At 37.5% G+C, this 106,230-nt stretch overlaps 2 protein-coding genes across 3 annotated transcripts; one reads left to right on the forward strand and one right to left on the reverse strand.

Annotated features, from left to right (window-relative positions):
• The first annotated feature begins 11,502 nt into the window (after positions 1 to 11,502).
• On the forward strand, positions 11,503 to 82,618 carry SEC24D (SEC24 homolog D, COPII coat complex component). Of its 2 annotated transcripts, none has more exons than XM_063310419.1 (23): positions 11,503 to 11,631; positions 19,936 to 20,113; positions 20,624 to 20,753; positions 24,642 to 24,766; positions 27,184 to 27,450; positions 28,824 to 28,945; positions 29,989 to 30,100; positions 31,281 to 31,408; positions 49,201 to 49,339; positions 52,512 to 52,627; positions 55,797 to 55,921; positions 57,051 to 57,239; positions 58,367 to 58,460; positions 67,847 to 67,963; positions 70,359 to 70,529; positions 72,620 to 72,716; positions 73,329 to 73,474; positions 74,139 to 74,277; positions 74,836 to 74,954; positions 77,674 to 77,853; positions 79,541 to 79,732; positions 81,128 to 81,217; positions 81,384 to 82,618. In XM_063310419.1, the coding sequence occupies exons 2-23, from the start codon at positions 19,957 to 19,959 to the stop codon at positions 81,522 to 81,524; spliced, it is 3,096 nt and encodes a 1,031-aa protein (XP_063166489.1). In that variant the 5' UTR covers positions 11,503 to 11,631; positions 19,936 to 19,956; the 3' UTR covers positions 81,525 to 82,618. The 2 variants fall into 2 exon arrangements, with proteins under 2 accessions (XP_063166489.1, XP_063166490.1); XM_063310420.1 differs by having other exon boundaries at positions 19,936 to 20,107.
• A 1,175-nt stretch (positions 82,619 to 83,793) lies between these two features.
• METTL14 (methyltransferase 14, N6-adenosine-methyltransferase subunit) lies at positions 83,794 to 102,537 on the reverse strand. Its single transcript, XM_063310421.1, has 11 exons — positions 102,405 to 102,537; positions 99,821 to 99,909; positions 98,951 to 99,038; positions 97,800 to 97,880; positions 97,067 to 97,154; positions 95,992 to 96,082; positions 94,688 to 94,829; positions 93,354 to 93,446; positions 92,139 to 92,255; positions 85,924 to 86,134; positions 83,794 to 84,298 (listed from the first exon to the last, which is right to left on the reverse strand). Exons 1-11 carry the CDS (start codon positions 102,468 to 102,470, stop codon positions 83,994 to 83,996), a joined length of 1,371 nt encoding a protein of 456 aa, XP_063166491.1. The 5' UTR covers positions 102,471 to 102,537; the 3' UTR covers positions 83,794 to 83,993.
• Positions 102,538 to 106,230: the final 3,693 nt, after the last annotated feature.

A 106,230-nucleotide genomic window follows, 5' to 3' on the forward strand; every position in this document is an offset into this window, starting at 1 on the left:
CTATGCACTAAGCAATAAATCATGTTTTACAAAACTCAATACAAAACAGCAAATCAAAACCAAACCTGCATGTTGTATGAATCAGGCGTATATGTTCACGTACTTTTTCCCACTGTGATATGTAAAAGCTACAACATGAATTTGCTTCCTTGAGAAAAACTTAAACAGCAAGCAGCAAGACTTAACATTTACATTTTAATGCAAATAGAAGAACAGTTTCATGTGAAAGTATAACAAAGAAGATATTGAATGAAATGATTGAAGATCATACCTGTGGCCATTCAGAACTATAATTCACAGCAGCACCAGAGAAGAGAATCAGTGGTGAATTATTCTGGAAAATGTGTTTCAGAATCTTATAAGGAAGAAGAAAAAACTGGTGGAAACTCAAGATAGAAATGAAGATGAATAGACAGGAATTTGTAGTCATACCTCAATGCTTCTGGCAACTCCATGTTCCTACCTGATGCAAATGCTAAAGGGTGTTGCGGTGTCACCATGCACATTTTGTCTTTTTTTAAAACACCATAGTAGTGGACATTTATGTTTGGAGACTTGAATTACTTCAATATTTGTTGGAAGACAAACTCAACCAAGCCTGCTCATGCCAGGAAATTCTTGACTTATGTTGCTGACAAGTTTTTCCTTCAGAGGGAGAAGGAAGTAACAAGAGAATCACTTGACTTGATCATAACTGATAGGTAAGACTTTGCTGAGGAAGTGAAAGTAGGTGGAATTTTGGAGGAAAATTATCATGTACTGCTAAAACGAATCTAAAGGGAAGTAAAGCTAAGTGAAGTCAAATATGTATTTTGGACATTTATGAAGCAGATTTTAATTTATAATAGGTAGGATTCCACAGCAGGAGACACTAAAGGGAAAAGGAGCTCAAGATGAATGAAAGTTACTAAAACAATGTGGGGTACAAGGAGGAAGAGGAGCAGGAGATGCTAAAGGCACAACTGCAAACAGTCTGAACAAGAGAAAAAGTAGAAGACATCAGGAAGAATGGATGTGGCTGTAAAAAGAAAATGAAGATCTTTTAAAAAGTTTATTTTAAAAAGAACACATGTAAGATATGGAAAGAGGGCCATATTACCACATAAAGATAGCTTAGAACAACAGATATGGTGTCAGGAAAGCTAAAGCACAGAAGGAGTTGCAGTTGGTAGAGGCTGAAAAGAACAACTAAAAGGACTATGTTCAGAAGAAAAGACCTGGGTGGTATCACAATGAAATGGCTATATAGTTGGCTCAAAAATCATAAAAAGACTGTTTATCAATGGCCATCCTTACCTTTTTTTCTGTACTAGTCAAACCTGACCTTGAATATTTTCTCCAGTTCTCAGCATCCATTTTTAAAAAGTGTCAGATAAAGTGGACAGTTTCAGAGAAGAGTAATGAGGATGATGACAGGACAAGAAACTAAAGCCTGTGAAAACAGAGTGGAAAAATTGGGAATGTTGACCCTACTTAGCCTCGAGAAAAGAAGAGAGAAAATATAAATATCTGAAAGAATGTCATATAGAGAAGATCAAGACCTGGCTTCTATCATTTCATAGAGAAGGACACAAAATAATGGTTTCAAGTTATAGGGTGGCAAATTCTGATAAATATTTAAAAAAAAAAATTCCTAGCAGGGAGAATAGTGATGGGTTCAAATTCACTGGATGTACCAAGAGGGAGGCTAGACAAGTATGCTGGGGATACTTTAATTTGGATTTCTGCACCGAACAGACGTTTGGACTTAAAGTTGCCTAAGTGACTTCTTCCAATTCTAAGATTCCAGATAGCTACAGTTTCCTGCTATTCATATGTGTAAAAGAGGGAAAAACTGAAATACTGAACAGTAGAGATGTCAATACCCAAGATACCTGAGAAAAAATTCCCTACTTTACAAGAACGCCTAGTACTAGAAGATAAAGTTAGCACTCTGGTCATTACCAAGTCAGAAGGCTACAGGAACGGATGGAATATCTACAGAAATATGGCAAGCAAGAGAAGAAGCAGCAGTAAAGGTTCTAACCAAGCTAGGCCAGCATATCTGGAGAATGACACTGTGGCCAAAAGATTAGAAGAGGTCAATACCAATACCAAAAATATTCCAATACCAAAAATGGAGGTTTAACAGATTGTGCAAATTATGATACAATATCCTTAATTTCACTTGCTAGCAAAATTAGCACCCTACATGGAAAAAGAGATGCCAGATGTTTAAGATGGCTTTAGAAAAGGCCAGCTTTTCTAACTGAGAAAGCTAAAGAATGCTCAAAAGAATGTGCTTCACTGATTGTAGAAAACCTTTGATTGTGTTGATCACATCAAGCTGTGTAATGATCTCAGAAAAATGGGAATCCCAGAATATTTCATAGTCTTCATGAGAAACTTATATACAGGTCAGGAAGCCACAGTACGGACAGAACATGGTAAAAGAGACCATCATTGAAGAAACATCAATAACCTGCTAATGATACTACCCTGATAGTGGAAAATGCACTATCCAAAGTCTAGTAATAAAAGTCAAGGAGCACCATGAAAAAATGGGACTAACATTAAATATAAAGAAGACCAAACTAATGACAACAAGGAGAACAACCAGGCTTAGAATTGGCAATGAAGATATCAAAGTGGTGGAGAGCGTCTGCTTTTTATGATCAACCATCAACAGTAAAGGAACAAGCAGTCAAGAAATATGCCACAGACTAACACTTGGTAGAGCAGCCATGAAGACCTTGGAAAAGTTCTTCAAATGCCATTATATGTCTATATCTACAAAGATCAGAATCATATAAGCCATAGTATTCCTTCTGATACTTTATGAAAGTGAATGTTGGACTTTGAAGAAACAGAATAGGAAAAATATTGACACTTTTGAATGTTGGTGTTGGAGAAGACTTCTGAGAATACCATGGACAGGCAAGAAAACAAACAAATGGATAATTGAACCAATTAATCCAGAGTTCTCACTTGAGGCACAAATGACCAGGCCCAAAGTATCCTGCTTTAGACATACTGTATGCAAAGACCTAGCTCCCTAGTGAAGGTTCTAGTGCTGGGAAAGGTGGAAGGAAATAGAAAAAGAGGACAACCAGCAGCAAGGTGGATGGATTCAGTTATAATGGTGACGAGTGTACAATTGGAAGACCTTAAAGACCAGATTAGGAACAGATCATCATGGAGAAAATCCATCTACAGTATGTGGTCACTGGGAGTGGGAATTGACTTAATGGCACATAATCAATCAATCAATCAATCTCTTTCCTTGGCATACTAAATCATATGAATCTTGCTCAGTGAATTTATGATTTAATATATTATGTGATTCCTGGTTAATTCAGCAACTAGGTTAAGCATGTTGTATCAATATAGTAATTGTGTTGGCCCAACAACTAGTGAAACAAGGTATCATTTCAATCCCAATGATTTCAAAATGAATTCTATTTGCATCCAGTCTGTTGTCTGGGTTAAAAAAAAAAAAAAGAATGAATGAAGAAGAGGACCTGCAAGTTAAACAATACTGTGTCCCAATTTCTTTTGAGTCAGGTAGTCTTGAATGACCACAGCTGGAACAGGCAACTTCATCTCTAAGCATCATGGTTGTTAATTGAAACATCACGTGACCAAGCTGACTTAAGACATCAATTCTGGCTGTGGTTGTTAAGCACAACAACTTCCCGCCAGCTTCCCCATTGACTTTGCTTGTTGGAAGCTGACTGTGAAGGTCACAAATGGTGATCATGTGACCATGGGACGCTGCGACCATTGTAAATGTGACGTGGTTGCTACGCTCCTGAATCACATGCCACACCTTTGGGGACCAGTCATATGTCTCCTTTTTCAGTGCCATCATAACTTCGAATGGTCGTGGAACAAGTGGCTGGTAAGCGAGGACTACCTGTGTACTAAAGATATCACTAACTATCCCAAGAGAAATAGAACTTTGGAGATTAGACATGGCAATCAGTGAATGAAAAAGGATAAATATTGCCTATATGTTCTGTTAAACGTATTGCATGAGTACCTAGCTCTGAAAAAAAATGATTTCTTTCAAGAATGTGAATAATTAACTCTGACAGAATTTTTTTTTAAAAAATCCTCAAGTAGCCCTTAGTGTTTTTAAGAACTACTGTTTACTGAGCTTTCATAATTTTAGTTAGTACATAAAATATTCTGAGATTAAAATAAAGAACTGTTCAAAACAGAAAACATCTGAAAAAAAAAAGTTCAAATAGCAAAATATATAAGAAAATATAAAGTCCTGAAGAGATCACAACAGGATCAAGCTGCTACTAATATAGAAGCAATTCTGATGTAAAGAGGTGCCAATCTGCATAAAACGCATACGGACTGAGGTTGAGCAGAGTCAATAATTACCAGAGACAATAAACTAGATTAAAATACACACAGTTAAAATAAAAAGTAACATTATGCAATATTTTAGCTAAACTTGCTATCTATTGCTTAAGAGGACCTGAAGCTCATGTCCCCTTGTTTGTTTTTGTGGACTTTTTCTCCAGGATCCCCTTTTTTGTTTTTAATTTACTCAGAGGCTGAAAAGATCATTCCCTTCATGACAACCTTGGCATACAGTTTCCCCAGGTGTTCTTCTGCAGGCTTTTTCAAAGACAAGAACTCTTCTCCTCTAGCACAAAGGAAGAGGATAGGACAATCTGATTTTTACATGACTCAGGGCATGCAGCTGTCACTCGTGAAAATGTAGATTGTGGAAACCTGCTTCAGAGAGTACATGCTGAATAGGGAATGTTTGAGTTCTGCCACCTGATAAGGGCACTCCATTCATACTAGTGATGCCTCTTGCTTTTAAGGTTAGCTTAATTTTCTTTTATATCCTTTGCATGTTTGGGGATTTCTGTATTCATAAATTAGGATTTACTTTGTAGCAACTTGGCATTTGTCTTTATGTGAAATTAAGAAAGGCCAAAAATGCACTTTAAATAAATTAACAAGATGTAGTTTAGTGTCCTATTAATCTATAAGATGGGTGTAGGCTACAGAGCCTTTCTTTAGAGCCCATCATGCTCCTACCTCCTTTAATTTTATTTTTCCTATATTATTTTAAAGTAAAATAAAATAGGAACAAGGAATGTTACAATGCAAAACGCTACCCTTTAGCATCATCTCTGTGTTAAAAAAATGCATCTGCATCCTGCACAGATTCTCCTGGGGGATGGAATCAACTATATAAAAGAGCAAGTTTTGCTGAAGAACTCAGATGGTTTCTGCAAAGGTCAGTCTTGATTTACTATTTTTAAAATATTTTAAAATGTTGGAAAGCATACTTGGACTTTCCATTGCCTTTGATAAAAGTTCTTTATTAAGGCTTAGCAGCTGTGGAATAAAAGACTGGGTGCTCTTATGAACTGGTAGCTGATTAATAAATAGAAAAAGAAAATAAAGTGATTTTTTTCTTTACATAAGAAAGATAATATAAAATGGAAACCTATAAGGATCTGTATATAAGATCTGTAAAGAGATATACAACGTATATCAGATCTGTAAAGAGAGCCAGGTTGGGGAAGTGGTTAAGACATCAGGCTAGAAACTGTATGACTGTGAGTTCTAGCCCCTCCTTGGGCATGAAGCCAGCTGGGTGATCTTGGGCCAATCACTCTCTCTCACCCTTAGGAAGAATGAAATGATGACCCACTTCTGAAGTCTGCCAAGAAAACTGCAGGGACTTTCAGGTCAACACTGACCTGAAAGCACCAAAAAAAAAAAAAAAAGGATCTGTACTGAGAGCACTGCTATTTAACTTATTCATACATAACTTGTAGTTAGGGAAAAGCCAGGTTTGCTGAAGACTTCAATATAAAGGAGTTTATGAAGACTTTGAGCAGAGGTGGGAGGACATTCCAAGTTTGGATGAACCATCTTTAAAATGGCAAAGTTCAATGGAAAAGAATCCAGAAACTTGCCTGTTTGTTTGTTTGTTTTGCAGATTTAATGGAGAAATTCACTATATACTCATGGAGGCTGCTAGAAAGTGATGAGGAATGGGTTCTTGAAGTCACAATGAACAGCTCAATGAAAATATCAAAGTGCCACTGCTGTAAACACCAAAAGTGAATACCGTGCTTGAAATATTTAAGAACATGTCTGAAAATAAAAATGCCAACATAGTATGGCCTTGTATAAACCTATGGTATGTTCATATTTGCAATACAGTTATGATCACTTCACCTCAGAAGGATTCTGTACTTTCTGAAAAAGCCAGAAAATGCAGCTAAAATAATTAAAACAAATAATTATTAAAACAAATAATTATTAAAACAAATAATTAAAACAATGTTCCCTGACATTACATATAGTGATAGCACCAATTTAGATGGTTTTTATAGGAAACTAGACAATTCCAGGGATAGTAATATTTACTGTTTAATTTTTATGCTGCATGCTATCCAGAGACACATTGAGTTGGGTGGCCTGATAAGTCTTGAAAAAAAACATTGCAGGAACAATGGCAGTTAGTTTGATGGGTACCTCCTGAAGTATAGGCAAATATCAAGAAACAGCTATCCCATGTGTTTCCTGTGAGCTTTCTGGATGTACCAGTTGGCCACTGTTAAAGAGAATGTTGAATTAGATCAGTCCTTTTACATAATTCAAAAGGATAGGATGAGAAAGTATCATTTAAAGGTAGAGGTTAATTGTCACTGGATACTGGATCTCTTATATTTATTCGATTTACGCAGCCAGCTTCTATAATCTACATTTTCTTTCCATAAATTACATATTTATGGCAACAGTCATTACTAAAGAAACAGCACCTATATAGACTAGACAGAATTGTAACAATGTAGGCAATAGGCTTTGGCTCCATGTTTCCAGGCAGCTGAAAGGTAAAAAGTTTTAACATTAAACTAGCTTCTGTAGTGAGTTCTATAATATAGGCAGGTTAGCACTATTTTAATAATAATTCTACAGCTAATCACGGGCAACCTATATAAGGGATGGGCAACCACAGTCCACATGTTGCAGCCCCAGTTTTCTAGGATTATGTCACCAACTTCAAAACTTCAGTAACAAATCACTCCTTTCTGATGGTTTAAAAAGTCTCCTCCTCCAGGCCCTGCAAAAGGACTGAACATTTCAACCTTCCACTGAAGCCACCAACTGCGGCCCTTGTAGAACTAGTATTTTTAAACAGAAAAGCTACCCCCCCCCCCAAATAAAAGCCTTGTCAGCTGCATTCATCAAGGTTGGCACTTGAAGGACCTTTCATTTAATAAATAGGATATATGCCTAAGCAACTATATCTCTGGCCATTCCATTTTCTGCTCATTGTCCTTCTGACCCTGTGTATTTATTTGGATTAGGTCCTACTTTTTAATAGGACTTGCATCCAAGCACATCTGCACAGAATTAGAAATCCTGGCTAGAATCCTGGCCACACTTACTTTAGAGTACGACCAACTAAAATAACAGAACTTTCTCTTATTGCTTTGTTAAAGGAGCTCACTCACAAAGCAAATAAAGGGATTCTTTAGAACACATGCTTTCAGTGATTATATCCATTTACTTATTTTTCTTTAAAAACATGCTTGAAAAATTAATTTTAAGTCACCCCAACTACTTATATAAGCAAAGAGGCAGAATATACATTTCAAAATAATAAATATGTCATTATGCAGATAAAAATAACATCTGCATAAAAATTGTTGGGAACCACTAGTCCACTGATCTAGGTACAAGCAGGGCTAGCAGAAGTGGGCTACAAAATAAAAAGAATTTAATAGAAATTCTAAACTGATATTATTTAGCCATTTGAATAGAATACTTCCCTGAATTTCCATAAATTATAGAAACCACGGGCAAGAAATGCAGATATGAGGATGCAGGAAAAGCCTGCATCATTTTAATTATCTCTTCTTAATGAAATTAAATTTTAATTAATGTAACTTAAATGTAGTTTTGGACCTAGTCACAACCAGATTTCCTTCCTAGCCTCACTTTCTCTTTAGAATGTCACTCAAAGGCCACGTATGTCCCACAGACAGATGCACATTTTGAATTTAAGGGTTGAATCTGACAATGGAAGTAAACTTCATGGTAGCAAAAGTTTGCCTTCTAAGTTTTATAAGTGAAAAAGCTGAAGGTTGATTAGAACTTATTATCCCTCTTTCTTTCCCATGATGCAGCTTTTTATTCACAAATTTATGAAACCAGAAAGAATCCAGTCGATAGAAAGTAGCTAGAAAACAGACACTGAGAAGAAAATATTGGCTGGAGGGATTATACTCGGTGTAAAAGTATGTAGCAGACCAAGCCTGTACATTAGATGGCTGGAAGACTCAACTTCCCCTGAATGTATTTTCGATCTTCTCATCCTGATCCTGACTCCTGCTTTGGAATTGCAGTTTGGTGGTTTCTGCTGCACCATCTTCCTGGCAGTGCCCACTGCATCCTTCCACAACCCTGATATGTGCTACCTTTTAGATGATAAGAAGTTAAAATGTTAAAATATTTATAGTACTACATCATGGCTGAATAGAGTTGAGGTATGAGGTTAGAAGATTCAACCTTTCTCCACCCTCACTTGAAGACAGACTAATCCCACAAGAGATAAATAAAAACTTGTTTTTTTTTAAAAAAAAAAGAAAAATAAGCTTTTTCATTTTAAATATCCAAAATGCAAGCATTCAGTCATGAAGAAGACAATTACACACTTTTTTGGTTTAGGGAGACACAGCTTGACTGAGGAAAAAAAAACAATTACAGGAGAAAATATAAGGTTCCAAGCAGACCACAACATTGTCTGCTATAAACTAGTGTTTTGACACAATTTAAAGAGTCTGGAGAAGGTTTACAATTTTCCAATTTATCACTCCATTCACCCATGTCAGAGTGGGCAGTATGGCACTTTGTAGAGAACATCTGTTCCTTCTGAAAAGGAAGATGACACATATCTGAGTTGCAGCCTGCACACTTACAATAAAATAGTTACAAGTATTTGATGACATTTCATGTCTGAAGATCTCGTCCTGCCTTATGCGGACTATTAGAAAATGACAAGGTCACATCTGGCAATGCAATATTTCATATTAAATTTAATTATGTATATTTCCTACACTTTTTATGAGTCACACAGCAGAGTTTTATGCCAAGTATATTGAAAATGGCAAAGTTTTGAGATTCTAATGTTCTGAAATTCAGCCTGGAGTTTTCACTGAGGAAGATCTGGTAGTTACATTTCAGAACGCACTGACTATTTATATAAAAAAATCTAAATATCTAATTATTATAGCATATAAGAAGTAGTAATATAAAATACTCTTAATATACGCCTCTTGGGGCAAAGGATAGTTCTACTTGACTTGCTTACACCGTTTGTCCTTACAATAATTACTGAAATAAGTTGTATTCCTGCTCTATGTTGTCACTGGGAATAAGTTGGGGGATAACATTTCAACCATTGTGGTACTCTCTAGACAATTTTACTTGTCATTTACTCTATTGACCTGCTATATTTGCTTGACAATTCTATTTAGCTAAAAGAAAACGTCTAAAATAGGTAACGTGGAACATCTAAGTTATGAAAAATCAAGCTGCTCATTAAGCTATAGTGAATAGTGCCCATTTGGGATCTTTCTTGTTTCTGAGAGTTGCAGGAAAGAAAAAATGTCCAAAGAAAAGTGCTACTATGGAGACATTGTGGGTTATAGATACAGCACCACTTAGAGACTTTGGATTATGGTACTTCCTGTGTTGGCCAAAACAGAAATCTCAGTGGTTCATTCTCTGGGTCATTGTGAAATTTACCATCACAACTCTTGCAAGAACTGAGATTGTTGTGTCTTGTTACCTTAGCTGATATTTTGGCTGAACAGGGAATTCACATCTCAACTATCTTTCTTCTATCAAGTGGACAGGACTGCTTAAAACGTTCTGGATTTCCCCCCCCCCCCATGTTCATCAGAACGTCTCAGCATTTTTAAATCCTTTCTTGGCACAGCAGCTTAAGGTATTGAACAAATAAAGTAAAACAGTAAGACAGGTAGAAAGTAATAAACGTTACATATTTCAGCAAACTATCATTTGGTTAATGTGCTTTGTTGAATCAGACAGAATTGGCTAGGTTTATGCAATACACTAAGCCAAAATCTATCAAATCACATTGTGATTAAGTCCCACATCAAATGAAGCCCATACAAATGAGCAGTTGGAGATACAGGAGTTTTCTGGAACCACACAATAGGTATTTAACAACTGCAGGGAAATCACACCTGATTTCATTCTAAAATGAACTGTGGCCAAATTCACATATCATAATCAGCAGCCATAATGTGGTATGTTTGCTCTTGGCTTAGTTCGTGAGCCAGGTAGGTGTTCAAAATAAACTACTATAATGTCATGTGTGTCATCCTAATGTGTGTCATCCTAATGCAAATGACATGAATTATGTTTGACGCTGCTGATGCAAATTACATCCTTATTGTATCTGATATAATCATTCAGTCTATGTATCTCTTGTTTGCTTGACTTGAAGTAATTCTCTCCCATCTTTGCTTCTAACAAAGATGAGCCTATGAATTGCTTCTTGGGTAGAAAGCATGATTGACGGGCATTAATTTTCTAGTTTTCCTATCTAGTGCATTCAATTCAGCTTGGGTGCAATCAATTAAACCTGCAGTATATCCAATAATTAGAACAGTTGTGTTTATGGCTTTAATTGCATTTAATTTTGTTTTCAAAATCTTTCAGCTTCATTTTACGTAATTGGAGCAAGTATTATTTTTAATTTGCTCATGTAATAAGTCAGACACTTCCACTTATCCTAAGTGTTTGCATCTTTTTTCTGCTACTAATTGTCCCACTTCCATTTCCATTCATTAGCTATACTCTTATTAAACAAGTTTGCCCCCTCCAAAGTAACCTCTAAAGTTACACATTAGCCTAGTAAAAAGCAAAAAAAAAAATTTGGTCTTACGATCGTTGTCTGCAACTTGCTACTCTTCCAAGAATGCTCTCTAAAGGATGATAGCTACATTTGTTCACACACCCCACTGAAATACAAAACACTTGACCACATTTTATCAGATCACATTGGTCAAGTCCACCCTCTGTGATTAAGGCATCATTCCACGTACCATGTAAATCCATGAAAATTGGGTAACTATGGTTGGCTAAACATGCGTTGTGAAGACGACCATTGTCACTGTCTTCAAACAGGGGCACTTAATTTCCCTGCTCATCCTTTCAGTATTTTATTCCTTGTTAAAACCAAGCTGCTTTAGTCCTTTGCTTCTAGACGCATTTTTTCCAAGATACGATTATTGGAACGCAACCAAGGGCAAAAAGCTTCACCACAGGCAACACGCATGCTCTCCTCTTTCCTGTCTCTTTCTTTCGTTTTTGGGACACGCTCGCAGCCCGACTGGCAGCTTAGACGCGAGCAGAGCTTGCGTGGCGGCGGCGGCGGCGCGCGCTTGGAGGCCAGCTGTGGCCTCGGCGCGCGCTCCCGCGAGCACTGTTACACGTGGCAGTTCACTGAGCGCTCCCGGGTGGGGAGAGCCAGAAGGCAGCCGGCTTGTCGCGCCGCTCTCTGACAAGCGTCTGCAGGACCGGCTTGGAGCAGCGCGAGGTGGCGAACCGGAGGCTGGGGACGGCCAGGTAAGGGGAACGACCTTCGGCAGGTGTTAGGGGGCAAGAGAAGTTAGCAGCTATTGGGACGTGCAATCTGGACACAGGAGCGCGTTTGGATGGAGCCTGCATCTGTTAGGTAAGGCAGGCAGAGATGAGAGCATCCCATTGAACCAAGGGGCATCAAGGGCTGGAAAAACCCTTTGAACTTGCATAGAAGAGGGGAAGAGGAGATTTATCTCAGCACAAGAGATACAAAGAATCTTCTCCTACAGCAACTTGGGTGTCCCATAGGAAACATTGCAGATGCAGTACCTGACCCACATTCGGATGACTGGCTGGATTTGTTCTAAAGGCACCCTGTGTTTTGTATGCAACCTGCTTAATTATCTCGAAGCTACTCTGATTCTAAACATGTTTAGCTCTTTTAGAAAGTTAGACCCAAACGATTAAAAAGTCCATTAAGCTCCATTCCCCCAGCTTGGAGGCAACTAGCTCCTAATTATATTTCAAGATTGAAGGATTTGTAACATATTCAAAAACTGAAAAAAAAATGGGCTAATTGCATGTCATGCAAGTTTTTTATACCTAGGCTGAAATAGTAATTTTGGAAAGAGGTTCTCCTGAATGCTATATAATAAAGATATTTGTGTTGCTTTTTGGATTGGGATTAATCTTCACCACAAGCAAGCTACCTGAATCCACATTGTGCTGGGAGAGTGGGTGGGAAGGATGACCTGCCATGTTATGCATTGAGAATGGGGAAATAGGTTTTTTGACATATGTGCTGCAGAGGTGGCATGCATTTTTTGCCTTTATCTTGCAACCCAGTTGTCACTCTTTAATTATGATGAGCTGGGTAGACTTTAGGTAAGCTTTGATGTCTGACATTGAAAATAGAACACAGAGAAGGTTCATCATACATTTAAAAATATGTGGGACAATCATAACAACATAATATCTCAACTGTAGGAGTATAAGAACATGGCAATTCAATAGCTTGTCTTATCTGCTATCATGACTGTGGCCTTTACTTTCCCTCTTGGTTTAATCTAATTTAGTGATCTTTGCCGATTTTATATCTTCTTTGATTTGTAGTATCTTGGTACATAAAATGAGCATGTGTACTGTTAGTCATGATTCTCTTCATCACTAATGTGGAAACCTCAAACATACAGTCTGACTCACAATCAAATCTTGGTTTGGATACTGGACCCATATGCTAGGTGCCAGGCTCCAGTTTCATGCCAATGTTTCCTGATTTGCAGTGAGTATTATTTGCTGGGGTGTTTGGATTGGGCAAACTGTCACAAACCATAGATCACTTCCAAACCAGAATTGGAAACTATGGCTCCAACTGGATTTTCAAAACCAGTTCTGTCACATATTAAGCAGCAAATAGGAAAGATAAGAAAGAAATCAAGAGTACTGCACAATGAGACACAAAGAGGTTATAGCAAGACAGAAAGACAAGGAAGTCATCAGCTGTATTAAGGTCCTCCCTCCATCTGTTGTTACTTAGCATCAACCATCTCATTTGACTATATCAGTGTTTTTCAACCTTAGCAACTTTAAGATATGTGGACTTCAACTCCCAGAATTCCCCAGCCAGCCATGAGTTGAAGTCCACATATCTTAAAGTTGCTAAGGTTGAGAAACACTGGGCTATATAATAGAGCAAAAAAAGGAAAGTAGGGATACATTCTGTTTGCTTAGTTAAGAAAGTGTTTGGCTCTTTGGATGATTTTCTAGTCTAGCTAGTCATTAATAACTATATAACTAAGCCTTAGAATCTGAATTACTTTTTTTTTCCTTCTTACCTAAAAATGTAAGAAATGGTTTTCTTTTATGCCTTTTTAGAAAGCCTGATTGCAGGGATTTTTTTTTTTAAACTAAACTACTATGAAAGCTTTTTTTTGGTATAACTTATCTCATGACCATAGATTACCTTCTTGGTAGCTGAGATGCTTTATAAAATAGGTTTTAATCTGCATCTTGTTGATACACATTGTAGGGAGGGAGGGAGAAACATTTATTAGGTTACCTTAATTGTTTATCATGAAACTGAAAGTAAATTCAGGTCATTAAATAAGCACAGTTATGTTTGTATTTCTGATTCTTTCTTGGTCCTTTGTTTGTATAGGAAGTTGACGTGGCATAGTTTTTTTTTTTCTCTTTCCAAACTGTGCAGGAAGTTGTTTTATTGGCCAAGAATATTATTAACTGTAACTGGCTGGAATGGCATTCTGTATAATGACAGTCAGCATGGCTTTAATATCAAGCAGTTAAATACACCTGTTGAGATGACCAGATGACCAAACGTGGTCGAACTGCCACGTTTCATTCTACCCAGGAAAGAAAAATGGAGTGAGTGAGTGTGTGTGTGTGTGGGGGGGGGGCGGGAATCAGTGGCAGCAACCTGATCCTTACATGGTATCTATTTAATTAACTAGTGCCATCTCATCAAAAATACAGTTTTCTCATTTTATTTGCATGACACTTGAGAAAATCACATCTCTTATTTTAAAAGCTCTAATTTAACTTACAAAAACATTTATGTCTTCAATACAGGAAAAGAAATAATAGATTCAGGGAAACTCTGCAGATCAGATTTATGTGTTAACATTCATAATTTAGAATACTGCTGATTGATTAGCATTTTCTTGCTGTCTATATTTTTAATAAGAATATATTGTGCATGTGTAAAGTACTGATGGATACCTTTCCTTCCCTAAAAATGTCATTATAATCAACAAAGCTTATATAAACCCAATTGTATGTATAAATATAATTCATGTTTGTTCTTATTTTTAAAAGCAGAATGAAGTGCAAGATATATAATTTGTTTGCTTTTTATATACCTTTAGTGCGTTTCATATTTCTTCATACATTCATTTCTAGAAATTGGATATTTTTTTTTAGTACATCCAATTACTGCAAACTACAAATATCCCAAATTGCCACACATGCTGATGCAGGGCGTACAGTAGTCTGTCAGAGGGGATAGTAAAGTCTGTGTGAGTCTTTCCGTAGTAATTTTGCACATACCAATTAATGGGTAAAGAAAGCAAGCTTTGTAATTATAACTGAACATGATTGCAGTTCTGCTACAATTTTCTCTCACACTTTGTCATAATTACTTTTCAGGGGGATTTTTTCCCCTGTAGTTTTAGTTTGGCACGGAAAAGCTGAGAAGTGACTAGGAGAAATTTTTAGACAGGTGCCTCTTTGGCTGCATTTTTCTACATATTTGCTTAGGAGTTAGCTTCTTCTCAGCAAACATTCATAGAATCCAGATTTCCATTTGTGAAACTAGGGTAGTGGATATGGATTTTTCTGTTCCCCCTCACTCTAGTTGCCCCTCCTGGATTCACAGCTCCTGCTTGAAGAGGATGTGGCAGCTGTGGCCAGAGGGGCTTTTGCACAGCTGTGTCTTATGCAACAGTTGTGCCCATGGCTGGACTAGGGGGACCTGCTCATGGTCACTCACACCTTAGTCACCTCCTGATTGCAGCACACGCTACACAGGGCTGCCCTTGGAGACCATATGAAAGGTTCAGATGGGCCAGAATGCAGCGGTGTGGGTAGTTATGGGTGCATCTCATTATGCCCATGTAACACTGCTACTCTGTGAGCTGCACTGGCTTCCATAAAGCCCTACATGGCATTGTACCAGGTTACTTGAAGGACACCTTCTCCCAAGAACATCTGCCTGACCCTCACGCTTCCACAGGAGGGCATGTTTGATGTATTCTGAGACCTAGGAATTGTGCCTTTTCTGTGGTTGCCTCTGTTCTCTGGAACAATATCTACCCCCACACTGTATACTGTATGACAGGCCCCAACTCTGCTTGCCTTTAGGAAAGCCATTAAGACCTGCTTTCCCCCCAGGCATTAGTGGAGTCCCCTTTTGGTTGTTTTTTGGTGCTTGGTTGCAGATTATAGTTTATATCTTATATTTTTATATTTATTATTTTTTATCTAATTTGTCTCTGTCCATCTCCTCCCACCAGAGGAGGAGCGATGGGGCTCCAACTCTGGGTGGTTTACAACAAAATGGTCAATAAAACAATAAATAATTACAATATATAAAAATACTCTATATAAAATCAATTACAATAACTAATAAATATAGATAAAAATAAATTCTGGATGGCTATGATCCAATTCAGGCCTTGCATTGGAGGAGCACTCTAGGGCACTAGCCATCCCCAGCCATGATTATTCCCCTCTCCACCCCAAGCCAGGTGGCAGAGCCAGGTCTTCAGATTCCTCCAGAAGGCCAGGAGTGATGGGGCTAACTTCACCTCCGGGAGTAAGATGTTCCAGAGGGCGGGAGCTACTACAGAGAAGGCCCGCCTCCTGGACCCCACCAGATGGAGTTCTCTTACCGATGGGGTCCACAACATGCCCTCACTGCATGATCGGGTGGGACAGGTTGATGAAACAGGGAAAAGGCAGTCCCTCAGGTAACCTGACCCCATGCCATGTAGGGCTTTAAAGGTGATAACCAACACCTTGAATTGGACTCAGAAGCAAACTGGTACCCAGTGCAGCTTGCACAGCAGAGGTGTTACATGTGCCCTTCTAGGGGCCCCAAAAACAGCCCGCATGGCCTCATTCTGGACCAGCTGTAGCTTCCAGATACTCTTCAAGGGTAGCCCTGTGTAGAGCACATTGCGATAGTCAATATGGGAGATAACAAGGGCATGAGTGACTGTTCGAAGGGCCTCCTGATCCAGGAAAGGGTGTAACTGGTGCACAGCACAAAGTTTGCTCCTCCTTGGAGCAGGAACTGTGAGTCCAGGAGGACCCCCAGAGTATGCACTGGGTCTGTTTGGGCCAATGCAACCCCATCCAGAACCAACGATGACAAAGTCCTGGATATGGAAGAGCCCTTAACCCACAGCCACTCTGTCTTACCAGGGTTCAGCTGAAGCCTGTTGTTCCCCATTCAGACCCCCACAGCCCCCAGGCACTGAGAGAGGGTGGTCACAGCATCACTTACCTCACCCAGGATGGAGATATACAATTGGGTATCATCAGCATACTGATGATACTTCATCTCGTGATGATGGATGATCTCATCCAGTGGTTTCATGTAGATGTTAAAAAGGAGTGGAGAGAGCACCGAACCCTGCAGCACTCTACGAAGGAGGGGCCGAGAGTCGGACCTCTTGCTCCCTATCAGCACCGATTGGGACCAGCCCTGGAGGAAGGAGGTGAACCAGAGCAAAACCACGCTGCCCACCCCCAACTCTCTGAGCCGCCCCAAAAGGATACCATGGTTGATGGTATCAAAAGCCACTGAGAGGTCAAGAAGAGCAAGGACAGATGCACTTCCACCATTCCGCTCCCACCAGAGATCATATTCTATATCTTTTAATGTTATTGGGGGTGGGTTGGTTTTATTGTTTATTTTTTGTTGTTGTATGCCACCCAGAGTCACATTGTTTGATTTGGGTGGCCTTATAAATCTAGTAAACAAACAAACATACACACTGCACAGAAAGTTGGGGACTCTTCTGAATTGGAAAGAAAATCCCAGAAGATTGACCAGAATAGTTAGGGAAGTCTGCTTCCCTCTTTCAAAGTGCATGTTCCTAAATATGAATCCAGTTATCCTTTTAAACTATAATTGCCACTTTAAATAATATTCTCATCAATTAGGTTAATTATATAACTATTAACCCAAACAAACCATATATGTGTTTACTAATGAGTAAGTAATACGATGCAAGTAAATAGGGTTTCCTTGCAAGAAGTGAGCCACAGAACTGTAGAAGTTGACATTTTGGTTCCACAACTGGGAAAAGTGCACTTGATTGAATTTTGCTCATGTCAGAGACTTAGGGCCTTTTCTTACCTATCAGTTGAAGTAATGCCATTTTTGAGTTGGCACAAAATTCATAACATTTGCTTTTCCCCTTGCCAGTCCTTATCCTTCTCTATTGATCCTATTCCAAGGCTTGGTTGGGCATTATTTTGCACCATTCATTGCTTAGGCAAAGTGATCGCTTTCTTCTTCTGTCTTCCATGCCATCTCTTTCCAGTGCATCACTAGCCAGCAGGGAAAACAACCACCAGTGAGGGCATTGCAGCAGGATTGGGGGGATTATCATTTTTGGTCTTTGTCTACTCTCGGCTGGTTTATCTGCCCCTTCTTCCAACTCCATTTGGGCATCCCCCAAGTTAAAATAATATGAAATAAAGAAACGTGGAAATATGCAGAGCACCAATAATCCTAGAGAGAAGGGAGGCAGACCCCTTCATGGTTAGTCATGGTTGGTCCTATGGAACAGGATGACTAACTAACTAGCTGCTGAGTAATGGGGTTTTTTTTCCCCATGGGGTTGGGAGGGCTTGTCTTGCTTATTTTTTATTTATTTATACAATTTAGAGGCTGCCCAACTCTGAATGACTCCGGCAGCTCACACTTTAAAAGCAAGAAACATTTAAAAAAGGATGAAACTGAGAAATACAGGGAAAGGAACAAATAAGCACTCACCCTAGATAAAATTGGGAAGCTTTGCTTTCCTGCTGCTGTATTTCAGTGTTTTTCAGCCCTGGCAACTTTAAGATGTCTGGACTTCAACTCCCAGAACTCCCCAGCCAGCATTCTGGGAGCTGAAGTCCAGATATCTTAAAGTTGCCAAGGCTGAGAAACACTGCTGTATTTGGTTGGAAGCCTGGAGAGAAGCTGTAGTTGAAGAGAGCAGATGTGGAAAGAACTGGGGAAACAGAATGAAAGGAAAGATGCTGGAAGAGAAGCAAATGAGGTGGAGGTTGGCTGGTAACCAGAGGGTGAAGAGGGCAAGCCTACACCTCCCAGTCCCCCCCAAAATACTGCCAATCCCACCCACACCAGGCCAGCTGACTGCTTCCAAAGTAATAGTGAGCAAGATAACACATTTTATTCATCTTACAGCTGTCCAGCTGATGATGCTGGAATAAGGGGGGAAATGCTACATTTAGAGTGGTACAGCTGATAATGACTAATGCCTTTCTCATTTATGGGGTGGGAATGAGATAATATTAAGTGAACAGAGTATAAAACTGATGATGTCAGGGCATGAAAGTACTGTGCTAAGGGCAAGTAGGCACTGGGTCTTAATGTTACTTTTGGAAGCTTCTTCGGTATTTAAATATTCATTTGTTGCCACATACTGGCTTATTGTGGCAGGTGGGGGGACCTTGGGGAATTTTTGCCTTCTTGGAAAGCATGTGAGTTTCAGTTACTGTTGGTGTTGTCTATATACAGTACATCACTCACTGTGTCCATGTCATTTGACAAAAGCAGGTATAAAGGGACATAAAACTTAAATGAGACAGAAGGAATTGAGGAATGGGTCAGAAGAGGGGTCGATATTATTTCAGTTGCACATACATTGTCCTACTTAAATAAGGTATAGAGACTAAAGCCAAGATGAACAACTTGTGTCCTGCAAGAACAGGTGGCCTCCAATCTTTTTCTTCTGCTCTTGGAGCATTTTAAGATTGTGCTTCTAAATTACAGCCACATAGTTTTACACATGCAAAAGAACCATGTCCAAAGGTGCATTATCTGCAATAGGTTTAACTTACCACTTTCTTTAACCCATCCCATAAATGAAAAAAAAGAATGACTGAAAATTTAATTCCCACCCTTTCAGATGATGTCACTATTTACCATCCCTCCCCTTCCCAGTCATAAGAAAAAGTGTGTCTCCAGATACCAAAGAAGTGTCTGTCCTTGGACTTCTTCCAGAAAAGGTAGATTTTGAGGAGAAATTCCATGGAGGCATTCTGGCAAAAATTCCATATCTTTTAAAATGAAGTCAATTAATATTATCCAGTTGCACAGTAAAACCATAAATTTGCATCTGTGTCCCTGATATAGAAGAACTATCATGTACTTTTTCCAGACCAAAGCCATGTGGTGGATTTGGCTCCTTTGGAAAGGAGGGAATGCTTTCCAAGCTGATAAGAGGGCTTGCAGTCTAGAGAGTCTTGACAAGGGGTCAAAGACCCAGCCCAAGACCCTCCCAGGTTATTTCCCTGTTGGTTAGTTAGGATAGCTTTAGTCTGGCAAGATTCTGTCTATATGGTGAGAACAATAAAGAACTAGAGTGCAGAACACACTGACTCGGCATCGTTCTTGGTCTGGTCCTGACATCAATCATTCTTAAGAGAATTAATTAACAGACTATAGAACATTTCCTTGGGCCCTAATGTGTCAAAAAGCTCATTCTGTTTCTTACTATTCTAATATATCAATAGAATAATAGTAATTCAATTCACATTTTTATAACAGGAAAATTACAATTTTCACATTTATTCACATTTTTATAATAGGAAAAAAATAATACTGCTGAAATGAATCACCAAGGATATGTTGCAGCACCTCCATATTCCCAGTCCCAGCCAGGAATGGGAGGGTTTTCTGCTGGCTATGGACAAACAGTTTCTTCACCTCTGCATGGACACTATAATGATGCAAATCCAGCACCTTCTGCGTCTCAGTCAGGTACAGGTAGTGCATGTTCTGTCTATGGTCTGTTTTATCCTGGTTCTTTCAAAAAGTAATGGGCTACATTTTCCAGAATTCTCAGCCAGGACAATGTTTGTGGGGAATTCTGGATGTAATGAGTTGGAGAAAAGGATTTATCATCATAAAAAGCTTGTCAAACCAACTATAATTAAAACAAATAAGGGTTTACCATGATCTATGAAATTAGCTTGTATGTGTTTGATTCAGCATTTAAGCCCTGGGAAAAATACCAGTTCTTATGGGCTTCTTTCATTGAGGTCACTTTCTAGTGTGGCTGCAAAGTTAACTTTGAAAAAGCTTATTGCTTTCTCTTCTTTCGTGGTACTTATGTAAATGTAAGACCACTGGATAATTTGGAATTTATTTATTTGTGTAATTTAGTTTATTAATTTATTTCTTTGACATTACTTATGCTTAACTGTTATAGTGTACCCCTTTAATGTAATGGTTTTCTATTATTAACCATTCTATATATGTTTACTTTTACTTTAGGTATATTGAAAGCAAATACGCCTTTTGGAGTTCCTCCTGTCATTGGATCTCCACCTCATAGCCTCCACCCAGCTAAGCAGATTAATTTCCAGAATGGACCCAGCACTGCAGCAGCACAGCAGCCACACAGGTGATTTAAGAGAAAGCAGAAGAAAGCATTGGGTATATTCTTAATGCTTTTAGGGACTCTGCAGATCCTTTGATGAAGTTCTTTGCTCATGTGGCATGAAGCTCCAGGGTGGCTCTTCAAAGGCATCCATTAGGTTTTTGGTATATGCCAGCTGTCCCTGCAGTGTCTTTGTGCAAACGCATAAATGATCAGAAGGCTTGGGGGTAGGGAGGCTGCAGAGTAGGCACCAAGCCTTCAAATGGCTTGTGGCTGTTTTGTGCCTTTGCATTGCAGATCCAGAAATACTTTTTTAAAAATGGAAACATATGATAGATCTATTCTTGAAAGCTTATTTTTAGTATCTGTTGGAACTTGTTTGTAAGTTCAGTAGGCCATGCTTAGTCCATGAATATGATGTAAGCAGCATCTGCCTTACTTTGGCAGTAGGACCTCACACAATTTTGCATGTCCTTTGGTCTGGCTGAAGCTCCATTTCTCATATGCTGTGTAAGCAGCATGGAATCATAATACTGGAAGGGACCAACCTAATGCAGAAATCCAACTTAAAGCAGCCCCAAAATAAGGTAATCCATCCCTGATTCTACATTTATTTATTTATTATCCCGCCTTTATTGTTTTTATAAATAACCCAAGGTGGCGAACATACCTAATACTCCTTCCTCCTCCTCCTCCTCCTCCTCCTCCTCCTCCTCCTCCTCCTCCTCCTCTTTATTTATTTATTTATTTATTTATTTGATTTCTATAGCCGCCCATCACAGCAAGTGAGATAGAGGAACCCATCACCTCTCTTAGTGGTGGGTTCCACTATAAAACTGCTGTAATTGTTATGAATTTTTCCTAATATTCAACTGGAATCTGCTGTTCTATAATTTAAGACCATTATTCCAAATTCAGGAACAACAGAATTCAAGTCTTTGCCTTGTATTATATGATAGTGCTTCCTATTATTAGAAGAATGCTATCATATTTGTCCTAGTACTTCTCTTTTCAAGGCTAAATATAAACAGTTTTGTCAATATTTCCTCACTGGATTTACTTTCCAACTCTTTCATCACCCTTGTTACTGTTTTAAAAGCTTACACCAGTTTATTTCAGTCTAAAATTATGATGACCGGAACAGGACAGAGAGTACTATCTGACCAATGAGAATACAGTGGAACCAATACTTTCTGTGATTTGGAAAGATACTTATATCGGGCATCACTAAAAGTGTGTACACCACAACTTTGATTTTACAAACCTTGATGCGATGGAATTTGAATGTAATAGGTCACACTGTTATAATTTATGTCATATGTGTTATAGCATTATGCATCTGACATAATGCGTAGTGAAGTCAATATATATATGACATTTGTGTCGGTTGATATCATTTGCCTAATGACAGCATAATGCAAATGATGTAATTGGCATCATTGTGATGACATACCCTTTGATTTACTAGACTTGGGGAAAAACAGAGACCCTCTTCCCAAATTAGTTTGCTACAATGAGATTGCACTGTATTGCGTATTCTATGGACACAATTTAACATAGCCTTTTTGAAAAATAAATCGCTTTCATACAGTGTTCTGGAAAATTGATAAAGAAGTGACTGCATAAATTGGATTAAACAAAAGGAAAAGCCTAATTCTTTTACTATTGTACCAAGCAGTTATTTTAATTAGAGTCCAAGGCCTAATTTAATCCATATGTTTTGAGCAGCCATAATGCGGAACATATTCTGTGGCCAGAGAATCACCTTTGACCTCTATGTCCAACTTAAAAGATCAAAGCTGAAAGTCTGTGAGCCATGAGATGAGATTTAATCTTATTTCAGTTCCTTTTTGTTTCTTCTTGGTCATTATATGGGCAGTGTACGAAGAAATTAATAGTGTCATATTTTGTAGAAATTGCCAAGTTATTTAGGCATGACTTTGGGTCGTATCTTTCTTTGAGAAATTATTGTTGAAGAAGGGCAAATGATTCAGATTGAGCTGTCTATTAATTGTGACCTTTCTTCTTGTTGATCCTATTAAGCTTTGCTTTGTTTAAGCCAGTTTTAAATTTTAAGGAAAAAATAAGCCTAGCATAAAAAGGTAAAGGTTTCCCTTGACGTAAAGTCCAGTCGAGTCCGACTCTAGGGGGCGGTGCTCATCTCCGTTTCTAAGCCTTGGAGCCGGCGTTGTCCATAGGACACTTCCGGGTCATGTGGCCAGCATGACGACACGGAACGCCGTTACCTTCCCGCCGAAGCGGTACCTATTGATCTACTCACATTTGCATGTTTTCAAACTGCTAGGTAAGCAGGAGCTGGGATTAACAACGGGAGCTCACCCCGCCGCGCGGTTTCGAACCGCCGACCTTCCGATCGACAGCTCAGCGGTTTAACCCGCAGCGCCACCGCATATATGTTGATTATTGATTCTTTCATCTATTTTTGTTTCAGGATTTGAAGAGAAAGGGAGGGAGCTTAGTACCAACAGAACTTTATAAAACATGTTTGCTAAAATTGATAAAAGGAAAGAAGGACATATATTTTAGACCAGTCCAAATCATACTTACTAGGAGTAAAATCCACTCCAAGCACAGTATTCTTCATGATTACACAGACATTGGGCTTCTGCAACATGCAAAGTCACAGTGTGATTTTTTTGGTCTAGTTTAGCAAATTCTGTAAATTCTTTTGTGATTTATAAACCATGGCTTAGAGCTTAGTTTTGTCTCAACCCATCCAAACTGTGCTTTATTCCAGAAACCATGTTTAATCAAAGCATGACTTGTATGAAGTAGTTCCCACTTTGTCCAGTCTACTGCTTTCTGAGTAGACCTGGGATGCATGTGCTGCCTTTACAAACAAGAAAAAATTTGCAAAGGAAGAATTATGATCAACAATGGAGCAAAAAGGATAAGAAAGGAAAAGAACCTTAAATACAGAATTGTTCAGTAATGTTGTTTATAGTATCTGGTTGTGTTTCATAGGAAATGTTAACTTATTGCAAATGGAGATCATTTGCATTAGATAGGGTTTAATCTGTTTGCAAAGCACCTCTTCCATTCCATCTCAGGTTTTTTGCAATATGGAAAGAGGGCACTTTCCAAGCATTATCTTCCCTGCTGTTTAGGTTGGAGAAGAGTTCTGGTAAGACTGCTTAGTACTATTCAGCCTCCTAATAAAAATACTGCTAATAGTCTCAGCTCAGATTCTGCTGTGTATATAAAACATAAAGTCACAATGGAGGCCCTTTTTTAGAAGAGAAATTTCAAGTGTACAAAATGTTTCTAACAGAAGACAGCCCCTGTGTAATGATAAACTGTGTTTTATTATCCTGAGAATGAGCTTTGGTGAACTTAGGACTTGCACTCTACTACTGTTGAGCAGCCACGAAGAAGAGATTGGAAACTTTGACTCTGACATTTGATTAGCTGCAGCTTAGTACTGAGTAATTTTAAAACAGTGGTTAATGTCAATTATGCCTTATTGAAACAACCCTGCTATATCAAAGTTGTTTTTTTTTTCAGTAAGCCACAGTGAAAGCTAACCATGGTTTATATGGGTTTAGACATAATGATAAACTGTTATTAGTAGAAGTGAAAGAAAACCTCTTACTTTGAAGGTGCATCAGAAAAATAGAAGAGACAAAGAATATGTCTGAGGCTGGCTCATCCAGGATTGTTCCCTATAAATAATAATTAATCATGATGTTGCTATACAGCATATGATGAGTAAACTTGCTACAGACAAAGCTTCTTTTGAGCTTCCTAGACATTTTATGGGCAATATTTCCTCAGCACAGCCTGCAGGAATGATTCATGTGCATCTTGGCTTATATGAGTTGTTTATGAGCAGTATATTATACTGTGTAGTGATTTCCTCAGATTCTGTAATGTTATTTTTCTTCTTTTCAGATTTCCAGCTTCTCCACCTTCTTATCCTTCCTACCATCAGTCTTTACAATCCTATCCAAATAGCCCCCCTCTGTCTACAGTACAGCTGACAAATCAGCTTGGCAACATGCAAATAAGTAGTTATGGTAAGAATTGCATAATCTGTGAAAGGTGTTTTTTGTTATGTTTTTTGCTTTTTTTATTGAGTAGAAAAAACAGAGAGAAAAATAAAGAAAAGACAGCATTATAAAGAAGAAAAGAAAAAGAAAAGAAAAGAAATCTTTAAAAAAGGAACAAAAATGTACAGTGCATATATTCATGGATATCTATACCTATATACATTAGCACTTTAATGAAAGACAGCCAGATTTCATTATAAACTTCGTAACTTATCTGTGCCCATAAGTGATTCCTTTATAAGTTGCTAATAGCATCAACTTTGCACACCACTGGGTAGTTACTGAGAGATCAGAATTTTAACCATGTGTTGGTTTGTTTTAATTTGTATTGGATTTAAACAATTCTTAGGATAGAAACACTAACTTAAATCCCATAGATTTGAGTGGGACTCAAACATGGCTAATTTAATCTGGATCTAACCCACTGGATCCAATGGATTTCTGCTTGTATTAAAGGGCTTTCAATTGCAGAATCCTGCACCATCACAAAAAACAGTAGAGCAAGGGGATGGGTTGGGTGTACAATAATACGGGGAAGTAGAAAATATTGAGATCTTTGGGATCTGGACCCCTAGAAATGAACATTTTACATTGCACTGATTTTACATTGACTGACTACCATATACCTGTCATCTAAAGTTGGTATAAAAAATACTTTAAACAGACAAACCGTATTTTATGGTAAAGTCAATATAATTTTTCTGAGATTATCAACTTTTTGTGTCTTAAAAACACTGAAAAGACTTAGGCTGAACTATTGTACTGTTTATTTAAACATATTTTTGGTGAAGGACAAAATCTGATAGGAAATTTTAGATTGTATTGGATAGATTGAAAACTTACTGGATGCCTCCAAATACTAGCAATTCCCAGTATTAATGGGATATATAATGTAAATAAATGAATAAATCAGTGGATCATGGCTTTTGAAGTTACCTTCATAATCTTACTTTGACACAAGTGCAAGATTCCTAATGCAAATTTTACCCATTGTAAATGTATTTTTAAAGGAATCATGAAATCATGGCTATTTATTAATTGGACAGATTGTGTTCATTTTTACAAACTTCATAAATTCAGTAATCCTGGAAAAATATATCCTGCACCATTTTGTTTCATGTGTAAAGATACAAGCAATTCTTGGTTTAACAAGCCCTGCCTTAATAAATCTGACTTTATGGAAGAGGGTGCAAGAATGGCAACCACTATTTTAATGCATGCAGAAATAGTGGCCTTTATGATTATGTGCCTGCAAGATAATGACTGCCATATTTGCTCACACATACTGTACAGTGCACAATCTGACATGTACAAAAATCAGCTTATGAGAGTTTTTGTGTAACTTGGAGACTGTGTATATTCAGACATAATCTCTGGAATATTATACATGTCATGGAGCAAATATGGACTTCGCTCCTGGACTTCCACAAAAAGCTAAAAACTTGGTTTTGCCATCATGCCTGGAACAGGGTGGGGAACAGCCATTTGTGGGGATGGCTAGCGCCCTAGGTCAGTTTTTATACTCACGGACTGAAACACAACTTTTAGCCATCTGGATTTTACTATATTTTGTTATACTTTACTCTTATTGTATATTTATTGTGGTATATATATTGATGGTGGATTTTAAATTCTGTTTTTGTAAACCGCCCAGAGTCCCTCCTTTGGGGGGGAGATAGGCGGTAATAAAATTTGATAGATAAATAAATAAATAAATAAATAAATATGGGTTAGGCTTAACACATCAGCAAAGGATCCTCATAGTTTATACATTGTTTTGTTTAGGTAGTAAAAGTATCTCATCTGTATCGTAGTATTTAAGTACCCAGAAGAATGCTTCTCTTTACCAGGAAGTATACTGAAATGGAATGAAATAATTACTTCTAGGAATGTGACGTCATGTACTGTAGTAGTTTGTAATTTGAGTAAATGTTTTTTATAGATATGCTTGTACAGTCATTTTGTTTAATATGAATATAATTAAAATCTACCAATAATTAAAGGATTGGATTCAGACTCAGTCATGCCTAGAGCAGAAACAATTGGAAATAAAATAGTCATAATTGAATAGCTTCCATTGATCTGTTTTGATTAATCTAGACTAAGTTGAGGGAAAAAAACTAGAAGAAAGCAGTGGCAAACCACTTCTGTATTGTTGTCAACAATACTACATAAATGTGTCCATGAAATCCCCAGGAGTCTAGCTTGACTTGAGGGGCACAGTCCTTCTGAGCACACTCTAAGCATAATTAAGTCTGGATCTAATTCACTGTAATTTCAAAGAAATATAAACATTGACAAAAATATTATGTAAATATCTACAATAGTAGATTATGTAGGAGTAACTGCATGACAATTTGAGTTTTTGATGTATTCTTGCATAGGTCCTAGTAATGCTCAGAACCCACCTTCTTCTGGGCCTTTAGGCCTTCCATCATCTTTGCAAGGACCACCACCTCAGCCACATCAAATGGCTTTGCCAGCACGTCCTCCTATTTCTCCACCAAATAACTTGAATAGTCATTGCACTCCACCTTTGCCTCCTTCAATGGCCAGGCAGGAGGGAATCCCTGGTTCAAATCCATTGAACACCAACTTGCCACAGCAACTTGCAAGTGAACCCCCAGGTCCTGGGTTTTCTTCTCAGTATGGTAAGTGTGACAGTCTACAGTATGTAGGATTAGCAGGCTGCAATTTCTGTTTTGAGGATGGGTGAGGGGGTAGCATCTGGTAAAAAGTGAGGGAAGCACCTCATGCTGTAATTTAGAGTAGACAAGGTATAAATGATTTCTTTTTCTGTCCATGGATTCTCTACTGTACATGCACCAGCATAACAATCAGAGATTGTCTTTGTATGACCTGTTAACTCTAGACCTAACATGTTGACTAGACTGCATTATAGACTAAACTTTTCATTGATACAAAACATCCTAATCACTGTTTTTACCTGAGATGTGTTCTGATGTTGCTCCTCTTGACTTGTCCTCCTTGTATCATTGGGACCTGTTATGAGTTCAGATAACAGAGGCAAAAGGTTTGAGTGGCTGCAAAATGGGACATGTTTTTTTTCCACCTTTCCATAGGCATGGCAGAGGAGGAACAAAAAAGGGGTGAATATATAGTCCAAACCTGATTGGACCACCACAGAATGTGCAGACCTGTTTAAATTGGCTCTGTGAGATGGATGTGTCATCTGTTAATAATTTATGCTGTCTTTGGTTGCCACCATGTACATGCATTATCACTTACTATATTTGGGTTTTTAAGTCTACGTAAGCCACCTAGAGTTGTTCTTGTGAGATGGGCTACCATATAAATTGGTTAAAATAATAATGATAATAATAATGATATCATCTTATAGTGAAAATAATTGTTAAGGATGTGTCAGCTGGCCAGCTACCAGAAGAGTGCTGGTCAGACACTAAGAAGATGGCCTTTGTTTGCCAGATCATCTGAATCAGATGCCCATAGCATGAATAGTTTACCAATAGGTAGCATGAGACCAGCTAGTACGTTCAGCAAACATGTCTACACACTCACCAGCACATGGAGGAGGGGCAGGAGAGAAAACAACTTGGAAACAGAAAACTGAATAGGCAACAGAGCTATCCCACCTGCTCTTCCCCTGTTTGGATAACAGCTGCTCCTAACCATTTTTTAAAGAAAAGGATAGAAAAGAAATGTTGGAAAGATTGTATTTTACATGTCTTAAGCAAGCCTCTCTTTCTTTTTTACCATTTCCCATGAAATGTTCCCAGGGGATGTTTATTTAGAGACATCTCGTTTTCTCCTTCCCCATCATATAAGAGAAAATAGATACATCTCGATTTGAGTATAGATTTTAAACAGGGAATAGGCACTAGCTTTTTCAATTTTTTAAAAAAATCTCCTTTAATAAAAATCTAAACAGGTAGGAAACATAGGTTATAAAATAGAGTTCCAGACATCTTATAGGTCAAATATTAAGCAAAGAAAAAAACTTAATTGGGGAGATTATTACATTTTCTCTTTTCTTTTTTTGCAGGAAATTATGGTCCTCCAATGGCAGGGACACAACTGTCTTATCCAAGTGGCCTTCCCTCAGGTCCAGCACAATTAGCTGGACCACAGCAGAGGAAACTTGATCCAGATTCCATTCCAAGCCCAGTGAGTAAGAATTTCATCCTTTCTGCTGCCTGGGATGGGACATACAAGGTGTTCCGCACCCAAAATATTCCGAGCCTGGAATTCTCATTTCAAGCACTTGGAGTTAAAAACAATAGGATTTTCATTCCATATTATTTTGAGTGCTTCACACAACCCACCAACTATAGATAAGAAGGGAATGGGGTAAATAATAAATTATTATTATTTATTAAATAGTTTATAATAATTATTTAGTAAATACATAATAATTCAAACAACTTTAGTTAGTATGGAGGCAGACTGCAAAAAAGTTGCTCAGTTTCTCTGGAAATTGGCCAGTAACATACTTCCCATTTACTTTCAGGACCTTGGAATGAAAAACAAGGCAACAGGCCATGTTATAAGCTTCCTTTGCTTCTAAGATAAGACATTTAAAATAACCAAGTTTTGTTCTGTTGGCACACTCCCACTCACTTAAAATGATCAGATGGAATGTTTTGAATTGGACAGTTTTGCTGCAGGCTCAGAGGAACTTTTTTTTTGTTGTTTATTTCATCCTAAACCTGAAAATGTGATTCTTATTATCCTTTTTAAAAAAGGATCCAGACTTTCCTCTTTTAGCTTGTGTTAAACTTTTTGTGACATTTAAGAGCTCCTTTTATTTTGTTATTGTAATTTTGTGATTAGCTGCAGAAAGGTGGGATAGAAAGGGGGGGGGAATAATTAAATAAATCCCTAACATTGTCTATACTTTGTAGGGCTGAGGAGAGTCAACAAAAATTCTCTTGAATATATGGTTGAAACATTAGTATCATGGGTGGAGGACAGTAGGGAGTCTGAAGCAATTATCATTATAATGCTTAACGACATGTTTGAAGTATAAGGTTCTTCATTTTTTTGAGATGACATTCTAAGGTTTCTTCTAAGCAGCAGCAAATATTTTGTTTTCTTGATCTATAAATCCTGTCTCGATTTTTGAACTATGGTGAAATGTCTCTAAACACTTTTTTTAAAATAAAGCCTGCCTCCAGTGCTTACAATGTTTGTTTATTTTTATCCCTAAGATTCAAGTAATTGAAAATGATAAAGTTTCCAGAGAAGGTCAGACCTATGCTACCAATATCAGAGGTCAAGTCCCTCCTCTTGTTACAACAGATTGTGTGATCCAAGATCAAGGTAAACAGACAACAATCGGTGAACTTCAGTTGTGAGTTTTATTGATTGGGATATTCATATTTAATTTCTCTAATATTGGTAGAGAAATAATGTAGATCATTTATTGGTCAACTTCTTTTTGTCAAAGTGACAGGAGAACACTGTGTTCAAGTGTGTTATTGGTGAACTCATGGAATTCTGTCATCCTGAAGTTAATGTAGCTTCTTCTGGAAATAACTTGTGTAGCTGCATAGTACCTCGGTTAAAGCTAAGCTTTGTGGGAGAGAAATTTATTTTTTTTACATTCTTTTAGGTATTTGATGTTTTTACAACTAATTCTAAACTTCTCTGTACCTAACTTAATTTTTTTGTTGGTTGCTTCTATCTGTGGAAAGGAAGTCATGGGCAATTCTTCATCCCGATGAACTCTCAAATCTTCTCTGTATAATTGAGAAACTTCTGTAGATGATTGGGAGAAGTTGTAGCAGGCTTGGAAAGGAGGAGAAGCCACACTGAAGAAAGGAATTTTCACTTGCACAGTACTGAGTTTTACCCTGTTTGAATTCTTTTGTAGGAAAGGACTAGAGGTTTGAGTGAGAGGAGCAGAACCTAAGTGTACCTACCATTAAGTTGAACCCAGTGAAAAGATACTTATTTTGCATTCTGTGTGCAAGATGGAAAAGCCAAGATAGCAATTTGGAAGCCAGGATTATAGTCACAAATGCATGTTTTAAAATTTCACAGGTTTCTAGGCTGAGAGTACTGAGCATTGCTTTTACTCAGATATAGTTTCAAGACAGAGGCAGATGATGTCCTTGCTTTGACAGGAAGCAAAGCAGAATGAGGGCAATGCTTCCTGTTCTCACTGGAGAAACTCTTTTAACTGGCTATTTTAAAAAAATGCTCCTAGGTCACAAAGCATATGCTGATGAAAAAGGTAGTCCTGTGAGACATCTTCCTTTTCCAAAGCCTCCAAGCCAGTGTTTCTCAGCCTTGGCAACTTTAAGAGATGTGGACTTCCTGTGCTGGCTGGGGAATTCTGGAAGTTGAAGCCCACCTCTCTTAAAATTGCCAAGGTTGAGAAACACTGCTTCAAGCAAAAGGATTATGTGAAAGAATATTCTCATAACCATGATTTTAAGGTCAAAGCATGTTTGCTTTTATTTGTCATGTAACACTGTCACTATTTTTAATTATTCAGGTAACACCAGTCCTCGTTACATTCGATGTACCTCTTACTGCTTTCCTTCATCTTCAGACCTAGCAAAACAGGCTCAGATTCCATTAGCTGCTATCATCAAGCCTTTTGCCAATATTCCAGCAAATGAGGTAAGAGAGAAAACTGACAAAGAAAATATATTTGTTCATAAATTAAGATTTTTAGGGATTCTTCATGGAGGGAATGGACATGATAGCAAAGAAGAATATAATGTGTATTATGAATGAATCAATAAAATCAGTTCTTAAGACCAGTCATTGTTGAATTGTCAAGGAACATCTACAGGAGGCTGTGAAATTCTCACGAATTCTCCTATTATTACTGTGAATCTAGCTCACTGTTCAGGATTTCAGCCTACTCAGTGAGAGTAGAGCCCTTTGATGTAAGGCCTTACATTCATAACCTTTATTTTATAAACTTCATATATGTTTCATAAACTGAACAAAACTGAGAACTATCTTTCTGGCTAAGGCAAAGGCTTGAGCATCCATAAAAATTACTTTTCTACGCATAGCTCTTGATTCTCTTGTATAATCTGATCAATTTAGCACATACAGTTTAGAAGAACTGTTTTACAAGCCATTAAGTTTCTATTTAGCTCATTAATGTTCAGCATGAATCCTGCATACGTGAAATACTATTATACGTATCATTTGTATGAAATCCTATATTTTTAGGATGGTATGGAAATTCTATATTTTTACTCCAAATAATTAATTTTTAAGATACTGGATAATGCATAAGTAGCTACAGATGTTCATACAGATTTCTGGTGAGCGTATTTAATCAATTGATTAATTAAATTTGTATGGCCACCCATCTTACCTAAGTGACTCTTGGTGGCTCACAGCAGTTAAAAACAACAACCAAATAAAAACAAGTTGAAACAGATATACAATATATAAAAATAATCAGTAACCACATTGTACAAAAATAACTATGATCAACAGCAAAATCCATCATTGTATCACACTCCTCAACATTGTAAAAACTGTAAACTGTAAATTGCCAGACCCCAAGACACAGCAACAGAGCCATGTCTTTAGGGCCTTCCTAAAGGCTGAGAGGGTTGGGGCCAATCTAAGGTCCAGGGGGATGATGTTCCACAGGGTGGGCATCTGGCAGAAAAGGCTCTCTTCTTGGGTCCCACCAGATGACACTCTTTCATAGACAGGACCCATAAGATGCTTCTCCTGCTGGACCTGTTGGGATGGGTAGATGTAACTAGGGAGAGCGATACCTCAGATAACCTGGTCCCATGCCATATATAGTTTGGTTCATTACCAATACCTTGAATTGAACCTGGAAGCATCATGGCAACCAATGCAGCTTTTGGAGCAGAGGTGTAACGTGCACTGATCAAGAAGCACACATAACTGCTTGTACTAGCTGCAGCTACAGTTGGGCCACTATAAGAAATTAGAAAGCCTTCAAGAATCCCATCTTGCCAAACTCTGTTTTCTCCATTAGACAGCTGGAAATCAGTGGACTGAACTTTTGTCCCCCATTTTACAAATGTATTCCCTACCATCTTTGGGAGAACTCAGAACTTGGAGTAGAGAAAATATTAGAGATTGGCTTTTTGAAAGGGATGCTAATAAAAACGCAATTGCAGTACAATCATCCAAATTTTCATCCTGGTACCATCATTATAAAAAACATAGAAGCCTCTCCCAGTACCTGGTTAACATAACTAGTGTGTCACTGAGAAGGGCTTTAACATCCCTTTGCCCCCAAACCATGCCCTCTGCATATCTCGAAGGGAGGTTTTGTATGCTCCCTGTCGAACAACGCCTCTGTCCCTGTGGTGTTGTTCAAGTGCAGGATGTTATTCGTTATGTCCTCCACTGCCCCATTTACAACGAGATCAGGACCAGATTATTAATAGCAGATGAACTCAAGGGCTCTGATGTTGAAAAACTGATTTATCTTCTTGCAGATGTGTTTCCAGCTCTTAGCAACCAAATTGCAACTTTTGCTCTGCTCTCACATAAACTTAGGAAGAAATATTTAAGTTCTTAGTTGTAGCTCTGGCTCTATTTTGTTGTAACTTTTTAAAAAAAATATTTAATGCTTTTATTATTTTATTTTATAATTTCATCATTTATAAAAATAATAAAGGCAGGATACAAATAAATAAATACGTTTTATTGTTTTAATGTTATGCTTTATTGTATCTGATTGCATTCTTATGTTATGACTTGTGGTTACAACAATATACTTTACTACTACTAGTAGCTGCAGCTTCTGGATGCTCTTTAAGGGCAGCTCAATGTAGAGTGCATTACAGTAATCCATTCAAGAGGTGAACAGGAGGACAAGATGTTATGGGAAACTTCAGGAGCTACTGCAGATAAAGATAGAATGAATGACTGCGAGCAGGACCTCGCAATCCAGGAATGGGTGCAACCTGGCCATAGCTGCTACCTGCTCTTTGAGCAAGAGTTTTGAGTCCAGGAGAACCCCCAGATGGCATATGCTGTTCCATTCATTTTAGTGAAGATAGTTGTGACTTTTTGCCAGAGATCCTTCATATTTACATGCTTGTGAGTTTAGGGATATGCATGCATAGTGCACTATGTGGTCTAAAGAATCATTTTGCTGATGTGTGAAAGGAATTGTAAAGGTTTATGCATTGTGTAATTATTTTTGGAAGTAGTTATCGCAGTTTGGGAGGACATAAACTCATCAAAAACTCACAAGCATTGAGGAACACTTAATAAATCCTCACGTTCAGAGGTGATGGGGAAGGAATAGGTTACTGAAATATTAATATTTTCGATTTATACAGAAATCAGTGAATCCCATGCCCTTTCTCTCTCACGTGGGCTTACAAACTAATGGTAAATATTTGAGCATAGGATGGGATAGTGAAGCTAAACAGAAAAAAAATCATTTTACCAAAATGGAGGACAAGATGTTATGGCAAACTTCAGGAGCTACTGCAGATAAAGATAGATGTCTATTTAGTTTGGGAAAATGTTGGTAAATATTTTGTTCCCAGGAAACCTGATCCATGACAGGGCTTGTTTTCATCAAAGGATATAAAAGCCTAGGGAACTGCTGAGGCTCTTATAAGGAAGTATATGAAGAAAAATAATCAGGAACTGATTGGTTCTGGGCATTTTGGACATGATTTTGTTTCAGAAGTTACTGATGCAGATGGCTTCAGTCTTTGGAGGGGCCACACAGATAATAACAAATTTCATCAACAGCCAGATTCAAGACAAGAGAACCTTAATGGGGCAGCTCCACCCACAGTAAGGTCGTCCAAATAAACCTATTGAGGAGATACAGATAGAAAACCAAAGTTAAAAAAAAATGTTTGGTACCCATATAGTAAGGCCTTAAGGTCTATTTGCTGTGAAAAGGACAGCATATAGGGTAAAATGTCCTCCTAAAGGAGTGCTGAATGCCATAAAAGTAAGACAGTGGGTCACTTTGCAAATGTTTGTCTTGTCTGAGAAATGAAATAAATTGAAACATATTGTGAAGTAATGAATATTTGTATGTGGACCATTTGCATACTCTAATAATAGCAGATGTCTTAGAAAATTAATGGTCGTTCAGTGTGCTTTAATGATTTCAGAAACTCTCTACAAGAACTCTAACTACAATATACAGACCACACTTTCCAGGTAACATTGCACATGTTTGGACTATGTAGCAATAAAATGCCGGAGACTTACAGTATATAGCGGATGAAAAATCACTCTCACAATGAATATCATCAGCAAAACATTCAACCTTAGAACAGTAATTTTTAGACTGGCATCTGGTGGTCCTCAGAGTCCACCAGATGTTAGAACTGTAGCCTCCCTACGTTCATTGCTCGGAGTCTGCTCACCATCTTAGCTGCTTCTCTTCACATTCACCACCAATCAGTTGGCTAGATCAGAGCCTATTTATTTATCCAGTGCCTGCCACAATTGTTAAATAAATGTGTTTTGCTACAAAATTTCATTTAAAAAGGCCTTTTAAAATGAAAGGATATGAGAAGGCATGCACAAATGCAACTGTAATAGTTTATTATAGTTATATTGTTTGCTAAAAGAAAAAACAAACAACTTTAATGCTCTTAAAGATGAAAATGCAGGGAGGAAGTGTTGGTTTAACTGGATAGTGTGTGATGACTGGAATGCTCGTGCATTCATTTAATTACGACTCATAAGCTCCTGCTTAGAAATCTATTTTAATGAAGTGAAGCATCCAGTACAGAGAAGAAGTTGCAAATGAAATTTCCGACACATTTCTACAATTTAAAATCACGGTAACTTCAAATTCCCCCGCACTGCCCTCTTAGGTATGTGCCCCCTCCTTCTCGTGCCAGCAGATGGCTGTAATGGTTCTTCGTGGATGACCTTGGTGCAAGGAGCTAACCCAAACAAGATGATTCCCACTCCAACCATGCTCCCCCTCCCTGCTGGTTAACTCGCAGGCTGACATGGGTTGGACCAAAATGGATGTGAGTGCAGTAAGGTGTTCTGGGAACATTTGATCAGGGAGCATAACATAGTCCCGCATTTCCCTAAAGTTTTATTTAGTACTCCATGATTGCTGAAAGTTTGAAAAACACTGCTTTAGAAGAAGTGGAAGGTACATAAGGAATATTGTAGGCTTCAGCTTGTTTCTGATAGATTTCTTCTGTGTATACACACATTATTGCTTCTTATCCAGGACTACAAACAATATTCAACTTTATACAAAATAGTTGGCTGTCACATGCATACATCTTGCCTACCACACTCAATCTGTTACTGTTTCTTTGCAGAGAGAAGATTTATGGTATCACAGGGACTAATTCTCTATGGTAACAGAGTTGTTATTCCAGCTGAGATGCAACAAGAAGTACTGGAAAAAAGGCCATTTAGGCAGCTCCAAATGCCAGAATGGGCAAGAATATCTGTTTTTGGCCATAGATGAGTCAAAATTTTAAATAAATTATAGAAGATCATGATTTTACCAACAAAAAATAACTTTCTCATCAGAAAAAAAAATGTGATAATTACACCAATGCCAGATAGAGCCTGGAAGATAATTAGGGCTGATGTTTTCAATATAGGAGGTTGTAATTATTTAGTTGTCATGGGCTGTTTTTCTCAGGTATCTATAGATTGCAAGTATGGCCAGTTTTTAAAAACAGGAACTCTGGGCAATGAACAAGATTAAAAACAATGCATTGATTAAAAAAAAAACATTTAAATGATGGGTAGATGAGGCTGGTCTAAGGAATAGAAGACATTTGTGCCTAGTTCACAAGAACTTCTAGAGATGGGACAAGTGAGATAAGCTTACCAACAGATCAAAATTCCAAGACCAAGTTATACCTCCACTCCCAAGAATAGTTATTGTTTTCAAGTGACTTCTAGAACAGAATGATCTGAAACCCTACACATTATAGAAACTAGTTTGGGTAATTTATTTATTAGGTGAAAATGCTGCTCAAATGCTGTTAGAGGTGAGTGATGATCTACTGCAGAGTTATAGAAAGCATTAATATTTATTTTTATGGAGTACATATAATTTGTGTCTTAAGGAAAGTAAGCGTTGAGAAGTAAAACCTTCTACTAGGAAAAGCAGACTAAGGATTGGATGCCATTTATATACTGTATGTTATTGTAAATAAACTAAATTATGTTGCTTAACTAGAATCTTAGGGCAGTTTATAAAGAGCAGGGAGTGGCTGGAAGAAATGAAACTGTCCATTACTATAGAGTCCTGGTAGTCAATGAACACACCTTTCTCATGTTGGTAAACGTCAGTGTCCAAGCCTTACCCTCTGTTGCCTGTTTGACTACTGATGCCATGAAGCCTCACCTGGAGCAATGGCTTTAGGATACCATGCATTACCTGGGAGAAATTCCTAAAACAGCAAGTTTCAAAGCAGTTAATGTAATTGTTTGTTACCAGAACCACCAGAACCACTAAAAAGGAGCTATCACCAGGATAATGGTTGATTAGATTAAGCATATTATACAAACTGGCCATTGAATAGCAATTAAAGCCTTTAATACTTGGGCTGCACAGACTGTCAGCTGCAACATGTTAAGAACAAAATGCAAATCATAAGCTTTATTGGCAATACAAAGCAAATGTAAGACAATAAAATACACATTAAAAGATACATGTGATCTAACATCTTTGGATGTGAATGTGAAGGGAGTGTTCTGCCTTTGTATCAGTCTTCAAGTACCATGATAAATTCATGCACGCAGGCATACAGAGAGTCTTCCTTGAATTGGGTAGACATAATTGTATAGAATTCTATGGAGAAACTAAAGTTTGTAATTTTATATTTCAATGTTTTACCCCTGCTGATTTCTTCTCCATTCTGACAATACAAATTGTTTTTATTTTCTGTGATTTGTGAGGAACCTTCCTTCCTTCCTTCCTTCCTTCCTTCCTTCCTTCCTTCCTTCCTTCCTTCCTTCCTTCCTTCCTTCCTTCCTTCCTTCCTTCCTTCCTTCCTTCCAGATGCAATATAATTGTTTGACAGAATGTATTTTTAGCAAACTATTGCTTTAGCAACGGATCATGAAAACAAAACCTAACAGCTATCGTGCTTGTCCAGGCACTTTGCGCGTTGGTTTTGGAGATGTATTAATATTGGCAAGGATTGGATAAACCAGATGATCTTTGTTTAACATTTAATGCTGCTTGTTAATATTATCTTGGCTAGAGGCTATCTTTTTATAGTTTTAGAATTCTAATCCAGTTTCTCCCTCTCTTTTTTTGTGTTTGCATTACCTAGAAGAAATTAGGTTACTTCAATAAGTGATAAATAGTAAATTAATATATTTTGTAATTTTCTAATAGTTCCTTAAATTTGCTTGTATCAGTTGTAGAAAAGTTAAGCTGATGCTCGATTTTTAAAAACTTCTTTAGAAATATGGCTATAGTAATAACACTGTTGCAATTGGAGGTGTGCAAACATTTTTAACTTTTTGAGATGGAAACTGGCAGGGTTACCATTTCCAATAGATATAGTTTTAAATGGGTCATGTTATGTTCTAAATATGTTAGAAGATGGGAGGGTTTTTTGATTGCCAAGGTAGCAAGGGTAGGAGTTAAGAGAAGGATTCAGCACAATAGGAGTTACAATGGTAAATCTTGCGATGTGGTTGAGGAAGAGTTGTGATGGAGAGGGAGATGTAGTTCTAGCAATCAACATGTGACTTCTACTCCGGTTTGAGACAGCACCATGAAAGGGGGATGTAATCTGATAGCCACCATTATTGGATGTTGACCTGATTGAAGTTGAAATTGGACTGATGGTGAGAGAGAGATTAAAATAGCATTTGCTGAAATTTAGGAGGAAGATAGTTGCTGGACTGGACTGTGGAATCTGATGAATTGTGAAGCTATTTGGAAATTAGGATTTTTTAATTCCTTGACATAGTATGGTCATTCATAGTGTTTGAACAGGTTAAGAAGATATATGGGAGCGGAGGTAGCAGTGATAAGGGCCAGGAACTCCTGGAAATAAATGTAGGGTTGGAGGTCAGAAGTGGAGGCTTCTTGTCTTTGCTTCACTCAGATTGACTGTGGAAACTTTGCCAGGAGAGCTGCCTCTTCCTGGCCTGCTGAGCCATGTGATTTGGGTATGGTAAGAATCAGGCAGGTGGCCCTGAGGGTGAGTATGACAGCAGTGAAGGCCCAGTATATAAGCATGTGGATCAACAGTGTAACTGACTGGGACCCATTACTCTCTTAGCTCCCAAGCTTGGTGAGATTACAGCATCAGAAAGAGTGGTATTCTGGCGCTGTTGCCTGAATGTCAGATTGGGGCAAATCCTTCTTATTGTGGGGGTGTCTGAGGAAAGCCTGATTTAGAATTAGAGCATAGTTTGGGAGAAGTGTTGCTAGTGGGCCCTGTGAGGAGGTATCTAGGCTCAGATTTCTTGAGGGATTAGAAGGAAGTCTACATTTATGTGAAATGTGGAAAGAATGAGAGAGGCTAATATGAGTGAATTGCCAGAATGTTGACCTGTATATAGATGGCTGTTTGATATATGGAGTTGTGATTGGGATTGATGTTATTGATTTTTTTTGTTATTTTTGCTATTTTTGTTTAAGTGTTGTTGCTATTTGGTAGCATTATGTTGGTGATAGTTTCCATGTAACAGGGGGAGGTAGATATACTGTATCACTGTTACTGTGGGCCAAAGAAGATGATGTGGGGGGCACCAGGCAGGGTGTTTTAGGGAAAGGAGGCTCAACAATCTGCTATCAATTCCTACTTCCACCTGGTCACCCCAATCCTGGATCCTCATCGTCAAGTTGCTGGTGACCTTGGACTTAGACTTTTGATGAAAAATGCAGACTTCTGGGGGAATGTGGTGAACTGAAGACGGCTCTGTGGCAAAAACCAGGGAACCAATGAGTAGACTGATTCCTTGGAACCTCTCCAGATTAGGAGAGGTTGGAAGATCACCCACATGTGCTCTGGATGGCTGCTTCCCTCAAGAACACTGCAGGACAGCAGTTTTCCACAGGTTTGAGTGCCAGGAGATGACGGGATTAGCCATCTTGCTTTCAACTGCGGTGGAGACTTTTAAAGGATACTTAGTTTGCCAACCTCACTTTCTAATCACTTTTGGAAATTGCTCATTAACTACTGCTAAGCTATTAGAGACCTTCAGAAAGACAGTTTGAAAATGCCAGGTCAGTCTGCCTTCAATCCTAAATGAAAGAAAACTTTAATTATAAGCTTAACAAGTTAAAGAATCTGAAATAAACAACAAAAATCTAAATAAGATTTTGATCCTAGAAAGTTATAAATGGACTAAGGGGCCAGATAAAATTGGAATATTGAAACTTTTACAATAAGATTTTGGAATTAATTATAAAGTACAAACAAATTCTCATGGGAAATAGATCCTGTTTTGGTTTTTACAAGATATAACATAGATAAAGAATTTCATGATTTTAAAAACTGGACACTAGAGGGACCTAAAAATTTTAGGTAGAGGAAAGATATACAGGCCTGCAAGATGGTGCAAAATGTTATGATAATAAAAATACTGGAGGAGACTTTTGAAGAATGGAATCAGAAAATAGTAGCCATAATGTCAACAATGTCAGTGGTGATGTCTGCTTCTGTGGATAGACTATGTCCAAAAGATGTTGAAGAAATGCCAAATGTAGAACAAATTTTATCTGACAAGATAGAGATGGTATCAAAAGTAGATTTACAACTGACACGCCAAGAGAATGATTTAGAAAAGGATGTTTCACTGGATCTACAAAAAAAATTGGCTGAGGTTTTAAAATTCAAAAGGGAAATACAAATGACAAACCAAGAGAGTGACCTGGATGATTTTTTTCCTACTAGATTTACAAAAGAGGCTTGTTAAAGCCTTGAAGAACTCTGTGCAATGGGACAAAGAAGAAGTGAAGAGAAATCAAATCCTACAACAATGTTTAAATGACTAAAGAAGGAACTGAAGAAAGGAAGGAATATAAAGTTGGTTTATTTGAAATAAGACATGCTGTTACTTCTGGCTACCTTTTATGGACTTTATGCTGACACCAGGACTGAAAAGATGATGATTTATGGATTTGTTTATAGATAAGATATGGGATATGGGATAAAAAGATAAATTTTTGTAACTTTATAGAGGTAAAGTATTACTAAATTTGTTTATACTTGTGATGAAGGTTGGAAGGTTGGAAGTCACTTTTTATATGTCTTTTCTCTTTCTTTATTGTATTCTTTACTTTTCTTTTTCTTCTCTTGTTTTCTTTCTTTTTCCTTGCACTTTTCCTCTTCTCTATTCTCTTTTCTTTCTTTAAGTTTAGTTTGTATTAGATTTTACTATATATGTGTATATATACACATACATACACATACACCTTTCTTTAGTTCCTTCTTTAGTTCATTCAAATATCGTTGTAGGATTTGATGACTTTTGATGAAAAATGCCAGCTCAATTTGTAATAAGGCCTTGTTTATCCATGACTTAGTGTTTGATGAGCAAGTGGACCTGAAATGTATTACCAAGTCTGGCTATGCAAGATCAACTATGTCATCCTATCCTAAATCTGTCCTCTTGGGTTTTGGATCCTTCATCAGCCTCAGCACCAAGGCTGGGGAGGAGGGATGGCATTAATCTACAGTAAAAAGGTACCTTGCCTGTGACCAGGGGCTCTGTTTTCAAGTAGTACCGTGTGAATGCCTGTATGTTAAGTTGAATTGCAAGGATGGATTATGGATCCTACTGGTATACCAGCTGCTCTGTTACCCAATGTGGTCCCTGCTTGCCTGTTGGACCAATTCTCAGGGCTAAGTCTGGAGTCCCTGCACCTGTTGGTATTGGTGATTTTAGCCTCCATTTTCCTAGGTGGCTGTGTCTGGGAAAGTTTGGTATTTCATGGCATCCATGGTGACCATGGGTCCTAAATAATCTTGGCACATGCAAAGGCCGCATGCTGGACCTTGAGTTTGCCTCAGAGCATTTTTGTGATGATTTGGATATGGAGGGTATAACATCCAGTCCTTTGCATTTTTTTTTTCATCTTGAGACATCTGCAGGGTGAATGGATTCATTTGGACGGTCTATTCCAGGAACCTTATGAATCCAGATAGCCTCCTGTGGGGAATTTCCGAGTGACTTGGCAGGAAGTTCTATTGATCGCCTGGTTAGCCACTGTCAACGGGAGGGAACTTGGCTTCTCTCTGTGGAAATGGAGCAGCGTTCCATTCTCTAGTTGCCAAAACTGAGTAATCGTAATCATTATAAATTCAAGAAATGGCACAGTGCAAACTTTGACTTACAGCCTTAAGGGATGTAGTGCAATTTCTTAAGCAAAGTTCATTGATTCTAAATAAAGTTGAATGCATTGGTTTTCAGGAATTCATGACAATGTTGTTGTTTTAATAAAGGAAAACTCTCCTTGAGTTATTTTTTTGTATACATGTTAAAATTTTTATCCTAAATCTCACTACTTCAACAATTTGGCTTAAGGCCATTTTAATGAATTTCTATAAAGCTTAAATAGATTCTCTGGAAAATAATATCTTTTTTAAAACCACCCATAAAAAAAAATTACTCCCTCTCCCTGTTATGGCAGGATTGGGCATTTCACAAGTCTCGTGAAGCCCCTAGAATGTCTTGATGATCAACTGTCATCTTGCCATTGAAATTTATAATATGTATTAAGTATCACTAAATTGGCATTGGTAATGGTCAAAACCACTCTATTTACATTTCCAGTGAGGGCAAAAATACATTGTGTTTGCTCTCTTTTGCTAGGCAGAAAACACAGGTGTCATAACTTGTCACTGTCAGGTTCCCAACTGGAGCTTGGCAGTAAATCACAGATTTTCTGTCACTTCACACTTGATTTGTCAGCTTGACTTGGATAAATTTTAATCGTCTTCCACAAATCATATTGCTGGCCTCTTTTTATTAGCAAGGGGCAAAGGAGAATGTGATTATGTGACTGAGTCGAGTTTTAAAGCTATGAATACCACTTTTAGTCTGAAAGTGGCACTAGAATGACTTCCAGCATGGATGAATGAAGCAAGGAAAACTTTCCCCTTCCTCTTCTTTCATTTTTGAAAACTAGCCAATATGGTGCTTTCAGCAGAAACTAAAAACTTATTTTCCAGTGCTCACAAGAACTTTGAGTAACAGTCTGTAAAAAAAGCAAAACCCAGATACATCAGATATTAGCTCTATGTATGGTCTTCTAAATGTCAGTAATCCAAATGTCAGTTCAGTGCTAAGTGAAAGCTATGAAAGGCAGTAGATTAGCATGAAAAAAGAAGCACTTTGCGGTCAATTATTTTCATGACCTTCTAGCAACAAAGTTAAAACTGCTGCTCCGATATTATGGCAATTCACCCATCTGTTTTGCATATTAGCTTGTTAAACCTCTCTTTCCAGTTCCTCTGTTTTGATTGCTTCTTCTCCCTGACATTTTGGAGACCTATTGTCTAGCAGAGGCTCTTGATTACCATGTTGTGTTCTGATTTCGTATTTGTGCTTCTATCACTGGTTAATCCTGACTGCTGACCTTCCCTTGATAAACAGCACCACCCAACTTCCAAATAACAACCAGCACTTCAAAGCTAAGGAGAGTCACTGGCATTCTAATTTATGCACCCCCTGCTTGGTTACTACAGTCATTAGAATGTGTAGGACTCTGTTGTGAATGCCAAACATGTCATGCTTAGGTTGCAGGAGACTTGAGCTAGAACTAGTACCCTTGAAATTAATGTACCCCTATAAGATATCGTAGGAAGCGAAGGATATTTGTTGAAAATGGACTTTGTGTAAATGTGGTAGGGCAATTTGTAGAATTCTTTGGCCATGCTTAATGATTTGCAGACAGGAGATGATGAAAAGACTAAAGTGGGCAATGTAGTTGGATAGAATTGCTAAGGCCATATGATGCGTGCAGGCAGGACTGGGATTTTATTTTTAAGTTTAGGCTAAGCTTATTTGTTTCCTGCATTCTGAGTTGGAAGGATTAGCCAGCGAAAAGATACTTCACTGTTAACAGGGTGCAAAACTTGGAGGTTCCTTCCTCGTCCCCATATAATCTAAAGATTATATGGAATCCTTGATGCTCTCTGACCCTTGTTGTTTTCTTGCAGACGTTTCATTGCCAGACTAGGCAACATCTTCAGTGCAATGAAATGTCTTCAAGAAAACAACAAGGCTCAGAGAGCACCAAGGACTCCACAGTTCAACCCTGAGCTACAAATATTCACTTCGATTGATTATATTGAAAAATGGGGTTTTCTCCCTGAGGGCAAGGATATTTGCTGTGAATGAGGCAATATTCAAACTACCACCCATCTTTTACAGTGCCCTTTGGGACTGACTTGCACACAGAGTGACTTATTGATCGGAAACACCTCTGCCATCCATGTGGCCCGGCATTGGGTTAAAGTTATATAAATGTTAAGTGTTTTTCTATTAAATGTTTATTAAATGTGTTTAACTTTCTAAATTTTAATTAATACTTTCACCCTTTCTATTTCCTGCACTTCTGACATGAAATGAGATGAGCTTATTTGTGCTTTCACGTTAATTTCCATGTGTTTCATGCCACAGATTGTGGGAACTAAATTAGAAAGTCACATCCAATGCCAGTATAATTCTTGGTCATGCAATATACTGTGCATTAGCAGTCTACCAATAAAGACCAGCCTTATGATATAAGAGTATAGCTGTTGACTAGAACCAAGAGGATTCTTTGCTTTGTCACAAGAAGATAAATCATCCATTAATTACTTCAGCCTATTATTATGCTCTATTATCCAGAACTTGCTGAATTCAGAATTTAGATTTGGAGGTTTTACCATAAAGATCTTAAAAAATAATAGCATATTAATTAATTCATCTATCAAATTTTAATGCTGCCCGGCCCCTTGACGACTCTGGGTGGCTTACAAATTTAGGCAGAATGCTACAGATAAATCACTGCTGTGAATTTGGCTCCTTCAGCATCAATTTGTAGCAGTTAATAGCAGGGAACCACAGTTAAAATGGTGCTACTAGTAATGGAATGTCCTTATAAAGCTTTAACTTTAGTTAACAGCCAATGTCTTGATTCTTTTGGCTTTGTTGTGTGGCTTTCAAGGGAACTTGTTTTTTCTGCCTTTCTGATTTTATGGCATGTTGGTAAACATTGCACTCCTTGACAACTGCAAATGTGTTGACTGCCCAGATATGTACCTTGTTATGTGCTGACTGATACAAATGCCAAGAGGGAACATATTCATACTGTTCATAGGAGAAAATTGATTAAATAGTGTATAGTAGTGTCACTGGTCTTATGTATGTATGTATATATAAAACATATACATATTGTATATAACACAAATATAGGTTATACTGTGTTACATACAGTACCCGATTCCTGATTTAATTTTCACAAATATCACTTGGTTTGCTTTATAAATATTACACTAATAGGATATTTGTTCTATTCAGATACTGCAAAGCCACAGTAGAGCAGAGGTCTCAAATTACAGTAATCTGGTGGGTCTAAGATAGCTAATATGACTCTAACAAAAAGAGTGATATCTGATAAATAATACATCTAAAATCAGCTCAGTTCTTGCTCAGTCAAGAGTCAATCACTACTTTTTCACCCCAGAGAAAACAAAATATGTGTTTCTACTAGATCATCCTAATTAATGGGTCAAAATTTTAAATGATACATATGGGGTGACTAAATAACTTTATGAAAAACAACATCACCGACACTTTCTCTTTAAAAATAGCTTAGAGAAATCACAACATGCCCAACAGAGAATCTGAGGTAGTAACTTTGTACATCATAGCATTTTATTGCCAGTTGCCTTGTTAATGTTTTTAGTCATCATTAGGAACAAATTAGATTTATTACTATTGATTCTGAATGCCCTTTTTTCAGGGACCAACATCAGCACATTATTTCATTGTAAGACAAATTAATAACATTTGTTTGGTCTTTCTCAGTCTCACTGGATTTGTATTTTAGCATATGCTGCAACTCTACTGATACTGCAATTAGCACAGGTCTGATGCTTATTATAAGTACTGTATCTCTTTGGGTACAGTGACCCCTACAGATAGTATGGAGCATAAAGAAGAGTTTTGCAAAGCTGACATACCGTCTTTTCTGACTGTAGACAATTATAGCTGAAATCATCATACTCAAATGAACTTCTTAGTTTTATTTTAGATAAATGAATAAAAGACTACATTTAATAATAATAATAAAATTTGTGCATAAAAGGTTTATGTTAGATCAGGCATAAAAAAAACAAGATCTGTGCCATTCTGACTTTGAAATGAATTCATAATCATGTTTAAGAAGTGAATGGCCACAGATTTAAATAAGTGATACTGTTACGAAGATGATCGTAAACAGCCCTAGTTTAAAATTAAGAAAGACATCAAAGAAGCTTTCAGGCTACAAGAATTTCCCTGACAAGTATAGTAACTCTTTGAAGAATGTGGATTTCATATGAATAGGAAAATACCAGAGAAAGCAGTTTTTTAAAAACATGCATTTCCTTTTAAGTTTATTGTTCTTGGAATAAATAGATGATTTCTGCTGTTGATGGCATTGTAGGCAAATTGCATACATTTGCATATATAAACTAAATAAAATAGTTGATGAAGTGGTATTTCTGATCATAGTAATATAACAGTTTTTTCCCCCCAAAATATTAGTTTTAATTATATTTCAGTTGTACTATTTCTTTGCAATAACTGTGTTTTAATTCTGTACTGCTGACAATTAAAAAGGCAAGACCATTCTTAAAAACATTTAATGTAAGGCTAAAATGATATGTTGCTAACTTGAGTTTTTTATGGGAATCAGAATGAGTACAAAGATAAACTTTCCACCTCTAATAAGAAAACATTAGAAAAATTTGTTTTGTTTTGATTTTACTAAATCTGTCTCTAGTAATATATTAGATACAAGCAAGCAGATTAATATATCTGCAGCCTGTTAACCTCAACCAGTGACTTTTATGAGCATTCTTTTTTATTTGAGCTTGCTGATTTGAGGAAATAATTCATAGAAGATAAATTACTCACAAATTATTTTTTTTTAACATAGCCTTGTTTCAGTGCAAAGCAATTTGACTGAAAGAAAAGGTAGACCAAACTACTGGCTTATTGGACACAATCCAGCCCAAACAATCCAGTTCCATGTATTTTTATTGAAAATAATTCTTGCTGAGTTTAGAAGACTTTATTCCTTACCCTGTGAGATTCAATGGAAAGAATTATGCATGTTTCTCTCTTTTGTTAGATCTTTTGTTAAATCTGATAGGACTTGAAGTAGAAAATGTTCAAAATTGACTATTCAAGCTGCTATAAAAATGATTATGCTTATACCTCCTGCTTTAGGATAACAGCCTGGTAGTTGCTGCTCCATCAGTTATCCATGGGGGGCACCTCACTTGGTGCCCATACCCTAACACTGGTGTGTGAGAGACACACATTAACTCATACAGAAATGTGTTGCATTTCTAGTGATGAACAGGTTAAATAGGGGGGGGGGAGAGAGAGAATTTCAGTAGTGCACCTCCTGGCTGAGAAGCATAAAGATGGTTAATAGAATATTCAGCCTTCCCTCCTGTTCTGCAGGAGATAAACCAATCCCATGGATGATAAACAAAATATAATTATATTTAAAAGAAGAGAAAATGTAAAAACAAGTCGTAATGTTAAATATTAAAATGCAAACTTTCAGTGTGGAAGAAGATAATTATAGGGCTGCCTAGATTATGATTAACACAGTAGCTTGCAAGTTAGTTAGAAAAGAAAAATACTTGAGCAGATCACAAAATGGTACTGGTCTGCTGATGTAAAGGCATACAGTGGTACCTTGAAGAAAATATGCAGCAGCCATTGGGGGAACATGAGGAAGAAATACAAGATTGCCTCACCTTCACTCTCTTTGGTATAAGATGGAGGGAAGGAGAAAAATTATCAACTTTCTAGATTATATTATTATAGCCTATATCAATAAAATAAAGTTCTAGCATTTCTTGTGGTATCTGTTTCCAGATCTGGACTACATTGAAGGGCTGACAACTATAAATAGAGACCCCCTTTGCCCAAATTATTCAAAGAGAATGGGGAGAAAGTTCCAAATATTATTACAGAACACAAGTTTCTAAAGGAAAAAAAAATCTTCATGAACTTTGCCTGAGATTTGATTGAAGGCTGACATCAAACATTCAATTCCCTAACTTGTACAGAGAGATGAAGAACGTAAGACATAGCACAACACAGAAAGCAGAAATACAACAACCTAGTGCAAATTCCTAGCTATACATGTTTTATCTATTTCTTCAGAAACAAAATACTTTTTGAAGCAAATGTTCTTCAGTTACTTCACCAGGTTCTTGGAAGTTCCAAAAAGTTAATCAGGGCTCAAGGGAGATGGGAAAACCTTGTTCTTTACCTTGCTTTCCCTGTAGACCTCTGCCTGAAAAAAAACACCTCTATCTCTAATAAGAGGAGAGGCTTGACTCTGTATGTGACCAATAGCCATTTCTTATTCATGGGGAAGGGGACTGTGAGTCTGAAACTGCAATCTGCAGTTTAGCATACTAACTACATTCAATATGTTCAGTGAAATTTCGATTTATCAAATATCAGAGAATTGGGTTTCACTTGCTGAGGTCCTTTGCAAAATGACTTCATTATACAAATGACATAAATCCCTGTGATACCCGACTCGTCAGTTTATCAGACATTTCTTTCCCCAAATTAGTCAGTTTATCAGACCTTTCTCTCCCCAAAATAAGTCTATTGAAATGAAGTTTGCTGGGGGGTGGGTGTATGTGTGTGCACATGCGCTAAGGGTCATATTAAGAAAAGATATAAGTACATTGCACATTCATATAAGAAACCTTGTCATTACAATGATAATTATTTCCGAATAAATGTTATCACTGCATTATACTATGCAATTATATACAATTAGTTGCTTTAATTTTTGTTTACAGTAGATATGATCCAGCCCAAGGTTAGGTACTTTCAAATCCCAGTCATTTTAGTGGGAAAGATTTGTCCTCAACTCTCCCATAAGAAAAGCTTGAGTGATGTATGATCAGTGAGCTAGTTTGTATTAGTTAAGGAATAAAGTTTGCTTTTTTAAAGTTACTTTTCCATTGTGAAGCATTGATGCGTGCTGTTCTTCAATTATATTTCATATTGATTCAATTAAGCAACAAGAACAGTATTGTAAATTACAAAACATTAAAAGTGCTATGTGGAGGAAAGCACACAGGATTCAGGATTCATTAAGAAAACTGTAGTTTAAAAACTCCCTCAGTATGAATATAAAAGCAGCGATTCTTCAAATGTAACTGTATATAGCTGAGACAGTGACCTATTCAATTTGCATCATCATTTTTTAAAATTCTCTGCAGACACCACTTTATCTGGTAAACCATGGGGAAAATGGACCAATTCGATGCAATCGGTGCAAAGCTTACATGTGCCCCTTCATGCAGTTCATTGAGGGAGGAAGAAAATATCAGTGTGGGTTTTGTAACTGTGTGAATGATGGTAAGTAGTATTGGTTTTCTTATTGTTGTTTTTGAGATTAAAGAGAACTGATTCTCCAAACAAATATTGACATATTTGGGTTAATTAAAAAGAAGAAAATAGAAGAATTTTTTTTCACTTTATTCCAACTGGAAATAATGTTTATAAAAATATGTCACTTTTGTGGAAATCTCATCTAGTGTAGATGAATTACAAGAAATCATATATCTCAGTTCCATTTGCACAGACTATGCTGAGTGACAAAGAGGATTAAATATATTTTAATGCAGTTCTTTGTCTTCTGAATGTAGCTGTTGCTTACAAATTATGACTATTTCTGAGTTTTGTAATAGCCTTTGAAAATAGAGCATCCCTGACCAAAGAACTGCTTCTGCATTTATTATTTGTTCAAATGTAGGCTGGACAATATATTTCAGGGATTCTTTAATTTGGATTCATGAATTGAGCACGGGGTTGAACATCATGACATAATTGGCCCTTTCCAACTCTGTGATTCCAGTGAATGAAGGAATGATCAATTAAGATCAAAGGGAATGAAGATTAGATGTTCACACTAATCTTCTACCTAAGAAAAGGCCACTGGAAATCTTTGCTGAACTTCCTTCACCCACTACCCTATTCTCTTCTTAGCATCTCTGTGTTTCTATTCCAATATGAAAATAAGCATTACAGCTGAATCTTTTGCCTGATTTTCCAAATGTGTATATTTGTGGATTACCACAAGGCATATAGATATAAAATTGCAATCCCAAAGTAAGAATCAGGATCATGCCAGGATGAATTGGTATTTTGCTTAAACATTTCACTTCATGTGAACCGAAATTCTGAATTTGTCCATTGGAAATATTTCAGCATGGTCCTTCATGTTGTGTCTTATTAGAGGAAGACTTCACAAAGCCTTGTATTATCTTGGCAGTAGTAAATGTGCAATAGAGTCATTTGATCTTTGCTCTAGGAATTCTATTTCATATTGAACAGAAAAAACACAAAACAGCATACCTGTTGTTTTCTACACGGTTAGAACAATTACCAAAGATAAGCTAGAAATCTTTGTATTAAGGAAGTGCTGCTGTTTCCATATACAAGCAGAACGTTACATTTTGACAGGCAGAGAAAAGAATCAAAGGCTTTCCTTAAGATATACAGATACATGTACTATGTATGCTTAACGAGAAAGAACAGCAAGAACAGTCAATCTGTTGGTTGTTGTTTTTTTTGGACAAGTACTTGAGTTTTTTCTATAAGATCACTTCTGTAAAATAATAGTACTGTGAATTTTATACCCCATGTGTGATTTCATTAAAGTAGGGAGGCAGGCAAAGAAAAGTATTTATTATTAAATGAAATTGTTTTCTATATAGATTGAAATACATTTTTGAACCATTTAGAAAAGAACAAGTATTAAGTTCCTTGCCTCCGTTTATGACAAAGGACTATGATGGTTAAATCATCCATTAATTTTACTGTGACTGGAGTTGCTTTGAACAGTAGATGCCATGCCATATTTGTCCAAGTGCAACTGCATGTGACTCATAAATACAAGTTCCTGAGCTTCTGGCTGAGTCCCAAGGCTTTGTCAGAATGCGTCTTTCAAGATGTTTGCATCTAGTTGGATTTCCTCAGCTGGATCAAAGTGGCACAGAGCTTTCCCTAATACAGTAATCTTTTCAACTGTGAAACATGAACCTTGAAAGTCTTATGCCAACTCTTATTTGCTTCAGAGCTTAATCTGTGGAAAGAAAGAGAAGACAGTTGGCTGCTGGGACTGTTTATTCAGCAGAAAGTTCTCACAAATGTATATAGAAGTGAGCTATCAAACATTTAGACTGATATTGCCATTTAACTAGAATTGTTTGCATGCCTGCAATATTCTTTTCCTTCTGCTTTTTTTTTGCACTGTAAGTTTCATCATAAGCAGAAGTTAAAAGAACAATGTCCAGTCTTGTGGAGAAGATGATGGCCATGGTAAAATAATTGTAAATTTATTTCCAGGATTGCACTAGCCTCCCCTTCAGCAGCTAGGTGTTTCTACAAAAACTTGTGGTTGTTTGAAGGAGTCAGATATGGGTGATGCATTTGTACTTCCACGATTTCTAAAGCATAGTTCTGAATTAAAACTGAAACATTGCATAGCCAAGTATTTGCTGGGTTCATAACGGGAGGATAGAACATACACAAATGTGTATTGTATGAATGTTGGAGGAGGTCTCGTGTTTCTACAGTGAACAGTTACTTGAGATCTGAGAGCTGCTGCATTTTCACTGCCATTACTTACCTGTATTACTTACATCTGTGAAATAATACAATGTAAGATTTATTGTTCCACCACAATTTTTGCACCTTGGAAGGTGTGCTGATTTTTTTTTTAATTGCTATCTACTACCAGCAAACTGCTTTTCCTCAAGGACAGGTCTAAGGAAAGTTTTTTTTCTTTTCAAATTCTTAAACTTTAATTGCACTAAATGAGCAAAAATATAGAGGCAGCGCCTCTTTGCTTCTCCTCACAGAGAAAAACAAAAACTCTTGGGTTCTTTTGAGGTACAGGATTGGTCCTTTTCCAATACCTTTAAAGGCAATCCAAGCCCACCCCACTTCTTTTCTCCTTCCCTCCCTTTGCCATTTAGCATATACTTAAGGAAATGCAACTTCCCTATTGAAAGCTGCTGCAATGGCTGTTGCAATTGTGTAACATGCAAATGCTGAAGTAGCCAGTAAGGAACTTCATATAAATGGTTAGAGGAAAAACATAATATGAAGAGAAATAACATCAGAGATATGGGTTTGCTTGTGCAGTGTGTGCCTCACCAGACAGACAGCATACTGACAGAATGAAACTCTCCTAAATCCTACAACCGAAAAGGTGTGTGATTAGATTGACAGAAAAAATAGGGATGAGGCAAGTAAAGGAAGTCTGTTCAAGATGGAGAGATTTGGTTGGAAACATAAACTTATATTACAAGTGGTTTCATCTTCACCAATAATTGTTGTAAAGCAAAATCCATGTAAAAAGCTACGAAAAGAGCTACTTACATCCCTTGCAACGTTGCTCCTTTCATATAAAATCTACTGTGTATCCGGTATTACCACTTTCAGAACAATGCAGTGTGAGGTTTTATATGGCCATTTGTGTTGAACGAAAGGAGAGAAATAAATCCTCCCCTTTTTTTTTTAGTTCCTCCATTCTATTTTCAACATCTGGATCACATTGGTAGAAGAATAGACCACTACGAAAGACCAGAGCTCTCACTTGGATCTTATGAGTATGTTGCTACTTTAGATTATTGCAAGGTAAATCTGATTCAACATGAAAAAATATTGTAATACATGTGCTAAATCAGAGAGAATTCATTACATATGTAAAAAGTTGAGCCTTATTTGTTTATTTAAAATTAAAATCTATACCCAGGGTAATATGAAATATACAGTCCAAATAAAGAAGAATATGGTAAGTTACATTAATACAATAGAATTTTCCTTTTTTTCCCCTAAAATTTTCTCTTGAGGAGCAGAATCCATATTTTTAGTTTTTACAGTCATATAATGAATGTGTTCACATACTGTAACATGCTTAATATGATTATTGAATTGGTTCATTTTGTGTCTTTGCACAGAACACCACTATCAATTGTCTGAGTCACACAGTACACTAATCTCATAAAATCTAATCAGGGTTAAAACTAACCAAGCTTACAATTTTTTATGAATATAGCCACTATATTTTTAATCTGATAACCTGGTAAGCCAAAGAACACTGTTCCCCCATTGATCTGATGTTTCAAAGCACATATGAAAAAGATCTGGTTCTCCTTTTGGACCACAAGTTAACATGAGACAATAGTGTGGTGCAGCTGGTAAAAGACAAATGCTATGTTGGGTGCCTTAAACAGAACCATAGAGCCCAGATCAGTGTGAACAATTGTTCCACTCTACTCTACCTTGCCCTGCAGTTCTGGGCACCTCAATGCAGACAGGACTGTGAGAAGTTGGAGAGAGTATAGAGTAGGACTACTAAAATGGTGAGGAGTCCAGAAAGAAAGCCCTCTGAGCAGTACCGACTCAAGAGTACATGACAACAGCCACATTGACTGATGGTACCACCTCACGCTGATGTGAAAATTTGTATTTTTAGAATGGTTTGGAAGAAGGGTGGCATTGGCCAGTGTCTATTCACCCTTAGCCTAAATCCAGCCCAGCCTGTGAGGAATAATTAAAAGATCCAGGTATGTTTCCTGTAAAAGAGACAACTGAGGAAAGATACAATAGCAAACTTCAGATCCCTTCAAATACCTGTCACATGGGAGAGAGAGTAAGCATGTTCTCTGTTGCTGGAACTGGACCAAGATCAGGATCAGGACCAGTGGGTTAAAGGTACAAGGAAGTAGGTCAGCAGGAAATTCCCAAATATACAAGTGGTCAGCCAGTGCAACAGGCTGCCATATGAAGTGGAGTGTTATCCTTCACTAGAAGTTTTCAGATAGAGAATGGAGAGTTGTCTGTAAGAGATGCTGTAGTAGATCCTGCACTGAGCAAGGGGTTGGGCCAGATGACCTCTAAAATTCTCTTCCAACCTATCATTTTATGACCTATGTTTTATCTTGAACTTGCATGGATCTCTGGATAAGTCTTTGTAGGATTCAGTTTTTTTCTTTCTAATTTATAATATATTCTTGGTTAAGTTGAATTATGAACTGTCCATTCCTTTTATAACTGACATTTCATATTGTAAACTTTATCACTAATGTTTGGGGGAAAGATATTTGAGCTTTCCACCTCAATATCTGAGGAAAATGACAACTTTCTATTGTGTTTGTTGATGATAAATATGTAGGAATATTAACCATGATGATAAATATTTAGGGAGAATTAATATATAGATAGGTGTTTTGTGGTGGTATTTGGAGATTAGTTAGAACAGCTTTTAAAAACTCAGAACTCCTAATCAATTTCTGCAGTTCCCTTATTTCTCTGAGGGATGTTCTGACATCTTAAGCTTATGACTGGAAGAAGAAGAAACAGCCATTATTGTACATTATGATGCAATTACTCAGAGTTGCATTCCTAATCACCTTGTCCTTTATTTTTCAACAATTAATCTATGAATGTGTGGATTAGCTTCTATGAGTTACTTATGGTGCAGGAAGTGGTTTTCATAAGCATTCAACTCATGCTAGAGTTCAGGCTGATTGTTTGAAAGAGAAAATATGGGAGCCTGTTCTAAGTTTATATTTGACTTCAGGGGATTTTCAGCATTGAATTGGAGCAGAGGGAAAGTTGTTTATCATTTTTATGTTCCTGGAGCAAAGGCAACCTATGAGTGCTTGCAGTGGGTAGCCGATATCCTCAACAGCATTCTCATAAATTGTCTTGATGCTGAATGTTTTCTTCAAAAAAGGTCTGAGAAACACTTTTTTTGTCTGCTTAAATTCTTGATTAATATTATTAGTTCCTTAAGTTCATAAGATACCTCATCATCCAGCTCTGAGAGTTAAGTAAAAATGGTGGGACATCAGAAGATTTGACTAACCCAGAGTGTGCAGAACATTTATGCACATAGAGTACCTATAAAAGGGACTGTATATCTTGAGCAGTGTTCTGCATGAGAACACTCAACATATAGGAGGAGGCATGGGAGATTCTTTCATAAAATTATTTTCACCCCTTAGTCCTTTGTGCCTTGCAGCTTAAACAAAGTAGTATTAGGAAAGTGCAAGGGGAAGCAATGAAAATTACCTTCCTTTTTAAGTAAGCATGTATGCTGCTCCCCATATTGAGATCACAAGAGCCAGGATAGATCATGGTGTTTATATTTTTTTCACCTTGCACCATCATCCTAATGAAAATCCCCCACCTCTTTTCCATCTGGGTGGGAAGTCGCTTGGCAGGATGACTGAGATTTTCAAAGTCTTAATATCAGAAGAGAGTGACACTTAAATTAGCTGTAATTACTGTAATAGTATTTTTTTTTTACTGTTCAATCATGTCTGATTCTCAGAGACAGCCATGACAAGTCCTTACAGCTTTCTTGGTAAGGTTTTTCAGAAGTGGTTTGCCATTGCCTCCTTCCTAGGGCTGAGAGAGAGTGGCTGGCCCAAGGTCACCCAGCTGGCTTTGCGCCTAAGGTGGGACTAGAACTCATGGTCTCCTAGTTTCTAGCCTGATGCCTTAACCACTACACCAAACTGACTCTCTTAATAGTAATTATGATAGCACTGACATTAATAGTAATATAATATTTGGAAATCTCTGGTTGTTTTGAGAATCTTGGAAAAAAATATCAAATTTGTCATACAATTGTTGTTTTTATTTTATTATTTATTTGTTTGTTTTTTCACCGCCTATCTCGGCGGTTTACAAAGTAAAAATTAAATATCAATTAAAAAGATGCATTGTAAAATATAAATATAATATATAATAAAAGCTCTACATTATAAAATGCCTTTTTCTTTCTTCTTCATAGAACAACAAGCCGCCCCAGCCACCAGCCTATATTTTTATGATTGATGTGTCATACAATAACATAAAAAGTGGTCTTGTTAAGCTCATTTGTGAAGAACTAAAAACCATGCTGAACAGACTTCCAAAGTAAGAAAAAAGTATAATAAATATTCAGCAAAAGTAATAACATTTTTAATTTAAAAACAACTGATGGGTGAAAGTCATGACTGATGGATGGATTATTTGATTCTTTCCTTCTCCTTTCACTTCTGTAATGATGCACCTCATGTTGTCATCTTCAACCCGTTGCACTCAGCTTCAAGCAGATATTTAATGCAACAAAACAAAAACAAAATCAGTCTTGTCCCATGTTTATAATTTGTTTGGATTCTCTCTCTCTCCCTCTCTCTCTCTCTCTCTTGAGCCAGCTTAACAGGATCCATCTCATCTTGGTCAAACTCAAAAAGCTAAGCAGGCTTGGACTTGGATAGAATGTGGGTGGGAAGCCACCAGGAAATCCCAGGTCTAAAGGCAAATATCTCCCATATTATGAGCAAGAAAACTGCATGGCCCTGTCCATAAAGCTACCAGGGGTCAAGCCTGGATTAAGGAGACTGTACTGCTGTTTTTTCAGTAGGAGCATTGTTTCGAAGGTAGTAGGATAAGTGGGTTAAGAAAGGAGTGCCTTGGGACTATTATTTATTTATTTATTTATTTTTCTATTAATCAAATTTATACACCACCCAGGGTCGCTTGGTGTGAAATGGGTGGCCATATAAATGTGATAAATAAATAAATATGTGCCACCTATCTCACTGCCATTATAAGGGCAATCCAGGATAATTCCTAAAGGTACCAGTGTTCATCTCTTTGGTGTCCACCAGGCTATTTATCCAATCGAATTTGTTTTTTTTTAAAAGGTAGTTTTAATTAAAACAAAAATATTAAAAATACTTCTGAGGTATACATGGTTTATATAGTTACTCTTAGGAAACCAAAGCATTGGGTGTCTGCAACCCAATGCTTGCTCTGAAAGTCAGTCAGAGTTCTCCATCAGTTATTTATTCTTTCTAACTCACATCCAGATTCTGACCTCATATATCTGGCCAGGAATTGATTCACTGAAAGGTTTCAACAAGAGCTGCATACTGTATGTGTGGATGTAGTCTTTTACCTACCATGTTTATATAAAATCTGAATGTTTGGGTAAGGTGAAATAATAACAGTGCAAAGCAATTTCCTGCAACTGTGCTTTCTAAAACTCTTTCTCTTCAAGGGAGGAGCAAGGCGTTTCAACAATTCGAGTTGGATTTGTCACTTACAATAAAGTCCTCTTTTTCTTCAATGTAAAAAGCACTCTCGCGCAACCTCAGATGATGGTAGTTACTGATGTCAGTGAAGTATTTGTACCTTTGTTGGATGGCTTCCTTGTCAACTTCCAAGAGTCACAATCTGTTATAAATAAGTAAGCAAATATTTTATATATTTGTTTCTCATATTAATATCTCAGCAGGGATTATATTTGTAAAAAGCCATGCACTCCCAATAATATGTACTTCATATTTAACAATATAAAGAGCAGTCACATGAACTAATATAGTATATTTTTGCTCACATATGGTAAAGGTGAAAGGTCCCCTGTGCAAGCACCGAGTCCTGTCTGGCCCTTTGGGGGATGCCACTTTCGCAGTGTTTTCTTGACAGACTATAGCAGGGTGGTTTGCCATTGCCTTCCCTGGTCATTGCCAACCCCAGCAAGCTGGGTACTCATTGTATTCGTATGGCTAGACTATTTCAATACTACAAAGGCATGGCCCACTGTTCCGCTGAGAGAGAATTTCAGTCATCACAGAACCACCCAGATTATTTTTTTTTAATGGACAAACTCCCCAATGAATGGGAAAACTTGAAAAAGGTTGTCAGTCTGATTCTTAGCAGCCTAAGCAATTTGCAACCTATTCTATTGAGGATTTGTGTAGCTAATATTGCGCTTGTGTAGATTTGTATATCTATGTTTGCATGTTCAGTACAATTGAACTCACTGTTTAAATTATAAAATGTATGATTATATACATTTAATTTTCCTAAAACTCTTATGAAAGATACTTGTCAAATTTTGTATTTTTGTTTCTAGCCCTTCTTAAAATGTAATTTCTTTTCATATAATAGATTATAATTATACCACCTAGAGTCCCTCCTTTGAGGGGAGATGGGTGGTGATAAAAATTTAACAAATAAATAAATAAATATAAATAAATAAATAATCCAAGCACAAGTGTTCTTTGCATGAGTTTCAGGTTTTTTTCTTGTCAAATAAGGCCTCTATATAGTTTTGTAAAGGCTGATAATCTAAATAAATATAATTGTTTTATCTTTTCTTTAATGAAAAGGCCTTCAGGGAAAAAAATGGATCTTTATAATTTTGCAGCCTTCCTAAACACTTTAATTGCAGATAAATCCCATAATGTACAAGCTGGATTTTTATTATGGGAGCTGTAGTTTCACCAAGTTTGAGAGCACCAGATTGGAGAAGGGTGATTTCTTCCATCTAGTCCAATCTTTTGAACCACCAATTTTCCTTCCCTTGTCTAGCTTGCTGGACCAGATTCCTGAGATGTTTGAAGATACAAATGAGAGCGAGACAGTCTTTGCTCCAGTGATCCAGGCAGGCATGGAAGCACTCAAGGTTAGACTCCTTTTCACCTCAGAGCCTTGCTAAGCTATGAAAAACTCTCCTTGAAAAATATTGATTTATTTTTCCCCAGGTTGCACCATAAAACATAGGAACACTACTGCTGTTGTATAGCAATTTTTAAAAAAAATAATGTTCCAGTGCACATGATATGACAAGATTCTTTTTAAAAATAAGATACTATTAAAGAAATACATTTATCTATGTATGTGAGGTGGGGCAAGTACAAGATCAAAAAATATGGTCTGGTGGGATTTCTGGTAGGGCTTATGATGCACCCTTGCAATCTCCCCCCCCTCCAATTTAATTTTATTTGCATAATACATAACAGGCTATTTCCATCACACAATTCCCTTTTGGGTAAGCAACATTATGTAAAGTGTGGAAAAGCAGTAAGAAATAGTAAGAAATAATTCTCATCCCTTTAACAGAATTAAAGTTCTGTTTATAGCAGTCCCATTCACTGTATCTATCCATACATTTATATCCTTGAAAACTATCCTTATTTCCACTAATTCCATATACATTGACTTTTTAATAAGAATTTTATTAAGTTTCAAGCAAAGATAAAAGCTACAGAAAAACAAAAAACTACAAATAAAAAAAATTAAAAAAATGTGGAAACACAAGAAATTTTTTTTCAAAGTTACAAAAAGAGGTGACTTTCGACTTTTAACAGCAAGAATCTACAAAAATTTCCATAATCAGTCCTTTACTCTATATTAAACCAAAATCACATTATTTCTATAAATCATTCCATTGGCACATCGTAAAAATCACTAAATACAGTTAATCCCTCCCCTTATATTAAAAGAAAAAAAAAAGAAAAATTTATATAAACCTCCTAATCAACTTCCTCCCCAAGATAACATTTATTTAATTATTTCCTTCCTACTACTATTCTATACATTTCTGTCTACTATAATAAAGATCAAACTAAATATATATATAAATTATATGCCATTGTTCTTGATAATACAACAGTTTTAATAACCTGGATCATATTAAACCCAAAACCATCCAGACATTTATTATTTTTTATTATACCTTGATAATCTTAATCCAAATCGTTAAAGATAAATGAAATCAGCCAAACCATAAAAGCAATCCAGATAAATATTCTTAAACCCGTATCCCAGTTCAAAATAAACCAGAGCATTTACATATCCCCACAATGTGCACAGAGGTTTTTTTGAAAAAAATCGAAGAGCCCAACTGCCCCCCTCAGAAACTCTGACTTCTCTTCAGGAAACCTCCCATACATAATAACCCCTTCTTTTCCATGGCATTCCATCAGAAGATCAATTTCACTTATGGCTTGCAACTCACTCTCTCCCTTAAATTTCTCCAACTCAACTATCTGATCTCCATCCAGCATTTCAGTAGAAATCCCAATCTCATTCTTAGAAGAGACATTTCTGTCACTGTTAAATTCCTCAGTTTCATCCACGACATGGCACATTTTAGACTTCATATTTTCCACAATGTCTTGAATGTCTTGCATAAAAATTTGGTAAGAATCAGACAAAATATGTTTAAAATCTTGATGGAAGTCAAAGAAAATCTGTTTAGAATCCTCCATGTCTCATGCAATAAATTATGGCGCCCCTAGGAGCTTAACCAGCGAATATGAAAAAATCCTGGAATGTGTTTACACAAGTGAAAGTGAGATATGCAGGCAGTTCCCCAGGGAAAGTAGAAGCAGAAAACTGAAAGTTCAAAACAGCCAATTCAACGTGTAGGAAAATGCTAATATCTTCAAATTTAGTACAAAAATAATAGGGAGACAATTATTTACTCTCAATCCTCCTTAATATTTGGAGGGAAAACAAAGTCCAAAACTTAAAAAATAATTTTTAAAAAAAAATAAATCCCAAAAATAATGTTAAGCACCAAGACAGCCGGCTTCTCCTTGCTGTAGGAAGCCTCTCTTAGGATATGCGTACTTAAAAGAAATATAAATTGAGTGATTTAGAAATGGGGTGGCTGGGCCTAGCGTCCCTTTAAGGCTACAGCACAGCTTGGGAAATGGTGACATCCTAGCCTCCTGGCTAGCTCTTCCCAGTCCAATATGACACGCTGTTTGCAATCTCCTGGCTGCAAGCAGCCACCCGGAGGATAGATGGGGTGATTCCAAGTATTTTCCTTTTTCCAGAAAAACACTCCTAGGCTTCAGGAAAAACCTGCCTGAGCTGGAAAAAACTGCTGCATTGTCAGTTCTGCCCACTGAGCCCACAGGCACAGCTGTTCAGTCTGCCATGTCCCCACCAGAAGTCTTTTTTTTTTTAATTTAGTCCCTGCCCATCTCCTCCCATCGGGGGACTCTTAGCCATTTACAATAATCAGTTAAAACAACAACCATACAATATAACTAAAAATATACAAATTTCAGTCATTTCTGTATTCCATTTCCATCCATTAATTTATTCTTGGCTCTGTATTTTCTTGTTTTAACACATACAGTGCATTCAGGTTACTTTTATATTTCTTCTGATAAAGTCAACTCTCATTTCCATGTAACAAAGTGGGATGAAGTACACTGTTATACACAGCCATTTTTGCTTTTCCTGAAAAGCATTCTTTCTTCACAACAGAGCACATGTTACCTACCAACATTCAGCTAGCATCTGTGCATTTTAACATTTCTTCACCCATTTTCTCATAGTTAGTAAATATTCTACAGAAATTTATCTATATACTCTATTTTGGGGGATATTTGTATATACTGTAACATGCAGTCATTCATCCCATTTTCTCTGTCAAACACACTGACGATTTTGTAACGTAAATTTTCAGATCCATATTCTTTGTTATATCATGCAATTTATCTAATGTTTGCTGCCAGTCATTCAGATTCTCAGCCAACCATACTGTAAATAATAGTCTGCATACAAAAGTGCTTAAAGTTTGTGATCTCAATCAATGCACCTCTAACCTCTTCACAAGCATTTTTATACCTGCATTCATAAATTCCTTAATGATCACAGAGACATCAGATATTCTTACGTTATTCCCTGCTCAGTGTTGAACCATTTGCTAATCATTCTGCTTATTCTCACATATTTTAGTTACATAATTTCATTCAGAAACTTCAGCTCCCTATTAACCCAGTCAGCCTTCATTTTACTGTATGTTTTCTTTAAATCAGCAAGGGTCCATTCTCAGTCACCTGCTGAAGAACAAAAGTTAGGGCCAGAGACTCCAGCCCAGCACGAAACCTCTCTGCATTTCCCAAGTTTTGCTAATTGTCACCTTTCATTCCCCTTCAGTTAGAATTTTGCCAAACACCTTCCCAGGCACTCTTAACAAACAGAAACTCCTGTATTTTTGCATTAATTCTTGCTACCTTTCCCTTTGGATAGGGGAAGAGTAACAGCCAATGGAAGAGAATATATGTACAGTACCTCAGGGTTGAACTGTGGAGTTCTTGGTGCTCTCTGAGCTTGGTTATTTGCCTGCAGACATTTCATTACGCAACTAGGTAACATTGCACTGATGATGTTACCTGGTTGGGTAATGTCTGCAAGCAAACAACCAAGCTCAGAGAGCACCAAGAACTCCACAAGAGTAACAGCATCCTTCCAATCATTGGGCACAGATGCATTCTTTATAGTCATGTGAAACATGCCTCACAGCTATTCCATAAGCAGATCTCATCTGTATTTTAACCTTTCTCCAGTTACACCACCTCTATCTAAAGATTCACAGTTTTTCAGCATTTCATGGTATTTATGATTTCCTTTTCATCATTTTTCTTGGATACTTAACATTTATAGCATTATCTTCAGTTCCAGTTTTTTGATTTACATTATTTTGATTTACATTAGAAGCAGGAAGCCAGCCAGGGAGGCCGTTGGTCCCTTGGAAGAAGAAGGAGTCAAAGGTGTGCAAAGAGGAGAAAAGGAAATTGCAGAGAAGCTAAACAAATTATTTGCTTCCATCTTTAAAGGAATAAAAATGGCCTAAGCTCTTATTCTGAGGAAAAGAATCAGACAAACTAAGCCATATAGTGGTGACAGGAGAAGAAGTGCTAGGCCTTATTGTTAAACTGAACATAAACAAATCACCAGGCCCTGATGGCATCAACCCAACAGTTATTAAGGAGCTTAAAGCTGAGATTGTGGACCTTCTGACTAAATTATGCAATCTGTCTCTACACTTGGCCTCTGTCATTGAGGCCTGGAAGGTAGCCAGCATAGCTCCAATTTTTAAAAAGAGTTCACAGGGTGATCCAGGAAATTATAGGCCTGTCAGCTTAGCATGTCTTCCGGGGAAGATAATGGAAACTGTTATTAAAAATAAAATTACCAAACATCTGGAGACACTGGTTTTGCTCAAGAATACCCAACATGGCTTCACTAAGTGAAGGTCCTGTCTAACTGATCTAAAGGGTCCTGTTTAACTAATCTAGAGTGTATTAATATGTGGATAAGGGCAAGCCAGTAAACATAATCTACTTAGATATTCAAAAAGCCTTTGACAAAGTCCCTCATCAAAGACCGTTGCTTTTTAACATACTTATAAATCATCTGGAATAGCCAAGTTTACTGATGACACTAAATTGTTCAAAGTGGTACAAACAATAAGGGACTATGAAGAGCTCCAAAGAGATCTCTGCACATTAGGGGAATGGGTGTCAAAATGGCAGATGTCATTCAACATGAGCAAGTGTAGTGATGCACATTGGTGCCAAAAAACCTAACTATTCATACAAACTAATGGGATCAGAGCTAGCAGTGACTGATGAGGAAAGAGATCTTGGAGTAGTGGTAAAAAGTTCAGTGAAGGTGTCCACACAGTGTATCTGCTGTAAAAAAAAGGCCAACAGCATGTTAGGGATAATAAGAAATAGTATTGAAAATAGAGATGCCAATATCATAATCATAATGCCTTTATATAAATCAATTATGTGACTGCATCTGGAATATTGTGCACAGTTCTAGTTTCTGCACCTCAAAAAGTATATAATGGAATTAGAGAAGGTTCAGAAGACTGCAACTTAGATATCCTATTGTGGATCGAACAACCACGCTGAGATGGTTGGTTAAGTGTCTAGTGTTTATTGTTCTACTTGACTCGACAGAAAATCCTGCTAAACTGAAAGGCTGATGGAAAACCCTCACAGTTAAAACCCAGAAATCTAAGGTGGGCCTGCTCTGAGTTTCTTCAAAGGAAGATTCAAACCTTCTAAACTATGCATGCATTTTTCCTCCTGGATAGGGGCATCCTCCTGTTCACCATCAGTACTCATGACATTAGATGATGAAAGAGCTGGAGTAACTTCTCTAAGAGGAAAGATAGCAACATTTGGAACTTTTCAGTCTAGAAAGGAGGCGAATAAGAAGGGATGTGATTTAGATGTACAAAATTATGCATGATGGGGATAAAGTGGACAAGGAGAAGCTATTTTCCCCTTCTCAAAATACTAGAACCAGAGGTCAACCAATGAAATTGAATCTTGGAAGAATCAGGACAGACAAAAGGAAATATTGTTTATACAATGTATAATTAAACTTTGGAATTTGCTACTACAAGATACGATGCTGGCTACCCGCTCGACTGGCTTCAGAAGAGGGTTGGACCAGTTCATAGGTGTCATGGGGATCAATGGCTATTAGCCTTGATGGTAGTGTGCCTACTTCTGAAAGCCATCTGCTCGGAGACTAACGGCTTCCTTGTGCAGCTGGTTGGCCACTGTGAGAACAGACTGCTGGACTAAATGGGCCAGGGGTCCAATCCAGCAGGGCACTGCTTGTGTTCCCACACAAAATCTATAAAATATTCCATCCAGCATTCTCTCATTTCAGTTTCATTCCACATTATTTCATCACTTTTATTTTTAATACCATTCACTAGGCAGGAGGTCTCTTGTTTAGCTCTCTTCATCCACTTTCAAAACAATTTTTTATTCCCATGACAATAGCTCTGTACTTCCTCTGCCTCTTTTAATCTGAACTGTTCATTGCTCTCTTTCACTGCATTGTTCTGCAACTGTCATTGTACACATTATACAATATGTTTTTCTCATGCTCATTTGCAGCAGTAGTGCTCTTACATGCTCTCATCTGCAGCCTCTTTCACCTAATTGTTCTACCAAGCATCATGTTTCCTACTTCCCATTAGAGTAATTCCATGCAATTCTGTGGTGCACTATAATTTTTTGTTTTTATTTATTTTATTTATTTTATCAAACTTTATCACTGCCCATCTCCCCACACAGGGGGACTCTGTCTGTTTTAATCTGTCCAAGCAGTTTCTACATCATTTTTTTGCATTCAGTTTCCATTTATTCCATTGGGAGATCAATCTCCATTCTAAAAATAATTTATCTTCTTTTTTTTTTAATGTCCATTTTTCTGAAGATCCATTCTAAAGACTACCAAATAATGATCTGTTCCACATTCAGAACACCTTATCGCTCTTGTATCTTTCATAATAAAATAAAATGTTAGTTGGTCCTGCCCACTTTGTGTCCTCTGTGCACTCACTTTGGAATATGGCCTTCAAGTTGCTACTTAAAGGCTGGTTAAGTCCTCCAGTTCCATTCACTCCTTCAGTTGCACATCTGCTTGACACTTCTATAGAGAAAACACTGAAATAGCTTTAACCTTAAGTCAACAGTCACAGCTGATTATATTGTGTTTTCTGATATGCAAATATAGATTCCAGAGCAATTATATTAAAAGTGGATGGTGGTAGTGGTGGAAAAATGTGAAATGTTTTATAGAATGTAGCTTATTTTCAGAATAGAAATATCATGTTCAGCACATTGTTTTGGAAAGCATGCTTTGCCTATAAAGGGTCAAGATTAGACTTTGGTGTCTCAAGGCTAGAAAGGATTTCTGGAGGACTGAACAGACGCTACTGATCAAGACAGTGTTCAGTTAGATGGAGCAATGATCTGATTAACAAGGCAGCTTCCTCTGTGTCTAAAAATAAGTATGTAGTTTATTTGTTGTCCTGAAATTTTGGAAATAACAATTCTAGGTCACTCTTAATTAGAATGTGCATATGTATGTATGTATGGACATGTTGGTTGTTTTGTATTTTAAAAAGTCACATATCTGTGGACAGAGAGAAGAAAATTCGTTTTAAGGAAAATATATTCAGTTATATGAATTAGATAAATGGCAAATGGCAACAGTTGTGTCTAAAAGAAATGAACAAGGGTGCTGCAAGCGCATACCAAGAAAATTAAAACCAAACTCCATACACTGAATACATCATAACTTCAAAGGGGGATCCATATGGAATGGTGTGTGTGTGTGTGTGTGTGCGTGCATTTGTGTGTGTGTGTATGTGTGTGTTTACTATGAAAGTGATACCAATAGCTCAACAGCCTTTTAGTCTCTGCATTTATTTTCCTTTGTTTTTTTTCCTCACAATGCCAACTGTGAACAAATTCAGTATCACATGCCTTGCTACATAAATCAAATGATCACAGCATTTTTGTATTTCACCCTCTTCCTGGGAAGAGGAAATTGATGTTTGAATAATAATTGGTCTGTTTGAAAAGGTGTGGTAGTGGAGTGAAAAATTGTAACTTATACTGCTCATAAAGATACTAAGTATAAGATAGGCTTCCTCTCATACACGTGACATAACCAATGATTGGAACTAGGGGGTGGGTGGGTAAAGTAATGGTGTGTGTGTAGGGATACATACAATAATCATGTTGCTTCTATGACAAATGCAGTGTTGACAGTCTAAATATGTGAGAAGGGTTGATGCAAATTTAACTGCCCTCTTTCCCAAGTGATTACATACAGTATATTTCATGATAGCTCCATTTCTTTTGGTTTTCTGATGTGAAACATTTTTATTACCTCTTTTTCATGCTTCAGACTGGGAAACATGTGAGGTTAACTGTTTCAAGGTGAATGTTTTGGGTGCTAATTCATTTTAGATTCTGTAAAACAATTTTGAAAACTTAATATTTTAATGCTAACTTCACTTGATTCCCAATAATTATCTAGTGTGTAATTTACTTATGAAAGACAGCCAATGAATAATGTACTTCTGAAATACTGCATTCACATGCACTAGAGTGTAGGGATGACTTACTGTAGGCAAAATTACTACATCATAAATTTTATGTATTTTAATATTAAAACAACCAGCATCTCAGTCCTTGATAAGATTCAGTGGGCATTTATATGAAAAAATTAGTTTGCTTCAGGTATAGGCTTGTTTTTGGCTCTGTGAATAACATGAAAGAACCAAGTAAACACTGATATCAGTGACGGATAGTAGATGCCTATGTATTCCAGATATTTTAGAAAGATATCTCTGAAATAAAATAAACGTTGTTGAAACTTTTTTTGCTTCTCTATTTAATTCAAAAGTGGCAATCTGTAGTGGGAGTCAGACATTGGTGAAGGAATTCAAAAGCTGTTAACTGATAAAAGAGACTGTACAAGAATTCTCAGCCCTGGGAAAGTAGTAAGCGTAAGAAAATGGTTTAAAATAAGTCTGTGATTCTGAATAGTGTATGAGACGACCAAGGAAAATTTGGGACGGCTTTCAAGGTTCTGTTATTACAATAAATAACAATAACGTTGAGTCCCATTAACTCTTTTGAGCTCTGTTTCCTGACCTGGTCCACCTCGAAGCTCTTCTGTTTCCTGACCTGGCCCTTCCAGGTAGCCCTAAAATACAGCTGTAAAGTGCAGTTGAATAAACTTCATTATTATGGTGATGTGCTTCAGCTAATTTCATTATAACGTTGTTTAAACTTGTATGTCCACTCTAACAACCGTTGGATAAACCCATGCTGTTTTTCCGTACTCGGGTCAACACTGTTCTATAGTGAATTATTTGTTCTGTTGCTAATAGCATTATCAACATGAGAGAAATTAATGGCACCAACCCTGTATTGCTGTACATAGAATTTGTCATATAGATATCCTCCTATTCAAGATGCTGGGTCTTGAGCTGAAGGATTGTCCCTTATGGGCACTCCGGGCCCTCAAGTTCTAAAGTACTTCACTGTAATTAACTGGATTAAACTTTGCAGATGGACCCTCTCGGCTTTCCTGGTGTGCCTGTTAATACAAAGACACGTGTACACAGAGGGAGAGAGGGAGAAAAGGAGGGAGAGAGTTTTAACTATATCCATGACCCAGATACTACTATGTTAGATTTTTTTGTGGATACTAGGTTTCAATTTTCAATTTTGTTGGTGGTGGTGGTGGTGGTGGGGAGGTATTAGGATATCAAAGTTCAAGCTCTAAACAAATGGAGTATTTAGTTTATAAAGTCTCTGAGAGTTTATACTGGAATAACAGAACTGTATAAGGCTTTATCTCAGAAGTTTATATCTGCAGGAGAATAAAGGTCATTTTTGTTTTTTCCTTTTTTTTAATCTATTTTTGTTACAGGCAGCAGAGTGTGCTGGAAAATTGTTTATCTTTCACTCTTCATTGCCTACTGGAGAGGCACCAGGGAAGCTGAAGAGTAGAGATGACAGAAAATTGGTCAATACAGAAAAAGAGAAGGTATATTCATTAAAAAAAGGAATTATTCTACAACTTGCTGCATAAAAGAGTAAACATGGTTATGTTTGCTGCATGTCATTGTTACCAAGTTCATCTGTCATTGGTTTTTTGCCAACAAAAGTCTTACAAATTGAATTTAGCTTAATGTAGCCAGTGTAATTCTCAGTATATCAGAGACAACTGCAGTCAAAAGATGCTTTCATATTTGAGGCATTCTGACTCAATAACCCTGACACAAACTCCATGGGAAGCTGCCATTTTTTGCAACTCATCCAGTTAGCAATGACGACAAACTATGAAAATGGCTCTGAATAAAAGTAGCACCAGTGTTAGGTAGTAGTAGTGAATAGAAAGCTTAACAACTGTGATGTGAACCTCCAGTATTAGTTAGTATTTTTTAATTCTGCTTTGGGATGTATTGCTGTCAGGCATAGAAGTTACCTTGCACTGTTTTTCAACTAGTTTTCATTCAGTTTGTTGGAGTAAAATTAGCTTTAGAAATTGTCTATTATGGAGTGCTCTGATCTAAATTAGCTTGTTCCTCCACTAAGAGGTGTTTTCCCATCACCCAGTCTTCTATACATCTTAGCCATGATTCCAATGGGGCTTACAGGTCTATAATTTTTTTGGGTCACCCTTGTCTCCTTTTTTATATATGGGGACTACAAGGGCAACTTCCCATCCAACCAGGATGCAACTTGTTCATTTTTATGGGAGAGGAGCCCTGCTAACAATGGGGCCTACCAATCAGTATGTGTCCTAAAGAGTTCCAGGGGTAGAAAATCTTCTCCAGGCACCGTATTGAGTTTCAGAGATTGAATAATAGATTCGATTTCTGATACTGACCCTGGAGGCCAGGAGGAAGGTTTTCAAAGGCTAAGGGGTCAATGATTTGCTTATGTGGGAGGCCCTGGTTAGGATTAGCAAATAAGTTTGCATAAAAAGTGTCCCAAGCTGAAGGTATCTTGTTAATTAAGGTGTGTGAATGCATCTTCTGGCTTCCCAGAGAAGCCACAATGTGGCCAAGAAGTAGGTGCATATCTTATGTCTTTCGGCATGCAATAGTCGTTCTGGCAGTTACCCTGGGTTCCCATTAACTCTAAAGGGAGACTTACGAGTGAATGCTTCTTGTGGCTTTTCTAAGTAGCAATGCTACTGTCCCTACTAAGGGGGAAGAATTTCTCCTTCCCCTGGAAAATAGTCCACCCAGTTTCTCCATCCATAAATTTGTTTTATGAAGCCCAAATGAAGGCTGTGCCATCCTAGTCCACCATTTCTACCCTATTAAATGGATATTGTTGTCTGATCAAGAAAATGAAAATGGGTATTAGATATTATATTTCACTTTGCATGTTACCTGGGATTTGATGTCTATGCATACAAATGAGTGATATATGGATCTGGATCATTTGCCTACGTGAGCTATCTCAATTAAAAATTACGGGGCTGTATTAAAATACTCTTTTGTAGTGGTTGGATTTGGGCAAGGGCTAATGGTTTACCGATACTAAGAATTCTCTGGGAGAGAAGTTCTTCATTGAGAAGGCAATAAGAATTTTACTAGGAGAGGGGAAACTTCACAGAGCTTTCAGCCTCCTCTGGGCTTAGCTAGCAGCATCTTCTGCTCAAAGAAGAATTACAGCTGTGGTTGACTGACATGGAAGTTCTATTTCTAATAGTTAATCTGTCTCGGTCATATATACAGGTAGTCCTCGCTTCATGTCCCCTTGTTCAGCGAATGTTCAAAGTTACAATAGCACTGAATGAGGGGGACTTACGACAGGTCCTTGTAGTTGCAGCCATCACAGCATCCCTGTAGTCACATGATAGTGATTCAGGTGCCTGACAACTGGCTCACAATTATGACATGCAGTATCCCATGGTCACGTGATTGCCATATGGGACCTTCACTGCTGGCTTCTGACAAGCGAAGTTGATGGGGAAGCTGGCAGGAGGTTGCAAATGGCAATCATGTGACTGCAGGATGCTGCGATTACATGGGATTCACCTATTGAGGGGAACTGGGACTGCCAAAACTGCTGTCATAAGTCAGTGCGGTCACATAACATTGTGCCTTATGACCACATCGCTTAGTGACAGAGTTTCCAGTCCCAATTACCATCAGTAAGCGAAGACTACCTGTACCAGTTCATGAACATATCTGTGCAAACTGCACAATTCTTAATACATTAAGGTATTTGATTAGGACCTGAAATAGTTTATCTATTCTTTTCAAAAAAACATGCAACTGCCTTGGTGTTTGATGCTTAAAATTGTTTAGCTCTTAAAACTATATCTGAATTGCATTTACTTTTTGGTTTGCCTCCTTATTCATTGCAATATCTTGTTCTTCTGTTTGCCAGTTACTTAGAATGCTTACTTTTACATTCTCCAGATGCTGTTTCAGCCCCAGACAAATATTTATGAGGCCTTAGCCAAAGACTGTGTTGCTAACGGCTGCTGTGTAGATCTGTTCCTTTTCCCAAGCCAGTATGCAGATGTAGCTTCCATGGGCCTTGTGACTTTGCATACTGGAGGCACACTGTACAAGTACAACAATTTTCAGGTAACTGACAAAAGTTCCTTTTTCTATCTCAGTAGCTTGCAACCTGGGATCAGTAGATCACTCTGACGATATTGTAGGTGGTTTATGGAACAGATGCCAAAATAAAATTAAAAAATTAAATAGTCAAAAATTCATTCTCTCTTGAAATCTCTTTAGATTTTGTCAGGTTTGCAAGATTTCAGTGTATTTTTAACTTTGTTTGTTTGTTTGTTCATTTATTTTGAAACTGGGATGCATACATGGTGGATAAGGGAGTCACAAGCACTCTTATATCACCTGATGACAATTTGCTGACATCAAGCTTACATAGTGGTCCCAAAAGTAGTGGTCCACACATAGGAAATCAGTTTCTGATTTTTACAAATGCAGAGTGAATTCTCTGTTAGAGATTCCACCTCCATCTTTGATAGGCAGAGGAATGCCCTGAGGAAGGCCCAAAATCTTTCTTAGAATATTTTTCTGGAGGACTTCCCACTTGATAATACTACTAGTGTTTCAGAAGAACACTGTTTCTATCATTTTTATTCACTCTGATGGAAAGAAATTGCTGTTAATATTTCAAGAGTAAATTTTATAAAGTTGTTGTAGGTTGGGTGTAGTATTCTGGCACTTACCATTACTATGAAGTGGCCAGTTCATGCATGCCAAAATTACCGAATATGCATGCACATTAATCATCTCTGGTAGTCTTCAGCATCTCTGGCTTCCCATCCTTGAATTAATTCTCTGGAAAGGAAGTCATGAAGCAACCCTCCCTGCAAGCTTCTTAGTTTAAGCAGAGGTATCTACGAAAACAATTGAAGAGAGATGGAGAAATGTGTAACAGAGTGTGGGGATAAATAAATAAACAAACAAACAAACAGCTGCAGCATAGGCTCCTTGGTAATTTTGTAGTGGTAAACGCAAAAAACATCAGAGGTTCTAAAGCATCTTGAGGATGTGGCAGAAAAGAAAACCCTCTTCTGCAGTGGGGAAAAATATTTGGAGAAATTGAAAGACAGATTTTAGCATAGTATTAACCCATATTTTAGGAAGGAATAGGAATCATGACCCTTCAGATGCTGCAGAACTATAACTCCCATCAGTCCTCAATACCGACCATTTTAGCTGAGTCTGATGGGAAATACAGAACAACAACACTAGGAGAGCCACTCACCTACAGTATGATAATATGTTGTTTGGCCATCAGGAAACCTTATGATAAGTCCCCTGAAAATGCGGTGCAGTGATTGAGGTGTTGGACAAGGACCAGGGAAATAGAGGTCCAACCCACCTTCAGTCAGTGGATTAGGGCTGAAAAATCAACAGTCACTTATCCCAAACTATCTCACAGGGTTGTTATGTGGAAAAACTATAAGAAGTCTTGAGCACCCATAGAAACAAATAATGAAGAATGCAATTCATATTTCTCTAGTAGTGAAATGAGGAAAAAACTTTGTCTAGCAGCCATCTTGATTGGAACTAAAATTTTAATCCAATTTTCTTCTCCATTCCAAATAGATTAAAGAACTATATGGATTATATCTCTTTCTGCTTGTTAGTGCTAGACTCCAAAGGAACCATTTGTGTTTAGTGGTATTCTTGTTCTTTTCCTGACATTAAATAATTATAAGTCACACTTTGTTTCTCATTCCCATCTGTTGCCTAGGCTTAAGGTGACAGTGCACAACATTAACTTAGAAGATCACGATAAACAATTATTTTATTAAACTGGGAACATATACATATAAACATATAAACATGTGCTAACATAAAATACATGCTTACTCTAGTTTTGGTTTTTTTAATGAGAAGGTAGCCTATTTTCTAAATATCTATTTTTATCAATCCATTTTTTTAAAGAGTGGGTTTTCTTTACTAATATTGTATTTTTTTCTCTGTAGTTTAACAAGCAGTTTAATTTTTCTTTTAATCTGCATGACCATGTGAGAGTGTGAAAGTCGTGCAAGTATTAACCACATACTTTATAAAAGGAGTGATTTAGTGCTATTAATTCCTTACAGTGACATCCTGAAACAATTTATGTTGCACCGCTGCCATCTGGTGGTAGACACTAGTCAAGTTTTTCTCAATCTCTTGTTTTCGTTTAGATACATTCTGACAGTCATCAGTTTCTGAATGATTTGGGGAAGGATATAGAAAAAAAAGTGGGCTTTGATGCTATTATGAGAGTTCGAACTAGCACAGGTAACAATTATTATTACAGAGGTCTGTTTGTTTATTTTACATACTTAAGAGATAGTTTTACTATGCACCATATTTACTGGAATAAATTGTGAGGCATTGGGAATTAGAAAACCTCTATGTAAAATCTGTCAAATCTTTCCAAATGCATTCTGGATTTGTCTTGGTTTTTAGATGAGAAACCACCCAGGTTTTTTACTGAAACTTTCAATTACATAGCCTGAAATAAATCCATCACTGTTGGCATAATTATAGTGGATCATTTGAAAAAAAAAAATGTCATGATCATCAGTCTTAATTTCAAGCACAGTTTCCTTTTTGAAAGTAAGTTTCCACATTGCTGCTTCAGCTAGGAATAGGGGGACTTTTTTACTGGTTTCGGGTTAATATTTCTTATGAGAATGGTGCTCGTGGTATTTACTCTATAACGGATCACCTTCCCACATTAAATAGAATGCAGATTGATACTGAGAATGGCACTGGGTGGGTGAGTAGGTGGTTGTGAAGAGAGGGGAATGCTATTCCTCTGAGTCTATCTACTATCTTACCTATTGCAAAAATGGTGCTGGTGGCTGTTATTAACTGTACAACTTACTCCTTTCTAATCGCCCCTAGGTTTTAGAGCAACAGACTTCCTGGGAGCTATTTACATGAACAATACCACAGATGTTGAGCTGGCAGCAATAGACTGTGACAAAGCTGTGACTGTGGAGTTCAAGCATGACGATAAATTGAATGAAGATGGTGGGGCTTTAATCCAGGTAAGAAGTTCCTGGGCCACACGCATCTTTGATGTCTTTCTGGATGATCGGTACATCGGAATGCACAGTCGGTACATACAGACAGTGTTGTGCATCCTTGGGGCCATATGACTTCCCTAACATATGATCAGTGGTTTGTCTCAGGGAAAATGCCATCATTCTAGCTACATTACCATGAGTGACATTGCAATGTATGAGCTTTAGTTATATAATTTTGAGTGGTAGAGTACACGTGAATAAGAAAATAGTTAAATCCCTGGCATTGTATGGCTGGGAAGGACCTCTGTGTAGAACCTTGGAAGTCAGCTAGTAATCAGAATGAACCATACTGGCTCAAAATAGACTTTGGTCCAACTCATTATAATGTTTTACTACATTTTAGTTTATCTGGATTTGTATCCAAAAGAAGAGAGTAAAATTCTATCTACTTGTAACAACTCACATCTTACTCTCTTAAGGTGCCGTCCTAGGTTTTAACCCTTTGTGCGCCACCCAGAGTCGAAATGGTGAGACGGGGGGCTACATACATTGATATAATAAATATAATTAATAAATAAATTACCCATGTTAAGTCAACATCCCAAAATACTGTTTTAAACACTTTCATAGAAAATGAAAGTAAAACAATTTCAAGTTACCTATCACCTTGATTTTGTCACTGCAGTGTGCAGTCCTTTACACATCCACGACTGGTCAAAGACGACTGCGCATACATAACATTGGACTCAACTGTAGTTCCCAGTTAGCTGATGTCTATAAGAGCTGTGAGACTGACGCACTAGTAAATTTCTTTGCAAAATCAGGTAATCTTACAGTACGTGACTTGGGAGTGGGCAGGGAGGCTGGAAAGTGATGGCGGACACTTAACTTGTGCTAAAACTCATGGTATTATAAATCAGGAATGATCAATTCCTGTCATAGACGTATAAGAAACTGACACAAGATATTGACTGTAAACCGGGAACATTTGCTGAATGCTTTTAATATATCCAGTTTAAGTTCCTGGATAAATCACAAGTTCACACTTTTAGTTCAGAATTTCTATTTACCATAATAATAATAATAATAATAATAATAATAATAATAATAATAGAGGATCACTATTGTTAAGTCGCTATGACGGCATTGGAGCAGGAGCGTGGCCTTTTTTTGTTATTGTTGTCCGTGGAGGCAAGGTGAATCATTGTCACACAGTTCATAATTTAAACCTAATAGGTCACAAAGTTCTATACTATGTTTAGAAAGGGTATATTCAATGAAACTTCTTTTAATACCCGAAGTCTGAATTGGTTTTCTTCTGTGAAAAGACGTAATGGATAACATAAGAACTACCTTTTTATCACTCCTTCATATCATTATAGCTTATAAAGCCATTCTCAGCCAGCCTTTGAAGACTGTCCGTGAGATCCTGGTGAATCAAACAGCTCGCATGTTGGCGTGTTACAGAAAGAACTGTGCTACCCCATCTGTAGTGAGCCAGGTATTTATACTTCCAGCTCCAGATGTTTTAATTGGGCATTATTTGACTGTTGTTTTGAAATGCAAGCAGAGAACATGTGATATCAAGGTCAGAAATACTACATCTCTGTAGTGTTTAATACGCAAATTTTATTTTTCCCTTAAGTAGCCTAGGTGCTTGTGAACACTAGTGAGCCTTCTGCCACACTCCCTATTGCTAAATGATTTTAGAGACTGAAAGCTGGTATGCTGCAGAACTCCATTACAGAACATAAACCTTATTTCAAGAATCTAGGGCTAAATTTTAAAAATAAAAAATGGTAAGTAAAGGGAGTCTACTGCTTTGCTGGAGTGTGTGTCCACTGCCTCCATAACAAAGCAAAAAAGACATGGGCATGCTATAAATATCCCTGTGAAGTATGTAGAGAGTGATGGAGAATATCTTCACCGTTTAGACTTCTGCAAAATGAAAAATTTGTGAGTGGCTATGCCCTTTACTGCAGTCATTTTGTGATTGGTCAACTCCACTAGCAATCATTTGTGATGCTACCCGGTGACATGTTTTCAAAAGTCCAACTGTGGCCAGTTGCCCCAAATGATTTCAGACGTCCAACTGTGCCAGTTGCCCTAATTATTGGGTGCCTGTATGTAGCCACCAGGTATTTCTCTTGGCTTCTGTCCCTTGTAAATTTTAATCCTGGGAAAAGGAAAACCATCTTGCGTGAAGGCGGGTGAGTGAATCTCTAGGAGGGTTGCCTGTTTCCTAAGTCCTGATAGATGATATTGCTTAATTGATGGGATCTGAAGCAAGCCAATTCTGTCTGATTACAAAGGATAGGCACATAATACAGGAGACAGAGGACCTCTCAGATAGCTAGGCCCTGTGCCACGTAGGACTTTATAAGTAATAATCAGCACCTTGAGCTTGATTTCTAGAGACTGCATGGGCATGTCGAATATAGTTCATTGGCAACATTTCAGAAGTGGTTTACCATTGCCTTCTGTCAGTTTTGTCTTGATTTTTAACTTTCCAGTCTACCTTACAGTCCTGGGATTTCTTTGAGGACTTCCATCCCAGTACTAACCAGTTACAGCCCTCCATAGTGTTTTTAAAATTGACCATGGTATCCTTATGGACAAGCTGTAGGGAATAAGAGCAGGAGGCACAGGGTTGCAGTGGTTCTCCTTCTTTCTCCACAGCTGGTTCCAGGCTGTGTTGAGGGGAGGTTGAGTCTGAAGCCCCAACTTTGTGGGGTGCCACAGGGTTTGATAAAGAAAGCACCAAGTTGAAGACAGTATGAACTTTCTCAGTGTAGACACAGCCAGATAAAATTGAAATACAAAAATTTCTCATGGCACTATTTAATATTCCAGTTACTTTATTTTAAAATAATAGATGTGGATGCTTTGTGCTCTGTGTATTTTTTTTTTCAATTCAAAGAACAAAATGTTAGGATCTAAGCCTATGATTGTAAGATTTTGCACTTTGCTTCTTCCAAATGTTAAGTGATTTGAACTGTTTCAGTATGCTGATTTTTAAGTAACCTTACGAAGACATAAACTGCAATCTGAAATAAACATTTTTCCTCACCCACATTTTCACTCAATTATTTTTGTAGGCAGGGCTGTAAATTATACAATATAAACCAGAATACAAAAATAGTACTTGCATAAAGCCTAATTATTCAGTGAAGAAGCACTGCGCGGAGTTCAAAGTTAAAGCCATGGGTGGGATGGGAGTAAATACCACCTGCTAAACACATTGGCATAGAATTCATTGCCTCTCATTTTATGCATATTTCTTCAACCAAAAACATTTTCCAGGTTTAGCCAGCACCTTTTATGGACAGTATTAGCCCAGGCTGATTATGGTGAAAGATCTGAATGTATTTATAGCTCCCATGTGTGCTACGTAGTTGTGTTGCAGTTCCATTGGCTTTTGTAGCAACTGCCTGCTTAAAATTTTGACCTTCCATAATCTTGGCATCTCTATATGTCCAGAACAAGATAGTCTTTAAATGCCATTTGGGTTGTAGATAGTCCAATACCGTTTTTAACTACATGCAATTTAGTATATAAATCTCAGAACAATTTTTGCTTCCCTTGGTATATGGCTGACAAAATGCATCTTCATTAAGAAAAATACTTTATTGTCCTGTTATACACTGGAAACTGAGCTACAATTGTAAATTTGTACTTCTGTATTATTAGTAAAAAATACAACTTTTGAAAATTAGAAAGGTTCTTGTTCAGTCTCAAATCACTTGATAGATTTATTTTTTCCTAATTACCAAGTTCTGATCATAAAGAGCAGTTTTCATTGTAGTATGATTGGGAAGGCTAGATTAAGTCCTAAGTCATGTGACTTCTTGACTTGTACTATCGTTATATACCAAAAAGCAGCTTTCATCTTTGTATTATAGGTACAAAGTGAGAGTGTTTAGGCAGACAGAAAAAATCAGAAATTAAATATATTCTCAGAGGTTTTCATATTTGTTTCCTTTTACTTATTGAATATACTTTTTTGCCACAATACTCATTTATAGATTGACTGAAGTAGAAACAGAGTTGTGAAATTTGAAGAAAGAAAAACTGTTTAAACTAAACTTATGCTTGTTTATAGAAGCCAGTCAAAAACAGCTGATGCTTTATGGATCTAATCAGATGCAAGTCCTGCTGGAGAGAACTTGGAGTACATGAATGACAGGACATTTTGTCTCAAGCATTTCCCTCTCTTTCAGCTTATCCTTCCTGATGCGATGAAAGTGCTTCCTGTCTACATGAATTGCCTTCTGAAAAGCTGTGTGCTGTTGGGCAGGTCAGAGATTCCCACAGATGAAAGAACTTTTCACAGACAGCTGGTCATGTCAATGGATGTTGCTGGCACCCAACTGTTATTCTACCCTCAGCTTCTGCCAATTGTAAGTGTTTTGCTAGCAGCAGATATTAGGCAATGCTACAACACTGAGAATCTGCTAGGGTTCAGTGCTACCTCCAGGGTATTCTTGCTGATGCTACTCAGTCCATCTGGTCCTCATTGCTGGTTCTACCATTATAATTCCTTCAGCCCCCAGAGATTGGGAAGAGCCAGTATAAGTATGGTAGCGGAAGCACAGTTCATGCTGCTCAACCACACTTTCCTCTGGATCAACTTGTGGCTATTGTCAGCAGGCAAGTAGTTGCTGACCCCCTGGCAGTGACAGAAACAGCTAGACAGTTGTGGAACATTGGCAGGTACTGGTGAATAGAGGAAAATCAGAGCATCTTTTCCACGTCTTTCCCTGCATAAACCTGAAAGTGATCATTGCAAGTAGATTTTCATCCATGAATAAATTATTTTACAACTTTGTTCATCTTAAGAATACTGTACTCATTTTTGTGCCTAAAGCACTACCCTTTGCATATGCAGCACAATATCTAGAGTCGCCAATGTAGGAACATACATGTGGCCATTGTGGTCATAATGTGAATTATCAAGCCACTTTTAAAGTTGCAGAAACTTTAGAAGCATCATCTTCTAAATTCATAGGTGTAGGGTCATCAGCTCACTGATTCATAAAATCAGAATCTTTCATAAAGAAGGAATATCCAAGGTTGTTGGGGAAAGGAAAGTTCAGTTAATAAATTATATTTGACCCGACAGGCAAAAAATGAAGCAAAAGGTTAAATATATAAAAAAGGTGAAATATAAATTTGGAAAGGTACATATATAGAACTAATAAGACTGTTAAATGTTCCGTATCTTATGTTTGTCTTATCTGTTTATCTGAGCGTAGTCTGAGGGCTGCTTGTGATCTCCTCAACCCATTTTTGCATTTCTTAGAGTTCCAAGCTTGTGCCAAAATTTGGCAGCAAAACTGATATGCAGCTGCATGGTTTTGTACATTATTTTGTGTGAAAGTAAAAAATGAAAGTAAAGCCTCCAACTTAGGGGTAGCTGCAGTGGAGGGTCAAAAAAGTCAAGATGGCAGCTATGTGATCAGCGCCCTGATCATCACTAGTAGGTGTTGCATGCAGCATAGGTGAAAATAGGGCGGACCTTCAATAGCATGATCATGGCTGCCATCTTACTTTTTCAACCCCTCACCCCCACCCCTAGATGATTCTGCTCCAGCTCCTCGTAAACTGAAGTGCAATTTTTGAACTTGCCCTCAGAGCCATTTTAAAAAGCCAGACCACAGCTCCAAGGTGCATAAAAAGATTGTCAGCCTTACAAAGTAGACCATACAGGAAACATGATCAAATGAGCGAATTCTACTTTATTGTAAAGCTACATTAACAGAATCTTGCAAGTCTGAAAGTACTTCTCTCCCCCCATCCCCTTTACTGCCCAAAAACTGGGGGGGGGGGTCTCTTCTAAGCCTCCCACCCCACCCACATTCCTGCTGTGGGCTAAGCTGCCTTTTATCTGTTCCCTTGGTTGCATCTCGTTGCCCTGTCTCCCAAGGTCATTCCCACCTACCATTACAAGATTGCCTATCCCAAGACTAATCACAGTCTCCCACTTTCCACCCTCATGCCTTAAACCACTAACCAAACTGGCTCTCATGGTTGTTTAGCAGTTCTTAAGAAGACAGTGAATCTAAGAACTTAAATGTTATCCTACAGCACTCTATGGATGTAAATAAAGATGTAATTCCTCCTGCTGTTCGCTGCTCGGAAGAACGTCTGTCTGAAGGAGGAGTATTCCTACTGGCAAATTCTCTGCACATGTTTCTGTGGCTCGGAGTCAGTGCCCCACCAGATCTTGTCCAAGGGGTATTTAATGTGCCTTCCTTTGCGCATGTCAGCACTGAGGCTGTGAGTATAGTGTTGTGTTTGAGAAAGAGTTGCTGAATGCTTGTTTTTTGATACTTCATTTCCAAGTTGGCTATGATGCAAGTGTCAGGTGACATGACATGAACAATGCAAACTTGGAATCACTGCTTCCTTTATAAAGTTGAGAATGCAGATGTGTAGAAACAGGTACAGAAAAAGTGGGTAGGTTTCTGCAGATGTGAGATTTCTCAAGTCTACAGGAACATGCTGATTTCCCAAACAATGCATCTGCCATCTTGTCCCTGAAACCAGCCAGAATTGCAGAGATGAGATATTGCCATGGAGTTATCCCAGGAGTGACCAATGTATAGGCAAGTTTTCAGAATGAAGCACACATTTTACAATTGAAAGTAGTGTGAATTGGATGTGTATCATTCCTGTTTAAAAAAAAAGTTTTATATAGTCGTAAGGGTTGGAAGGGACCTTAAAGATTGCCTAGTCCTATCACCTGCTTAGTGTTAAGAGCTGCTGAAATATTTTGGATAGATGGCTATCCAGCCTCTGTTTGAAGACTCCAGCAAAAGGAAACATACCACTTTATTAGGCTATCTATTATTATTATTATTATTATTTATTAAATTTATATCACCACCCATCTCCCCCAGTGGGGGACTCTGGGCAGTTTACTGGTTGACAGCTATCAATGTGAGGAAGTTCCTTATAGTTAACCTGAAACTAGTTCCCTGTAGATTTCAAACAATTGCTTCTGATCCTACCCTTGTGGGCAAAGAGAACAAGGCCATTCAGTTCTCTGTGTGACCCTTTAGATATCTGAAGACTGCTATCCTATCTCCTCTCAGTCTTCTCTTTTGCACAATGCGTACCCTTAACCATTGCTCATAGGACTCGGTTTCCAGTTCCCTCACTATCTTGTTAGCCCTCCACTGAACTTGCTCGTTTGTTAACATCTGTCTTATATTTGTCTTTTTATCTGGCCTGGCACGTTGGGCCTGGCACATTGATCTAATAATGCCTTTCTTTCTTAATAGCTGTGGTAAGTTGAATGAAAATATTGTCCTATTAACCAGTAAGTCCTAGATTACCTCCAGGTTGTTCAATTATCATTGCTGTTGGTGGTTCAATAGTAGTTTTTTGATGAAATTCTATTTTAGCTTCCTAATCTTCCTTGTAATTTATTTGGTCTTTGACCATAAATAAAACATATTTATTAATCATCTTGACAAGTTTGTCAGTGAATTACATTCACAGAGAATTTTAGGGAAATTTTTCCTATACCAAATAATTTGGTCGTTTCCATTCCACATACTGTCAGCAACCTTCAAATCCACTGCAAGTATCCACAGGGCATATTGTCTGTTTTGCCAGTACAGCAATTTTCATCTCTGCTAATTCTGTGTGTTTATTTATTACATATAGACACGTCTTCCAGAACTGGATAATCCCTACTCTTCAAAACTGAGGTCCATAATAGATAAACTCCAAAGCAGAACACCTTATTCCATGAAGGTAAAAGATTACACTTTAATTAAAAAGCTAGTCTATGATTGCTGAATTCCCTTCCTTGAGAGCATTTTAATAACTGCTGCTTCTTGTTCTTTAATTAAGCTGAGAAAGGTCAACAGATTCAAGGCAGCATTTCTACATTTTGTTCATTCTTAAACTATTTTTTCAGATCCTGATTGTGAAACAAAGAGAGCAGACAGAGATGGTTTTCAAACAGTTCTTGGTTGAAGACAAGAACATCTACGGAGGAGCTTCTTATGTGGACTTCTTATGTTGTCTTCATAAAGAAATATGTCAGCTTCTCAACTAATGGATATTTTGATGTTGGTTCTTTCTGCATTTGTTCAGAACCTATTCAAGAATGGCCAACCACCGCAAGGTGCTTTATACTGCTACCCTATTGTACAGTTTCTAATTTTGTAGATTAGTGTCCTGTTTCATAATGTAGCCACCTACATTTATGTAGACTAGGCAAGTACGTGCTCAGGTATAACTCCTATGGGAGAGCCTTTATCCTTCTTTAAAAGGAAGCAAGTTTCTAATGGCAAGGTTTGGAATCCTGGAATCTGTACAAAACGTGGTTATTTCATAAATTTCAATAAATTGCAAAGCATTAAGTCCTGTTATGTATGATTTGCATTACTCTTGTAATTTTTTGGTTCTTGTTACTGTACCCTTTGACCTATTACTTTTTTTCTGCCAGCTCACATTTAATTTATGGTGTTCCTTGTGCTTTTTATTATTTTGCATGCTATGGTGCTTTGTGACATGGCTTTCAAAATAGTGGACTGTCAGCCCCAGCAAAACAGCCAAAGATTGGGGCCCCTGGAAATTGTGGCTCTCCAGGTATAACTGGCCTATATGTGCCTCCCACTCACTTGATTTTGTAAATAATTTTAAAACTAATTATTTTTTGGAGTGATATGGGAAAGAAGGAAGCCATTTTGCGGGGGGGTTGATTTAGTTCTTTTTACATGCAATTTTTATTTTTGACAGAGAATCTTTTTGTGTTGACCGTGCCCAGATGCAGCCTCAACATATTCCACAAGGCCTTTCATCCAAATCTTTGTTTAACATACTCCACACTCCCATTACTGTACATGAGCCAAAACAATTGAGTTGTAACACTTTTTCTGTGAGACAATATTAAGGGACTTGGGATTCTTTTTGTTTAGGACATAGCAAAATTTAATGCCTTGCAAAAAACTAAGTAGCAATTGCTATAACTAGAATTATTAGAATATTACATGACCTAAAGAATGACTGTTGGGATAAATGAACCTTTAAAAATTTAAACTTGTACAACATACTAACTTCCAAGACCTGGAAAATGTACTACCACTTGAAAGATACTATTGTTACTTTATTCCTAAAATAAAGTTATTTGACTAAGGCAGCAAGTTTGACTAAGGCTCTCTGTTAAATGCTTTAGAATCATTGGCTAACTATATTTTTTCCAGGTTTTACAGTTTCATACTGGGAATCACATGAACTGGGAATTAATTAATGGCTGGGTTTACCCATTATTAAGCCATTATGTGGTTGGTTGGTTTTAAGCTTAGTGTTAGGTATGGGCCAGGATATGATGGGCTTTCAATAAATCGTAACTAAAATCCTGACTTATTTTAAAGGATTTTAAAGTTTTTGTCCATCTCACATCTAGGATTGTGGTTTTGTGTCCTAAGATTCTTGGACACCAAGCAACACAGCATTACAATGCAATATCCATTTCAAGAGAAAAGTAGTCGACTTAAAGCACTCTTTTTTAAAAGTATTTTCTGTTGACAAGAATGCTACTGAAACTGATAAAAAAATTCTATGTTGTTATACAGGTAGTCCTTGACTTATGACCACAATAGGGACCAGAGAATTCATTGTTGAGCAGTGTGGTCATTGTGAAGCATCACATGACCACACCCGATTTTACGACTTTTTATGCCAGTCGTTAGGCCAATCACTAGTAGTCATTAAGCAAGACTTCACGTGACCACGACCTCCTGCCCAGCTTCCCCATTGACCTTGCTTGTGGGAAGCTGGCTGGGAAGGTCGCAAATGGCGATCACGTGACTGCAGGATGCTGCAACTGTTGTAAGTGCGAGCCAGTTGCCAAGCACCCAGACTGCAATCATGTGACTGCGGGGCCCGTTGCAATGGTCATAAATGTGAGGACTGGTTATAAGTCACTTTTTCCAGTGCTGTCGTAATTTCAGATAGTTACTAAACAAATGGTTCTTAAGCAAGGACTACCTGTACAGATAAGATATGAACAAAATACTAGTAATTGTTTCTTTGCATTTTTACAGAGGTTTCAGAAGGTGGCTGGCTATGAGACTAATATATATTTGAGGTTTCCCTTAATAGGAGCACCTATTTTCTATTATTGGAACCTGAGTTGCATTTCATTCACCTGAAAAGTAACAGAAAGAGCAGTATTTGTTTTAGAAATATTTCAGTATTTATAAAGAATGATTAATACCAAATTAAGAGTTCTTTTTTTTAAACAAAATCTACAATACTGGAAAATATAAAACACATGACTGTTTGAAGCTACAACTAAAACCATCATGTGGCAACTCAACTTTCATAGTAAATGTGTTTTATTGTAAAATCTGGATTATTGTACCACATCTGGTCTGGCTCATAATAGGCACAAAAACATTTTGGTAGCACCTCTCTAGGATGAGCTGCTAATAAAGGTAACTACAGAACTAAAATTGTATTTTTTTAAAACAAAAAGCCAGTAGTATAAAGGCAGGAAAAAATGGAAGATTTTCACTGCTCAGCGAGGAGGAAAGCCACCCCGGTGAGTACCTCCCCGTCCCCCTCGGAATCCACCCCTTTCCCCCCTGAAGTTAGTTCGGTTTCTCTCTCTGCCCCTTTCTCCTCGGCCAGCTGAAGTCCCGCTTCTTCCTCCACCCCTTGGCACACCACCTCCTCGGTCTTTTGGTGGTGGTGATTTTGGTCTGAGTCTCTCAATCTCTTCTGTACAACCAGTTAGGTGGGAGTTGGGAGCTGTGAAATACGACGTATATGTTTCAGCATTGAAGTTACTGTTTGTGAGTGTGGGTCCAACAGTTAACCAGCCTGAGGGGAGGAAGGGAACAAAAGGGAAGAAGAGTGAGATGCACAGAAAACTGTACCTCTTAATCCTTTCCTGACTGGTCATTGTAATGCTACCTAAATTTAGCATAATTTGTATTGCCAGAGTAGGAGTAGAAGCAAACTACTCCCATAAAATAAGAACAAGTGTTTTTGGTAATAAAACTCTACACGTAGCTGAATGTCTACTATTGAAGTGTAAATATTCCTAATTATATTTTGAGATAAAAACACCATTACCACCACTGGCTACGAACACAGACATTGCTATGAATCCACTGCTCATTGTTACATTTTCTATACCTTGTTTATTTTTTCTTAAAACACAAGTGTTTGGATGCATGCATTTAATCCTGTTAACCCTCACATAGAAAATTGGAGGGTGGGAAAGAGTATATCTTACATTCTATTGCCAGGCCAAGTCTCTCTGCAACACAGCACAAGAATTTAAGAGTATGCTCAAATAATTATTTGCACATACTTCTTTACAGAAAATTTTCTTCAAATTTGGAGCCATCCTGTCAGAGCTGAAATATCTTTTACTTGTCTCATCTCTTAAAGAGATATGTTCCACTGAGAAGTGACTTGATCTCTCTTTTAAACTGAATTCATTTTTAGTTCTGGTTAAAAGAATTGAGAAGAAATCATGAACCTAATAATGTCAAAAAAAAAAAAAAAAGGAAAGGAAAAAGAAAAAAGAAAAATCAGATGGGAGCACTATTTTATGCTAGTGCAGTATTATAAACCAAGACATTTTTCTGGTATCAAGAAGGTGTTCATTTTGATTACAGTATGTATGATCGGCATAAAAGAACAAGAGTTAACTAATTCTCTTGTGAGCAAAAATGTTTCTTTCAACTCATTGAGCTTGAGTATCTGAAATGAACCAGAATACAAACAAATCTAGTTCACTTCTTCCATGGCAATATTTTTCAAAACCACAGATGATCAAAATCAATCCACTTGGAGAGTATTTCTATCTTCTGAGACATTTCCCTGACTTTAAGCTTGGTATACTAAGAAATTTTAAAAGCATATATGAGAACAATAATCCTCTCTCAGCTATTAATTAAATCATGTATCACATCCAGACGTGATACATCTATTTCTGCATCTCATCTTTACTTCATCTTAGTTGTCAATTTAATACCCTTGTCTCTGCCTTAATATCTAAGTGCAAATGGGAAATAGTTTTGTTTTGAGCTCTGAATGAAACAGTTCTGGAATGGCTAGTTTCAAGGCTGTTTTCTATGACTAGAATACCTGAACTGCTATTGCGTGAAATGACAAAGTTGAGGATAGAACAAAACTCTGGAAGTGCATGAACATTTGGGATACTCAGCAACCATTCTGAGCTCAAAACATTTGTCCATGCTTGCTGAATGCATATATGCTCATTGTGTCTTCAGTCCATTTAATAAGAAAATGGCCTTGGAAAGCTCAAGCTTTCCTCTATGCTCAGCTGGATCAATAAAAATATTGCACTGGAGGCCGTAACTACTCCTCTAAAATCTATATCCTTCCAAAGCACACAAATTAACTGTATGAAATTTTCCGCTTTTCTATAAAGTCTTTGAAATGATTTAGTAGAAAACAAGACTAAGACAAACCTGGCCGGATGGTACTATCTCGTCCAAAAAGATGAAGCCGCCTTCTTCCAAGACAAAAATGTTCAATAATATGAAATATTTCCACAGGTTTCTCTATGTTGCCAATTTCTGGCTCTTCTGTGATAATTAAATCAATGTCAACATTAGCATGGATAAAATCCCCATCTGTACTACGGCGCACGGTTCCTTTAATGCCCATAAGGCAATGTTCCTAAAGAGAGAACAAAAATAAAAATTGTTCTTAAAGTACATCAAAAAGGATGGGAGGGACAGAGGGAATTAAGAGAGAGAATGTGACTTCTTTGTAAGTTCAGTCACATAATTCATCAAAAATCATTATGGACAGAGAGTTCTATGGCTTTCTTACATCTCCATAAAAAAATTAAAATGAAAACAAATTATTAAGCAGCAGTAAGAGCTTGGACATCCCTATATGAAAAGTATCACCCCAGAAAAACATTCTGAAATAAAACCAATAATGCCACACTGCAAGATAAGTAAAAGAAGTCTGCAACAAGGACTACATTTAATTAATTAATTTTGTTAGATTTCTATTTTGCATTTTCTCCAAAGCTCAAGAAAGCATAGAGGCTTCCGGTGGACTGAACAGCTCTGCCTGCTGGTTCAGCAGGCAGAACTGACAACGCGGTAATTTTTTTCAGGCTCAAGCAGGTTTTCCTGAAGCCCAGAAACGTTCTCTGGGTCAAGGAGAATACCTGGAATCATCCCATCTGTCCTCCGGACAGCTGCTTACAGCCAGAAGATCACTACCAGCGTTTTGCTTTCAAATGGTAAGAGCCAGCTGGGAGGCGGGGATTTCATCACTTCCCAAGCTGCACTGTAGCCTCAAAGGGACACTAAGACCAACCACCCCATTTCTAAATCACCAATTTGTATTTTTTTTTTAAGCATATGTACCCCAAGGGAGGCTTTCTACAGTGAGGAGAAGCTGGTTCTCTTGGTGCTTAACATTATTTTTGGGATTAATTTTTTCTAAAAAAAAAATTATTAAGTTTTGGATTTTGTTTTCCTTCCACAGGAAATTCCAAAGATTGAGAGTAAACAATTGACTTCCTGTTATTATTTTTGTATTAAATTTGACGATATTAGCATTTTCCTACACATTGAATTGGCTGATTTGAACCTTCAGTTTTCTGTTGTCACTCTCCTTTGAGAACTGTCTGCTATTTCACTCTCAAGTTATGTAAACACATTCTGGAACTCTTCCATATCTTCGACTTTTGCTGGTTAAGCTCCTAGGGGGCGCCATAATCTACTGCGTGAGACATGGAGGATTTCAAACAGATTCTTTCTGATTTTCACCAGGATTTTAAACAGATTTCTTCTGACTTGTCTTTGTTTTTTGGGTTTATTAAGATTAGGATTATTAAAATTGTTGTACTCTTAAGTATAATAGCAGACAACTTATGTGCTTTTTAATTTGACTCTTATTATAGTAGACAAAAATATATAGAATAGTGGTAGGAAGGGAATAATTAAATATTTTTGTCTTTTGGAGGGAAGAAAGATGTTTAGGAGGTTTATATGAACTTTTCCCCCCTTATTTTAATATAAGGGGAAGGAGTAACTGTACTTAGTGATTTTTATTATGTGTTAAAGTAGAATGACTTATAGAAATAATGTGGTGTTTTGGTTTAATATAGAGTAAAAGATTGATTATGGAAATTTTTGTATATCCTTGCTGTTAAAAGTCAGAAGCCACATCTTTTTGTAAATTTGAAAAAAAAAAATATCTTGTGTTTCTGCACTTTTTTTCTTTCTTTGTAGGTTTTTTTTTGTAGTTTTTATTCTTCTCTTGAAACCTAATAAAATTTACTATATATATAAAAAAGAAAGTATACACAGCACTCCTACAATTTTTCTCCACTACCACAATCCTATGTGGCAGGTTAGGAAAGAATGAATGACCCAGAGTAATGCTAGCCTCGCCACCCTAATTATTGCCCTAATAGGTAGAGTTAAATGCTATGATAAATTTTATTGAACAATTACTCACATCTGTGTCAAAGAACCCAACATACCACACAACCCTCACTCAGCATTCTGTGTTTGTGTGTACTTCAGCACTGTATGTATTGCCTCTAACAACTCCAAGAAGCAGCAGAAAAACCCACTAAATCTACAAAGTGCTTTATGAACTGCTTCACACCTGTCTGATTCAAAACTGTCCCACACTGATTTGCAAGTATGCTTTGAAATGATTTGATCAAAGCTTTCTTAAATACACTTTTCAAAGCCCTGCATATTCCTAGGATATACTCATAAACCACAATTTGAGGGAAATAAATATTCACAGAATCTAAAACATCTCTAGAAATATGATTGTTTTTTTATAGAATTTTACTGCAACATGGAGTTTGAGCAAACTGGTTTAGACAACCCCCCCCAATAAATAGACAATGACATTTTGTATCTTCTTTTGTTAAGGTCATACTGGAATGCAATTGTATAAGAGGCCTCCATGCGGGGAGTCTACACAATTACCTTCAGGGTGGGTAGATTTATCTGGTTTTGGAAGAATGATATCCTAAAAGGCAATTTTCCACAAAACATTAAATGCTGCTTTACTGAAGTCACCAGATGGTTTTTACAAAATTATGAATAAAAATGAATAATCACTTCCAGATCTCTCCCGAAAGCCACATAAAGTTCCAAATTCTGAAAAAAAACAGGGAAGGGAAAATGTCTCTTCAGACACAGATGGCAGTTCACTTTTACTGTCTCTGGCAAATAGCACTAGTTGGAATAGGCAAAATACTGCCCTAAGCCATCTTTCCTTAACCTGGCATCTTCCAGATGAATTGAACTTCAATTCCTATAATCCCTAGACATCATGGTAACACATCTGGAGGTCACCAGTTTGTAGAAAGTTGATATTTCAGTGCTAATACTTCTAGACCTTGAGTCAAAAAGAGAAAAAAAAGACTCTAAGCCACTATGGAAGTAACTGATTAGGGGGGAAAAACTGGCTTACTTGTGCACATACAGCATACAAATATCTAATGTTTATTTTTCCTTTCTATTTTGAGACTTGCAGTCTCCACAAAATGCATAAAAGCAACAAATAATTTTAAGACGTAATAATTAGTCAGTACTTGGAATACTTCCCTTATTTCTATGAGAATCATGATGTATTTAAAAGATGTTAAATTTTGTTTAGTGACAAAGAATTTAGTATTGCTAAAACTGATGGAAGAGCCTCGTGTGGCACAGAGTGGTAGGTGGCAGTATTGCAACCAAAACACTCCCACAATCTGAGTTTGATTCCAGCGAAAGCTGGATTCTTGGATAGCCGGCTCAGATCGACTCAGCCTTCCATCCTTCCAAAGTCAGTAAATGAGTACCCAGCTTGCTGGGGAAGGTTACGACTGGGGAAAGCAATGGCAAACCGCCCTGCTATAGTCTGCCAAGAAAACGTCACGAAAGCAGCATCCCCCAAAGGGTCAGACATGACTCGGTGCATGCACAGGGGACCTTTCACACCAAACTGATGGAGACTACCCACTGAATATTTCAAGAATCTAATTTTGTTGCATATATTAATTTTTTTTTCTTCTAGGGAAGGGGTATTTTAGGAGGAGACAATTTGGAGTACTGTCTTGAGGAAGATGCTCAAGTACCCCTGAAACAATTTTCTAGGGCAGTGATTTTTTAAGTATGTTCTGTGGACTGTCACCTACTGCAGTCTTCCCACAATCACGGTCCAGATCCCTCTTGCCACCTCAATCCTGCCTCCCCACAAATGCTAATATTCAGCCACTGAGAGCCTGCATACTTTCTCAGCCATGAATCCTGTCATGAGTGCCGTTGAGCTGAAGACATCAGCGCAATGGCACACATGACAATAACGAGGAAACAGGGGAAGGGGCTCAAGATAAGCAGCCATCAACTCACAAAGATGAAAGAAGAAGATACAATGGCTAAGCGGATCGCGAGGCACACCCAAGCTGTTAGCGCTGGCGCAACGGAGATCGCCCAGCTGGCAGCAATCACCGGATGAATAGGGAAACCGATGGGCGATCCCGGAGCGCCAGCGGGGCCTTGCAACCCCTCACCTACCGGCAAGACAGCATGTGGGACAAAGGGGGGGTGACGTAACCTCGAGTGAGGGGGCGCTGACAGGCGCGGGGTATTTAAACCCCGCACCGGCGCGCTCCTGTCACTCTCAGCTTTTTTCTACAACTGTAACTACGCTATGAATAAACCAGAGCCTGCTTCAACTGAACCAGTGTCTGTATGTTACTCGGCGGTAGGCAGTGCATGACAAATCCACAGAATGAATCTTTAATCTGTCCAAGTGATACTATAAACAGCAATGTCAGCACTAACATTCAGAAAACTGACAATAGTAAACAAGTCTCAAATGCAATTACCAGCTGCTAGTCCATATGTGTTCTGCTCGGTGGAATTGTGATTTCACACGAGCAGTCCAAAAAGAAAAGTGCAAACAAGAAATAAGATAACATCTAAAAATGGGATTTCATTAGGATAGAGATCAATTCACTCCCTTCCCCCCCTAACTTATTGCTCAAGAGCTTTTTGCTAAACATTCTTGACCAGCAAGTTTGTGCTATGAGTTATTATAGCACTAGGCACATACAAATTTAAGTGGTAAATAAATATTTAATTTTGTATGAAATGTGTTGATGAAAAACATAGTTTAAAAGGCTTTAAAAATTGACAGAATAAAAAGACATACATACAGGTAGTCCTCGCTTAATGACCATTTGTTCAGCGACCGTTCAAAGTTAAGATCACCTACCTATCGCCCCCCCATCTCTGCCCTTTTGGCTGCCATGCACAGTGGTACTCTTTGGCGACAATGATGGCGCCAGCAGTGCTGGGCCTGAAATAGAGGCCCAGGGCCTTCAGCAGTCTCAGCCAGCTGCCGCATCCCTGGGCCTTTATTTCAGCCCTTGTACCACCAGCACCAGCAAGGCCAGACCGGCCCAGCACCAGGCACCGGGGTGTCTGGCTGTGCTGTGGGGCTTGAGGTGGCACTCCATGGCAGTGCTGGTGGTGCCGGGGCTGAAGCAGAGGCTTGGGGCAGTGGTGGACTGCTGAGTTACTGAAGGCCTCCAGTTCAGCCCTAGCACCACCACCGCATGCCATTGTGCAGGGTGGCCAAAAGGGCAAAGATGTAAGGGAGATAGGTGGGTGGGAGAGTTCAAGAGGAGGTAGTCCCTTACCTTACCGAGGCTCAGGGCTGGGCAGGACCAAGCCAGGAATGGCTTGGATCAGGGTGAATCCTCACCTAATGACCAGTGGGATTCGGTTAATGATGGCAACAGGGACTGCCAGGATTTCTGTCGCTAAGCGATGTGGTCTTGTGATGTCACGCTTTACGACCACATCAGTTAGCGATAGAAATTCAGGTCCCAATTACCATTGTGACCCAAGGACTATCTATAGTACCATAATCATTATCTTGTTCCATAATCTTGTACCATAATGATTATCCTGTTCACTAAAAAACATGAACTCCCATGTTGTTGAAAACTAAAACATTGGGAGGAAGGGTATTTGTTTAGCTGAGTGGCCTCCCATTTTCCAAGTGTTTATTTTATGGTCCATGATTAGATAAAGCTTGAGAAGGATTTCATGAATTTCTGTCAAACATAAAGAAATATCTCAAAATCTACTCTTTTTAAAAAACAATTGCTCTGGCAATAAGCACAAAGCAACAGGTGGGGATCCAAATATTGCTGAAAGACTGAATATTGGAAAGACATGATCACAGCCCCACTATTCTAGAGAAAATCAAAAGGTTTCTCCCTTGCATTCATTTGATTTACATCTCAATGTAGGACAAAATGAAAGCCAATCATATCGAATTCCCAACTATACCAACTGTTCAGCACAAAGAAAACTATACAAGGCATTCTACACCTCTTCCATCATCTCTCTGAAAGGTGAAAAAAGGGTAAAGTATTTCCATGAAACTTTAATTTGATTTGCATTTCAATAAAATGTGAATAAGAGCTTCCCAGAATTTTGCAGACAGAGGAGCTTCAATATTTACTCAGATACAATCATGCTCTTCTTATGTAAACACATTTTTTGATCTAGCAAAAGAAGTCTGCAACTATTTTTATAAAACTAAAATTACCATCAACAGCAACAGAGCACTTAAAAAAAGTATCCACTGATATAATGAAGGGAGAAGACAAAGAGATATTCAGACAAAGATATACCTTTGTTCTCTGAAAAACAGCTTTAGGGTCCAGAGTCTTAGTCTTCCCAGGATTGTTTTTATTTGTTTTAATCCAACAGATATCTTCACATCTTCTGTATCCCCATTTACGCAAACACTATCACATTTAAACAAAACAAAATTTTTGTACAATACAGCAAAGTACAAGAACAATGAGTTGAAGCCAAATTTACACACAGACAACAAGGCTGCTGAAAATAGATTCCTTCTCTCCCTTTTCCCTTCAGTAATCTTTCCTGAAGAAAGAGTTGGGGTAGTGAATGGGGTAGTGCATCACTAATTTACCTCTCAGCTCAATTTGAGATCTCTCTTTTCCTGAACTACAGCCTATCCCATTCAGTAGGAACTGTAATCCTCTTTTACAGGAGGATTGAAATATAATTACAGGGAGGATGGGGAACCACTACTGCTAACCAACCGAGTAGGCTTAACTCTGGATATAACCCAATATATTAATTCTATATAATAGATATATAACTTGTGTGGCACAGAGTGGTAGGCGGCAGTATTGCAACCGAAACTCTCCCCACAACCTGAGTTTGATCCCAGCGGAAGCTGGATTCTCGGATAGCTGGCTCAGGTTGACTCAGCCTTCCATCCTTCCAAGTTTGGTAAAATGAGTACCCAGCTTGCTGGAGAAAGCAATGGCAAACCACCCCTCTATAGTCTGCCAAGAAAATGTCATGAAAGAGGTGTCCCCCCAAAGGGTCAGACATGACTTGGTGCTTGCACAGGGGACCTTTCACTTTTCACCTTTTTCATTAATTCTAAAATTATTTTTTTTAAAAAACTTGATTTCTTTTGTAGTTCTCCTAGAGACAGATTGCTAAAACTTAAGCAATTAATAAGTTTTCAAGCACTGCCTCTATTAAGATATGTGACTATATGAATCCCCTTCAAAATTTCTTTAAGTATGTTACACATCACCTCATATGAGTGATTTATACATTACCACCTATGGCATTAAACATACTAATGGCACAATCATATACATATTTGCTTTGAAGTCCTGCTATATTTAATTGAAAATGGTCCCTGAAAATCCATGTAGGATTCGGCTTTCAAGACTTCCTGTAGTTGCTGTCTTAGACAGAGACTCTTCACAGACATTGCAGTATATGCTGGCTTTATTTGAAAGCTTCACTGAACAAGTTGTAATTATTTGTCTGAATGGCATAGAACTACATTATCTTACCACCCTGCCGAGATCCAGGCCCTCACCAGAACCACACCAAAGAAAGACAAATGATCGTGGGGCAGCAATTTCTTCAATGTCCAGCTTCATAATCTGCAAAAAGCAGAAAACATGTACTGTTTTAAGCAAAGACATTTCATCTGCACAGCTGACTTACAAATATCACAGATATTCATTTTGATAAAATAGTTTACTAAAGACAACTTAGTTTCTAAATCCATAAAACAAGGTAAAGGTAAGGAAAAATATCCTTCCTATTTTTCACAGGAAAACTAGAAATGGCACTGAATATAATTGAATAAGCAGAGTCAAAACGGTTATAGTCTAGATAACCAAATATATTCTGCTATGATTTTTATTAGCTTCAAATAAGATTTAATTTTATTTTAAAAATAACTATCAAAACATATATTTCTGAGAAAATATTTCAGCTAAGAGTTCACTTTACATTTTTTCATTCATTATTATTAGTTGTTAAAAATATGATTTAACAAATGGCCTTTCTTAAGTAATACACCAGTTTTTTCTACATCTTTAGAACTGAAGCATCAGAACAGAGGCAGAGAAAATACAACTATACACACATTCACTTTTGATATCATAAATGCATAAATACCATTAACTATAGAGGCATAGAGATAGAAATAATTTCTCTATAACTTATTCCTGTATCACTTTCATAATTATTAAAGATCAATCGTTTCAACAAATGAAATTCAGAGATTTATTATAAACTCATGAACCATGCCTACAAAGTTGCTTTTATTATTCAACCAATACTCAAATGCAGAATTTTAATTGCTTCTTTCCTATTATCTTAATTGTTCTTCATACAGTACAAAGAGATATCATTTATCTGGCACATACTATTCAACAAACTCTGATAAAAGATGAAAAAAAGTGTCCTCATGACTACCACCAAAGATTCAAAATTTGATTATTTATTTATTTACTTATATTGTTCTAAGAAAAGAAAGTGAAAGATTTTTATGGCTCACATTATTTTGATACAACAGTTTTTACTAACTAACTTTATTGCCTCATCATTGTATATTGTATAAATTGTTTCTAAATCTACCAATTAGAAACAGATGACGGTAGACCAATAGCCTACTGCAGCTGCAACTTTAAGGTTAGGCAAATGTTAACACGACAGAATTACTGCTAATGCATGGTTTTAAAAAATGAAGCTCTTCTTTCATATTTTAAACAGCTGTTGAAAGAACATTCACAGGAATTCTGAAAAACAGCTGGACAAAAGATATTTCAGAAGCCAACTCATGCAAAACAGAAACAATATAGGTAAGTCTTAATGTTTTCTACAGCATACTCACATCATCCCATGTCCAGCATTTCTCATTAGCAGTAATGCCAGTCTCCCTATAGTATTCTTCTAATGGTGGTTCTAAAAGTATCACATCAAACTTAGACTTGAGTTCACGAAGATCAAAAGCTTCCAGTTCAGCTTGTAAATACCTATCCATACAAATGAAAAACAAACTGGTATGATTTGATTATCATAGTTTTCTAGACTGACAATTCCATAGTGTCTGTTCTCCAACTGTGATTTTTTTAAAAAAGTTGTCCAACTTTCTTAGATTAGAATAAGTTATTTACATATGCAACACACTTGAAAACATAGTACTTTGTGCCCCAAAACACAGTATTCTTGCTTTGAGAAAGCATTTCACATTTGTAGAATAATTTGTAAACAAAATGTTGATTACTGCTTAGCTTAGGAAACACAAACTGAATTCTGAAAACTGATCTGGCTGCCATTACCTTATTAAAATTTACAAATACTGCTATGGAATTACCTTTCTAATTTGATCAAAAATTAATTTAGGAGAAGCAACTTTTGAATAAGCACAACTTAATTTAAACGTAAAAACGTACTTTCCACCTTTTTTTCCAAAATTAATTTAAATGAGCTATATCCAACAATGTCTATTCACTGCTGAAACAGCATCCATTAATTGAACAGATTCTTCCTTCTTCACTTCTGTTCTGTCACCTTCAAAATATTTTCTGAAAGGGTTGAGAACTTTCAAAACAAAATGATAGCCAAGTATGGGGGATGAATGAGTGAGAAGAATTCCAGCTATGGAAATGCAAGACTTGCTATATAATGTTGGAGGCAGTTCAATGGTTTGTAAAGCCCCTTTCATCCAGAGAGCTGCTTAGACTACAGTAGGCTATCTGTGCTGTAACTGATATTGCTGAACTGCATTATCCCTCTCCGTTAGCCATGCTCCCTAAGAATGAGGGGAATTACCCCAGGTGCCACAGGTTATCCATTCCTGATTTATTAACAAGCAACCCTTCCACCAGGAAAGTTATTCTTATTACAGCACACTGGTATAGTAAATGTGTCTTATTTATACATTTCAAAACAAGGCTCATTGACTGTAGATATGTGCAAAAAGGAAAAAGGGAAATCTGTGAAAATATTCAACAACAAAAATTCACTGAGAAAGCACACCAAGAATATGGATGAATTATTTTCAAGTTTATATACACAACCCAAGAATAAAATCTTCCTATTGTCAACAGGTGCTGACAGAAAGAATCTTAGTTAGCAGTCAGCTAAAGATAAGCCTGTCTAGACAAAAGAATCCAGCTTATTAAAAGTACTTACATTGGAGGAGTGTTAGATTTAGATATTAGCTCATCTTTCAGCCTGATGAGTTCCCGGAGTTTTGGATATTCTTCAAATCTATCTGCTAAGCCTAAGAAGAAAACACATAGAAGATAACTTTCAAATACACGTGTCACAAAATAGACATCTAACCTGTTTGATTTAGACCACAGGTCTGATTGCTTCTTTTCATTATGATTTGAGCTCAGCACAATTTAGCCAAACACATAATAAAAGTGTATTGTTTTCCAGAGTGGTAGCCATTTCAGTGTACACTTTCGAAAGCTACAGTATATGTATTTTTTAATTTGAACAATGTGCTTAATTACTATGAAACACCATGCACAGACAATGTTACATAAAATAAAATGCCTTATATTAGCTTTCAGAATTTTCCAGACCTGAATGCAAGTTACTGTCTTGTGTCTGGATTTTTAAGGAGTAATTGGAGCTGTTACTTATTTGAAACTATTTCTGGCATGACAGGCATTATTTTGGCTGCGTACAACTGAAACAACTGTTAGTACCTCCAGCTTGCACATTCAAAATGTTTAGATGTGAATATTTATTGTCTTTTCTATATATATACCGTATAATTTTTATTAAGATTTTTGATTATAATACTTATACAAAATGTTTACTGTCTTTTCAGAGGTAGCTAGTTGAATGGAAAAGATTATCTGAAATATAATTCTTTCTGTTCACAACAGAAGTTTTAAATTTTACATTGATGCCTCTATATTAAATACAAAACAAACTTAAGAAAAATGTTAATTTCTTTAAAAGAAATCATGCATTCAATCAGCCACTATATTACAGGGACAGACCTTAGTTTCTTCTATAGCTAGGAATCCTAAGACCATGCAAGTGATGATCCCCACATATATGAAAATCCAATTATTACTCACATTTGTCTAAACATAATGCCCAACTCCACTGGTACCATTCATTTGACTGATAGTTCAAATCTATCTGTGAACAGAAAACTGAAAGCCTGTCCTTTCCTAGGAAGAGTAAATGAAGCTTCTTACAGCCTGTACACAGAAATCTTCTATTATATATTCCTCTGACATACCCACATCTCTGATGAAATTTTGAGGTCTGTGTCCAGTATCCACAAAATGCTGACAGTAATCGTTGTGAGGATTTAAGCTCTGTGTCCCCTAAGGGAAGAAAATCACCTAAGAATAAACATTAGCAAAATAAGGCACATCACTGATACACTGATTGATATTATCACCCGTACATGGAAACAGCTATCCATGTTTCCTAGACCCATAGCTATTCTTCCAGGCTGCTGATATATTAATTTATTACAATTAAGACCTCTGGAAAATCTATTCCATTTGTCTCTTTTGCAACAAAGAAAACATAACTTATATATATTCAAGATAATGTATTCTTTAGCAAATAGTGCACCAAATAAGGAGCAGCTATTTTTAGGTAAGACATTTTGTCTGCTTTCCTTCGAACCACCATGCAGAATGATGCTCCTGTACTACTGGCAACTCTGAAATGTTGTTGAAACTCGCCATACTAAAATGGATAAATAAAGTGTCTGTGAAGACACTTTTGTTGATCTTAAAAGCAGTATTCAAATCCTAAATTTGTATAACCAGAAACCTCAATAACAACATCCAAATGGAAGGTAGAACATTAAAGCTGAAGTACTCTGTCAATTTATTTTCAGCCCTTTATGTCACATAATAACCAAAATTCTCTGGGTGTAAAATAAGAGATTAAATAGAAAGAAAAAAATATAAACCAAATATAAAAACAATACAATTTTAAAAATAACAGTTATTTACCTTAAGAAAAGTGCTGGAGTCTTTGTAAATTTCTTCTTCATATGGTAGGTTCTCTTCATCTTGTTGAAGCTCCACTTCATCCTTTGGAATAAAGCACATTTTATATGCATGTAGAAACAGGGTGTTTCTCTTCTCATTAGCATCCCATTTCTTAATGGAGAAAGAAGTCGGCTGTCTATGAAAATTGGCTTCCTGCAGCAGCAGATCAAGAGTAGTCCCAGTGTAAGTCTGGGAAAGCAGTCAGTGAACCAATTACTGTACATTTTGCCAACAACACTCTTTAGATAAGAAAAATAAATTTTAAAAAGATAAAAAACAAAATGTTTATACGTCACATACCACATGCCATGCCTTGGACTCTTCATGTCCTGCTACGGTTTTCTGTTGAGTAAACCAGTCTACCAGGGATATGTCTTTTGAAACTGGTTAAGAATGCATGTAACTATTGCCACTTCAGAAGGATTTATTAGATTTATATCCTGCCTTTTCTTCATGAGCTCAAGGCAGCATGTGTAGCAACCCATTCTATTTTTCCCTAGAGCACCTCAGTGCTGAGAGAGAATAACTGGACCAAAGTAATCCAGGTAACTTTTGTAGCAGAGGGTGGGTTTCCCTAGTGACAATCCAATGTCTCAACCACTTTCCTACCCTGGCTCTCATAGATGGTACATCAGAAGGCAAGCAAATCTTTCTAACCAGCATGTGCACTATTCCCCCTTTTGATACTTTTGATCATCTATTTTAGTAGAGCACATCTTTTTGTGATTTTATTCGGTTTTGTAGCTTGTTTTCTCTTCATAGTTCTGCTACTTAACTAGTGTCTCTGTTGTGAGTGGGGTACTAATTTTTTTGTACGTATGTATGTATGTGTGTATAAATAAATTTTATTTGCTCCTTATAAGGAGTACATCATGCTTGGATTATTACACCTATTCATATGATTCAAGAATACTGTCCTTTCTAAAGAGAAAACGAACAAGAAATGTCTGTAAACAAACACTGCTAAAATACTTGTAAATGTTTATAGTAAAATCTTTTAAGGAAACATTCCAGATTTTAGCATTTAATATAATTCTTATTAGAAAGATTCAGAATCCTGTTTCTATTTTAGACAGAGGTTGTTGTTTTTTTAAAAAAAATAATTCCCTTACTTTATATTCTTCTATTTCTTCTTCATCAGCTTCTCCCTCATCAGGATATCTACGTTTAGAATTTGGAGCAGATGTATCATAAGCAGCCCTGGAAATATGAATGTTGAATGTATATTAGTTTAAAACAGATTTCCTAAGCAAGAGGCTGTGAAATGTTAATTTAAGATGTGCTGATCCTTGTTGCACTGGCTCTAGCACCATCTTTTTTTTTTAAAGCATTCTTTTGGATTCAGTAGCCACTTAGCAAATTAAAAAAGGACTGAGAGTTCCCTTCAAAGAACTATCAGTGCTGAAAAAGGTTCTTCCTCCTTTCACTGAGAATTCAAGATAATTCAATGGTATTCAGGGGTTGAAATCGTAACTATGAAAAGAAATGAGGGCATTCTTTTAACTGTTTATTTTATTTCTGTATCTTTGGGCTGGAAAGAATTTAAATTCATTTCCTTTTATGTATGAATTTTACACATGTACATAATCTTTTCTTTTACACTGTTATATATTAATGATACTAACCACTGTCAATCCCTTCTGACTAAAAGTTTTCATTGCATGTCTGATGGTATTCCTACTCTGCATAAAGCCTTATCACAAATATATTAAATATTTAATTAGATATTTATAAAATAGATCTATATAAAATTCAGACTACTATATATTACTAGATATATAAATTTACCAAATAAAATAAATAAATACACAAATTCTAGGACAGAATCTGTTTTTAAGTGTTTGGCTGAAAATTGAAAACTCAATTTGGGTTAAAATAATAACGAGCAAAATTGACTCAAATTTCTTAGCAGAAACTTCAACCTTGTCTCTCTGTGATGTTTTCATTATAAAATGCAAAGTAATAGGTCACTTAATGCAAACCTGCATGTTTCTCTTGTTTCAGCAATTTCCCTTTGCTCATCCTTGCTATTCAGTACTGCACCAATACTATCAGCATTTTCAGCTCCTAACTAAGATACGGGGGAAAAAAGAAAAAGAAACAATTATTATTAATAGCAAGCAGTAAAAGTTTTAATATAAAAGTAAGGTGTTTGTTTATTTTTAAAATTTCTAGTAGGTTAAAGATACTTACTTCTAATTTTAAGAAGCTTCAAGATATCTTTTTTTTCCTGATCACATTCAAAATCTATTGCTTAAGTGAAATTCAACTGAAGAAATGTGCCCAAAGGTAAATTGAAGTTAAACAGACACAGAAGCTGCATTACTGCTCTTAGACAAGAAACCCATGTAAGAGCATTTATAGTAGTCACATGTTTCACATTCTTTATTCCAAACATATCTTTCTATAGATTTAAAATTAGTCCAGGACAACATCTATACAGAAGATGATTAGAGGGACAGCACTATACTAACAATTAGTGTTGTATTATAAATTGTATCATAAATCAGTAAAACTTCCTGCCCCCTTTCCCGAAACTGCTAATGCACAAATGTAAGTTATTCCACAAACATTACTAGCCTGGATACCTTTATACTAGGCTACTTTATATTTGTGTGAGTTACTAATGGAAGCTTAATCCTTTGCCTGTTCTAGGACCAAAAAGGACCAGTGAAACATTTGCAGACTATAAATACAAGGGACAAACAAAGGAGACAATGAAGTATTTCCTGATTCTGCTGGTGGCCTACTTGATTTATATGCTGGCTGTTCAGGTTGTGGGGTTTACACGTGTTAACAGTAAAACAAGCTGGCTGTGTGGCAGTGACATGTATTTGTTCACAAACGTTTATCACAGCAAAATGAGCCTGCTGCATTTTTTTTATTAGCTGCCACAGAATCTGCTTCTGTTGCATGTCTAGCTCTGAAATAAAAAATGCTCAAGACAGAAAGAAGAACTGTTTCTATCTCCTATCCTACTAGTTTCTATGCTGGATGCTTGTAACTGAGCCTCCTAAACTGCATGCTGATAAGGGGATGCACAGGATTTCCAGAAAACAAACAGTGCTGCCAATGGTCTATTTCATTTCAAAGGTAACTACAAGCTATTGCAGGAGATGCTGAATCATCTTCTCCTCTTCAAGAAGATACTGCCTAATGAGACTATGCCTACACAAATGATTGACAAGTTACAATAGAACTGTTATAACTGAGTTATAACAGAACATAATTCTCCAATTAAAAGTTTACACAAAGTCAAAGCTTCATACTATACTTAGATGTAAGTACATCACACTGGATGTACTTACTTACTTACTGTACTAACTCTTTGTAAGCAGAGATAAAGCTGCATTTTTAATTAACTGATATTTCTTAATGCCACTACTATGTTCAGCTCTAGCGTAAAAACTTTTTATTGTTACTATATATTGTTATTGTTCATCTAAAACATTCAGAGTTGCTACATGGTCTACTTTTCAATCATTACAACCATATAAAGTAAATTATAAAAGACAAGTCAAAGGTTACCCAGTAATGTTGATACGTGATAGGGGATTTGAACTAGAGCTTTCATTAAGTCCAAAAAAGGCCTTCACACCACTTTTGGGTGAATTGGTTACTCATTTAAGGAAAAGACAGGCAACGCATAGCCGTACAGATATTGAATTCCAACTTTTATCATCACAGCCTGTGCAATCAATGGTAAACAGTGAGTCATAGTCTAACATCTGGTAGATATTAGACTACACATATTGCCCACTTTTTTTTTTTAACCCATTCAATCATGTCCGATTCTTGAAGACTGCCTGGACAAGTCCCTGCAGTTTTCTTGGCAAGGTTTTCCACAAGTGGTTTGCCATTGCATTCTTCCTAGGGCTGAGAGAAAGTGACTGGCCCAAGGTCACCCAACTGGCTTTGTGCCCACTGTAAGGGAAAATAAAGCCTCTATTTTCAGGACACTGGACTACAGATTTGTTAGCAACATTTTAGCCTCATGAGTTCTGTGAATCCAACCCAAGTTATTAATTAATGATTCACTGTATTGAGTGAATCCAGACAATTTTGCTAATTGGGTAAACCACAATTAACCAAATAGGTGGCAGAAGTATTAGATCTGTTTGCCACCTTGAGTTACATATTTAAAAGGCGGGATAAAAATCAAATAATAATAAAGTAACAGCGTCATACAAACACAATCACTACTACCATATTTTAAAAATTATTTCTTAGATTTATTATAAGCATCTCATAACATGCGCGGCGGTGTACAAAGCTGAAACTGGCATTTCCTGCGAAGGAAGCTGTAAGTCTTCGCACCCCACCAGGGTACAACAATGCTTTGTTTCCCATTCTTATCCATGACAAAGCAGATCTAAACTAACTCCAAGGGACATAGTCCCACTAGGTCTTTACGTCACAACACTGCGCCAATGACCCTCAGAGAGGCATTCCCCCCGCCCTCCTTTAAATTCCGAGCCACGGGACGCGCACGAGTAGCCTCACAGCTTCCTGAAGACGGGGCGTACCCTCGTAAGGATCATCTCCCGGTCACCGGGCGGTAGGTACCTGCTGAGCCAGAAGCTGCCGGCGCAATTTCTGCCGCTCCCTGATCTCCTGCAAACGGCTGTTCATCCTCGTCCAACAGACTCGTGCGCTGCGAAGTCACTGCCTCACCAGCGCCTACTTCCCCGACACTTCTGGTGTCTGTGACCGGAAACAGAGGCGGAATTAAGAAACGTCATAAGAAAGTGACGTCGCCTCTGCACTTCAGAAGGCAAGAAGTTCCGCTTCCGCGCGTTTGAGGAAAGTAATGTTTTTCAGGAAAGTATGTAAATTGTGGAAATAATAAAAATAAATAAAATTATCAAGAACGATATTTTGTTTTTTAAAAGGGCATGCGTTTTTCATTTTTCCAAGGCGAGGATGGACTACAGTGGAAGCATTGGATAATATGCTATGAGGGTGATAAAATCGGCGTCCTAATCATTCTTTTTTAAAAAGTACATTAGTACTAAATATCTGCTAGTGTTAAATATTTATTTAATCATGGAAGGGAGCGGAACAGATCGTACATTCTTAGCACAGAAATGTACCGATGTTTTGTGCACAAAAGTTCTATGCTTATTTGGGTTTATTCCCGACGGTTGAGGCATTTGCATTGCTACTGTCATACGGTTTGTAGTCAATAAATTTTTTATTTACACGTTGAAATAATTGTTGTTGTTTATTCGTTTAGTCGCTTCCGACTCTTCGTGACTTCATGGACCAGCCCACGCCAGAGCTTCCTGTCGGTCGTCAACACCCCCAGCTCCCCCAGGGACGAGTCCGTCACCTCTAGAATATCATCCATCCATCTTGCCCTTGGTCGGCCCCTCTTCCTTTTGCCCTCCACTCTCCCTAGCATCAGCATCTTCTCCAGGGTGTCCTGTCTTCTCATTATGTGGCCAAAGTATTTCAGTTTTGCCTTTAATATCATTCCCTCAAGTGAGCAGTCTGGCTTTATTTCCTGGAGGATGGACTGGTTTGATCTTCTTGCAGTCCAAGGCACTCTCAGAATTTTCCTCCAACACCACAGTTCAAAAGCATCGATCTTCCTTCGCTCAGCCTTCCTTATGGTCCAGCTCTCGCAGCCATATGTTACTACAGGGAACACCATTGCTTTAACTATGCGGGCCTTTGTTGTCAGTGTGATGTCTCTGCTCTTCACTATTTTATCGAGATTTGTCATTGCTCTTCTTCCAAGGATTAAGCGTCTTCTGATTTCCTGACTGCAGTCAGCATCTGCAGTAATCTTTGCACCTAGGAATACAAAGTCTTTCACTGCTTCTACATTTTCTCCCTCTATTTGCCAGTTATCAATCAAGCTGGTTGCCATAATCTTGGTTTTTTTGAGGTTTAGCTGCAAACCAGCTTTTGCACTTTCTTCTTTCACCTTCATCATAAGGCTCCTCAGTTCCTCTTCACTTTCAGCCATCAAAGTGGTATCATCTGCATATCTGAGATTGTTAATGTTTCTTCCAGAGATTTTAACTCCAGCCTTGGATTCCTCAAGGCCAGCTTGTCGCATGATGTGTTCTGCATACAAGTTGAATAGGTAGGGTGAGAGTATACAGCCCTGCCGTACTCCTTTCCCAATCTTAAACCAGTCCGTTGTTCCGTGGTCTGTTCTTACTGTTGCTACTTGGTCGTTATACAGATTCTTCAGGAGGCATACAAGATGACTTGGTATCCCCATACCACTAAGAACTTGCCACAATTTGTTATGGTCCACACAGTCAAAGGCTTTAGAATAGTCAATAAAACAGAAATAGATATTTTTCTGAAACTCCCTGGCTTTTTCCATTATCCAGTGGATATTGGCAATTTGGTCCCTAGTTCCTCTGCCTTTTGTAAACCCAGCTTGTACATCTGGCAATTCTCGCTCCATGAATTGCTGAAGTCTACCTTGCAGGATCTTGAGCATTACCTTACTGGCATGTGAAATGAGTGCCACTGTTCGATAGTTTGAACATTCTTTAGTGTTTCCCTTTTTTGGTATGGGGATATAAGTTGATTTTTTCCAGTCTGATGGCCATTCTTGTGTTTTCCAAATTTGCTGGCATATAGCATGCATTACCTTGACAGCATCATCTTGCAAGATTTTGAACAGTTCAGCTGGGATGCCGTCGTCTCCTGTTGCCTTGTTATTAGCAATGCTTCTTAAGGCCCACTCAACCTCACTCTTCAGGATGTCTGGCTCTAGCTCACCGACCACACCGTCAAAGCTATCCCCGATATTGTTATCCTTCCTATACAGGTCTTCTGTATATTCTTGCCACCTTTTCTTGATCTCTTCTTCTTCTGTTAGGTCCTTGCCATCTTTGTTTTTGATCATACCCATTTTGGCCTGGAATTTACCTCCAATGTTTCTAATTTTCTGGAAGAGGTCTCTTGTCCTTCCTATTCTATTGTCTTCTTCCACTTCCGCGCATTGCTTGTTTAAAAATAATTCCTTATCTCTTCTGGCTAACCTCTGGAATTTTGCATTTAATTGGGCATATCTCCCCCTATCACTGTTGCCTTTTGCTTTCCTTCTTTCTTGGGCTACTTCTAGTGTCTCAGCAGACAGCCATTTTGCCTTCTTGGTTTTCTCTTTCTTTGGGATGTATTTTGTTGCCGCCTCCTGAACAATGCTGCCAACTTCTGTCCAGAGTTCTTCCGGGACCCTATCTACTAAGTCCAGTCCCTTAAATCTATTCTTCACCTCCACTGCATATTCCTGAGGAATATTAGTGAGCTCATATCTAGCTGATCTGTGGGTCTTCCCTAATCTCTTTAGTCTGATCCTAAATTGTGCAAGAAGAAGTTCGTGATCTGAACTACAGTCAGCTCCAGGCCTTGTTTTTACCGACTGTACAGATGTCCGCCACCTTTGGCTGCAAAGGATGTAATCAATCTGATTTCGGTGTTGTCCATCTGGTGAAGTCCATGTATAAAGCCGTCTCTTAGGTTGTTGGAAGAGAGTGTTTGTTATGCAGAGTGAATTGTCTTGGCAAAATTCTATCAGCCTGTGTCCTGCTTCGTTTTGTTCTCCCAGGCCATACTTACCTGTAATTCGAGGTGTCATTTGACTGCCCACCTTAGCATTCCAGTCTCCTGTGATGAAAATAACATCTCTTTTAGGCGTGTTGTCCAGTAGTTGCTGCAGATCCTCATAGAACTGCTCTACTTCAGCTTCTTCAGCATTTGTGGTTGGGGCGTATATTTGGATCACTGTGATGTTAGATGGCTTGCCCTGAATTCGAATTGAGATCATTCTGTCGTTTTTTGGGTTGTATCCAAGCACTGCTTTAGCCACTTTACTATTAATTATGAAGGCTACTCCATTTCTTCTGTGGTCCTCTTGTCCGCAGTAGTAGATCTGGTGGTCATTTGATGTGAAGTGGCCCATTCCAGTCCATTTCAGTTCACTGACGCCCAGAATGTCTATCTTTAATCTTGACATCTCACCAATAACCACATCCAATTTGCCCTGGCTCATAGATCTTACATTCCAGGTTCCAATGGTGTGTTGATCCTTAGAACATCGGATTCGCCGTTCACCACCAGCACCGTCGGCCGCTAGCCGTCCTTTTGGCTTTGAGCTAGCTGCGTCATCACGTCTGGGGCTAGTTGAGCTCATCCTCTGTTCCTCCCCAGTAGCATTTTGACCATCTTCCGACCTGGGGGTCTCATCTTCCGATGGTATACCGACATATCTCTGGTTGTACTGATCCATTTAGTTTTCACGGCAAGAATACTGAGGTGGGTTGCCATTACCTTCCCCAGGGATCGCATTTAGTCTGACCTCTCTGTCATGACCTTCCCGTCTTGGGTGGCCCTTCACGGTTTAGCTCATGGCATCATTGAGGTG

The sequence above is a fragment of the Candoia aspera genome, chromosome 8, assembly GCF_035149785.1.
Source record: "Candoia aspera isolate rCanAsp1 chromosome 8, rCanAsp1.hap2, whole genome shotgun sequence".
NCBI classification, from domain to species: Eukaryota; Metazoa; Chordata; class Lepidosauria; order Squamata; family Boidae; genus Candoia; species Candoia aspera.

Bases quoted from the DNA above. Each gene is read 5' to 3' on its own strand.
- SEC24D (XM_063310419.1), top strand. From the start codon at position 19,957: ATGAATCACCAAGGATATGTTGCAGCACCTCCATATTCCCAGTCCCAG. The intron at 49,340-52,511 runs GTAAGTAGTATT...TTTTTTTTTTAG, and splicing joins TTGTAACTGTGTGAATGATG to TTCCTCCATTCTATTTTCAA. The intron at 81,218-81,383 runs GTAAAAGATTAC...CTATTTTTTCAG, and splicing joins GAACACCTTATTCCATGAAG to ATCCTGATTGTGAAACAAAG.
- METTL14 (XM_063310421.1), bottom strand. From the start codon at position 102,470: ATGAACAGCCGTTTGCAGGAGATCAGGGAGCGGCAGAAATTGCGCCGG. The intron at 99,910-102,404 runs GTACCTACCGCC...CCCGTATCTTAG, and splicing joins GGCAGCTTCTGGCTCAGCAG to TTAGGAGCTGAAAATGCTGA. The intron at 96,083-97,066 runs GTATGTCAGAGG...TTTTCTTCTTAG, and splicing joins AAATTTCATCAGAGATGTGG to GCTTAGCAGATAGATTTGAA.